General features: G+C 40.7%; 1 protein-coding gene across 1 annotated transcript; it reads left to right on the forward strand.

Annotated features, from left to right (window-relative positions):
- The first annotated feature begins 27,233 nt into the window (after positions 1 to 27,233).
- On the forward strand, positions 27,234 to 108,460 carry LOC136874852 (uncharacterized). Its single transcript, XM_068227917.1, has 6 exons — positions 27,234 to 27,309; positions 40,597 to 40,724; positions 61,821 to 61,986; positions 76,409 to 76,600; positions 90,997 to 91,117; positions 108,128 to 108,460. The coding sequence occupies exons 2-6, from the start codon at positions 40,604 to 40,606 to the stop codon at positions 108,341 to 108,343; spliced, it is 816 nt and encodes a 271-aa protein (XP_068084018.1). The 5' UTR covers positions 27,234 to 27,309; positions 40,597 to 40,603; the 3' UTR covers positions 108,344 to 108,460.
- Positions 108,461 to 121,896: the final 13,436 nt, after the last annotated feature.

Here is a 121,896-nt window from a genome sequence, read left to right on the forward strand (position 1 = left end):
GTAGTGTTCTTTTCCTTCAGAAGTGTCCGGCTCCATGGGTAAATGGTTAGCGTGCTCAATTCCGCGTTCGATTCCTGGCAGGGTCGGAAATTTTAACCATCATAGGTTAATTTCGCTGGCACGGGGGCTGGGTGTACGTGTCGTCTTCATCATCATGTCATCCTCATCACGACGCGCAGGTAGCCAACGGGCGTCAAATCAAAAGACCTGCACCTGGCGAGCCGAACATGTCCTCGGACACACCCGGCTCTAAAAAAAAGCCATACGCCATTTTTTTTCTACAGAAATTCCCGTTGTTGGCTAGCATTGCGCTTGTCAGTTTCTACATTCCGACGTTGTTGCTCAAAGCGCTGAGTTCCTTCTAAGACATTACCATTATTTTCTTTAGTGTCTGATATTAGTCAAATGAACACTTGTAACCAAAGTTACACCACGATGAAACCATATAAAGTTAAGAACGAAAGTCTAAGTGGTGGACGAAAAACTAAGTAAGAAGCGACAGTTAATAAAGCAAGGCATAAATTTGTGAAAATAATTTTTAAAATGCTCATCCTAGTACTAGCACAACAGGTCCGGATGGACATAAAGCGATGAAGTGATAGATGCTTGTAATGAGAACAGCTAAGAAAGGGAAATACTTAGTGACCTAAATCGCCATAACGGACCTATGTCACTATTCAAACGATCATACTGTACCGTACCAGGGATAAATACCCTCTAGGACGATGCCTCCATTCCTGTAGAAACATCCGACTAACTCAGGGTTGGGCAGAGAGTGGGTTGGTCGTCGATGGGCCAGGCTAAAAGTCGAAGTTCTTCACTTAATTATAAGTAAATGACAAGAAAATGGAGGTATAACTCGAATGAGAAACAATAATATGGGGTAGGATGAGTTTATTCACAAATATCCCCGAATCATACTAGTAGAAAAGCAAGTAAATCAAATAATAAAAATGACATAAACAAAATCTCAAAATTAAAGAAAGAACTGGATATTAAAAACGTTAATTGATCAGAATTAAATGTGAAATGAAGTATCAAGCACAACATTGAATACTTGAAACTTTTAGAAATAATCTTCTTCGGATTGTCCATTGTTCATCTTATATAATAACATATGTACGCATATACTGATACGTAGTCATGTCAGATGGAGTAATACACTTTAAAGTATCATATCGACACGGGTTGTTAATTGGTTTAGAGTCTTCGCAAGATTAAACGTTAAAGGAAAATTACAATAAAAGAAAACTGAGATGAAAGGAAAATTAGGACGCAATGGGACATGATATGAATTATAAAAAATACTAGTGGCATTTCCCTACGCTATATTTACAATAAACAAAATAAGCAAAGTATCACATCTATTTACATCGGATTAAGAGAAAGAAGTCTTACATACTACACTGACTCGACGTGAATCGCGGTTCACCAAAAAGGATCTAGTGAGAACTAGATTGACCATCAATATAACTCAGGACTCGGGCTGTTCCCCATTAAACAACAAGACAACATATGCAAACAACATGAAACATCACAAAACACCATCCTGTAAGAGAAAAACATGTAATTATCCCTATAAAACATGTGGAAAGCAATGGGCAACATTGCCTTTTTCTGCTGCATTTGCGCACTCAAGAGCGCTACCTTCCGCCACGTATTTCCTGCTGCGCTGTGAGCTAAAAGGAAATATTGGATCTCAAAACTGTACTAAGGCTTGGTTTCTGTCCACCAAGATTGTATCACGGAAATACCATCTCATTCACGCCGCCTAGGTAAACACGGCCAATATATCAGCTTGCAATGCGATATCATCTTTCTTCGGCTACACGGAAACTCACGTATAATCGTATTCCTTCCTAGCATGCTTCGACAATTTACACACATCAGACTCATTGGTTTGGAATCAATTCCGTCAATCCTGATAATTAATATTCTCTCAGAAGACAATAGCAGGTACATATCCACTGCACATCATTCTTTCACTTATCAGGCATGCAATCGGCCTGCATAATCACTTTATAACTCCGCACGCATTATAACCTCTTATACACTGACTGACAGAGCAAATGCAACACCAAGAAGGAGTGGTCAGAACTTTATGCCAATTGCAGGGTAGACTGACCTCACTCAGGTATGCTCATGATGTGAAATGCGCCGCTGTGCTGCGCACGTAGCGAACGATAAATGGGACACGGCGTTGGCAAATGGCCCACTTCGTACCGTGATTTCTCAGCCGACAGTCATTGTAGAACGTGTTGTCGTGTGCCACAGGACACGTGTATAGCTAAGAATGCCAGGCCGCCGTCAACGGAGGCATTTCCAGCAGACAGACGACTTTACGAGGGGTATGATGATCGGGCTGAGAAGGGCAGGTTGGTCGCTTCGTCAAATCGCAGCCGATACCCATAGGGATGTGTCTACGGTGCAGCGCCTGTGGCGAAGATGGTTGGCGCAGGGACATGTGGCACGTGCGAGGGGTCCAGGCGCAGCCCGAGTGACGTCAGCACGTGAGGATCGGCGCATCCACCGCCAAGCGGTGGCAGCCCCGCACGCCACGTCAACCGCCATTCTTCAGCATGTGCAAGACACCCTGGCTGTTCCAATATCGACCAGAACAATTTCCCGTCGATTGGTTGAAGGAGGCCTGCACTCCCGGCGTCCGCTCAGAAGACTACCATTGACTCCACAGCATAGACGTGCACGCCTGGCATGGTGCCGGGCTAGAGCGACTTGGATGAGGGAATGGCGGAACGTCGTGTTCTCCGATGAGTCACGCTTCTGTTCTGTCAGTGATAGTCACCGCAGACGACTGTGGCGTCGGCGTGGAGAAAGGTCAAATCCGGCAGTAACTGTGGAGCACCCTACCGCTAGACAACGCGGCATCATGGTTTGGGGCGCTATTGCGTATGATTCCACGTCACCTCTAGTGCGTATTCAAGGCACGTTAAATGCCCACCGCTACGTGCAGCATGTGCTGCGGCCGGTGGCACTCCCGTACCTTCAGGGGCTGCCCAATGCTCTGTTTCAGCAGGATAATGCCCGCCCACACACTGCTCGCATCTCCCAACAGGCTCTACGAGGTGTACAGATGCTTCCGTGGCCAGCGTACTCTCCGGATCTCTCACCAATCGAACACGTGTGGGATATCATTGGACGCCGTTTGCAAACTCTGCCCCAGCCTCGTACGGACGACCAACTGTGGGAAATGGTTGACAGAGAATGGAGAACCATCCCTCAGGACACCATCCGCACTCTTATTGACTCTGTACCTCGACGTGTTTCTGCGTGCATCGCCGCTCGCGGTGGTCCTACATCCTACTGAGTCGATGCCGTGCGCATTGTGTAACCTGCATATCGGTTTGAAATAAACATCAATTATTCGTCCGTGCCGTCTCTGTTTTTTTCCCCAACTTTCATCCCTTTCGAACCACTCCTTCTTGGTGTTGCATTTGCTCTGTCAGTCAGTGTATCTCTTACAAGTCTCATCAGCCTTTTACATTATGAGACCGGGTTCAATTCCCGTACAAATCATTGGGCAAACAGTTTCCAACCTAAATTCGAAGATCCTATTATTTCAACGTTGTTATGCAGCTCCTTACGTACAGCTTCTGAAAGACCATGCGTCGTGCAATTTAACTGTTACTAACTCTCTAAATGTCCAAAATAAAATTGGGTTTACTCTCGACGTAGCAAGTGTTTAACTTGGAAATTGGATGAATTTGTCAATCTAATCCTCCTAGCACTAATATACCAGGAACAATCGGAATAATACTAAGCTAAATTATCATGCATAAATTAACAACAAATAATCCTAACAACTCCCTCATTATCCCATCTAACTAGTCATAATAAAAATAAAAATATAGAGAACATGCATTTCTCTCTCATCCGTATATACAGCAATACAAAGGTGAAATAAACACATGCCATCAGGCTTACTTTACGTTAAAGAAAATCCCTACACTAAACTGCACTAGTATTTTAACATAACCCATATAACATTCCATAATTAACACATGCGCTTTATCTTGGACGACTCTCCGGACACATGGCAGCGGCTCACATCCCTGCTTCGTTAGGTAGTTACTCCATGTTAATCACTGCTTTAGCACATAGAAATACTCTTCCTTCTTCCATGGGCGATGCCATCTTCTTGCTGAAAGTTATTGAACACTGCAACACAGAAGGCTTTGGATGAATATCTCTTCACCGCTCAATTTTGCACGTGCCGAACAACCCTTCGTTGACTATAAACTCAGCCAACACACTGACACACAAATACACTTGAAATTTAACACTTTAGGGTTTATGTACACAGTTATTGAGAGTGTTTCGCGGTACGGATCGAGAGTTCCTCGCGAAACGCGACCGACACGAAAATATGAGACAACGGAACGTCTCTCCTTCACTTTCTAAACTGCGGCTAATTATCACCGTCTATGTATAGGTAGTGAACTTTGCAATAATATGATCTGCAATTAACTCTGCACCAGTTACTTTATTCAACTGCACGACTGAAGCACTGTTTATTGGTCTTAAAAACCATACTCTGTTATTAATATATTCACGTGGCAACTTTCACGTACAATTCTCAGAGCACCCCGAACAACGTTCACATCACGTCAGCTTCCGTGATCAGAGTGACGCTCTCCAGAGCTTGAGGTGCTAAGGAAGCGTGACTAACGCCGTTTTAGCTATGGGGTTAACGCATGTCTAGACAAACCACCAATCAGAGTGCTTGCCATTTATAATGACCCAATATTAATTATAACATACCAATAATACACAGTTCAAATAATATCAAATCTCTTCCTATAATTTTTATATCGTACTCCTGATCATATTTCACTTGTAGACCTGTGGAAATCTGTCAAATAACAGAATTGATTTCAAGCAACTGTCCATGTTGGTCAAACTGGGATTATGACTTCGCGCGATGTAGACTCCATATTTGCCACATCCACGCGTTCTCATTGGCTGAATATTTCGCTTGGTCAGCATTTTGTACACGTGCCGAGATGTGCCAACTCCTAGTGACGCTAAGCCTTTCTCACGGTCCCGAGGAAGTATTGGGCAATATCCAGCGACTCGATGTCTCCAAGGACTTCCGGTCTCAGCTAACATGCGATTCATTACTTTACCATATATGACTGAAATTTATATCACTAAAATTTACATATTATGTCAAATAATGACCTGAGTATCTCTTATGAGCCGGCAGGATACGGCTCAATACTTGTTATCAGTTAGATGTAGCCGATGAAAATAAGAACTTTTTTAACTTATACAGAAGCCGTAACACCCGTATAACAGATACTTTTCCACTAACAGAGAAAATATCCAACAGACGCCTCCGAATCCCTTCGCACAGAACAATATTTATGAAAATGAATTATGATTTGCTACGTTTTATTACTATTTTTTCTAGCAAGCAGCTTGTATCTGGTATTGTTGTCGTTCAATAATTTGAGCCACTTCTTCATCATCGTTTAGTATTTCTTCAAACACCTTAAACTTCAGTTTAAACGGTAGATGAGTGGTAGTAAAATTAATCTCTAGTTAAACATAAGATTAAGTTTTATAATACACGACTAACAGATAAACCGAAGTTTAAACTGAACCAACAGTTTGAACCTCTATTATAATATCGGCCGTAAGAGAGATTCGGTTTATTCCGCCATCTAGTAGGCCTAGAATAAAATGGAAGTTCAAAATTGACGAGTAGACAGCCAGATAGCGTAAAATTTAAATGACTGCACACGGTACCTGAGGCCATATTATTATTATTATTATTATTATTATTATTATTATTATTATTATTATTATTATTATTATTATTATTATTATTATTATTATTATTTCCTGACATAATTTTAAAACCTTCCTTCAGTTTATTCTGTGTAATATTTTTGGGGTCGCTAGCGCCACCCTGCTTCATTTTGGTGCTTGAGTTGGGGTTTAAGGCTGTATGCCCATTCTGACCCCACGTGATTTTTGAGATGGAAATTTTTTCCTAGGATCCGGCTAGACTCGATATTCGACGGTGTGTTTAAAAAGTCAGGACCTGAGCCACTGCGCAATCACACTGTCGTCAAAATTAAAACCGCGAGATTCTTAATGAATGGAACAATCTTTTAATGCACAATTGAACATCTACTTATTTTTTCGGGAGGTGGGGGAGGTAATATTTATGAAAGAGCTCTTCCCTATCAAAAGATTGAATAACAAAAATGTACAGCTTAATTACAACACTACTCAGTAACGACATGAAAACATGGAGAGATTCAAATCATTTTTTGCTACCTGTTTTACGTCGCACCGACACAGATAGGTCTTGTGGCGACGATGGGACAGGGAAGGGCTAGGAGTGGGAAGGAAGCGGCCGTGGCCTTAATTAAGGTACAGCCCCAGCATTTGCCTGGTGTGAAAATGGGAAACCACGGAAAACCATTTTCGGGGCTGCCGACAGTGGGGTTCGAACCAACTATCTCCCGAATACTGGATACTGGCCGCACTTAAGCGACTGCAGCTATAGAGTTCGGTGGATTCAAATCAGACATAACAGTGGTGCCATCGTGCAGCAAGAAATCAATGTTCATTGAATATTGTAACTTGAAAAGCCTAAATAAAATTAAAATTTACAGTTATACATACTGAATTTTCAGCATCGTCACTTTTGTCCATCTTGAACAGGCAGTTCCCTTCCAATGACTGTTTCGAATCGAACTAGGATTTCTCTCGTTCAACATGGGGGGAGCTGTGTCTATATGGAATGATTGCATAATGGACGTCATTCTGAGTCACTTACATGTACCTACACAGTGCGAATGAAAAGTGGGCGTCTCGGTTGAGACAAAGTCAAGAGTAGTGGCAATATTAACACAGCAATACAAGCAAAGTATCATTTTTCAATTTTCAATAGGCTTGTGAATTTCAAGATTAGAAAATAAAATACAAGCACTTCATGGCTGACTTGCAACACTTGTGTTTATTTATTCAGAAGTTATAAACACCACCTGAAACAAAAGAGGCTAATATCATATACAGGAAATAGTCGTTACGGAGATGTTGGTGGCGAGTTGGCCGTGGGCTTAGGGACGCGCAGCTGTGAGCTTGCATCCGGGAGGTAGTGGGTTCGAATCCCACTGTCGGCAGCCCTGAGGATGGTTTTCCGTGGTTTCACATTTTTACAGCTGGCAAATGCTGGAGCTGTACATTAATTAAGGCCACGGCCGCTTCCTTCGTACTCCATTCCAAGGCCTTTCCTATCTCATCGTCGCCATAAGACCTAACTGTGTCGGTGCGACGTAAAACAAATAGCAAGGGATGTTGGTGATGGTAGCGACGGCGGAGAGGTGGCTACTACTACAATAGAACTTGGTTCTAACAACATCCAAGGTTTGACTCGTTGGCTGAATGGTCAGCGTACTGGCCTTTGGTTCAGAGGGTCCCGCGTTCAATTCGCAGGATTTGAACCTTCATTGGTTAATTCCAGTGGCTCGGGGACTGGATATTTGTGCTGTCCCCAACTCACACACCACACATAACATTATCCTCCACCACAATAACACGCAGTTGACCTATACATGGCAGATGCCGCCCACCCTCATCGGAGGGTCTGCCTTACAAGGGCTGAACTCGGCTAGAAATAGCCACACTTAATTATTATACGACATCCAAGAGACCTGAAAAAGTGTGTCGTTATAAACGAGTGTCGTTGTAACCGAGATTCGTATTATCAGTCTAGTAAGCTGGAAAATGAAAAATACAGCAACATAAACTTAATTAGGCTCATTTTAGATTTATGTATTCACTTTTAAGCATACCGTGAAGAAATAAAATACACGTACAATTAAAATGCAGTATTCTACATTAAAATAGTTTGTCCCGTACTCAGCAAACTTCTTTACTTAGGAGAGAAGTAATCAGTCATTTTGCTATGTTGTCTCGTACTTGCCCAAAATACACTTTCTAAATTACGTTCTATGTTCGTTATTTCGTAATTTCACTGCTCCCTCCCCTAGCTTCATAGAACACATTCACAATTCTAATGGCTTCTAAAGAGTCACTCCCTGTAGAGAAAGGCACTTTAGTAATTTCTTTTTCTTCTTCCTTTTCTTCTTCACCGGGCGAGTTGGCCGTGTGCGTAGAGGCGCGCGGCTGTGAGCTTGCATCCGGGAGATAGTAGGTTCGAATCCCACTATCGGCAGCCCTGAAGATGGTTTTCCGTGGTTTCCCATTTTCACACCAGGCAAATGCTGGGGCTGTACCTTAATTAAGGCCACGGCCGCTTCCTTCCAACTCCTAGGCCCCTCCTATCCCATTGTCGCCATAAGACCTATCTGTGTCGGCGCGACGTAAAGCCCCTAGCAACAACAACTTTTCTTCTTCTTCTTCTTCTTCTTCTTCTCACAGCCGGGTTGAATGGCTCAGACGGTTGAGGCGCTGACCTTCTGACCCCAGCTTGGCAGGTTTGATCCTGGCTCAGTCCTATGGAATTTGAAGGTGTTCAAATACGTCAGCCTCGCGTCGGTAGATTTACTGGCACGTAAAAGAATTCCTGCGGGACAAAATTCCGGCACCTCGGCGTCTCCGAAAATCGAAAAAGTAGTTAGTAGGACGTAAAGCAAATAACATTATTATTACTTCTTCTTTTTCTTCTTCCTCTACTTCATGGGCAAAAGTGGTCGTTATTCTTCACTTCATTTACAATTTCGTCTTCAGTTTGTACTTCGGTTGTAACTACGACATCATTTACTGTCGCATTCGCTTCATAGTCACACTGATTGAACATGTCACAGTTGGTTTCTCGCAAAAATGCAGATAACGGCATCGAACGTATCTTCAGTTTCGGCGGATTTATTTTTTCGCTTGATGAGATTCCGGCATGATGGAAACAGTTCTTGATAGGACATCTGATCGCATCTATCAGTATAATAGGATAATCCTGATTTTTATCGATGCATTCTATCATTTTCAACAATATCAGCTCACGATAGTGACATTTCAGACTCCTGATGTTTCCCTTGATCCATGGGTTGCAATATGCTTGTCGCATTTGCAGGAAGAAAAACAAGCTTAATGTTCTCCAGACCTCAGTTTATAGGGTTCGCTGGACAGTTGTCAACAAGAACCAGGATCTTTCACCAGTGCCTCATTTCAGCTTCAAACAATTCGGAAGACATCGAAGAATTTTTATTAGCACTGTAGTGTACCGGCAGAATTTTTACATGCCTGAAGCATCTAGCATATTTTGATCTGCCAATCACGAACAGTTTTCTTTTCTCAGTTCCGTCTGCACTAACACAAACCAGAATTGTTATTCGCTCTTTAAATAACTTGCCCCCAACACATTTTTCACTTTATAATTTCAGAGTTTTGTCCGGTGTCAATCTAAAGAAGAAGCCTTGTCTGCATTAAAGATGTCATAATCGGTATATCATTCGCGCACATTAGGCCACACGGTAGTAAGCCATTCTTGGGTTGTTTCGGTATTATATGCTTCTCCGCTCACCTGCACAAAACTAATGTTGTGATGCTGCTTGAATCTGTCAATCCAGCCACTGCTGAACACAAATTCTTCGCCTTTTAATTTCTTGGCTATTTCTTTTGCTTTTACATCAAGGAGAGATCATTTAATGGGTGCATTGTAGCTTCTCTGTTGCTCAAACCACTTAAGCAGTGCTTCATCTACGTAGCTCCGTTCAGGTTTTCGTCGCCGCTTAATTTTCCAACCATTCTGTTCAAATGAAGCAACAATGTTGCTTGATGATGATGATGCTTGTAGTTTAAAGGGGCCTAACATCGAGGTCATCGGCCCCTAAAGCAACAATTTTATCCTTGCTCTTCCAAATCGTTTGGACTGTGGAATTAATAAGGATAAACTCACGACACTCGTTAGCTTTTTAAATTCCATTCTCAGTTTGGTGAATCACTTTAACATTTTCTTCCAACGTTAAAACTTTTCTTTTAGTAGTCATACTGCGTTAAGAAAGCCTCCTGTGAAGAGTACGTTTAGTTTTTGTAATTTATGGAGAAAGTAAAATCGAATGAATATGTATGCCACGAGCCCCGTAATGGTAAAGCATTATTGAAGACTTTAACAAGGACACTGACTTTCGATGTCGAACGGGTATACTTAAGTAATAATTTTTTAGCGCGCATCTTGTGTGTTGTATTTGTGGCTGAGGCAGTTAAGGGCCGGTAACACATGGGGTATGAATACCGGTAATGCAGTGGCTCGATTCCAACCTTACGCGTGTTTGTTTGTTTCTTTTTTACCAACAGGGAGTGCCCCATTTTAACGGACATACAACGTTTATGAACAACTACCACGTCACATCACATCACAGCACGTATTCATTCACTCACGATGTATTCCATTGACGAGTACGTTGATATGTTGCTCATTTATGGGGAAACAAGGCAGAACGCAACGTCTCCATCACGAGCGTTTTCCTGACAGGAGACTACCGACTACCAATACGTTCCGAAACCTTGAACGAAGATTACGGTCAACTTGACGCTTGGAAGGGTAACTTCCGTTAGAGATGCTTCTATAATGTCTGGTTCAAATGAAGAGTCTGTTTTGGACGCTGTCCATAATAACCCTCATATTAGTACTCAGACACTTGCACAACAGACTAACATCAGCCTGTCATCAGTCATGCGTGTACTGCATAATAACAAATTTCACCCACGGACTTGATTTCGATGCTAGAGTAATATTTTGTCTCAGCGGCAAGAGATCTTCTTAGGTCGACGCCCCGAATAAATAACGTTTTTAAAACATTGTCTTTCTTTCTTTCTTTTCTTTCTTTCTTTCTTTCTTTCTTTCTTAATCTGTTTACCCTCCAGGGTTGGTTTTCCCGTCGGACTCAGCGAGCCATCCCACCTCTACCGCCTCAAGGGCAGTGTCATGGAGCGTGTGACTTTCGGTCAGGTGATACAGCTGGGAAGGAGGACCAGTACCTCGTCCAGGCGGCCTCACCTGCTATACTGAACAGGGGCCTTGTGGGAGAAGGGAAGATTGGAAGGGATATACAAGGAAGACGGAAGGAAGCGGCTGTGGCCTTAAGTTAGGTACCGTACCGGCATTTGCCTGGATGAGAGGTGGGAAACCACGGAAAACCACTTCGAGGATGGCTGAGGTTGGAATCGAACCCACCTCTACTCCGTTGACCTCCCGAGGCTGAGTGTGCCCCGTTAAAGCCCTCGTACCATTTTTCAAATTTCATGGGAAACCCGGGAACCGAACCCGGGCTTCCGGGGGCGGCAGCTAAACGCACTAACCACTACACCACAGATGCGGGTAACATTTTGTCAGGGAGCATTATGCAGGGTGTCCAATAATGCAGTATTTTTGTCAAGAGTCCTGTTTTCAGACGAATCACGATTTCACAACAATGGCGTCGTGTATCGGCACAATATGCACTATTGCAGCGCGGAAAATCCCCATTGGATGAGACAAGGTCCATTCCAAGTGCAGTAGAGAATAAATGTCTGGTGTGGGATCTTGGGTGACTGTCCCATCGGGCCATATTTCTTCGACGGGCATTTAACGGGAACACACTACCTTCACTTTCTTCCAAATATACTCCTGGAGCAGGTGCACTGCGCGAGCGATTACGAATATGGTTTCAGCAGGACAGCGGCCAACTGTATAATTGTACTGAGGCCATAAAGGAGAACGTACTGATGTGTTGCGGATGACTATGATATACGCGTTACTTGGGTTAGCTAGGTCCAAAGAAAATAAGGGGCTGGTGAACCACCCGGTATAATGCAGATAGTGTTGGAGCAAGCACACAGCCCTGTTTCAGTCCATGAGTAATAGGAAATTCATCCGAGATCCTATTCTGATGGCGAACCTGTCCGATCATGCCATCTTGGAGGGCCTGAACCAGATCAACAAAACGCGGAGGACAGCCAATTTGTTTCAGTACCACCCACATAGGAGGTCTTGGAACAGACCTAAACGCCTTTCCCAGGTCATAAAAGACTAAGAAGAGAAGATTCTGTTGCCCTCTGCATTTTTCCTGGAGTTGCCCTGCACAGAAGATCAGATCAGTTGTGCCTCTGAAGTTTGAAACCACACTGCGACTCTGGGAGGACCCTCTCAGAGATAACATAGAGGCGGTTATGCAGAAGTCTTGCGAGAATTTTACCAACAGTAGATAGTAGTGATATACCGCGATAGTTTCCATAAACACTGCGATCACCTTTCTTGAATTTTGTGATGATAGTGGCGTTTTTTAGATCGCCGGGTACTTCTCTGACTTCCCAATTTTTTAGGATGAGAGTGAAAATCCTTGTTTTGAGTGATTGACAATCAGCTTTAATTAACTCCAGATGGATGATTTCTGGGCCAGGTACCTTTCTGGGTTTCAGACGATTGACAGCTGCACTGAATTCTTGGTAAGTTGCCGGAAACTGCCATAAGGTTGTTCGGGCTGTTGAAGCACATCACGAAGAAAGTCTTCATCAGCAGTGAAAGGACGATTCGGAAGGGTGGAGAAATCCTCATTCCAACGCTCCAGGATTTCATGGCTGTCAGTAAGAGTGGTAGAGTTGTCAGTAGTTGTCAGTGCACCTGTTGAAGATGGTGATGGACCATATAGCTCTTTTATTCTTGCGTAAAAGGTAGTTTTAGAAGATCCTGAGTTTTCTGTTGGTACCATGTGTTATTAATCTTATCTTAGTTTGACACGTTCTTTAGAGTTCTAAACATGTGCTTTCTTCGTGTTGGAGGATGGATCTTGAAAATGGGACCCATAAGCTTCCCTTTTGCGTTGATGAGACACAAGAGTTCCTTACTCCCGTCGTCGAACCAGCCTTGTCTCGTCTGTTTTACAAAACCAATGATTTCCTCGGCTGACTTCGTTATTATCTTCTGCAAAGTGGTCCATTCTTACTGAACGTCATTTGTGCTAACTGGGTTAACTGTTAGCTGTACATTGATCATATTCTGAAATTCTGTGGTAAAAGCTTCATCCTGAGGTTAAACGTGTTAAACTTTCTTCTCGCCATGGTTTGGAGATGCCTAGGTGGTTTACGGCGTATGGAGATCCTCAGTTGGCAAACAAGGAGTTTGTGATCAGTTCAACAATCATCAATATTTTTCGCTGTTCTGGTAATATATCCTTCCTATCACAATGCCGTTTAATGACATAATCAAGAATGTTCTAATGCTTCGATCGAGGATGCATCCACGTGGTCTTGAAGCGGTTAGGCAGTCGAAACTGAGAGTTGGTGATGAAGACTTCATGCTCTGCACATAGACCGAAGAGCAATAGTCCGTTTGCATTACGATTGCCAACTCCTTGCTTACCCATCACATTTTTCCATAGCCGCTTATCTCTCCCAACTCTGGTATTGAAATTACCAAGAAGTAAGATCTTATCTGCAGATGGTACCTTACGGATGGTTTTTGTTCAGCTGATTAAAGAACTCATACTTTACATCATCATCCGCATCTAAGGCTGGAGCATAGGCGGATATGAGCGCTATCAAAGTACCTCCTCAGATTGGAATGCGGGAGTCATAAATATTTCGCAGATTGCAGTGGTAGTAAGTTGGTGATCAATAACCAGTTTAGTGTCCGGCTCCATGGTTAGTGTGCTGGCCTTTGGTCACAGGAGTCCCGGATTCGATTCCCGGTAGGGTCGGGAATTTTAATCATAATTGGTTAATTTCACTGGCACGGGGGATGGGTGTATGTGTCGTCTTCATCATCATTTCATCCTCATCACGAAGCGCAGATCGCCTACGTGCATCAAATCAAAAGACCTACATCTGGCGAGCCGCACTTGTCCTCGGATACTCCCGGTACTAAAAGCCATACGCCATTTCATTTTACCAGTTTAGTCTTCACAGCGAATCCCACACCATGGACGCGACGTTCTTGCTCTTTCTTTTCCTTCCAGAAGATGGTACATTCTGAACTAAACTCAGTAATTTTGCCTTCCGTGGACAGTCTGGTTTCACTCAAAGCAGCAACATCAATGTTGAGTCTAAAGAGCTCATGGGAAACGGGAGTTGTTCTTCTCTCAAGCCTGTCATAACCTGACACATCAATTAAAGATTTCTGACCGCATGTGGGGTGACCCACTGGGTGCAGCCGGACGTAAGATGTGACTTCCGATGTTTAGCCCACCTTTTCTAGGGCCTTCTCCATATGGGGTGGTTAGCGTAATCCTAAACAGGCCTGCCCAAACACAGATGCAGAACAGAATTCCTGAGTAGTCACAGGGTCTCGGGGAGACGACCATCACACATTTGCTGCCAACGTGCAGGTACGAACTAGGGACTTCCAGTTTTACCAGTAACCAGCCTCCACCATTACCGTTGGACTTTGAAAGTAGTAAGTGTCATTTGGAAGAAGTCCCACTGGCATGGATTTGTTTAGGATGGATCTCAGCTTGCTAGGAAGTGACCCTGCACCGTCATCTCGCAGCCGTGTCCTGCGGCACATATGGAATGAGACATGCAGGATCAAACACCGAGAGTGCAACCAACTGCCGCAGACTCAAAGTACTACTGAGGTGCGCCTTCGCAGTCAGTTTGTCTGGCATGACCTCTTCTGCCTCCACGACCGTGGGGAACCATGAGAGTAACGGATTCCTACTCCGCTCGTTTCACCATTGGGACAAAGACTTGTGATGTGTTCCAGCGTCAATTCCTACACTGAGGGGAACATCAACCTACCTAAAGTGGTTCATCCGCCCAGAACCGTTAGCCCCTTTAGGGAGTCGAGTTACTTACCGCTGCCCGGAGGAGTATTATCACCAACATTATGGTGTCTGGTAGTGGATGAACTACTTACCAAGTTAAATGTTGGAGGAATATACGCCCAAGGCTATGCAGATGACATAATCCTGATGGCGGTAGGAAATTTCCCCAGCACGGTTTCCGAGCTCGCACAGAGCTCTTTACGTAGGGTGGAAAGATGGTGCCACGAGACAGACTTGTCGGTTAATCCCGATAAGATGGAGCTCGTGGTATTTACCAGGAGGAGGAGGCTAGACGGACTGTCAGAGCCTTTCCTATTTGGGAAAAAATTAGTTAAGACAACCTCAGTTAAGTACCTAGGGGTAATACTTGAGGCAAGACTGAGTTGGAAGAAACATATAGATCATAAGGTGGATAAGGCTCGCAAGATTATGTGGGCCTGTCGCAGGGCCGTCGGGAAGACTTGGGGCCTAAGACCTAAGGTGGTCCAGTGGCTCTATATCTCTATTGTACGGCCCACGATCACCTATGCATCTTTAGTCTGGTGGCCAGGTTCGGAGAGTAAAACTGTGACCACCAAGTTAAACAGTGTCCAAAGACTTGCGTGTCTAGGAATAACAGGGGCACTGGATACTACACCATTATGTGCAATGGAGGCCATCCTAGGTTTTCCCCCCTTACATTTATATGTTAAGGTAATAGGGAGAATGAGTGCCTATCGCCTCTGGTCACTCGGAGGATGGTCCTTTAAAAACCCGAATAGAGGTCATGCCTCTATTCTGACAAGGCTCCACCAGACTTGCCCTATGACAATGATGATCGGGGATCTGATGAAGCCTAGCTTTAATTTGAATTATAAATTTGCAGTGGTGATACCCACAAGGGAGGAGTGGGCCGCGGATGCTGGGGCCCATCTTAAGACTGGGGGCTGTACATGGTACACAGATGGCTCGCGGACGGAGACGGGCACAGGCGCCGGGGTCTGGGGGCCTAAGACAAGGCTCTCCCTTCCTATGGGTAAATATGCTACTGTTTTCCAGGCCGAAGTATACGCAATACTAGCCTGTGCTGTACATATATGGAATATGCCTGGACACAGAAGACGCATCACTATTTGCAGTAATAGCCAGGCAGCGCTAAAAGCACTATGTGCAGTTAAAACAACATCAAAACTGGTATGGAAATGCCAAAGGATGTTAGATCAGCTGTGTGAATTTAGCTCATTTACCGTATTATGGGTCCCTGGGCACACAGGTATCAGTGGAAATGAAGAAGCTGACAAACTAGCAAAACAAGGCTCAAAAGGTTCTTTCACAGGACCAGAGCCCTTCCTGGCAGTGTCACTCCGAAGCGTGAGACTGGTAATATCCCAGAGGACAAACCAGTCTCACTTAGATATTTGGAAGAGGTTAACTATAGCAAGGCAGGCACGTGAACTTATCAAAGGGCCTAGCCAAAGTTATAAAAAGGTCCTAATGAATTTGAATAGGACCAGAATGAGAATGGTAGTTGGACTGTTAACAGGCCACAATACCTTACAAAGACACCTACACATCATGAAAATTACCCAGGATCCGATGTGTAGAAGATGCGGTAAGGAGGAGGAGACCTCCGCGCATGTGTTATGTCAGTGCGAGGCTCTTGCAAGCACCAGACATCGATACCTTGGCTCACATTTGGTGAGCCTGGAAGACATCAGGAATGCCAATATCCGGACACTAGTATCCTTTATAGGAGCACTAGGGCTGGACTAGGCAAACCTGTTTAAAGGGCACAAAGGGTCTTCATAGACCTACGTGTGGAGCTCTGCGAAGACAGGGCTCACCCATTTCTTATCTACATATCTATCTATCTATCTATCTATCTATCTATCTATCTACCGCCGCCCGACACTTGGCGTTGGAGGCGCCGGCTGTACCGACTTACTCCATTACTGTAGCGGAATATCCGGCTAGACAATTTAGCTGAAGGAATACTGGTGTTAGTACCTAAGATTAAGTCATCCAAATCCGTATCGGATTACCGTCCACTAACTCTAATTAATACAGATTATAAGTTCTTTGCAAAAATTCTTTCCAGATGCTTACGATTCACCTTACCTAATATCTTCGGTTCCGAGCAACATAATGTGATGAATAACTCCATCATAATATATGGCCTGTCAAACCTACGTAACTTTGTGCTGCACATGTCATCTCAACACAACAGATCTGCTGCACTCGTCAGCATAGATTTTCAACAAGCCTTTGACCGCGTTAGACATTCTTATCTATGGTCTGTTCTAAGAAGATTTGCTTTCCCAAACAGGATAATCACAACACTTCGAAACTTATACAACTATGCAACATCCAGACTACGAATTAACGGCTTTCTCTCCAAAATGATCCACATTGATAGATCGATTAGACAAGGTTGTCCACTCTCTACAGTCCTCTCCCCAATCAGTATGTAACCATTCATTAAATAATTAACTTTGAAGCTTTCAGGAATACAACTAAATTCAACGTCCTTAAAAGCGCACGTCTATGCGGACGACATCACTTTTATCATGACACAGCCCAAACAGTTAGAAGACATAATACTGGTCATAAATGCCTATCAACGTCATTCTGGAGAAAAAATTAATCCATACAAATCTGCAGTACTACCATCTGGGCCCTGACCGACACAAAATCAATGGATTCCCTCTGCCGAAACACATAAAATCCTTGGAATAATATTTTCTACGGACTGATGTCAACTGGAGAAAATTGCCCAATACAGTTCGCTCTGCCCTATTTGTTCAACGTCTTCGACACCTTAATATATATCAAAAGGTCTGGACAGTTATCATTAAGTTAGCATTAAGTTTTTGGAGAAGCTAAATGCACTGCACTCGTTGCGCGAAATATTATTAATTGCGAGCGCAGACCAGATGGTGATTATGCTAAAGCGGTTCTGAATATCATTATACAAAGTGTGGCCTTTCCTACTACCCATCAAAGTTTGCCACTCCATTTCAAACGAATTTTCAGCTTTATACATAACCTTCCACAAACTGTAATATATCAACTACAGTTATAACAACAAAACACATATATACCCATATAATGAACCGGAATATTAAACCACGTAAAATACAGGCAAATAGTCCTTCGCGAACTGGAAACTAATATGGAATAATATTGCTAACTAGCAAATATACCCGTGCTTTGCTTACGGTTTTCTACATTGTCTACGGATATCGAAGTAAATTACTGTACATGCAGTAAATAAGATTTTTTAAACTACATGTCTCTTAGCGTTATCCGAGAAACAGCATAGAGAGGTCCACATACGTTGTTTCCAACGTGAAGTGCGAGTTGCGAAGTTGTGATGATAATGGCCGGTCCACTTGCCTACTGCTATTAACAATCGAGTTGGGAAGTTTTCATTACAATTACAGGCCCCATTGCCTGCTGCGCGGTCACAATCTGTTTGGGGAGTTTTATTTACAATGGCAGGCCCCATTTCATACTTCCAGGTAGATTACTGTTGAGGAGTTTTATTATAATGGCAGGCACCATCCCTACTGCCAGTCAAAACTGAGATGTGGTGTTGTCGTTATAATGATAGGCCCTTTTCTTAATGCCAGTCAGCTTACTGCCAGTCATACCGAGTTAGTGAGTTTCCATTATTAATAGCAGGCCACTATGCCTAACGCCAGTCACATTTTAGATGGGTAAATTTGTTCATAATGGCGGGCATCCTTGCCTACTGCCAAACACAATTGGGTAAAGAAGTTTTGAAAAAAATGGCATGCTTCCTTGCCTTCTGCCAGTCAATTCGAGAAAGGAATTATTCATTAAAATGGTAGGCCTTCCTTACTAATGCCAGTTACACAGGAGTTGGAGAAGGACCCCATTCATACTGTCAGTCAAGGTCGATGTTGAGAGTACTAATTACAATAGCAAACGCCCTCCTGCTGACAGTGACTATCGATTTGTAAAGCATTACTTATAATTGCAGACACACCATTTCTAAATCGCCACAAACCGACTTCAATAAATACACATAGATCGACATACGAAAGTATGTGCATGTTTACAATATTGCAGACCTTCATTTACATATTAACTGCTGCTAAACAGTACGTGATATCGACAAACGGATTGTACAGTGAGACGCCACACTTAGCGTTCTAAATGGCTGGTCATATATTTTCTCGTATCTCATACATTTATGGGTAAGATTGAGTTTGAAACGTTGAATGGGGTGAAATTTGGGTAAGGTTGTCTGGCTCCATGGCCAAATGGTTAGCGTGCTGGCCTTTGGTCACAGGTGTCTCGGGTTCAATTCCCGGCAGGGTCGGGAATTGTAACCATCATTGGTTAATTTCGCTGGCACGAGGGCTGGGTGTGTGTGACGTCTTCATCATCATTTCATCCTCATAACGACGCGAAGGTCGCCTACGGGAGTCAAATCAAAAGACCTGCATCTGGCGAGCCGAACTTGTCCTCGGACACTCCCGGCACTAAAAGCCATACACCATTTCATTTTTTTGTGGGGGGGCAAGGTTTTCTTACAGTGCATTACTTTTCGGATACTTATGTGACCCCTACAAACACAGAATTTGGCTCACATATGGCTACCTGGGTTGGCCAGTGTTCGTGTAGAATTTGATGATTCTTTCCTATAAGTGATTCGAACTATCAATTATACGTGTAAAAATATAAAGTACATTCAAGAAATAGAGACAAATCTAACGTATATGACAAAAGGTCATATGATCAAAGTGGTAGATAACTCCAACTTGCCATTGGTTTGTGATAGGACTTACCGTTTAGCCACCAAATACTTCAAAAGGAAGGTCTGCACCGTCATTAAAATTGCCTGCATATTTCGATATTTTTCACGGATAAAAAGTGAAAAATTTAAAGATCTTAGAAGTTTTCGTCGATTACAGGTTAAAACCAATATATTTGCCAAATTTCAATTTTATAGCTCGTCGGACAGATTGTGCCACATTCTTGATATGGGGGCGGAGGGTAAAAATTAAAAACTTTCCGGACAGTAAACCCATAAAATATGCAGATGGTCATTATTACACGTGAAACAGATAACTGTATGAAAATTTCGCCAAAATGGGCAATGTACAGACACATGGTCGTTACGATTTTATTTTTTTATAGATAAGAAATCTGCTCCGCGTGCAAAACCTTTCGGTCAATGTCCACTGCGACTTAGCCTGTAGAACCGTTCGTTAATGATATCGCCCTTAAGAATCCTCCTATCCAATAGGTGCATATGAGAAAAAAGTTTTAGAAATAGATTTCCATTAAGGTTGGTATATTTGCACTCATGATAGTCTTATGTATTTTGTGGGAGAGTAAAACCACTGTTTCGATTCCCTATAAACCCCTAGTTAATTCAGGGAATTTGAAATGGCACGGACGTTAAAACGTACCTTTGGACAGGTGGGTGCTAAATATGAAGTTTGGTTGAAATATCTCCAGTAGTTTTCTCAAGTTATGAGAAATACGCTTTACACGCACTCGCTTTTGAGTTAAGTCCGATTGAACTTGTACTGAAAAACCATCCGTTAATGGTATCTCCCTTATTAATCCTCCTGTCGAAATGATTCACATGAGAAAATGTTTAAAAATTGTTTTTTTTTTTTTCTTTAAGGAAGGTAGATTTCCATTAAATTTGGATATCTATATTTAGTCGGAGTACAAAATCACGGTTTCCGTTTCGTATAAACTCTCAGTCAATTTAGGTATTCAGAAATAAAATTAGCCCTAAACGTACCCAAGGACAGGTGGATTCTAAATATCAAGTTTGGTAGAAATATATCCAGTAGTTTCCAAGTTATAAGAACTCAAGGAAACAGACAAATAGACACCAAAGCTTGTAAATATGCAGATGGTCATTATTGTACGAAAATTTCCCCAAAATAGTCAGTGTACAGACACACATAGTCGTTGCGATTTTATTTATATAGATAAGACGTATGGGAGCGTTTGTAAGGGCAGACATTCATTTCGAGATTTACTGCTGCTAAACGATACGTTATATCGACAAACGGATTGCGCCATTAGACACAAATTTTTAGTTTATACATGATTGGTCCTGTGACATTTTCTCGTATCTCTTTCATTTATGCGTTAAATTGAGTTAGGCACTTTGAACGCGGTGAAATTTGTGTACCGTTTTCGCATATTCCTTTAGTTTTCGCATACTAACGTAGCAGCTGATGTGACAATTTGGCTGGCATATGGACACCGGTCGTACCAATGTGTGTGCCGTATTTGATGATCCTATCTTTACTATAAGTGTGTCAAACTATGAAATAAACGTGTGAAAATTGCCAAATTTTACTTAAAATGGAGAAATGCATCTCTAACGTATAACGGATCGTGATACGACAAAAAGTTATAGGGCGAATGTTATAGATCTCGCCATGTTGAGTTCAACTATGCCATGCGTTTTGTTATACAACTTACCGTTTAGCCACAAAATGCCTCGAAACAAAGGTCTGCTCCCTCATTAAAATTGCCTCCATATTTCGATATTATTCGGGGGGTAAAAAGTGAAAAATTTAAAGATCTCGGAAGTTTTCCATCAGTTACAGGTTAAAACCTATAATTTTACCAAATTTCAATTTTATAGCTCGTCTGGCAGATTGTGCCGCAATCTTGAATTGGGGGAGTGGGGAAAATAAAGCTTTAAAATATGCAGATGGTCATTATTACACCTGAAACAGATAACTGTATGAAAATTTCTCCAAAATAGTCAATGTACAGACACACGGTCGTTACGATTTTATTTGTACATAGATGAGAAATCTCCTCCACATGCAACGCATTTCGGTCTATGTCCGCTGCGACTTAGCCTGTAGAACCGTTCGTCAACGATATCTCCCTTAATAATTCTTCTATCTAATAGGTGCATATGAGAAAAAAGTTTTAGAAATAGATTTCCATTGAGGTTGGTATATTTGCGCTCATGGTGGTCTTGTGTATTTTGTGGGAGGGTAAAATCATTGTTTCTGTTCCCTATAAACCCTTAATCAATTCCGGGAATTTAAAATGATATGGATCTTAAAACCTACGTCTGGACAGATGGATGTTAAATATGAAGTTTGGTTGAAAAATCTCGAGTACCGGTAGTTTTCAAGTTATAAGAATTACGCTTTACACGCACCCGCTTTTGTGTTAAGTCCGCTGGGATTTGTACTGAAAACCGTACGTTACTGGCATCTCTCTTATTAGTCCTCCTATCGAAATGATGCACATGAGAAAAAGTTTTAGAAATTGGTTTCCTTTGAGGAAGGTAGATTTCCATTAAAATTGGAAGTGTATATTTTGAGGGAGTGCAAAATCACGGTTTCGTATAAAGCCACAGTCAATTCCGAAATAATATTAACCCTAAAATCTACCTAAGGACACATGGATTCTAAATATCAAGTCTGTAGAAATATATCCGGTAGTTTTCAAGTTACAAGAACTCGGACAAACAAACAAATAAACAGACACGAAAGCTAAAAAATATGCAAATGGTCATTATTACACCTGAAACAGGTCACTGTACGAAAATTCCGCCAAAATAGTCAATGGACAGACACATGGTCGTTATGATTTTATTTATATAGATAAATGGATTGCTCTTCTGTGGAAAGCAGCTTTATAACTAACAATAAATGAAACTATACCAACAAAGGATACGTTATTCCAACATGGACGATCTGACTCCAATTTATGTGAACATTGAAAACATTTCAGTTCTTTAGGTTTTTTCAATCGTAAAAATACCAGCCTTTCGCGTCAGTGTAGCAGTGAGTTCATCAGTTGTAGAAATGCCTGAAAAATAACGTAGCAGTTACTTTGTCACAGTTATATTCCTGTCACTGCTACAAATGTAACGAGGACAAAAATAACAGGTTACCGAGTAACGTCAACAGAAGAACGTACTAGTGAAAACAGTAACTGGGAAGTGGGAACTGTCACTAGTAGCAGCCTACAGGCACAGAATGTGACTTTCAGAGTTCAGAGTGTACTCATGTCTTCCAAGTGAGAGCGCTTTCGTAGAAGATTGCTTTAAGTTACTACTGTCATCTGGTAACTAAAGTAAACTGTTATGACATATTCAATTGCTCAGGGTTAATCGTTGACTCAGCCCAACTCCATTGCTAAATGGTTAGCGTGCTGGCCTTTCGTCACAGGGGTCCCGGGTTGGATTCCCGGCAAGGTCGGGAATTTTAACCATCATTGGTTAATTTCGTTGGCACGGGGGCTGGGTGTATGTGTCGTCTTCACCATCATTTCATCCTCATCACGACGCGCAGGTCGCCTACGGGAGTCAAATCAAAAGACCTGCACCTGGCGAGCCGAACATGTCCTCGGACACTCCCGACATTAAAAGCCATACGCCATTTCATTTCATCGTTGACTCAGACATCGCGCAGGGCTACCTTCATTATAATATTATTATAAGTTTCACCCGTACAATTTGTCTTGTACCATAAATAAATTAGTATGCTAACTGTCCATACTGATGTTATAGAATGAATGTAGATAAAATGCACTTTATAATACTATTTCACTTTGACAGAACTTGCCATATGCCCTCAATTCTTTTCAAATTAATATTAGATATAATTTCTGTTAGGGAAAAAGAATGACTGTGTTGGCTACACTAATGTAAATAAGTACTACTCCCTCTTCCTGTTATGTGTAGACAGCAGACACTTGTTGAAAATGAGTAAACGCGTGAAGACCAGTTCTTTGTGGAATTATTTCACTTCAATTGATAGCAAATTTGCAATGTGCGATGTATGTGGTAAAAGATGTCCGTACAAGTCCACAACTACCAATTTAAGAAAACACGTTGAACGCATACACCCAATTGTCAATTGCAACATGACAGACCAAGTAGGCCCACTGCCCAAGAAAATGATCTTGACGGCCCGGAACCAGTTCGACATCAAAATATTGCAGATCTATCTTTACCATCTGCGATGATCACTGAATCTGCTCATGTGGCGTCAACATCATCTATGACAGCTCCTGAACCTGTTGCGTCATCTTCTAGAACACCTGACATAAGAAAACAAACCAGTATAGCAAAATAATTGTATCCCAAACACAGTTAGCAGCTCCATGAAGGCATCTGCTGGGATTATTTACATTGGACTTCCAGCCTTCTTCTACAGTTGAAGATAAAGGTTTTGTGCATTTTGTGAAAGCACTAAATCCATCCTATGAGCTACCAAACCGGAAGGTCATTTCTAATGCAATGCTACCAGCAGCATATGAACAATGCGTCAATAAAGTTAACGAAATATTGAATTCTGTGTCCAATGTTTATCTAACAACAGATTTCTGGAGTTCTAATGCTCCTGATGGTTACATGGTGCGTCCACTTGTATAAATGCCTGTCTTTTTGATATGTGAACATTATCAACAAAGAGATACATTAATACGTCGTGTTAAGTCTTGCTGTAGGTGCCGACATATGGGCTTGGTCTTTCGCAAAAATATGCAGAATACTTCAAATTCCACCAAATCCCATCTTAGAATATCAACTCATCAACATAGAATATGCATTCATCCCGGCCACGGTCAACAACGCACTTCTCTGGCTAACTGCAGCAACCATTCACTTCATTATGAAACACCCACGGAAACCAGGACAATTGAACTTAAAAACATTCAGCAACACAAACGGACGGCAAGATATAAGTGTAATAAGAAGATGTCAACATGTTTTGATTTATTCCTATACCAGTTTTAATTCATGGCGTAACAGTGTTTGAATACTGTAATTATTATATCAGTATAAAGTGGTAATGTGACACTGACTGCTTGATGAGCTGACAATACAAAAAATAAGGTTAAAATGTAGTAATTGTCTGTCATATTTTTATTATCATAAGGAATCGGAACGATGAACTTTTGACAGTGCATCTCATCAGTATTTTTGGTATGCATTATACATGTTTATTGTAAAAGGTTAATTCGGTAATAAAATAGTGTTTGAGAAAAAAGCCTGTGTGATTTGACGTAAAATACGCCTATAGTTTCGAAGCCGTAATTGTGTCAATGAGCGTTACAAGGAAAACATTAGGGTTTCCAAATCGAGATCCAAATGTAATTATACGTAGTGTGTCTAAAGACTTCTGTGAATGGTGCTATATCTGAACGGCAACTTGGTACAATTTCACGCGCATGCACATGACTCTTCCAAGACGTGGTGAGAAACGTCACCTACAGTCCTAATATTGAAAGGAGCATTCTGACAGCTAGCGCAGGGAGGGTCCGTTTACTGCCTGCCTGGCCGAAAACAAGGGAGTGTGGGTATGGTTACCATAGAAACGCGGACGGACTCAGTGCGTTCGCCATGGAGATATTCGTATTAATACTGCCCGCCTGGAGTTGCTTGAAGTAGCCAAACCTGTCACTTCTCAGTTAGATCGTCTCGCACGCTACAACAGAATACAGCAGTCTGAACGAAAACGAGAGCGGTCTGAACGAGAGGGAGAAGGAGAAAGGAATGTGGCAACACCACGCAACGGCACTGCAGTAGGCCCTCCCTCCTTTGCAAGCTGTCAGAACCCTTCCTTTAATATTTGGAATATAGCGTAGAGTACATGTGATCGCTGCGGCCAGTAGAACATAGTTAGTGTGAGAGGTAGTGTCACAGCGCAGTGAAGCAACGTTACAAATTGGAGAATACGGCGACGGAGATGGATGCAATGTTGGTGCAGGCTTACGAGGGAAGCCATGAGCAGAAAATACTATGGTTGTCTGAGAAGTCGCGTGGAGGCAGGGTAAGGGGTGCGGAGGGTAAGCATGGCCACTGCACATGCGCCTATCTCAAGTCTCAGTGCCTGATAATAAGCATATGCTCCGTCCGCGCTGACTCTCGCGAACTGAGGTGCTGTCGTCAAGTTTCGAAGTGCTAGTGCAATTGTGCCTGACTTTCACATTTATTGTATGTACTGCACAATGAACAGTTTGATAATGAAAACGCATTGCTTCAGAGAGCACGCATGGTGTGTCTCGACTGATGTTTGTAACTAAGAGCGTTACTCGTGCCGACCAGACGCAGATAGTATATTTAAGAGTGGTTCAAACGCTTTCGTGAAGAGAATGAAACGACTGAAGATGGACCACATTCGGGTCCGCCGTCGAAAAGCAGAACCCCAAACATGATCGAACGAGTGCGACAACTACTGGCACAAGATCGGTGACGAACTTTACGATTTATGGAAGAGAAATTGGGCTTTAAGAAGGACACGGTGCGCACTGTCATCAGCGATGATTTGAGTAAGCGGAAGATATGTACCAGGTTTGTGCTGAACAAGCTTGCAGGCGAGCAGAAAGTAAAACGCTAGGACTCTACCCTAATGAGTGCCACGGACGCTACCTTCCCAATCCTGGTCCTGTTCTATCTCGGCATCGCCTAAAACCTTCCATGTGTTAGTGCGACACTAAACAACTGGCAACAAAAAAATAAAAAAATGCAAAATGGGAGAAACTTCCGGAGATTTTTATTACTCCGTCTGACTAGGACCCATCCCTTCTACAAATCATCGTCACGGAGGATGAGACCTGGTGCTGCCAGTTCGATCCGGAATCCAAGAAGCAATCAATGAATGGTACACCGACTTTCCCGCGACCAAAAGAGCGTAATCTTCAAAAGTCCAAGATCAATACAACAGCTGATCGCTGTCAGGGCAGCCATCTATGATCGTGTAACAGGTATGTTGCAATCGATTCCTAAAGAGGCTTTTTTTTTTTTTTTTTTTTCCTTTTGCTTTACGTCGCACTGATACAGATAGGTATTATGGCGACGATGGGATAGAAAACGCCTAGGAATGGGAAGGAAGCAGTCGTGGCTTTAGTTAAAGTACAGCCCCAGCATTTGCCTGGTGTGAAAATAGGAAACCACGGAAAACCATCTTCAGGGCTGCCGACAGTGGGGTTCGAACCCCTATCTCCCGATTTTGGACACTCAGGAACGTTTAGACAAGCTATGTGAATTTAATATCAAAAATAGTAAGCATATGTGAAGACCAACTGAACTGATACATACAAATGGATTTCGCACGTTTCCAAATTCTGTACTTTTTAAAAAACGTGTCTCTTGAAATTCAAGTAGGTTTGTTTCTTGTCTTTTATTTCATCTGAATTATTTACGGCAGTTTTACCAGATATATAATACAATGTCATATACAACCTATCCGAGCGCGAAATGCATCCTGGTGTATCCACAGAATGCTAAGAAAACCAAAACTAAAGATTATTAGAAAGTATTAATATAAAATAGCATCAGTATTTAAAATATCATGGTACTAAAGAGTTCTTGGACACTAATACATCGCCTTGTCATTAACACATAGGAAGAGTTCAAAGCACGCGCTGTGTATGCCAGGCGACCTTGCAGACCCCTTATCCACCTATCCAAATTGCTCTCCCCATTGTCTTCAATTAATAGACATTCATTATGAGTTAAAGACGTGACTCACAGAACTGAACTACACAACTGAAGTGCAGAGGCACAGTATATAAGTAGTTCCGTTCAACTAGTCCGCTCTTGTGTTCTGGACAACAGGTAAGCTTACATTATATAGCACAGTATTTGGTTCGATTCTTTTCATTCAAAGAAGCGTATTTCAATGTTCTTCATTTTTTGGTCTATGAAAGTGTAGTTCGAGCACAATAAACACTGCATTCTAATACAGGAACGGCTATATGAGAGTTTAACGGAATCTAATGCCTTTCAGTTTAACTGAAAGGCAATATTGGTACTTATTAAATAATGGATGGAAAACAGTCAGAAGATCTTGATAGACAGCTCTTGCCTGTTATCTGTTTTCAATATTTTAATATGTACTAAAATGAATAATAACATTAAAATCGAGCAACGTGTTTCCTTACTTCAGAATCGGGAAGTATAACACACAACAATAATAAACTTATGCTTCCCTTACTAATAGATAAGGAAAAGTGAAGTAGTTTTTTGTGACATGACAGCATGGTACGATATAGTCTGTAATGAATGCGTACGTAGAGCCGGTGTTTAAATGCAGAAAATACATGGGAAATAACGCAGTGTTAATTATTTCAGCACTGAACTCCAAGCAAATATGTAGAACTGCTTCACACACAAGAAGGTGTGGTTTTATGGGGAAATATTCACCCTTTATACTAACAATGGCATTAAATACATGGTGATCAACTGAATAACGTGTTGTGTCATCCGTTGATACCCATATCATAGCGTATGCCCTCATATTACTATCCCGTAATTCATTTTGTAGGCCTATGTGATCAATGCATGTATCGTAACATTTTTTAATGTAAATCTTGGCTGGTGCAGAACTATTTGCAATTTATATCCCAATATATTTCTCCAAATAATTGCACAAAGTTTCCTTATTAAGTTGTATTTTCACGAGAAAAATGCATTTCATACGTTTTATGGAATAACTAGCTCGTTAAATTACAAGGGTGCAGCGGAATACTGGTAGTGTATAACAGAAATTCGAAATTGATACATAGACAGTCAAATTTAAATGCCAGCACGTGGTAGCTGATGCCAATTATTATTATTATTATTATTATTATTATTATTATTATTATTATTATTATTTCGTTATGCGCATTCATAGAGCGTGTTGGAACTTGTTCGTTAGCTTGATGGCTTTCGCCTTGTTATTCTTCCAAAATCTCTTCATGAACTCATTGTGTTGCCTCTTCCGTTCCTCTGACCACTTTCTACCGGCCCTGCTGCTAGTTTCCAACATAAATGTGTGTTTGTTTACTGAGATCCTGAAAACACGATTTCTTATGGTATCTTCTCCGATGTTCAATTCATTCAGGTCCCTTCTTGTTTCCTCCGGCCCTGTTATTAATCCTAAAACACTGTCCAAAAATTACAAATGGATCTTCCGTATAGTATTGATGAAACTATCTGTGTGACTGTAGAGGTCTGCAGTTTCCCTTCTGATGCAAATTCCATTTTCTTGTGTGTGGTCGAAAATTTTCCTAAGAATTTTACAGTACGTTCTTGTTTTTCAGTATCTGCAATTTTAGAATGAACTCGTAGGTTAAGGTTTCTGATGCATATAGAGCTTCCGGTAGGACAACTGCTTTGTAATGTTTCAATTTAGCATTACATGACACTATTCGTTTATTGTAGTGATCCTATGTTAGTATAAATACCCTCTGAGGTTCTGAGGCCGTATTTTCCAAGGTTTCAGAGAAGATTACCTGTGACATTATCCCATACGCCGTTTCGATTTTTTCTTTCTTGCACTATTGCTGAAAATTCTGCATAAACTTGGTTTCCTCGAATGATATCTGAAGGCCTGCCTGGATGTTATTCTGTTTAATGTATCGGCTTATTATTATTATTATTATTATTATTATTATTATTATTATTATTATTATTATTATTATTATGGATCGGCACTAATTGCAAATTTAGTACTACTAAATGTTTTCATTCCTCCCCTGAAGCGGGGGGGCGGGCCTCCTAGACGATGACGCCGTCTCTCAGGCCAGGAGATTTGTATCGGAGCAGAAAATATGCGGAGAAGGTGAGAGGGTTAGCGGCTGTGGCCTGTACTAGGAACTGTCCCGACATTCGTCTAATGAAAGAGAATGGAAAACCATGGAAAACCATTCTCAGGATAGCCGTCGATGGGGAACAGACCCTCTCCGTCTCCCGAATACAGAGGCGTAGAGCCGTGGCCACCCCATTTGTGCTCGGTTGGCCGGTCGGAGTGCTGAGGTATCGGACCAAGGACCAGTCGTGGCCATCTGTGGGCCGAGACTCACTCTGCATCCGCCGACCCGCAAATTTACTGCTACTACTGCTACTAAAATGCATTCCTCGCCTGAAGGGGGAGGCGGGCCTCTTAGACGTTGACGTAGTCTCTCAGGCCGGGAGATATGTGACGGTGAAGGGGATGCTCGGAGAATGTGACGGGGTTGGCGGCCGTGGCCTATACTAGGAACTGTCCCGCCTTAGTGCAGGAGAACGGGAAATCACGAAATCACGAAAAACCATTCTCAGGACAGCCAACGGTTGGGGCCAGCCGTGAGGTCCAGCCCTGTCCCGTCTCCCGAATGTAAAGGCGTAGAGCCATGGTAGAGCCGTGGCCACCCCTTCTCTGCTCGGTTGGCCGGTCAGAGTGCAGAGCTGTTGAACCACGCACCAGCCGCGGCCACGTGAGGGCCGAGCCCCACTCTGCATCTACCGACGACGCAAATTCAAATTTAATTTAATTTAATTTAATTTAAATTTAAATGACAACAACGAGGTGTTTTCATTCCCTGCCCGAAGGGCGGGGCGGGTCCCCTAGAGCGTCACGCGCTCTCTCGGGCCGGGAGGTGTGAAGTAAAGAGTGAGATGTGGTGGAGGAGAAAGATGAAAAATGAAACGAAGTAAATAAGTTAAGGGAGAGGAATGGTGGGGCCCCTTGGCTAGCGAGATGTGAGGGAGGGTGTGTAGTTTTATACGAGAGTGCCAGGGTGGAATTGTGGGTTGAGGAGTTGTAGGGCTGCGGCGATGTGGCATAGTTGTAAGGAGTCTGTAGACATCTGTATGCCGAGGTGAATGGAAGAAGGAACGAGTTGGGACAGTGGCGTGCACTGAACCCCATCTACCCCAGGGAAAACTTTGTATTAACATTTTCTAATTATTCCTTAGAACGCTTTTTATAATGTTTAAAAAATTGTGAACATCTAAGCCAGCCAAGTAAAGCTGTCTCGAAAATCCGCTCGCACTACCGCAGTTCAGCTTCTCCAGCGAGCTGGGTTTCCTTGCCGGCGCGATTGACGTCCGAAACGGGGGAGGAGCTTACCGTCAGCTGTTTCCAATATGGCGGCGAGATAGTGACGGGATGTAAACACGACAGCGATCGGGTGTGCGTCTGTAGGATTTATTAAGTGTTCAAAATGTCTTTGGTGTCGTATGCGCAACTGTTGAGAGTTGTCGGAGATTTCATGCGTCCATTAGTGGAAGGGGAAGAAATATTCAAGCGTAATTATTTGAAATGTGTAGGTAAAAAGTTTGAAACAGAAGATGAAACTGGTTGTGTTTACAATCATCCCACATCGATTCAAAACCGCACAAAGTTAATGTTGTCTTGAACAAGGGGGTGAAAATGTGAAGTGCAACTGTATATGTAAAGCGGGTTTGTCAGAGAAATGTTACTGCTGACACGCTAATTCACTTTAACAGTTAAGCTACTGTAATTTTCCACTATTAGAGGTTATGGAGTAATTTCTTAGCCAGGTGACGGGGGAGTTATCTGTTTTGTAAACTGTAATCTTGGGGAAGAAAGAAAATAATAATTCTACTAAGTAAATGTTGTAAAGCAAATAAATCCTAGGCTTTATACAGGCTTGTGTTGGAACAGCCCACATAAACTTAAATGTTCTTCCATTTTTACCATCAGCACAAAAGTTAGAACTTAGAACCGACAATGATAACTATAAAAAATTATAACTACTTCCAGAATATGCAGAGCAAAGTTGGAAAATTATAATGTAAGAGTACTATAACCTCTACAGTCACAGCTGTTTGGGGTTGAAGAATACGGTACTTGGTTTGTCCAATTCTACCTAATAATAAGGTTATGGCTTCTAATTTATGATGACCGGGCGAGTTGGCCGTGCGGCTAGGAGCGTGCAGCTGTGAGCTCGCATCCGGGAGATAGTGGGTTCGAACCCCACTGTCGGCAGCCCTGAAGATGGTTTTCCGTGGTATCCCATTTTCTCACCAGGAAAATGCTGGGGCTGTACCTTAATTAAGGCCACGGCCGCTTCCTTCCCATTCCTAGACCTTTCCCGTCACATCGTCGCCATAAGACCTATCTGTGCCGGTGTAACGTAAAACAAATAGCAAAAAAAGCTAATTCATGACGGCAAAATACTACATATTTTCTTTCATTGATAGAAGTATTATATAGACAATTTAAATTCAGTGCTTAATTACTACCAGTTAAAGATATTACATGTAGATAGTTAATTTACTGTCCGCTTTTACACATATGAAGAAGTTTACAAAGAGCGGATTACATTCTATGTGCGGCACAGAAGTATTAGGCTACAAGTTTATCAGTATTTTTGATGTAGCTAAATCTTTGTGAATACAAATTAGAGATAATAACTATCAATGAGTACAATAAACAGTACCGGTCCCTACGCTGTGGAAAGAAGTCGTCTTCACGAGAATGCAGACTGCACACTGTCATGTATCGCGTAACGCGTTTTCCAATTGACAGCGCGGAAACCCATCTTTCTCTCTGAACTTTTTGTACAGGAAAGTAGTGAACAGATTTCGCATCCGTTTTATACGATTTGCAACCTTATACAGAGCAGTACCTCCTCAAATTTGACAATTTTCTTTCTGTTTCCATCACGACGTCAATGCTTCGCCATGTAAATATACCTCACCAGTCACTATGTTGCAGCTTCAACATTCTACCGCGTGGCTGCGCCATCAAACTTTTCTGACGTCAATAGAGAGCTACCCCCAGCGAAATTTAAGGTCGCTTGGGTGACGCATGCCCTTGAAGCTTCCTCGAGGCGGAACTGTGCCCCCTCCCCCGGCAACAATTTACGGCGACAGGCCAGCTAGCTTAGGTAAAGGGGCGTTAGTTTTAATACTTGACACTCGAAGTCTTCAGCGCCACACACTAGAGACTGCAAAAAAAATATCAACATCTTAACACTTGCCCGTCGTCTTGCTAATAAAAAATAGAGCCAGTATATGAAATCAATTGTAATATAGAAGAATATGTTTTAGTCTTGGGTTTCGGCATGTATACAGTTTTTTCGAGCAATTCATTGATGACTCGTGTAGAGTATGTGTTCGATTGCCGCAGCATGAACACAGGGTTAAGCTCGAATGGTTGTCTGTGATGGCGCTATACAGTGAATTTTTGTAGAGTTCCTCTTGGATTATAGGCGAAGGTTTCGCATTCTTCATTAACATAATGTGTGTTATACGTCGTGACAAATATTTTTCCTCGTTTGTCGTTGATGCACGTACACTCAGTATGCTAGTGAAACTATTAAACTTCAACAATGGCAAAATACCAGTTAAATTTTGGTGATTAGTTTAAATTAGGCTTTTTAAAGTAAAAACAAATAGTCCCAGAGTATTTTTGTGAAAACCATGATACGATGCGTCTCAGGATGAAACTGTAAGTACGTACATTGTTTAAAATCAGCTATAGATTACGTTATGATGGTGTCGTCACTGCCGTGAATATCGATTTTGAAGTATGTGCGAGCGTGTGGTTGAAAATATTCTTGAAACATCTTTCTCAGGTAGACTTTTCCACGAAAAATGCAGCCTTATAAAATGGTAATGTTGACTTTAGAGAGTGTATAGGGGCTACGATTAATTGTTTATATTTAAACAACTTTTTTTTGCAGCTGGGGTAATGAATATGTTCACCACACGCCACTGAGTTGGGGTAAGGGGTGGACGAACGTGGTGACGAGGTTGATAGGGAGGATGAGCTGGCCGGGTGCGACGACGTATAGCGACGGGGGAATATCTGGGGAAAGTTTGACGAGGGGAGCGAGAAGGTTCCACTTCGTGATAGCGTCTGTAGATGTGCGCTCCACTGGAGATGAGGCGATGTACTGCGTCTACCGTCGGTAGATGGAGGCGTATTAATGAGGTCGCACTGGAGGAGTTCATAATGCGGTACGCCCGGCGTGCTGCGTCGCCTTCTGCGTGAAGCTCATGTAGGACTTCCCGTTCAATGATGGTGGTGGCAACGCCGACAATGACGCAACTAGACATTGCGGGTTGAGACGATAGTGACGGTGCGGCGGCTTCTGTATTTGGAGCAGGTGCGTCGTTGATTTGCTGGTGACTGAAGTAGCGGGGTGGGATACAGGCCTATAGAAGACTGGGGTGTTCAGAGGTGGGTTGTAGAGGGAGGGATGAAGACATTACTTGTGAAGGATGGGAGTATACGAGCGTAATGAAGAAATTATAGGCGAGGGTGAGGGCGGAGGTGGTGGTGGTAGTGGTGGTGAAGGTGAAGGTGGTCATGATGGAAGAGGAGGGTATATCGGGGAGGCTGACTTTCAATTAGTAGAGTCGGCCGCTTGCTTTATTAGCGTCGGCTGGAAGCTGGTAGTAAAGCTGATGTGCCATCTGGCCGATCAAAAATATGGGGACAGTCTGGAGTTCGGAGACGTCCAATACAGTGACGTCGATGAAAGATGACGACAGCAAATTTAGTACATTTTTACGGCCGTAGTCGTTTCTTGACGCCATCATCATGGGAAGGGTGGATTCCCAATTGCATGTTTCTGAGGTGGTTGGTAGTGTGATGTGTTGTATGTAAACAGAGACGTGCATTAATCCTTAAATGCGTAGCACTGTGTACGTGTAAACGAGAATTTACTTGCTTGCCATACATTCTTATAGATAACTGAGTATTGTTATTATTTCTTCTTTACAAGTTTGCAAAAGTTTGCATTTACAGATGAACTCGTTAGATGACGCTAGTATAGCAATAGAGAACAATCCTTGGTTTCAATACAGTTCATGCTAATAACCTGATGTGAAGTGTATAATGTAAAGAATGAAGGTGAAATAATCACAAAGAATGTCTATCACAGAGCGTTCATGAGCATGGGCATTTCCTATGGCTGAAGTGTGGGGTTAACTGCAAAGCTTTCCACATACAGGGTTGTCGGATAAAACGTGAACCTGGAGTATGGGAGTTGGTTATGCTGATAAATAATTAGAAATAAATAATTCGATATCTCAAACCGTTGTCATTTTACCAGCTGCTCAAGTTAGCCAATCAGATCGCTTCGCGGGCGAATTCAAATGGGCTTTGCGAGGCGTTGTTGGTAAATCTGCACGTGACTGAAGAATGGCTTGGAAAATTTATAACGTCCAATAACGAGTAATTAACAACAAACACAGCCAGTGTCATCATAGCGTACTTGCTTTGGCGCGGAGGTCTGTATTCATACTTCTCCCCTGGCGAAGTTTTATTGTTCCATTGCTCTCATGTTATGAGGATGGAGCCCTATCAATGATGAAATCTAATGCTGCAGACTGCACGCACACCCAGCCGCCTAGCCATCGGAATTAACCAATGAAGCTTCAAATCCCCGGCCAGGCTGGGAATCGAACCTGGCACCCCTTAGAGCAAAGGCCAGCACGCTAACCTTTTGACCATGGAGCCGGACGCCTCCTATACTAGTACGTAAAAGTTATCATTCCGTACCCTGATGGGAGTCCGGCAGGCCTCCTAGACGGTAACGCCTCCCCTTAGGTCAGGGAGATGTGTAGTGAAGGTGAGGGGGTTTGTGGCCGTAGCCTATGCTGGGAACTGTCCGGCATTCGCCTTAGTGCAGAAGAATGGAAAATCACGGAAAACCATACTCAGGACAGCCGACGGTGAGGACTAGCCCATCCGCCTTTCGAATGTAGAGATGCAAGCCTAGCTAAAACCAGCCACTCTAGAAAACGGTGGGCACCAGGACATCTCCGTCTCCCGAATGCAGAGCTGTAGAGCCACGGTAGAGTCGAGCCCATTCGTCCTCTGCTTGTTTGGTCGGTCGGAGTGTAGAACTGTCCGACCACGGACCAGCCATGTCCACTTACAGGCCGAAGCCTTATTCCTCTACCGCCGACTAAGCTTAGGGTGCGTCCAGACAGGATCCGTTCCGCTGCGTGCAGCACGTCATGATGCGTTTTATACGACAGCGTCTTATCAGTCTTATATGGCGTGGCCACACAGGATCAGTCATCCGTTTTGTCAGTCTTCACCATGCAACTGGGAAGGATAGGATGGAGGTTATTGCTCTGTGAAAATGTTGCACTGAAATTAAGTTTGTGTGAAGAGAGAAGTTGATGTCATGAAATAAATAATGATAGACGAAGTTATGGCGAATATCATACATTATTTCCGAAACTTTTGAAGCACGATGAAAAATTTGCTGAGTACTTCAGGATGTCGAAATACTGCTTTCACATTATTCATGAGCGTATTCGAGACAGACTGTCAAAAGTGAAATTAAATTACCGTGATCCAATTTCTACGGAGGAAAGGCTAGTAGTTACATTACGGTAAGACTTTTCTTTAGAGTTTCACTATCATTGACTTTTTATTTAAAAAAATTAAGTACAGATATATACAATATAAAGGCAATTCATCTTGAGTTATTCATTATTAATAAAAGAGAACTGTGCCTGGTAGTCACCCATACTAGTGTCAGTCTGTTCACTCCATGTTGATACTGTTGTACTTGGCGACGTGGAGTATTGTTGTTGATTTAATCCGTCAGCTACTGAGCCACCGGTAATTTTCTTGTACAGCATCTCTTGAAATTTAAGCTTTAGTAACATTCTTCTCTCTCTCTCGGAAGGGATTTGAAATATTTTAACATGCTTTTGAAGAGTAATAAATCTTCATCTTCATCCTCAGTTAAGTCCCTCTCAAGAAGCTTAACTTTATTAGCCTCAAACTCCAACATGGACTGCCGGTACAGATCGGTCCCTCTTTTCTTTAGGTCTTGCCTTTGAGTGTTTCTTTCTATAGATAATGACTTAGGGTTTTGTGTGATGTCTTGACCGGGTCCTGCTTTTTGATTGATTTCCGTAACGGAGTCGTTACTAGCATTTTCAATAGTTTCTTGCGCTGGCTCCAGTGCATCTTCACTCCTTGTTGACTCAAGATTTTTTTGTCCTGAGCCGAATAGACATTGAATCATTCAAAAATGATAACAGAGGGAAAAGGGGCCAGTTGGAGGTTGAATGGCTATCAGCTCCGTCACCCGATCGGTTTTTCTCCAGTTTCTTCAGTTCCTTTCTGTAATAGTCCCGTATTCCACGCCATTTCATCTTGAGGTTCTTTGAAAAAAAATTGTTTCAGGTATCTGGCTACAGGCAGTTCGTTTCGGGCACTGGCATTCTCATTTCGCATGGGGAAAAGTACTGTCGCAGAAATAGTAAAGGAAACGTGCGATGTACTATGGAACCTGCTAAGTAGTACGTATATTGCAACACCGACAGCTGATACGTGGCTTGCCATAGCAAAACAATATTGAGAAAAGTAGAATTTTCCCAACTGCCTAGCCAGCCTGGACGGCAAGCACGTAGCTATCAAGTGCCCCCCTCGATCTGGATCTAAATATTATAACTACAAGCAGTTCTATTCCATCAACATATTAGCCGTCAGTGATGCGGACTATAAATTTACTGTGTTGGATATTGGTGCCTACGGTAGTGAAAGTGACGGTGGAGTGTTCAGAAGATCTGTTTTGTACGATCAGCTACAAAGTAATTGCCTGAATATTCCTGAATATGAGTATTTACCGGGGACAACATGTAAAACACCGTACATTTTTGAAGCCGACGAAGCTTATCCATTGATGGAACACGTCATGAGGCCATATACGAGAAAATCACTGAGGGATTCAGAAACAATTTTCAATTACAGACTGGCACGAGCCCGTCGAATGGTCAAATGCAGTTTCGGAATTCTTACAGCCGAATGGCGAGTGCTTAATACAGCTATAGGAACAAGTGTAGAAACGTCTGTGTCAATAGTTAAAGCAGCCTGTTTACTTCATAACATTGTGATGACTCATGATGGTGTAACATCAACAGATAATTTGCCCGATTTTGAGACAAGATCTGTGAACCATATTCCAGTAACAAGACCTCACAACCGTTATACCACTTCAGCGAAATTGATAAGGCAGAGATTCACACAGTACTTTTGTAGTCCCGAGGGAGAAGTTCCATGGCAGTACCGTTTGTTATAGAAATATAACAATAAACACCTTCCATGTGCTTGAATTTTGTAAAAATACATTCTGCTTCTGCTATACTGAATTACACTAGCCTGCAAAATAAAACTTTTTTGTGCGGTAAAACGAAACTAGGTGGGTTTTATAAATTTCTTAACGCGGAATTCGAGAAAAAAATAGTTTTGGCGAATCACGTGTGGTTTGGTGGCAATTTTACAAAATATTATTTTGTTCTTACGTAAATTGTTGATACTTAGTATTGATTAAATTTGATGTATTAATGTAAATTTCAGCTTGCAAAACGTAATCATATTTTTCATGCATTGAATACACATAAATGCTGCTTTGTAAGCAAGTAGATCGTATGTATTATATTTTAAATGTATATTGAAATTCGTGAAACTGAAGCATAAATCGCCTATTTAGTTTCGACTGTACAGTTGCTTTTAAATTAATATAACCGTACCTTGAATAAAAATGACATGGTTAAACATACTGTACATAGTATTGTTACTTACATTATGTGCAGGTTAGATTCACACCTCCGTCTTTTCCCGTTTACCGTGGAATTTCCGGGTTTTTAAAGTTCTTGAATGATCTCTAGAAGGGTCGTCTCGTGCAATCGACCAACAGTAATCGGCCATCATATTCACATCCCAACGTCCCTGATAGCGTCGTTCTGCATCTTTGAGATCCTAGTGAAACCTTTCACCTTGTTCTTCACTGACAGCTCCTAAATTTAGAGGGAAATAATCCAGATGCGAAGCTAAGAAATGAAGCTTAAGGCTCATATTACAACCGAGTTCCTTAAACTTTACCAACATTCTCCTTACAATTTCTTTGTATTGAGGGTCCTTAATGTTGCCAAGAAATTTAGTCACTACATCTTTGAATGCGTTCCATGCCTCTTTCTCAATTTTGGTCATCGTGTCTGTGAAAATTTTGTCCTTCATCTGTTTACGAATCTGTGGTCCATCAAATACGCCTTCTTTGATTTTTGCATCTAATAATGAGGGAAATTTAGTGGATAAATATTGGAAGCATAGGCTACTTTTATCTAATGCCTCGACATACAGTTCCATCAATCCAAATTTGATGTGCAAGTAGAATTTTTTCACGGTCAATAAGACTTACATTCAAGACATTTTTGGATTCTGGTTGTAGTTGTTTCCTTTCTGTCCAAATCACTGTATCCCAATGTTTATCCCGTGCCCTGCTATCCCATTCTCATAGGAAACAGGGAAAATTTTGTATAGCCTTTTTGTTGTCCCAGCAACAATCCAATGATCTTCAAATCACCGCAAATTTGCCACCCATGCTCATGATATTTAATTTTTTCAAGCACCAATTTTAAGGTCTCGTATCAGACATCTTTGTGGAGTGTGCAAGTGGACGGATGCCAGAACATTTGTATTATGAAGCAAAACAGCCTTTAAACTTATTTTGGAAGAGTCAATAAAAACACGCCAGTTACTAGGATCATACTCTTTCTCTCCCGATCGACGTAGAAGATTTGAAACATCCGTACAAAATACAAGTTCATCTTCTTGAGTATAATACTTTCGGACTGTTATCTTTGAAAGGAAACTGCTTTATCAGTCCATCATAAACATTGCATAAGGGCTGGGGCTTTTAACACGTCTGATTATTTAAGTGGTCTAAGATGAAAGACAAACTCTCAACTGTCTTATCTTCAATCCTACATACCTCGCGGTCTATTGCGTATCTGGGGGAGTTTGTTATGAATTTATCAGGAAATCTCCAACTACAAAATGAAACTTTAGACAGCTATAAACCTATAATAAAATGCAAACAATAACAAATCAAATCGCATAATTGCATTCTAAAAAAAGTTGCGCGAGAACATCTCTCAACATTACATATTACGAATTCATGCAGATACTAAAATACCGAATTGCGTCAAAACTAGACGTGATAGGAAAAAAATAGCATCTTTTTCAGAATCAGGGCAGCGATTTCCTACATATTTTCTATTTTACCGCAAAATCATGTTGGCTAGTGTTATTACAATTTGAAATATTACTTAATATTAATTAAATACTGTATCAATATTAAATTAGATGCATTTAATAACATTATTTGCATACCTTCGTCTGCTCCTAATTCTGTCGCTAAATCTCGCCAGATACGTTGGATTACATTGCGGTCCTTGTGATCTTTGTTGGATGAATCCCACAGCGGCGGATACTTGAACAGCCATGAAAGGTCTTCTTTGTATGGCTCACTATTCATTTTAGTCACTGCGTCTTGTCCGTTCTGCGTCTAGAAACGAACTGTTTTGAAATAAGACGGATGACGGACTCGGCGGAGAAGACTGATAAGCCGCGCACGCATTCTGTGCGGCCACGTCCATTAACACAGGTAGGTTTGTTCAAGACGCACATAGCGCAGTTGCCTGAAAAGACTGATTGCCGGACAAGACGGATCCTGTCTGGACGCACCACACTTAAGTTTGCGGAAACAAATTCTGGTAAAAACTGTTGACATACAAAAGTACATAAGTGCGAGAGACCCCAGTCATTATATTTACTGGAAAGGCGCTGGCCTTCTGACCCCAACTTGGCAGGTTCGATCCTGGCTCAGTCCGCTGGTATTTGAAGGTGCTCAAATACGTCAGCCTCGTGTCGGTAGATTTATTGGCACGTAAAAGAACTCCTGCGGAACTAAATTCCGGCACCTCGGCGTCTGCATAAATCGTAAAAGTAGTTAGTGGGACGTAAAGCAAAATAGCATTATTATTATTATTATTATTATTATTATTATTATTATTATTATTATTATTATTATTATTATTATTATTATTATTTACTAGAACGTTTATGAACCTCTTTTCAAGGTAAAATTCCTGCACTACACTCTGTATTGAAATTTGTTACACTTGACTGGATATTTAGTAGTAGTAGTAGTAGTAGTAGTAGTAGTAGTTCTTTCAATCACTTCGGCGAATGTCACGCCATACCCTGCCACAATGAATAATTGTGCAGCTGAGGGTATTACAACTCATAACATAGCAATGGAACTTTAAAACAATAATATATCTTTCATAACTCTCTTCCTGTGTTAACAGATCAGTCATGAGTAAGGGTTACGCTGCTTCTGTGGCTGTCCTTATATCGGCCATGTACATCATCACATCGGTTTCTGGTGGCAAGTATGACCATCAGAGATTGACAACAGCACGTCAGGTCAAAACAGGTACGTGAATGAGAATCCATTCCAGCTAAAATTCTGAACTTCTTATTCGTGTGCCTTATTTTTATTAACGAGGGTAGTTTGGCCTCTTGAAGGTTGACGTGAAGCTAGCAAGCACGCATCTGGCACCCAGAATTTTCCATACATCTAGTGATATAGATGTTGATTCCCCATAGCGATCCTGAAATATTTGTCCCGAATGAGTAAATTTATAATACCAATATAAATTGTCCGTTATTGGACATAATAAATTTTCCAGCTACTCATTCCTCGTTGCCAGCGTTTCGCCCCCGTGTGCTAAGTTGGGCTCATCAGTTGGTACTTAGCACACCCACCAAGACGCATGGTTAGTGCATACCGTGGAGGCCACTCCGTAGGCTACATCAAGCCACCGGCAGTGCCATTGCACCATGAGAGACCCAAGCAGACATCAATTTTTGGTAAGGAGACAAAGTCTCTCATGATGCATTGGCACTGCCGGTGGCTCCAAGTAGCCTACGCAGTAGCCTCCACGGTATGCACTAGCCATGCGTCTTGGTGGGTGTGCTAAGTACCAACTGATGAGCCCAACTTAGCACACAGGGGGCGAAACGCTGGCAACCAGGAATGAGTTAGCTGGAAAATTTATAACGCCCAATAACGGACCATTTATGTTGGTATTATACATCTAGTGACCCGGCAAAATCCAAGATTTTATTTTTAACTCAAGGTAACAATAGCTCAGTTCCAGACTAATCACCAAGAAAACTGATAACATCCAATCATATACACTTACATCCAACCATACATACATGCATACATACCATCTTCATTATAGAATGTTATGCATTTCAGCTTTCAGTCTGCAAGCCTCTGTTAATCTATTAAACGCCAGCAAAATCCTCTATTTGTAACAGTTCTGTGGCCTCGTTTAGTTCCATAACTCTCATCTTTAAATCATAAGAAATTGAGTCTAAACATCGTCGTCTTGGTCTCCCCGGCCTGAGAGACGGTGTCACCGTCTAAGAGGCCCGCCTCCCCCTTCATGGGAGGAATGAAAACACTTTAGTAGTAGTATAAGGGAAGCAGTCGGTAGATGCAGAGTGGATCTCGGCTCGTATGTGGCCACGGCTGGTCCGTGGTCCAACAGCTCTGCACTCTGACAGGCCAACCGAGCAGAGAAGGGGTGGCCACGGCTCTACCATGGCTCTACGCCTCTACGTTCGGGAGACGGGACAGGGCTGGACCTCACGGCTGGCCCCAACCGTCGGCTGTCCTGAAAATAGTGTTCCGTGGTTTTCCATTCTCCTGCACTAAGACGAATGCCGCGACAGTTCCTAGTGTAGGCCACGGCCGCCAACCCCGTCACCTTCTCCGAGCATCTCCTTCACCGTAACAAATCTCCCGACCTGAGGGATGGCGTCACCGTCTAAGAGGCTCGCCTCCCCTTTCAGGGGAGGAATGAAAACATTTTAGTAGTAGTTGGTGTAGTATAAGGGAAACACACCTTCAGCGAATCGAAATAAATCTAGTTCCACCAAAAGCCATACGACCAAGGACACGCAAGTATCGCAGCGTAAAGAGAGGACCGATACAGTTAACAGTTGCCAGTTTTAAGAATAATTTCATTTCAATTAAGGTCTCATTATGTTTTGGATCTGCCATTTATTCACTCATTTCAGTCTCCTGGCCGTTGTGTTTAAGCACCAGCACACAACCGCGACTGATTTACCATTTCATCTTGACGTTACTCATGTACAGAGCACATGTGACGCCCATAGAGTTAGTAAATAATACACTAGAGGTAGCACTAGCGCTGCAGTCGCGTGCGAAGTTGAAGGAGCGTGCTGTTTGGCAAAAGTTGGACTGTTTGGCACTGTCACCACTGGAGTTTCTCGATAAGTTGAAGTCTTAGACTTCTCTTAAGGAAAATGTCAGTCTCCTGGGCAGCTTATGGCTGCACAGGGCGGTTCGTAAAGGGCAGTGGCGTACCATTTTACAGGCACCATGTTTAGTTGAAATTCATTTTCGTGCGAATAAAATAATAATTTGTGTGGTTTGGCCTACTTGCGCTGACTTCGCGGTTTCTTTCACTGACAGCGTGTTGTCATTTCTTGTAATGCCACTGATGTGCATGATACCGAGCGAGTGGATGCGGGTTTTGGGTCGCGTAGCTGTGAAGTTGTATTCGGGAGATAGTGGATTGGAACTCCACTGTCGGTAGCCCTGAAGATGCTTTTCCATGTTTTCCCATTAATTAAGGCCACGGCCGCTTCATTCCCACTCCTATCCCTTTCCTATCACATCGTCTACATAAAATATGTCTGTGTCGGTGCGGTGCAAAGAAAACTGTAAAGAAACAAATATTACTGTAAACATTTTCTCAGTTCTCTTCAATCATATCATTTACCACTCTCACTTTCCGTTAAAGGAAGTCATTTCACAACTTAAAATCTTAAAGCATACCACACATTTCACGAAAAGCTATTAAAAAAACTTCATAAGAGACTGAAATCACAACCGAGTGTCATATTTCCATTTGTAATCACGTTTAGGAAACAGTGATGATAATAATAATGTCATTAGCTTTACGTCCCACTAATTACTTTTAAGGTTTTTGGAGACGTACCGGCAAATTTACGACACGAGGCTGACATATTTGAGTACCAAATATCACCGGACTGAGCTAGGATCGAACCTGCCAACGTGGGATGAGAAAGCCAGTGCCTTAAACCGGTGATGATATTTTTTCTACTTTGCTCCAAAACCTCGCCAACGCTTTTAGGCCAAAAAATTCGCTTATTCGGTACGTACGAGAGAGAAAGTTTTCCGTCGTTGAGCAGAATTATGCCGAATTCCTGTCCATTTATTATTTTTACACAAAAGATACCGTAGGGAAATATACGTATCCTTAACCTAAAAGTACGTTGTTAGAAGACTTAACATGAACCGTAAATTGATTTTGTTTACTTAAATGCAATTAAACACCGTCCTCTCTTATCAAGCATTTGTCCTGCATTTCTTCTTTTTGGTCTTCCTTTCTACTGGAGAGAAACGTAACAAGTATACTGTAGTCTCTGAGAATGTTTACATGTAACAATTTTAAACCATATCAGTATCCACACAGTTTTAAAGTGCCCTGTTTACATTGATGAGCACAGCAGAGCGAGCTTTTTGCCAAACAGCTGAGATTTTAACATGCTCCGCTGGTTACAATGATTCTCTTGCAGACACTGGTGCCGCTTGCTACCTCTAGTATATTATTTACTAACTCTATGGCGACGCCTACAGTACGAGCAACTTTTATGATACCTGGGTTCCCTAGTGCAGAAACGATAGACCTCGGTTATCTTCGATATTCGTATTGGCAACCTTTAAATCACAAATTATGAATCGAGTATGAATCGCCGTGAGACATCTGGCGTATACTTTACGTACTAGTACTGTTGTTGTTTACATAGCAAAGCCAAAATATAGAATTCATGCTAGGAACAAGATTCGCATCGAGAAATGTTATATAATTTGTGTGTGACACAGTTGTTGTCTTAAGACAATAAAGGTTTAGAAAATTCATATCAATCGATCATGCTATCGATTCAATTCAGATTTAATTTCCATTCAGTTGGCAGTATTATCAGAAACGGCAGAGCTCCCTCCTTACCCTTCACCCTTGTAAAACCAGGTACCGCTAGAAGTTGCGCGTACTGTACTTTTCACAGATGATTTTGCGCACTTTTGCTACGGCACACATCAATGGCATCACTCATTAAGAACTCTCTTAGAGACGATGACATTGATATTTTATTTCTCCAAGAAGTTTGTACCTACAATTTGATATGTTAAGCCCATACGAATACTATGTTAATTTAGGAGAGGATACTCGAGGAACAGCTATTGTATATACCGTAGACCTGGTCTTGACATTCATGATTTCCTTGTACATCCAAACGGTAGAGTGCTCTCCGCTCGCTATGAACACTTTGTACTCATTAATATATACAATCCATCAGGAGCGCAAAACAGATTAGAACGAGAAAAGATTTTTCTAGAAGACTTCAACATTCATCTCACACAGGGAACGAATATTATACTTGCAGGTGATTTCAACTACATCCTCCACCCGAAGGATCCAACCGGACCCAACGTTAACAACTCGGTAGTGCTCTCTGAACTAGTCCAGCAGCTCTGTTTAAGAGACACCTGGGAAATGAAACACGGGAATTACGTTGAATTCACATTTTCCCGCCACAATTCAGCATCCAGACTTGACAGAGTTTACTTCTCTTACACAATGTCCATAATTACACACATAATATTCGTCATCCCAGTCCCTTTCTCTGACCATCATACAGTACTCCTTGAATCACGTGTTGGCACGCATGTCCCAGTGATAGGAAGAGGATATTAGACGTTGAAGAATAAACGTCTAAAGACTCCAGACGCTACAGAAGAATTTTACACGATGTGGGAACGAATAGTCGACAAGAAACGGAATTATTCCTCAACTCGTGTGGTGGATTCATGCGGCTAAACCCGGTGGAGAAAACAAGGAATAGCTAGAGAGGGTTTCCAAGTTTTTCGGGAAATGAGAAATTGAGGGATCAGCAGTCACAACATTTATTAGAATTGTAAGAAATAACAATAAATAATTTGAATGATTTTAAACATTAACAATAACTAAGCTTTAAGATCAAACAGTGTCTACATATCCATGAGCCGAAAACGGCCACCAGCTGTGCACAGGATAACAAATATAAATAAGACTGTTGTCTTATGAAAGTGGACAAAAATTCAGAATATCTGAAATAGATATGTATATTAAGTTTGAAGGCTAGTCCAAGCTAGTCCGATATTAACTTAAATAGTCGTGACTAGATATTAAAGCTATCAAAAATTGTGAAAAAGTGGTCTCCAAGACCAATAAATTAACAAGGATTCTAAATTTAAACAAGACTTTACAGCACCAAATTATCCACCAGGAAATAATAATTAATATAAATGGTTTCCAAATATGAGACCAGCAATTAAAGAGTCCCGCACTGCAGTGCTATTGAAATCTTGAAAGGCAAACCAGCTGCATAAAATAGTCGTCTTCGAGAATTAGACATGGCCAGTCAACAAGCTGCCGGCTTCAGTGCGTGCGGCGAAGTTCAGCCTGGACGAAAAGAGAACATTCAAACTGCCGCGGAGCAGCGATTACTGTGAAATCATATTGAGAGTGAGGGCTGCATCCCTGTAGAACTGGATTGAGGTAGCCCTTAAATAGCGCTGTAGAAGATTTCAGATAGGACGCAATATAATTCTCACGGTTTTCGATTTGGACAGTTGTTATTAGTAGGCTGTGTGCCTGATCTTGTTATATTTTGTTATGTTTCTTATGTTTTATTATGAAATTTTACGTTTGTTAAATAGTCTGTTGACAGTGCAAGTGAAATTTGCTCAGTGTAGCTGTATCTTGTGCTTCGTGAATAAATAAATAAATAAATAAATAAATAAATAATGCTGTAAGACTAAGAGATATAATTACACAACATTACATGAAAATCTTAACAAAAAATACAAAATAGTGAGGAAAATGGAGTCCAGAAAGCATATTAAAAACTTCCAATTAATGAATTAATTAATATAACAAAAGCCAAATACAAATAACAGAAACGACCAATGAAAAAATAGAAAAGCGCGGAAGAATACACTCTCGGTACCAATCAGAAATTAAGTTGCCGGTGACGCAGTCATGTCAAGGTGATGCAACCAATCAACAAGCAAGAAAAAATGACGTAAGGCAGCGAAGAAGAAAAGGAAAATAGGCAAGCAGTGTTCGTATGACCTGTGACATGATTGCATGTCGAAGGGAAATTATAATAAATCAACAAAAAGTAAGCAAACCGAAACAATTAAGGTAAATCCGCCACGGTAGAGATGCCGCCCCGGTAGAGATGCCGCATACACTGTAGCTAAAGGTTCCCATCGTTACAGCTAGATGGCAATATGTGTGGTTTTTCAGTTTTTAAGGAAGAACTACTGTCTGCGAGTGTGACGAAATTTGCTCGTATATTACGCCAATTATAGCCGATATCATGAGGCGAGTACATGTTTCCTCCTGACAAAGTTTTTGCGTGTGTTAATTTATTGTATATTAAGTTGGCTTCAAATGCTTAAATCAGACGTTTTTAGTACAGTAGACGTCATAAACATAACTGTAGTTGAGAGTAAGCTAATTTTGGGCCATGATAGCCTTGAGGTATGAAAACAGGAGGGTGCGGCGTCTCTCCCTGATAGTTGGCCTTCGGGCTGAGCAGCGGTCGCTGTGCAGGCCAGAGCCCTTCAAGAGTGTTAAGTGCCGTGGGGTTTTATATAACACAGTGAAGAATCCATTGCACATGCACATTTATAGTAAATCGAAATTAAAATATGATTTTAATGTTGTAAATTATCAGATAGATTTTTTTCCATTGAATGATTATATTATGTGGATATAATTGTCTTGTAGTACGTTCTAGTGTTCGGTTATATTAAAGTTGAAGAAATTGGCTTAAATTTGATTTTGTCAGTAATTATTTTACTCGCGGCATCTCTCCCGAGCAAAGTCGGCGTCTATACCGGGATCCAGGGAGAGACGCCTCAGATGCAACAATTCCTTTGTTCACTCCTTTCTCCCATTTACTTTCAATTGCCAATATTTTGTTCATCCCTGATCAAATATACATGTGTTCAAATTATGCTCGATGAATTTGCAACAATTTTTAAAGTAAATATACCGAGATATAACAAAAGACATAAAAAGTGCGGCAACTCTCCCGGAATTACCCTACGCTAAGAACAACATATAACATAAATTCAACAAAAAGGAGAAGCACCGAAAATAGTGAAAATCACCAACAAATCGTACGTTCATGGACGCATGAACCACCTGGCATACGGCGTTTCATCTGAAATTCGTCTTTTCATCAAGCTCTGGAACGAGAGCACACTCGGCAATTCTACGAACAAGCCTAACATGACTACAGTCGTACGCAACAGCATGGGCATGACGTATACCATAAATTAACAGAAATTAATAATATACTCTGTCAGATGAAAGAACAACATGTACAGGGTGTACAAGCATGCACACGCATTCCTTCCTTAGAAGAAGGCGTCCTTATACGACTTGCTAAAGAGAAGAGTAGAAAAAAGGAAAACGGCAAACCGCAGGGGGTTTCATTACAGGAATTTACAATATTATTCAAGTGGCAACCGATCATTTTGAATTAGCGTTTGCTCTGAACTCCACCCAACAAAGCACATCAGCCCAAATCTTTTCCCAGCCTATCCAGAAACAAGTTTCTACAGATGAAATCCAGCGACTAGAGAGTGATATACAACACGAGAAATTGTTACAAGCTATCAACGACGCACGTTGTAAAAAATCACCTGGCCCTGATGGTCTTTCTTAGGAATATTACAAATGTTATTGGCAATACATAAAGGACGACTTACTGTTACTTTTCCAAGAAATATCCAAAAGTGAAGAACAGATAAACAATTTCGGTGAAGGAATAATGGTGTTAGTATCAAAGATTAAGTCACCCAAATCCTTGTCGGATTACGGTCCAGAAACTCTAAGTAATACAGATTACATACAAGCTGTTTGAAAAATTCCTGCCAGACGCTTACAATTCACTTTACTTAATATCTTAGATTTCGAGCAGCATAATGTGTCGAATAGCTCCAATATCATGCATGACCTCTCAAATCTACGTAACTTGGTGCTGCACATGTCATCTCAACCAAACAGATATGCTGCACTCGCCAGCATAGACTTTCAACAAGCCTTTCACCGCGCTAGACATACTTATCTATGATCTGTTCTAAGAAGATTTGCTTTCCCAAACAGGATAATCACAACACTACGGAACTTATACAGCAATGAAACACCCAGACCACAAGTTAATGGCTTCCTCACCAAAACAATTCACATTCACATATCGATTAGACAAGCTTGTCCACTCTCCACAGTACTCTTCGCCATAAGTGTGGAACAATTCTTTAGACAACTTTGAAGCTTCCAGAAATGCAACTAGTTTCAACGCCCTTACAAGCGGACACCTATGCGGACGACATTAGTATTATCTTGACACAGCCCAAACAGCTAGAAAAATTAAGACTGGTCATGGACGGCTATCGACATCGTGCTGGAGAAAAATCTATCCACTCAAATTTTTAGTACTACCATTTGGGCTCTGTCCTACACAAGGCCAATGGATTCCCTCTGCCGAAACATAAAAACTCCTTGGAATAGCATTTTGTGCGAATTTGACTCAAATGATTGATCACAACTGGATAAATTTGCTCAATACTGTTCGCTCTGTCCTATTTGCTCAACACCTTAGAAACCTAAATATGTCAAAAGGTCTGGACAGTTAACACAAATGCACTCAGTAAACTGTGATACGTACCACAGATTTTACCTCCACCACCCATAATAGTTGAGAAAGTCGATCTAGCTATAGGGTACTACCTATGGAGAGTGTATCGGACGTACACCCGCCCCGCGCATTTACGCTGACTGACAGAGCAAATGCAACACCAAGGAGGAGTGGTTCGAAAGGGATGAAAGTTGGGGGAAAAACAGAGACGGCACGGACGAATAATTGATGTTTATTTCAAACCGATATGCAGGTTACACAATGCGCACGGCATCGACTCAGTAGGATGTAGGACCACCGCGAGCGGCGATGCACGCAGAAACACGTCGAGGTACAGAGTCAATAAGAGTGCGGATGGTGTCCTGAGGGATGGTTCTCCATTCTCTGTCAACCATTTGCCACAGATGGTCGTCCGTACGAGGCTGGGGCAGAGTTTGCAAACGGCGTCCAATGAGATCCCACGCGTGTTCGATTGGTGAGAGATCCGGAGAGTACGCTGGCCACGGAAGCATCTGTACACCTCGTAGAGCCTGTTGGGAGATGCGAGCAGTGTGTGGGCGGGCATTATCCTGCTGAAACAGAGCATTGGGCAGCCCCTGAAGGTACGGGAGTGCCACCGGCCGCAGCACATGCTGCACGTAGCGGTGGGCATTTAACGTGCCTTGAATACGCACTAGAGGTAACGTGGAATCATACGCAATAGCGCCCCAAACCATGATGCCGCGTTGTCTAGCTGTCTAGCGGTAGGGCGCTCCACAGTTACTGCCGGATTTGACCTTTCTCCACGCCGACGCCACACTCGTCTGCGGTGACTATCACTGACAGAACAGAAGCGTGACTCATCGGAGAACACGACGTTCCGCCATTCCCTCATCCAAGTCGCTCTGGCCCGGCACCATGCCAGGCGTGCACGTCTATGCTGTGGAGTCAATGGTAGTCTTCTGAGCGGACGCCGGGAGTGCAGGCCTCCTTCAACCAATCGACGGGAAATTGTTCTGATCGATATTGGAACAGCCAGGGTGTCTTGCACATGCTGAAGAATGGCGGTTGACGTGGCGTGCGGGGCTGCCACCGCTTGGCGGCGGATGCGCCGATCCTCGCGTGCTGACGTCACTCGGGCTGCGCCTGGACCTCTCGCACGTGCCACATGTCCCTGCGCCAACCATCTTCGCCACAGGCGCTGCACCGTGGACACATCCCTATGGGTATCGGCTGCGATTTGACGAAGCGACCAACCTGCCCTTCTCAGCCCGATCACCATACCCCTCGTAAAGTCGTCTGTCTGCTGGAAATGCCTCCGTTGACGGCGGCCTGGCATTCTTAGCTATACACGTGTCCTGTGGCACACGACAATACGTTCTACAATGACTGCCGGTGGAGAAATCACGGTACGAAGTGGGCCATTCGCCAACGCCGTGTCCCATTTATCGTTCGCTACGTGCGCAGCACAGCGGCGCATTTCACATCATGAGCATACCTCAGTGACGTCAGTCTACCCTGCAATTGGCATAAAGTTCTGACCACTCCTTCTTGGTGTTGCATTTGCTCTGTCAGTCAGTGTAAATTAAGTGCCTTGGAGAATACCATCTGAAATACGAAGCTTGCAACAACTAATACAAGAAGTTTGAACATTTCTGAACAAATGTAGCTACTATAAAGTTATGTTGTGCCCTCTGGTGTGAAGATGAACTATTAAAATTCAAGAGTAATTTTATATATATCCACCTGAAAAGGAACCAACTTAATTCAAATATAATTCAAGTATAATTACTGTTACCATATGTTTTATTTTCCAGGTAATTTATAAATTTCTTACTCAAAATTACTTTCGACAGACTGAATAACCTAACAGTTATGAAAACTGAAAAAAGATGGCTTCAGATATCACAAATTAACTGAAGACCTATCATAATATTACATTAAGTTAACAGCTTTTACTAACAATTTGTTATTGTGTTAATCTGGAAGCCAATTTCGAGGTGAGTTCAGTACAAGTTGCTGATAACGTGATCGATCCACGTTGCGGTAAGGATGTTGGTGGACTGTGGTAACAAGATAATGAACTAACACGAAGGTGTAATCACTTATTGTGACAACATCGAAGGGAATCAACCTACTAAGCCCTAAGGTGTTGGGATCCACCGAAATTCATGAACAGGAAGGAGATTACCACGCGCTAATCAAGTGCGGTTTTTTAATTATTTGTTTCTTTTTACATTATCAAAAGAGACAATAACAGAAACAGCGATCACAAGGTCATGCTGGCTAGTATTCGATTCATTCGCAGACTAAAAACTTAAAGATAATCCAGTTTATAATAAGAATATTAGTTTTTATATAAGTATACTATTGTATTTCATTGCCCAGCTCCATGGCTAAGTGGTTAGCGTGCTGTCCTTTGGTCACAGGGGTCCCGAGTTCGATTTCCGGCAGGATCTGTAATTTAAACACCATTGGTTAATTTCGCTGGCACGGAGGCTGGGTGTATATGTTGTATTCATCATAATTGCATCCTCATCATGACACGCAGGTCGCCTACGGCGGCACTAAAAGCCATACGCCATTTCATTTTGTGTTCATTTACGCAAAAATTGACACCGCAGTTGCTATGATGAGCTGTTCGCCCGCTGCAGCCGTTCGAAACGTACTGAGCCATTCGAAATGAGAGGTTCGTGGTGCAGTTCTCTCCACGGCCTAACGACGATAATCTGCGAAGTAATTAGCCCGACGAAAGACCTATGCAGTGGTGCATTAAATTAACGTCCATAACATGAGCGCTGAACAGCAATTTTCGTTTCTATTAGAACATAGTAGGATACCATAGTACAAATAACAATCGGTCTACGCATTCAACTCTGTTGTAATCCTTGAGTAGTTCTTGCGATTTCAAACTTTAATAGCAATTTTCTTTTCTATTGTAATTAGGATAAGTCTGAACGTAGTTTAAAAATTACTGTAGTGTATTGTAGTATCTTATTAGAAATTAGCGTGCTTATTCCATTATTGTGAAATATTTGTGTAGTACAGGTATCTGTAGAAACTTTCGTACTAGAATTCTGTTGTTGAAATTAGGATAGGCTTAACTGCAGTTTAGAATAGTGTAATTCTTGTGTATTCCTTTCGGTATTCAGTAATTAACGGCAGTTTTTATCTTGTTAAGGTATTGTAGGATAAAAATATAGTATGACTAAGTAGTATTTTCGCGTAGTAGTATATTAATTACTTTATTGTCGTGCGATCTTTGTGTACTAACCTAAACAATATTTCTTTCCTTTCATTTCTGTACACAGAATAAGTTATTTTCTTTTTTTCTTTTCTTTTCATTATTCCGTAAATAATGGCTAAGGAGTGCAACTGTAGGAACTGTGGGTGTGGCCAAGGATAAAGGACTATGAGGGAGGAGTTGGAGAGTGGGAGATAATTAGGATTCTCTCAGAGAACAGGAAGAAAAGTAGGCCTCCGTCAAACAATGTACAGGTTACAGTAGGTATAAAAGGGGGATGGGAAGGAAGGAGTGAAGTGTAGAAGACAGGTTGTCTAATGTTTTAAGGGGAAGGATATTGCAGGCTGAGGGATTCATTCAAGATTAGAAATCAGGACAGGTGCCTGTGAGAAATTGGTACAAGTCACTCCAGGTAGAACAAGAAAGGGAAGATGAGGAACAGGGAATTGTTGCTGAGAAGTGTGGAAGTAGGAGGAAAGGAAAAGGTAGGAAAGGGAAATGTAGAGTAGTAGATAGGAAAAGACAGGAACAGTGTCATGGGAGGGAGAAAAGGGAGGAAGAAGTAGCTTCTGCAGACGTCAGGAAAGATAGGGCTGAGCAGGAGGGAAGGGGATCAAATGAGATGGGTAGGGTTGAGGCTCTGGTCAAGGGAAATTCAATTGATAGACACGCCGGAAAGTGTGTGGAGGAAAGGAATCAGGGTAGACTGTTAACCAGGAATTAGGTTATGACATATGTTGAGGAAAGTAGAAGAGAAGGACGAGGGAATGTACGAGGTGATAGCGCTTCACGTTGGTACCAAAAACGCTAGGCAAGTAGGTATAAGAACCGGTACCAACATAGTTGCGGGTGTGTGGGATCGGATAAATGCAGCATGAGTGAAGTTTAAGGAAGCAGAAATTGTTATCAGTGGAATACTGTGTAGGAGAGGTACTGACTGGAAGGTGATTGGGAATGTAATTGAGACTATGGAGTGGGTATGTGGGAAACTGGGAGTGAGACTTTTAGATCCTAATGGGTGGGTGGGAGATAGAGATCTTCGCTCAGATAGACTTCACTTAAACCGCTGTGATACGTGTAAGTTAGGAAATTTGTTTAGAAGGTTATAGGGAGGTACATTCAGGGAAACGGGATGGTGTAGGGAGCGGTGATAAGGGTACCGGCATCTGGAAGTCAAGTAGGAATTACATAAAAATGTTAGTGTTTAACTGTGGAAGTATTACAAAGAAAAGAATGAAGTAATTTTTAGATAATAGGAGTCGAATTATGGCTGAAAATGATATAATGGAAGCGGACATTTCTCACGGAACTGGAGGGTGTATCGTAGGGATAGGACAGGAATAGTATTGAAAGAAAAAATTGTAAGCTACAAAAAAGTTAAAGATGACAAACATGAAATTCTTGGTGTAAGGCTCAGCTCTAAAGATAATAGGCAACTTGATGTCTTTGGAATGTACAGCCCAGGAAAAGGGTAGCGCTGACGCTGATATGGAATTATTTGATAAGCTAATCACCTATGTGGGAAACGATATGGAAAGGAACGTGATAGTAGCGGGTGATCTCAATTTACCAAAGGTCAATTGGGAAGTTAATGCGAACGACAGCAAGCATGACCAACAAATAGCAAATAAATATGGGAAGGCCATCTGATTCAGAAATTGATGGAACGAACTAGAAGGAAGAATATTCTGGACGTGGTGCCGGTAAAACCAGATGAGCTCTAGAGAGAAACCGAAGTAATATATAGTATTAGAGAACACGAAGCTGTTTTTGTCGTAGTTAAAAATAAATGTGATAGAAGGGAAGGTCTTAAAAGTAGGACTATTAGGCAGTACTATATGGCTGATGAGTGATGAAACAGCCATGAGGGAGTTTTTAAAAAGTAACTATGATCGGCGAAAAACGATAAAAGTAAACACACTCTGGGAAAGGTTTAAAGCAATTGTTGTGGAATGTGAAAACAGGTTTGTACCTTTAGAGGTGGTAACATATGGTAACATATGGTAAAGACTCACTATATTATAACAGTGAAGTAAAGAGGCTAAGAAGGAGGTGCAGGTTGGAAAGAAATAGATTTAGAAATGGCTGTGGAAGTAAGGAGAAATTGAAGGAAACTACGAAATGGAATCTAGCAAAGAAGACAGCTAAGGATAACATGATAGCAAGCATAATTAGCACTTACACACATTTTAGTTAAAAATGGAAGTGTATGAACAGGAACTTTAAGGCAGAAACAAGTTCCAAGAAAGGCATTCCAGGAATCATTAATGAACAAGGCGAGTGTGTATGCGAGGATCTTCAAAAATCTTCAAAATTCAGTCGGCAGTATGCAAAGATCGTTGGTTACAAGGATAATGTCCAGATAGAGGAGGTAACTAATACTAGAAAAGTACTAAAATTTACGTATGATAACAAAAACATTTACAGTAAGATACAAAATTCGAAGAATTAGGAAAACATCTGGAATTGATAAGATTTCGGGGGATATACTAAGACAATGGATTGGGATATAGTACCATATCTGAAGTACTTATTTTATTATTGCATGGATGAAGGAGCAATACCAAATGAATGGAGAGTTGCTATATTAGCTTTTGAGTATAAAGAAAAGGCTGATATACAAAATGTTGAAATTTACAGGCCAGTCAGTTTTATATGCATTGCATGTAAGCTTGGAAAAGCATTCCTTCTTATTATATTAGGCATGTTTGCGAAATGAATAACTGGGATAGAAGGCAGTTAGAGTTTAGGAAAGGTTACTTCACTGAAGCTCAACTTGTAAGATTCCAGCAGCATATAGCAGAAATCTTGAATTCAGGAAGTCAAATGTGCAGTATCGCGATTGACCTATCTAAAGCATTGATAGGGTAGATCATGGGAGACCTCTGGCAAAAAAAGAAATGAGTGCAATATTGGACTAGAAAAAAGATGGGTGGCTATATTTCTAGAAAACAGACCTCAGACAGTAGGCGAAGCTTTATAGGTCCCTGTGATAATGAAGAGGGGAATTTCTCAAAGCAGTATTATTGGACCTTTATATTTTCTTATACACTTAAGAAAATGGAAATTGCAACACCATTTAAGCATTGATCGTTTGTATTGATTTTTAAGATATGGAACGACGCCATGTAGGTGTGTAAACGATCAAAGCTTCATTGGATTGTTGCAACAGGTCTCCCCACGTGATTGGTCGCGGAGGAATCAACTCCAGTATCCGGGCTCTGGTGTAGCGTAGTTGACTTGCAGTCTGTGCAGTGAAGTGTTCCCCGTCAAACATGCCTCAACGACAGAGAACAGCACGCTATCAACAACTGTCGCCGTTTGAGAGGGCTCGGATAATTGGGCTGTGTGAGGCTGGATTATCACTAAGGACTGTCGCTGCACGTGTTGGCCGACAGGCATCTACGGTACAACGTGTATGGCAGCAGTGGTCAAATGAAGGTACCCACACTCGTAGACATGGCACAGGCCCATCGCGACAGACAACTATGAGAGAGGATCGCCGCATCATTCGGATGGCCCGGATGGAACCCCATGCAACAGCAGCGCAAATTCGAGCAGCTGTGGCACCCCACGTTACACAACAAACAATTGGTAATCGCCTGCGTGCAGCTGGCCTACGAGCCCGTTTCTCTGCAGAAGGTGTTCCATTGACCCCACAATAGCTGCGTGTAAGGCTGGCCTGGTATCGAGAAAGATCGACGTGGGTCGACGAATGGCATAGGGTCGTCTTTAGTGATGAATCGCGCTTCTGTCTTGCCCGCAGTGATCGCCGGAACCGTGTGCGCCGACTTACCGGGGAGAGGGGCCGCGCAGATCTTATTGTCGAGAGGCACACAGGGCCAACACCAAGCATTATGGTCTGGGAAGCTATTGGCTTTAATGTGAAATCACAATTATTGCTTGTTGAGGGCACTATGACTGCTAAACAGTACGTTGATAGGGTACTCAATCCAGTGGTTGTCCCTATGATGGCGAACATTGCTAATGGGATGTTTCAGCAGGACAATGCCCGGGTTCACACTGCACGCATCTCCAGAGAAGCTCTCCACGACATCACAACCTTAGAATGGCCCGGCAGATCCCCTGACGTCAGTCCTATTGAGCATGTGTGGGACATGATGGGTCGACAACTGGCCAACCGTCCTCAGCCACCCACAACTCTGGAACAAATGACCCGTGCAGTGCAGCAAGCATGGACCACAATTCCTCAGGAAGCGATCCAGGGCCTTATTGACTCCATGCCTCGACGAATTCAGCAATGTATTGCAGCTCGTGGTAGGCACATCCTGTATTGATTGTTGTCCAAACTTGCGGTCAGAGGGACCTAAAAGTGTAATCATCGAATCACAACCACACACTCGTCCTGGGTGTTAAATTGCAGCAATGTAGCACCACTACTTCTGGGTGCTGCAATTTCCATTTTCTTCATTGTACACTGACTGACAGAGCAAATGCAACACCAAGAAGGAGTGGTCAGAACTTTATGCCAATTGCAGGGTAGACTGACGTCACTGAGGTATGCTCATGATGTGAAATGCGCCGCTGTGCTGCGCACGTAGCGAACGATAAATGGGACACGGCGTTGGCGAATGGCCCACTTCCTACCGTGATTTCTCAGCCGACAGTCATTGTAGAACGTGTTGTCGTGTGCCACAGGACACGTGTATAGCTAAGAATGCCAGGCCGCCGTCAACGGAGGCATTTCCAGCAGACAGACGACTTTACGAGGGGTATGGTGATCGGGCTGAGAAGGGCAGGTTGGTCGCTTCGTCAAATCGCAGCCGATACCCATAGGGATGTGTCCACGGTGCAGCGCCTGTGGCGAAGATGGTTGGCGTAGGGACATGTGGCACGTGCGAGGGGTCCAGGCGCAGCCCGAGTGACGTCAGCACGCGAGGATCGGCGCATCCGCCGCCAAGCGGTGGCAGCCCCACACGCCACGTCAACCGCCATTCTTCAGCATGTGCAAGACACCCTGGCTGTTCCAATATCGACCAGAACAATTTCCCGTCGATTGGTTGAAGGAGGCCTGCACTCCCGGCGTCCGCTCAGAAGACTACCATTGACTCCACAGCATAGACGTGCACGCCTGGCATGGTGCCGGGCTAGAGCGACTTGGATGAGGGAATGGCGGAACGTCGTGTTCTCCGATGAGTCACGCTTCTGTTCTGTCAGTGATAGTCACCGTAGACGAGTGTGGCGTCGGCGTGGAGAAAGGTCAAATCCGGCAGTAACTGTGGAGCGCCCTACCGCTAGACAACGCGGCATCATGGTTTGGGGCGCTATTGTGTATGATTCCACGTCACCTCTAGTGCGTATTCAAGGCACGTTAAATGCCCACCGCTACGTGCAGCATGTGCTGCGGCCGGTGGCACTCCCGTACCTTCAGGGGCTGCCCAATGCTCTGTTTCAGCAGGATAATGCCCGCCCACACACTGCTCGCATCTCCCAACAGGCTCTACGAGGTGTACAGATGCTTCCGTGGCCAGCGTACTCTCCGGATCTCTCACCAATCGAACACGTGTGGGATCTCATTGGACGCCGTTTGCAAACTCTGCCCCAGCCTCGTACGGACGACCAACTGTGGCAAATGGTTGACAGAGAATGGAGAACCATCCCTCAGGACACCATCCGCACTCTTATTGACTCTGTACCTCGACGTGTTTCTGCGTGCATCGCCGCTCGCGGTGGTCCTACATCCTACTGAGTCGATGCCGTGCGCATTGTGTAACCTGCATATCGGTTTGAAATAAACATCAATTATTCGTCCGTGCCGTCTCTGTTTTTTCCCCAACTTTCATCCCTTTCGAACCACTCCTTCTTGGTGTTGCATTTTCTCTGTCAGTCAGTGTATATACAGTATCAATGATATGTGTAAAGAAGTGGAATCAGAAATAAAGCTTTCTGCGGATGATGTCACTCTGTAAAGAGTAATAAATAAGCTATAAGATTGTGAGTAAGTGCAAAATGACCTCGATAACGTTGTGAGATGGACAGTCGATAAACGGGCTTAAAAGTCAGATTGTGAGTTTCACAAGTAGAAACATTCCTCTCAGTTTCAATGACTGCGTTGATGGGGTGAAAGTTCCTTTTGCGGATCATTTAAGTACTTAGGTGTTATTATAAGGAAAGATCTTCATTGGGGTAATCACATAAATGGGATTGTAAATAAAGGGTACAGATTTCTGCACATGGTTATGACGGTATTTAGGGTTCGTGGTAAGGATTCAAAGGAGAGGGCACATAAGTCTCTGGTAAGACCCCAACTAGAGTATGCTTGCAGAGTATAGGACCTTCACCAGGATTACTTGATTCAAGAACTGGGGAAAATCCTAAGAGAAGCAGCTCGATTTGTCCTGGGTGATTTCCGACAAAAGATTAGCGTTACAAAAATGTTGCAAAATATGGGCTGGGAAAACTTGGGAGAAAGGAGACGAGTTGCTCGACTACGTGGTATGTTCCGAACTGTCAGTGAAAATATGGCGTGAAATGTAATTATTAGACGAATAACTTTGACTTTTCGAATTCCTATTTTCCATATGTTGCGACATTTAGCGAAAGAAGGCCTTTTTACACAATTTTTGAGGAAACATAATTTTCTCAAATGTTGACCTCTTGCCGGACTGAGTGGCTCAGACGGTTGAGACTCTGGCCTTCTGACCCCAACTTGGCAGGTTCGAGCCTGGCTCAGTCCGGTGGTATTTGAAGGTGCTCAAATACATCAGTCTCGTGTCGATAGATTAATTGGCACGTAAAAGAACTCCTGCGGGACTATATTCCGGCACCTTGGCGTCTCCGAAAACCGTCAAAGTAATTAGTGGTACGTAAAGCAAAATAACATTATTATTATTATTATTATTATTATTATTATTATTATTATTATTATTATTATTATTATTATTATTATTATTATTATTATTAACTTCTTGATATTTTGTCACCATATAGCCTACTACGAGACTCGCTAAGACTAATCAAGCTCGCACGACATGATACACGTGTCATGCTGATCTTTTTTCTATTTTAACGTCACGCTCACACATCGAAGGTTGCGGGGACGGAAGGGTAGGAAAGGGCTAAGATTGGGAGGGTATCGAACGTCGCTTTAATTAAGGCAGAGATCCATCATTTTTCTGGTGTGAAAATGTGAAACCACGTAAAAACATCTTCAGGGCTGCCAGATTGGTATTCGATCCCGCCATCTCCCCAATGCAAGTTCACAGCTGCTTGACCTTAACCGCACGGACAACTCGCTTGCTACGTCTTGGTGATTTTAGTACTCAAAATGTTGGCACTCTTGCATCACCCAGGGACGTCATATAGTGGTCATCCTCGTGTCACTAGGTACATTTGTCCTTGCTCTTTACAACCTGATATTACCGGGCTGAGTGGCTTAGACGGTTGAGGCGTTGGCCTTCTGACCCCAACTTGATAGGTTCGATCCTGGCTCAGTCCAGTGGTATTTGAAGGTGTTCATATACGTCAGCCTTGTGTTGGTACATTTACTGGCACGTACAAGAACTCCTGCTGGACTAAATTCCGACACCTCGGCATCTCCGAAAGCCGTAAAAGTAGTTAGTGAGACGTAAAGTAAATATTATTATTATTATTATTATTGTTGTTGTTGTTGTTGTTGTTGTTGTTGTTGTTGTTGTTGTTGTTACGGAATTATCCGTGGAAGTCAGAGGTGAAAGAAGGTGCGGGCTGGAACGGGTCTAACTACAAGTCCGAAAGATGAATTAAAATTTCACTAAAGGTTATATTTTCAAAACTTAACAATGGTGACATAGAATTTTGAGCGTACAACAAATAACAACAAGTTAAATCAGGTACACAATCAAGAAATCCAAGATTAGATAAAAACTTAAACCAGTTTCCACTAAGGGAAATAACAAGAATATCAGGTACAATGTAGGCTTACAAATTCTGGGCTACGAGCCCCAAAGTCTGAGCTCTCAGCTCATAACCACAAATTACCAAAGGGCAGAAAACCCTTAATTACATGGAGCATTAGCTCCCAACTTTACATTTCAAGCCTCTCTAAGGCACTTTTACCACAACACCATAAAGAGCTGACCCGCTCTCGATCTTTCAAGCCTATAGAGGCAATAACAGACTTTTACACAAATTGCCATCAAGGCATAATAAAGAAACAGGGGTATCTCGCACCCAATCTACTGGGCCTTAGTGTGCAAAAACTAGGTTAATTTAAATGACCCAAAACAAAAAGGATGGAGGCGTGAATTGCACTCCTAAATCTACCTTTTAAAACCTAAGTGGCTCTAGGCCGATACACAGGGGCTAATCCCAAGCTAGGGAGGTGACTCGTATGAGAAAACTTTAATACATTAAGGAAGAGAAGAAACGGGTACGAAAACATAGTCACCTCACTTTCAAATGAAGGGGAGCTCGAGAGGGTAAAGCACTCTCTATCCCCGAATTAAACTTCAAGAAAACTGAAGTTTACCAGAAAAGAAGACTTTACATGTTTAATGGTTTACATATGAAAGGTTTCTAACCCTCCCCGAGAGTTAAACTGCTGAGCTAGCGCGAAATAAAGATGTTAAAAGGCCATTACCTTGTTGGAGATCTGCTGTCTGAAGAACGAGGCGCTTCCCGCCCCCTGCTACATATCCAGACACAAAGCTAGATGTTACTGAAGTGGCCCGGAGACAAGAAAATCAGCAGTTTTTATACCCTCGTGGAAAGTTCGAGACCTTTCATGAATGATAACAACCCGCCCTCAAACTTTTATTGGCTACAGTACATAGTTACATACAAGATTGGAGAAGAAAGCCCCGATTGGCCGAAAATTAATTACATAAAGTCCTGATTGGCTACATTCAAAACAGGCGGAAAGAAAGGATTAATATTGCCAACCCACAAATGACAGAACAAAATTTAGTAAAGAGAAAACTTATGAATACAAAATTTCTCCAAGAAAGTTCATTCCATTGCGCCAGAGTGTATTACCATAGTTTTTGGTAGAGACATCTGTTAGAGAATGTCCACACTTCTTGATCAATGAAAAACAAAAGCAAATCCAAAACACTCAGTGACATCTTCTGATAACTAGTAGAGTTAGTTCGGTGGTTAAAGTTCCGGGTTTCTCCAGTAGAGAAGTTCCAATTGGCGCAAGATATGAACTTGCGTCGCGTAGAGGTGTACCGCCCGGTACAATTATTATTATTATTATTATTATTATTATTATTATTATTATTATTATTATTATTATTATTATTATTATTATTATTATTATTACAACTTGATACTGAATACTGCCATCGCAGTAGCTGCCTAGAATTGTTTAAGAGTTCATATTTTCGAAACGCTCACCGATCCAAGTACGATTCCGAAATTATAGACGTATACTAGGTCAAAACAATGTTTGAGGCTAACGTACCCTACATACAACATACATATACAGAAAATATTAATGTTATAATTTTATTTACACAGATATGTAATCGTCTCTTCTTGGAATAGCTCGCAGGATACCGCAGCCGAGGAACGACTTAGACAACATTATTGTAAAGGCTCTTGAAGTTCTGCGAGGGCTGATGCCGAAAGGAATATCCGAGCTGGGTGTCCCTGTGTTAGAACCTTTCAGATTATCACATCATGGCCTCAACATTCAGAGCGAACTGGCCACGTGAGTAAAATGTATTTCTCTCCTAATATCTATTCCGTTATGTGAATGAATCGTATCCGTGAAATTTCATTACAATTTTTGTCCTAAATGGAAGATAATAATTGCTTTCACGGAAATCAACAGTAAAATTAGAGGTAAATTAATAAATACCAGTATTACTAGAGAAATATGTACACGTACCTACGGCGACTCCCTCGCTGTACGTAAGACTCTCGTCTGTGGCATTCCGCTTCAAGTGCCGTCTTTTGTTTACTTCTTGAGGTCCAAGGCTATCACCGACAAATGGGAGCGCTATTCAAAATTGGCGTGGACATCAAGCGGTTTTTTTTTAATGGAAATTGCAAGATCTAATACTAAATTATGTATTTCAGTGAAAATAGCATGGCCCCTGGAACAATAATAAAATTACGAAAATTGGAAGACCTAAGACTAAATGATGTATTTCACCAAAAATAATATGACCCCTGGACCAATGGTAATATAGCGAAGATTGGAAGACCCAAGACTAAATCATGCATTTCAGCCCTGGATCAATAATATGAATTAATGAATTATGGGGTCAACTGACCGGAAAGGATCGGAATACGTAAGTAAATAATAATAAAGCGAAGCAAAAAAACTTCAATTGCGGAAAGACTTCACAAACAAAAGACATACTGAAGTGCGGTGACGTAGTAAATTCCAACAGATACACCTAATGAACGCGGCAATGTACGTATGTATATATTTTTGTTTTAATAATGGCGTTTATTAACCCACCGCTAATTTGACTCTTGATTTACCCTAAAACAATTATTATCTTCAATTTAAGACAGAAATAATAATGAAATTTGATGGATACGATTCGTTCACATAACCTATCTATTCAAATGCACAGATGGACGTGTGAACAGCTACAACAGGCAAGTATGTGTAGGAAAAAACGTCCTCAAAGGTATCCCTAACTGAGCAACTTGGCTACACTTCGTCTTATTATATGTAACCCCACTGCCAGTGGTCTTTAAGGTGGCTTTCTGTGGTTTTCAATATTCACACCAGGCAAATACTGGGGCTCTACGTTTTCAATGGCTATGCCCTTCCCCAGCGCTCTCTCGCAGAAAACCTAAAAGTATTAGGGCTTAGAAATTAAATGGACAAGTACCATTTGTACTCTTTTAAAAGTTTTAATTTTGAAATTCATAATCACAACTACTAGATTGCATTGCCACGCGATGAACGTTATTCTCTGCATAGAAACAGATGAGTTCACTATAGTCTACGGACTGTATTAGTTCTCACTATATGTACAGCACAAAAATGAATTAATCGTGTTCTATTCTGGGCTATATCTGAAATAACTACTTACTCTCTTTAGCGCTGAAAACAACAGTTCTGCTTAACATTGACCCTGGTGTACACAACAACATCAGGAGCGTTATTCTGATATTCAAAAATGTCCTAAAAGCCGTTCCTTTTTTTCTAGGATGTACTTGTATAGTTCTAAACAACAAATGAGCTCGCAGGTTTAGATACTCATTTTCTGAAGTACCGTCCAAATCCCCTGGATCTTCTCTGTAGTTCAACAATGAGCCTGTATAGGGCCTATAGGCTCCGTGCGCTGATGGGAGAAATGCACCGTTGCGCTGCGAGTGGCGAACATTGTAAGTTAATGCGTTTCACCGCGCATATATCCGCTGTCTTCTCGCCGCGTCCTGCCATGTCCGATTAAATAATAACAGTGGGATTTCAGAGTGTTTTATACAAAACAATAATTGGCCACGTTATTCCAAACTTGCAGAAAGTGGTCATGTAATAAATTTACAAAAAAAAAACAGTTAGCAGGAAATAGCAACAGAGCAATAACTGCAAATGTGATCAGAAAGAAACATTGGTTCACTAGATATCCTACCATTTAACGATAGAGGCAACGTAGTAATTTATGTGTTAGTAGTGGTGATAACGAGATTAGTGTTTCTATACACGTCCAGCAACGCTGTCTTCAGAAAAATATCCTTGGTCTATTTCTAATACGATATAATGTTAGCGTAGGTTAATGCTGCTAGGGAGGCGATTAATTTTAAATTTTAATTTTAATTAATTTTAAACATAACCATGCTTTGTAAGGAAGCCCTTGGTAACAATCGGCATTATTTCATGAAGGCGAATAATTGTTTCCATGAAATGTAACCATATTTCAGCTGTTGTTTATGCAGTTTGCTCAGAACATGTCACCTCGCGTACTGATCGACCGTGTGAATGGTCTCGACCTCGCATCTCAGACGTAGGGAAAGAGAACTACAACAGCAGGAAGAGAGTAGAGGAACTTTTTCTGATAAAAATGCTCAGGCTTGATGTTGGATTTATTAAAATTCCTGATATTGAAGTCGCATGTACACTATCAAAAATTATGCATGGGAAGAAAAGTTCAGAATCACTTAAAGTTGCCAATAAGTTATTATTTATACTGTGTGTCTGTATTTATAATATGATCAAGTCCACCTCTGTAATACAGAATAACGGTTGGCGCTACTAGCTGCCTTCCTCGGGGGCCCGGGCTTGAATCCTGACACTGTCAGAAACTTAATATTTTTTTAATGTTTTGTGTTTTACGTCCCACTAACTACTCTTTTACGGTTTTCGGAGACGCCGAGGTGCCGGAATTTAGTCCCGCAGGAGTTCTTTTACGTGCCAATAAATCTACCGACACGAGGCTGACGTATTTGAGCACCTTCAAATACCACCGGATTGAGCCAGGATCGAACCTGCCAAGTTGGGGTCAGAAGGCCAGCGCCTTAACCGTCTGAGCCACTCAGCCCGGCTGTCAGAAACTTAAGATTGACATGAGGGTTGGTATGTGATTAAAACGGTGCACGCAGCTCATTGCCATTAGGGTGTGCCTGAAAAGAAATGCACCACCTCGGGACGAGGACATGAATTTACGGATGTAAAATACTGTATTTCTGTAAGCTATTGATATTGCGTAATAGAGGCCTATTTGTGTAATTTTATTTGTCTATTGCTTTTACAAATCCATTTCGTTAGATTGTTACGCAATACTATAAACTTTCACAATTTGGTCTATAGTACAGTACGGTATATTTATTATTATCATTCTACTAGCTATAATTAAGACTGTGGCAAAACAATCTATTATGATGTGTGGGCTCTAAAATGATGGCCTACTGCAGCTTGCTTTGCAAATATAACATTGCTATAACAATTTGTTTCTAATTGTTAACCTATTTGTAAAATGGTTAAAATACACGTTATAAAGAGTTATTTTGTATTAATTAAAAGGTATAAATCCCGAATTACTTCTTGCGATTTACGGCTATGATCCACCGTCTTTTTAAATGCATTTCATGAGGTCGTAAAGAAAACCCTCCTTTTTTTTTCACAGTGTCTATTAATGCAGCTAATAACAAACACATAGTTCTGCCCGAACATTATGGCATTAAAAGATATTCATCTGAAGACAGCATTGTAAAATTATTTTTCTTCTGATTCTCCTTTTTAATTTAATTATTGTGTTCCGCTTTCGCGTTATATCCAGCCACTAACCGTTTCATCGAGTAAAGCCAAAACTATGAAGGATGATATATTAATTGTAAAAGGGCGGAAGATTAGAAATTAGCTGAAAAAATATACGTGGGTATATACTGTGTCCAAAACAAAACTTGGGATAGAGAACGTACAGGGACACAAGGTTCTACTCTTCACGCCAGTGTGATCCATCACGGCGGCTATCTACATCACAAACATGACCGGATCAACACATAGGGAATGTGGTCTTAGATTCTAATAATGGCTTTAGACAAAAACATAGAAGGGGATTCAGCGATAGGGGGCCGCTGTAAAATGATTGAATATATGTGCGGTACGTAAACATCACACATATACCAGCTTCTTATTTGATGAAGGTGCCCCTAAGTAGTTCTCGTAATGTCCACCCGCAGCACCACATTGCTATACGCACGGAGCCTATAATGACGTTGAAGGCTGTAAATCTGAAACTGTCCCTGCCGGAGAGTTCGACCTCGTTTTCCTTTACTTCGTTACACAGCACGTTTTTGCTGGATGCCGGAAAAGTGCTAACACGGAGATTTGCGAACACATCATTAAAGCGGAAATTCGCGCACACTAGGGATTATTGCTACCTAAATAGGGTTTCCCAGGTCGTGGTAAATATTTCGTTGCCGGAAATATGCGAACACTATCCTGAGAATCCCATCTACACTGGATTAGCTTTGCGATTTTAACATTGACATTGTATTTGCAACCTCCCATACCATGTTACAAACATCTACAGTACCAGGTAGTTTCGTAACTAATGCGAACAATAGTGGGGATTTCTGCTGAGGCCACTTCCACCGCCGGTTCGGAGCGCATATCCGTACTTTTGTTCACTTTACTTCTAACCTTCATAGCATTAGCAATATTGAGTATGAAAATTGTTACCACGATCAGGGGTAGACCCTCCACTCATTATAATGGTTACGCGTACCGTAAGTACAGATAAACAAAAGCAGGCGTTGTTACGTACTGTACGTATAAATGACGAATTCATACGCCAAATGTATGAAAAATGACGAAGCCTATGAAGGCCGATTACAAACACGCCAAAAATTGTAAGATGATAATTAATTACCGTTTTGACAGTCCAAAGCCTGTGTAGTGTGACGGAAATCAGTTTCAATAAGTTGCATGGATTAAAGATTGTTTTATTTACAGGGTTCGCCTACATTACATGTCATGTTTCTTATTTTCGAAGATTTTTATTTTCGCAAATTTCCGGCAACGAAATATTTACTAAGACCTGGGAAACCCTAGTCAGGCAGACATAATCCCTAGTGTGCGCGAATTTTCGCTTTAATGATATGTTCGTAAATTTCCGTGTTCGCCCTTTTCCGCACACCAAGTCGTCAACATGTAGCATTCCATCCCATGGCCGGAGTGTCCTGGGCTGGTTAAGCCACTAGCAAAAGTATTCTGAACTTATCGCGGTGGTGAGGCTGGTATGGTCAATGTTTCTTACAAGGGACCTCTCTGCGAGTTCATATCGAAACCTACTTTAAAATGTTGCCTAAATCATTTACGTCCTATAGACATTGAAACCGGAATCCCGAGAAATCTAACAGTATAACTTCATACCGCAGTCAAGCGCGCTCATCACTCACTCCAGTATCTAGAACTGGTCAGGGATGTCCAATTGCTGCTAACTCACTGCCTTTTTATGACATATTGAAGGTTCGACTCCGGAACCTTCCAGTTGAACTCGCAGGTAATTTCTGGTAAGTGAGTTATAGGACGTTATGATACAGAATAAGAAAGCCAGGCGCAAACAGAGCCACTGTCACGAGAAACTACCACAAGCTGCAGTCTATGCTTTTTAGGAGTTATCGATACAGCCCAGACACGTCGTTCGTAGTAGCACGTTCAGACACTAGCTTCTTGTGGCTACGTTCGAACACCGTCTGTCAGTCACTCGTATCCGCCAGGCTATCCCACCATCTCAACACACCCGGCAGACCAGTCACGTTGCGCGTTACCTGACAATAATTCGTTGAATGTTGTCGAACACATTCGAAAATACATAAAATACTTCTCTTCGTACTCCTTTAGTTCCGTGAAAAGCGCAGCGGAACGAACGAATTTGCTGTGAGTTCTCAGTATTGAATACACCGAAAAACGGCGCTGTATTTGTGGAGGATTAACTCATATCCCCCGTTTGACTGGGCCTCACCACATTTATCTTTCTGTTCTTTATTGCTGTAAATACTCATTGTATTTAGAACAATGAAAATGAAATTTTTTGACGTAGACAATAATTAACCGTGTTAAACAAGATGCAACGTTAAACGTTAAGCGTTATTTCCCAACATCTGGTGCAGAAACCCGGAAAAAGAAGTAATTGGAATGAGTGGATATTGTATTGTGAACTGTGCTGCTTGATAAAGATAACATTACCGGTGAACCAGTATTTCCAGTTAGAAGTTAATATGGGAAGTTTATGGGAAGGGCAACTGATTCAGAAAGTGATGGAACCAACTAGAGGGAAGAATATTTTGGATGTGGTGCTGATAAAACCAGATGAGCTCTATAGAGAAACCGAAGTAATAGATGGTATTCGTGATCACGAAGCTCTTTTTGTCGTAATTAAAAATAAATGTGAAAGAAAGGAAGGTATTAAAATTAGGACTATTAGGCAGTACCATATGCCTGATAAAACAGGCATGAGGGAGTTTTTAAAAATTAACTATGATCGCTGGAAAATGGTAAATAAAAATGTAAACAGACTCTGGAATGGGTTTAAAGCAATTGTTGAGGACTGTAAAAATAGGTTTGTTCCTTTAAAGGTGGTAAGGAATGGTAAAGATCCACTATATTATAACAGAGAAGTAAAGAGACTAAGAAGGAGGTGCAGGTTGGTACGAAATAGAGTTAGAAATGGTTATGGAAGTAAGGAGAAATTGAAGGAACTTACTACGAAATTGAATCTAGCAAAGAAGTCAGCTAAGGATAACATGATGGCAAACATAACTGGTGGTCATACAAATTTTAGTGAAAAGTGGAAGGGTATGTATAGGTACTTTAAGGCAGAAACAGGTTCAAAGAAGGACATTCCAGGAATCATTAATGAACAAGGGGAGTGTGTATGCGAGGTTCAAAAGGCAGAAGTATTCAGTCAGCAGTATGTAAAGATTTTTGGTTACAAGGATAATGTCCAGATAGGGGAGGTGAGTAATACTAAAGAAGTATTAAAATTTACCTATAATAACAATGACATTTTACAGTAAGATACAAAAGTTGAAAACTAGAAAAGCAGCTGGAATTGATAAGACTTCTGGGGATATAATAAAGGCAAAGGGATGGGATATAGTACCATATCTGAAATACTTATCTGATTATTGTTTGGTTGAAGGAGCTATACCAAATGAATGGAGAGTTGCTATAGTAGCCCCTGTGTATAAAGGAAAGGGTGATAGACATAAAGCTGAAAATTACAGGCCAGTTAGTTTGACATGCATTGTATGTAAGCTTTGGGAAAGCATTCATTCTGATTATATTAGACATGTTTGCGAAATTAATAACTGGTTTGACAGAAGGCAGTTTGGGTTTAGTAAATGTTATTCCACTGAAGCTCAGCTTGTAGGATTTCAGCAAGATATAGCAGATATCCTGGATTCAGGAGGCCAAATGGACTGTATTGCGATTGACCTATCTAAGACATTTGATAGGGTAGATCATGGAAGACTACTGGCAAAAATGAGTGCTATTGGACTAGAAAAAAGAATTACTGAATGGGTGGCTATATTTATAGAAAACAGAACTCAGAGAATTAGAGTAGGCGAAGCTTTATCTGACCCTGTAATAATTAAGAGGGGAATTCCTCAAGGAAGTATTATTGGACCTTTATGTTTTCTTATATATATCAATGGTATGTGTAAAGAAGTGGAATCAGAGATAAGGCTGTTTGCAGATGATGTTATTCTGTACAGAGTAATAAAAAAGTTACAAGATTGTGAGCGGCTGCAGGGTGACCTCGATAGTGTTGTGAGATGGACGGTGGGCAATGGTATGATGATAAACGGAGTTGAAAGTCAGGTTGTGAGTTTCACAAATAGGAAAAGTCCTCTCGGTTTTAATTACTGCATTGATGGGGTGAAAGTTCCTTTTGGGGATCATTGTAAGTACCTAGGTATTAATATAAGAAAAGACCTTCATTGGGGTAATCACATAAATATGATTGTTAATTAGGGTACAGATCTCTGCACATGGTTATGAGGGTATTTAGGGGTTGTAGTAAGGATGTAAAGGAGAGGACATATATGTCTCTGGTAATACCCCAACCAGAGTATGGTTCCAGTGTATGGGACCCTTACCAGGATTACTTGATTCAAGAACTGGTAAAAATCCAAAGAAAAGCAGCTCGATTTGTTCTGGGTGAATTCCGACAAAAGAGTAGCGTTACAAAACTGTTGCAAAGTTTGGGCTGGGAAGACTTGGGAGAAAGGAGACGAGCTGCTCGATTAAGTGGTATGTTCCGAGCTGTCAGTGGAGAGATGGCGTGGGAGGACATCAGTAGACGAATAAGTTTGAGTGGTGCCTTTAAAAGTAGGAAAGATCACAATATGAAGATAAAATTGGAATTCAAGAGGACAAATTGGGGCAAATATTCGTTTATAGGAAGGGGAGTTAGGGATTGGAATAACTTACCAAGGGAGATGTTCAGTAAATTTCCAATTTATTTGCGGTCATTTAAGAAAAGGCTAGGAAAACAACAGATAAGGAATCTGCCACCTGGGCGACTGCCCTAAATGCAGATCAGTATTGATTGATTGATTGATTGATTGATTGATTGATTGATTGATTGATTGATTGATTGATTGATTGATTGATTGATTGATTGATTGATTGATTGATTGATTGATTGATTGATTGATTGATTGATTGATTGATTGATTGATTGATTGATTGATTGATTGATTGATTGATTGATTGATTGATTGATTGATTGATTGATTGATTGATTGATTGATTGATTGATTGATTGATTGATTGATTGATTGATTGATTGATTGATTGAAAGACATGAGTAGCCTACTGTATGTTTTGAATCATGACATCACAACCTTACAGCAGATCTACTGTACGTTCAAAGACAAAGACAGTGTAAGCTGTTTAATTTTACTATTCAATTTTATTTAGTGTACAACTGCGCATCCATTAATACTCAACATACACGTAGAGGAGAATTATGTACTGGTGTGAATATTGCTCCAGGTGCCCATCGCAAGCACGCGTTTTTTGTTATTACACGCTGGTGTGCTTGACACCACGGTGACGTCAAGTTTCACGCAGTGGTGGCTGGTGGTATCTCAAGTTGGGAGTTGCACCAACGTTTCCAGTGTCACATTTGTATAGCTTACAGAAATAACAAGAAACTCTATTTTCGTACATTCGTACTAAAACTGTAATGTATCTGGCAATTACAACTCATGAAATAAGAGGCTAATTATACACTGTAACTACAGTTACTCTTAATAGTAATGTTATTGGCTTTACGTCCCACTAACGATTTTTTACGGTTTTCGGAGACGCAGAGGTGCCGGAGTTCTTTTACATGCCAGTAAATCCACTGAAACGAGGCTGACGTATTTGAGCACTTTCAAATACCACCGGACTGAGCCAGGATCGAATCTGCCACGTTGGGGTCAGATGGCCAGAGCCTCAACCGCCTGAGCCACTCAGCCTGGCACAGTTACTTTTACCTCACTTGAATTGAAAATTTTCCGTTCTGTTTCTCATTGAAGCAAGATGTTGTTAATATTGTCATCCACAATATTAAAAGAAATTACCCAGCAAGTTGGCCGTGCAGTTAGAGCCGCGTGGCTGTGACCTTGCATTCGGGGTATAGTGGGTTCGAATACACCACTGTCGGAAGCCCTGAAGATGGTTTTTCACGGTTTCCCATTTTCACACCAGGCAAGTGCTGTGGCTGTTCCTTAATTAAAACCACGGTCGCTTCCTTACAACTCCTAGCCCTTTCCTATCCCATCGTCGTCGTAGGACCTATCTGCGTCGGTGTAAAGTAAATTAAATATGAAAATTTCAAAAATGGTAGTGAATTACCTTTGCGAAAGGAGAGAAAATAGGAATGAAGTAATCTCCGCAGATTGGTGCAATCTAACTGGACATTTGGAACTGCTTCTCGGTAGGGGACTTGCTAGTCTCGTGCAACTCCCTGAAACCGACACCGGCGAGCATGCTACCTGATGCTATGCAGGCTTAGGCTCGTCCTTGCTGAGTTACATTGCGCCGCGCTGTCCGCTAGGGAGTTGCCGTAGAAAAGCAAACCCCCTGAGTTTGATTCGAAGCCAGCACAGTTTGCTGGGCCGTTACGAAGCTTTAGTACAGCGAACGACCGAAGATGGTTGATTTTAACATGTTTTCGAATATATGTTAGGTTTATTAAACTAAAACATTACAAGAAAAGACGAGAAATGAAGTGCAAAATTATTGGGAGTTATGCAACCCTGCAACAGTACCACGCACCGCCCCTGGTTTCACGATCACATACTGCAAACCCAGTCAGTTACTCTGCGCCATCTTCGGGATAGTAGTAATCTGCCACACGCAGTACCTAATACAGTCACTTGTCCTAATCTCACGAAAACGAACTGATCTCGTATACATCCCATGATGGCTGACACAGAGAAAGAAGTAATATTACCTCTTTGCTAAAACTATTACTTCTTGCACGGAGGAGACCCCCGAGGACGAATACCCCATCTACAAAGGACTAGACCAAGGCACAATTAGCTTGCGCGTCTGTGACTCATAATTGTGTGAATCTCTCGCCATTTTTAGCAACCACATCATACAGAGGTATCAGGTACACCTCTCGTGGTGAAAAAGTACCGCCACAGACTTTCTAGCTATTTGCTATGGGCATTTACGAGATTAACGACACTTCGACCGCCTTCGCATCGTGGAAGTATTATGCGCTCAATCGCATTATTATTATGATTATTATTATTACTGCCGAGCGAGTGGTCGTGCGGTTAGGTTCGCGCAGCTTTGATCATGCATTCGGAAGATAGTGGGTTCGATCCCCACTGTCAACAGCCCTGAAGATGGTTTTTCGTGGTTTATCACTTTCACACCAGGCTGTTCCTTAATTAAGGTCATGGCCGCTTCCTTCCCACTCCTAGCCCTTTCGTACCCCTTCGTCGCCCCGGGAAAAGCGGTCACAGAAAAAGAAGAAGAAGAGGAGGAAGACTATTATTTGTATTCAGCTCGGTTAGTGTAAGCTGTAAAACACGAGTCATAGTATATGCTGCACATGCCATTCATTTGTATTTGAGTTGTATTCTGCAATGCTACATAACGTTTTTACAGGCTTCTACAACATTACACGACTCTTTCTCCATATTATGCGATGTCCTAATAATTACAATAATTAAACACACGTTGCGACATAAAACAAACAAATCCCATAAACCTGAAATATATGAGTGCGTTTATAATTTGTGAAATATACTTTCAACAATGTTGGAGCTCAAATTAAAATGCAAATATAATCTTTGCTCCAGAATTCAGTTGGCACTTGGGGATTCAAACTTGATCTATTTCTCACTGACCAGAGGAGAGAGCAAGATCGCATTGCATTATTAGCTGAAAGTGTCTGCACGTTACTCTGAAAGTTTCCGTACAGTTGGTACAGTACTCAGTGGTGACCCGACCACCACGAAGACAGAAAGTTTTCGGCGATGAAAGGATGGGAAATGCCTAGCATTATGAAGGAAATGACAATGGTACGAGTACAGCTCCAGTGTAGCTCAAAAAGACATTCCTCTTCCCGATGCCATCCGATTTTTCACTTGAAAATTCTAACATAGGGTCGACTGGAATTCAAATATCAGTCGTCCAGGCGGAAAGCCAGCAGCTAAGCTACTACGTCAGATCGTTGCCTATGTTATACTACTACTAGTACAACGTAGGCAAGGTCAGATACACTCCCGTCACCCCCACCCCCCACCCCACCCCCACCCCCACCCCCACCCCCAGCGCAGTTGAATCTATTTAAAACAGATATTAAATAAAGTCCCCGGTAGATGTTCGTCTAGGTTAATCTCAACGACCAGTGAAAAAATATTGATGCGATTTTCACCATTGTATGGAGAATATATCGAGGAAAGTTTATGTGCTCGAAACGTTATTCTATGACAAAAGGCAGCAGACAAGTAGCGATTTTAATGAAGGAAATCTGAAAAGAAAAAAAAACGGTCATCCGACCGCTTTCTTGGTTTACACGGCTCCTAGTCTGAATAAGTGTTTCCTTATTATAGTCTGCAGTAAAAATTCAACCTTTAATTTAGCCTTTCTGTTACTACAATGTTTGCTTTACAGAAATTGTATAACTTCTTCACACACCTATACAATAATTCATCGAATGATAATTTATAAAACTATTTATGAAATAGGATCTAAGACATTTGTTAATTAAGGTACAGTCTCAGCATTTGCCTGATGTGGAAACAGGAAGCCATGGAAACTTCAGGGATTCGAATAGGATTCGAAACCTCTATCACCTAACCACAAGCTAACAGCTACGTGATGTAAAATGCGCAGCCAATTTGCTCGATCTTAAAATTAGAAACCAAATTTCACTATCTTGTAATCCTTATCAAAATTGTTTATTTATCATAAAAAGTTATTATTATTATTATTAGTAGTAGTAGTAGTAGTAGTAGTATTGCATTCCGCCCGTCTAAGGACCACGTTACAATTTCAATTCTTCCTTCTTAGTTCTTTCCTTTTCTTCCAGTATTCTTTCATTGTTTCACTGTGCTTCTTTTTCCTGTCTTCAGTCCACTTTGTGCCTGTTTTCTTTTCCTTCCTCCCTTGGAATCCTTCCATTTGTAAGACTTTCTTCCTAAAAATCTTTCTTTCCAATAATTCTTCTTCTCGTATGTTGTTCCTTTCCAGGTCTTTCTTGACTTCTTGAACCCACGTGGTAGTTGATTTCTTTTCCCAAAGGTACTTGAAGATTCGTTTAATTAGTCTATTGTCATCCATTCTGTAAATGTGTCCAAGAAAGAGCAATCTCCTTTTCTTATTGTTTCTGATATGTTTTCTATGTTCTGGTAAACTTTATTGTTACTTCTTAATTTCCAAAACTCTGCAATTCTTAGAGGACCTAATATTTTCCTTATAATTCTTCTTTCTAATATTTCTAATTTATCGAGCTTGTAGTTCAGTGCTAGACATTCGCTGGCATAAAGGCATTCTGGTTTCACTACTGTCTTGTAGTGCTTTGTTTTAAGTTTTCTTGATAAGCACTTTTTGTTATTTCTTAGTTATACCGTAAGCTGTTTCCATCTTTTGTATCCTCTCCTCTCTAGCAGATTTTTCTAAACCATTTTCTTGAATTGTCTCACCCAAATATTTGAATTTCTTTACCTTTTCTATTTGACCAATATCCGTTACTAAAAACTTTGGGGCACTTTTTATATTCGTCAAAAGTTTTGTTTTCTCAGCAGAGATTCTCAAGCCTGTCATGTTGGCTGTCTTTTCAAGGAGATTGATTTGCATTGCTGCATCTGTAAGGCTTTCTGAAAGTATGACAAAGTCATCTGCAAATGCTAGGCAATTTATTGCAACACCTTTGTTCTTCTTACCCAGCATGAGTGGCAATATTTTGGATTCTTTCAGTTTTTCATTCCAAATTCTTACAATTTTCTCCATGACACAACTGAAAAAGAGTGGAGATAGACCTTCGCCCTGCCTGACAACCTGTATTAATTTTGAAAGGTCGAGATATTTCACCCATAAATTTTACTTTCGAGATAGTGTCTGTAAGTGTTTCACGAATTAGGTTTGCCAATTCAGTTTTAACTCCAAATTCCCGGATTACTTTATCTAGGGTTTCCCTATCAACGGAGTCAAGAGCTTTTTTAAAGTCAGTAAATGTTACAACTATGTCTTTGGAGTTTATTAATCTGTGTCGAATTATAGATATCAGGTTGAAAATCTGTTCAGAGCAAGATCTTCCCTCTCTAAATCCACCTTGATATTCACCCAATTGACTGTCCAATGTCGATTTTACTCTGTTTAGTAGTATTGTTGAAAATAGTTGTTGACATCTTGCTTGTTGCCCTTCTTGTGTAATGGGTGTATTAGAGCCACTTTCCACTCCTCTGGGATCTTTTCTGTTTCCCAAATTTCTTCAAAAATTATTTGTAGATCTTCTATAAGTTTTGGTTTAGCCCATTTTAAAAGTTCAGCTGTTATGGAGTCTTCCCCACTATCTTTGTTATTTTTAAGAATACTTCGTTAATTTCTTCCGCTGTTGTAGGTGAATCAGCTTCTAGATTTTCGTGAATTTCTGAAAATTCTAATTTATGATTTGGCTCAGGGCAGTTCAGCAGGTGTTCGAAGTGTTTTGCCAGAATCTCACAATTCTCGGCATTGTTAAGGCCAATATTACCATTTGCATCTCTGAAGCAAATACTATTATTATTATTATTATTATTAGTATTATTATTATTATTATTATTATTATTATTATTATTATTATTATTATTATTATTATTGTGAACTATTACTTTCGTACTAACATATCATTCAGCCTATATTTGTCTGTTTCAACTATTCTTGTAATCTGATTGTAACTTCTCATAAAAATATATCAATATGGCTCAACCACTGACTAGTAGTCAAATTAATAAATATTAAGATTAAATTTTAACTCTCGATGAAAGACCTGTTTTGTTTATTGTGATCAATTGTATACCTTTCTCACACATCTCCTTCCTGTACAATAATGTATCAAATTATAATTTATAAAGTTATTAGTCTAAGACATTTGTTAATTTCTTAATGTTGTTAGTTAAGTACGAGAAAGTTGTGAGTGAACTATTTTCTTGCTTCCTTGCAGAATATCTGGTAGCCTTGATGATCTGACCATTGCAAATCTATCAACGTTCAGATTAAAACACATCTCTAGTGACATTGAAAACTTGAAGGAAGATTTCGTTTTCAGCTTTGGAAGGATCACTGTAAGTGGTCTATACAACATTACCGGAGAGATGATTGATTCGGTCAGTGTCTTCGGAAACGGAGCTTTCTCGTAAGTACCATTGTTATATGACACTTCAATATACGAGGCCACTAGGGAACTTTAACCCATGTTCGTTTTCTTGGCCAGCGTATCATTTATTATGTGTTACCATTTTGCTTTACGTCGCGCCGACACAGATTGGTCTTATGGTGACGATGGGATAGGAAAGGGCTAGGAGCGTGAAGGAAGCGGCCGTGGCCTTAATTAAGGTACAGTCCCAGCATTTTCCTGATGTGAAAATATGAAACCGGAAAACCATCTTCATGGCTGTCGACAGTGGAGTTCGAATCCACTATAATCAGAATGCAAGCTCACGGCTGTGCGACTTTTTTTAAATTTGCTTTACGTCGCACGGACACAGATAGGTCTTACGACGACGAGGAGGCAGGAAGGGGCTAGGAGTGGGAGGGAAGCGGCCGTGGCCTTAATTAAGGTACAGCCCCAGCATTTGCCTGGTGTGATAATGGAAAACCACGGAAAACCATCTTCAGGGCTGCCGGCAGTGGGGTTCGAACCCACGATCTCCTGAATACTGGATACTGGCCGCACTTAAGCGACTGCAGCTATCGAGCTCGGTAACTGTGCGACTCTAAACGCACCACCAACTCGGTCAGTGGTCAGCATATCGGTCCTCGGATACGAAGTCCTCGGGTTCGATTCTTGACCGGGTGAAGGATTTTTGTCGAATTTGGTTCATTGCTTTGACTTGGTATTTGTGATTGTTTAAATACACGCCTCTTCATCAGCACACAACACACCAAACTACCAAGGAAGGGCATTTGACTGTAAAGCTGGACAAGTTCCCGTGTGCGCCTCCATCAGGGTGTTGGAAAATCGGTGGTAAAATACTACTACTACCACTGCTACTACTACTACTACCAATAATAATAATAAAACAAGAAGAGGAAGACGTAGAAGGTTTTTTAAAAAACAGAAATTAATAAAAGACAACGCCACACCACAGACATCGGTCACTATAATTTAATATTTCTCTTCACATAGTCGATTACTCCATTTTATCGTAATTAAAAGAGGCTGTGTTACGCCAACGTCCCTTGAACATTACATCTGTTGGCGTAATGGCAGTGTACTGCTAGTTGGAGCGTAGGGACAAATCAAGGATGGTCGCCGAGTTGCTATGTAACACAAGTTGCCCCGCTGTCGCTCTCTTCTGTATCATCACCAGAGTTATGGTCCAACTCGTTGGCTGAATGGTCAGCGTACTGGCCTTCGGTTCAGAGGGTCCCGGGTTCGATTCCCGGCCGGGTCAGGGATTTTTAACTTTCATTGGTTAGTTCCAATGGCTCGGGGGCTGGGTGTTTGTGTTGTCCCCAACATCCCTGCAACTCACACACCACACGACACTATCCTCCACCACAATAACATGCCGTTATCTACACATGGCAGATGCCGCCCACCCTCATCGGAGGGTCTTACAAGGGCTGCACCCGGCTAGAAATAGCCACACGAAATTATTTATTATTATTATTATTATTATTATTATTATTATTATTATTATTATTATTATTATTATTATTATTATTATTACCAGAGTTATTTGAACCAAAGCTACTACTTGTTTGTACTTGATGACTTCCGCTTCAGCTGCCATACACTCGTCCGACGCTCTTGCCATCGTTAGCCGATTCCCACGATCACCCAGACATTGACGAACAACGCATTACAGGCAATTCTCATATTTTCGCTATTATGCTTCATTTCGGGATAATTTTCGGATAATATAAGCAGATCGTGGTACCTATCCTGTGTGATTTGTGAAACCTTAGAAATGGAGTACTCTGAATGAGGAATGTTCTCTTTTTTACCTGTATGAAGAGAGTTGGGTTCTTTCATAACACTCCAGTGGTCGTGCGGATCACAATAGTGATCCAGCCGTTTAGTTTCTTTCGCTCCTGTTTTTTGGTATGACTATATACCTTGAGCATCTGTGTACCTTCCTCGCGCCCCATCCCCTCTCTGATAACACAGTAGTCTGCTAACCTTGACTGATGGTTGTTGCGTTATAAAGCAATTTATTCTTGTGGATCACAACTGTGATCCGTGCGACCATTGCGTGACTTCTTTTGACTTTGTTTGTTTTCTTATTACGGTGTCTAATCTCAGTTTATGTGCATATATCTACTCCGTTTTATGAGTTTATATTAATTATTGGCATTTAAGTACAAAATGGATGGCTATGAGAATATAAATCGGTGACTGAATGAACCAGACAGTGAGATACCGGTACGTCAAAAACATCATGGAGGGAGTAAGTGAGACAAATCACAATGTCCGGTAATTTTTCAGGTATTTGTTATAAACGCATGCATAATTATTTTATATTGTACAGAAAATAAAGTTCTTTTCACAATGCATAATCATATTCATTGAATAAAGAGCATAGAACAGCCTTATATCATGAAGAAAATACGGAACACAATTGTGATCCGCGCGACCACTGACGTGACTTTTCTTCGCGCGACTACCGGAGTGATAATTATCTTTACCGAAGTTTTGTGTTAATAATAATCTTATACATAGGAACATAAAATAGTCATTTCTCTGTCCTCTGTACAGACAAAAGTATCCCAAAGACAAGAAGGCCCAGGAAGCTGTAGATTTGAGTGAAGTAACCTCTAATCGAGAAGGATGTAGGAATACCAAGTTGCAGAACTTCCTGTGGGGGAATCCAAAAAGAGGGGTAAAGTGTATCGCGAGTGTAAAAGATCTGTTATGACTAACCGGCGTGAAAACTATTCCTACTACAAAAGCTTTTCATTCTGTCCCTGAAGGCGACAGCGAGCCTTCTAGACGGCAACGCCGCCTCTCAGGCCAGGGACATTTAATAAGGTGAAGGAGATGTTCGAATAAGGTGAGGGGGGTGGTGGCTGTGCCCTACACTAGGAAATGTCCTGGCATTCGCCTTAGTTCAGGAGAATAGTAAATTCGGGAGACGGAGAGGGGCTGGTCCCTACCACAGGCTGTCCTGAGAGTATGAACCATGTTTTTTTTTTTTTTTGCTAGGGGCTTTACGTCGCACCGGAACCATGTTTTATACACCTTCAACTTGGTATTGAGGTGACTACGATTCCGTACACTTTAAAATTTATCTTTAACATTTGTAATTTAAAATTTTCTCTCCATCTAGTCACCTCCGTAGTATAGGCTTAGCCTCTGTAATTTCGGGTCATGAGCCGCATAGGGTTTTAAGAATATTCAAGTGAACTTCAAAGGAGAGCAGATGTTCGCCTCCTGACATTCTGATTTAAGGCCAATAATTTTAACCTTTTCTTTTTACTAAGGCCATGTAGAATGGGCACTTATTGTTTCTGTTAAAGTCGTAAACCCTATCTGCGTCGGTGTAAAGTATATTAAATATGTAAATTTCAAACATGGTATTGAAAGGAGAGAAAATAGGAATGAAGTAATCTCCGCAGATTGGTGCAATCTAACTGGACATTTGGAACTGCTTCTCGGTAGGGGACTTGCTAGTCTCGTGCAACTCCCTGAGACCGATACTGGCGAGCATGCTACCTGATGCTATGCAGGCTCTTTAGGCTCGTCCCTGCTGAGTTACATTGCGCCGCGCTGTCCGCTAGGGAGTTGCCGTAGAAAAGCAAACCCCCTGAGCACCGTTTGCTGATCCGTTACGAAGCCTTCCAAGAGACCTTTGCTCAGCCCGAAGGCCTGCAGATTACGAGGTGTCGTGTGGTCAGCACGACGAATCATCTCGGCCGTTATTCTTGGCTTTCTAGACCGGGGCCGCTATCTCACCGTCAGATAGCTCCTCAATTCTCATCACGTAGGCTGAGTGGACCTCGAACCAGCCCTCAGGTCCAGGTAAAAATCCCTGACCTGGCCGGGAATCGAACCCGGGACCTCCGAGTAAGAGGCAAGCACGCTACCCCTACACCACGGGGCCGGCCCCATTACAAGTAGTGTATTACAATAATAGTTACAAGGTGATATTCCAATGCCTTAAAACTTCGATATACGGCAGGCTGATCGGAACAATAACTTACTAGTAGCTTGACATCGAAAATACACCATCACATACTAATTCACAGATAACATAAATATTCCAATGCCTCAACGCTGTGATTTACTGTAGATTGAATGGTGCAATTACTTACTACTAGCTTACTTTTTCTTTTTTTCAATTTGTTTTGCGTCGCACCGACACAGATAGGTCATATGGAGACTGTGAGGTAGGAAAAGGCTAGGAGTGGGAAGGAAGCGACCGTGGCCTCAATTAGGGTACAGCCCTTCAAGGGCTGTAGTGCCATGGGGTTTACTTGTAATGGGATATCTTGTAAATTTTGGGTAAATTCATAAGTAACTGCGTTGTAATTATGTTATGCAAAATGTATGTAAATATGTTAAGTTATTTTACTCAAATCGATGGCCGAGAAAGAAAGCATTACAATTCAACATTTGTCTGGTATGAAAATGGGAAACCAAGTAAAACCATCTTCAGGACTGCCGACAGTGGGGTTCGAACCCACTATCTCCCGAATATTGGATATTGACCGCACTTATGATGATAAAACCTCAAAAATGCATTTTGTTATGTTCTAGCCGTTTCGTTCTCAGCCATCGAAATATCGTATTGATTTTTTTGCGATTGCTTTTAATTATAATTTTACACTTCTCATTTATCAATCAGTATCAATCACTACTGATCTGCATTTGGGCAGTCGTCCAAGTGGCAGAGTCCCTATCCGTTATTTTCCTAGCCTTTTCTTATATTATTCCAAAGAAATTGGAAATATGTTTAACATCTCCCTTGGTAAATTCCCATCCCTAACTCCCCTTTTTCTAAATGAATATTTACCCCAAATTGTCCTCTTTAACTCAAACTTGATCTTCATATTGTAATTTTTTTCTAATTTTAAAGACACCACTCAAACGTATTCGTCTACTAATGTCATTCCATACCATCTCTCCACTGACAGTTCGGAATGTAACACTTGTCGAGCAGCTCGTTTCCTTTCTCCCAAGTCTTCCCAGCGCAAACTTTGCAACATTTATGTAATGCTACTCTTTTGTCTGAAATCACCCAGAACAAATTGAGCTGCTCTTCTTTGCATTCTCTTCAGTTACAAGTAATCCTAGTGAAGGTCCCGTACACTGGAACCACACTGTAGTTGGGGTCTTCGAGACTTACATGCCCTCTCCTTGACATCCTTACCACAACCCCTAAACACCCTCACAACGATGTGCAGAGATCTGTATCCTTTATAATACAATCCCATTAAATGAAGATCTTTCATTATATTAGCACCTAAGTACTTACAATGATGCACAAAAGGAACTTGCGCCTCATCAGTGCAGTTATTAAAACCGAGAGGACTTTTCCTATTTTTGAAACTCACAACCTGATTTTGAACCCCGTTTATCACCACACCATTGCCCGATTTCAATCTCACAACATTATCGAGGGTTTTTTGGAGTTTCTCACAATCTTGTAACTTATTAATTACTCTATACAGAATAACATCATCCGCAAAAGGCCTTATCTCTGATTCCACTTCTTTACTCCAGTAATACTGCCTTGAGGAATTTCCCTCTCAATTATTACAGGGTCAGATAAAGCTTCGCCTACTCCAATTCTCTGAGATCTTTTTTCTAGAAATATAGGCACCCATTCAGTCACTCTTTCGTCTTGTCCAATTGCAATCATTTTTGCCATTTTGATCATTTTTAGTTATCAAGATTTTTTATTTATTGTTTTAATATAATTCTCTTTATTACTTTTTTTTTACTTTTTGCTCCTTGTTTCGATATATAGTTTCTTGTAATGTTTGGTTTTTATGTAATTGTTTGTTTATTGTTTTTGTCATGTCGCCTATTTTATGTTTTAATTTTACTTCCATGTTATACTACTGTAAGTAAGCTCTGTCATAAAGATATTTCTCAGTTACCGAGAGAGTTGGCCGTGCGATTAGGGGCGCGAAGCTGTGATCTTACGTTTGGGAGATGGTGTTTTCGAACCCCACTGTCGGCATTCCTTAAGATAGTTTCCAGTGGTTTCCCATTCTCACACCAGGAAAATGGGGCTGTACCTTGATTAAGGCTACGGCCGCTTCCTTCCCACCCCTATCCCTTTCCTATCCCATCGTCGCCATAAGACCTTTCTTTGTCGGTGCGACGTAAAGTCAGTCATAGAAAGAAAGTATTTCCCAATTGGAATGTACAATATTTGTTAATAATACCGTATGCAGCAAAACAAACACAAACTTTTAATGTTATTTAGTTGCATTGGTAAAGTATGTGTTCAAAATGTGAACCATCACATGCTGCAAAATTGTTCACAACGTTTCTGAAGATTATTGAACAATTTGGTGAACAAAGATTGTTGTAAGAACCCAAAAAATGATGTTATCTTCTCGGGTAATTTGGGAATACTTGTACGTGGATCTTCTGTCTTGAAACCTGATTCCTTCAACCTACCCCAGACGTAGGCATCTAAAGTCATAAGATTCGGAGCGCAGGAAGAATACAGGAATGGAGCTCCATGAGAAATTAGGCGAATTCCAGAGGTGTCGTTGCATAAGGGTAAGTGATTCCCCCGTGGTGTGGGCTGTAGTTCCATCTTGCTGCTTGCAGCCATTTTCGTTGAAGGGGTAAGTTTCTGGCGCAACATGAAACGATGCAAATCCCACAAGAATAAGGTAATAATAAGGTCCCCGAAGACTACCTGGTCCGCTGTTTTTGGATTTTATGTAGTAACCTCGGGCCCAATATTCCATGTTGGGACATGGCGCACTAAATCGTAACCCACGCACTGTGTAGTGGTTTCTGTATAACGATATCAAGCCGTTCAAACCCCAATAAAGAGTTGTTTGTCGGTTGATGTAGCCATCAAGGTGAATATGGCTTTCATTTTAAAACTGTACGTTGCAGAAGGAATCTGGACCCCTCATACGTCATGGATAACACTCGGCTGCAATTCTGAAATCGGACTTGCTCATCTCTTTCTGTTAGATGCTTAGTAACTCGAATGCAGTACGGAGATCAAGCCTGCTCTTTATACATCTGCCAAACAGACCTATCGTTTGAACCTAGTTTTAGCGATGTTCTCCGTAGACTACGGTTTTGGGTTTGTAACACCTGTTGAATTAGTCCAAGATTCTCGTTTGTGGTGGCAGAACTTGGGCGCCCAGTTTTCCCCTTTCGTTGAAATAAGACTGATCCGGTACGACGGTAGGCCTACGTGTCAACGTCTGCTAATATTGTTGAGATATTAGGTACCTCCTTATCAAATCGCTCCTCAATCCGGTGTTATTTGAAGATACGTCAGCCTCGTGTCCGTAGATTTACTAGCATGTAAAAGAACTCCTGCGGGGCTAAATTCTGGCACCTCGGCGTCTTCGGAAACCGTAAAAGTAGTTAGTGGGACATAAAGCAAATAACATTATTATTATTATTATTATTATTATTATTATTATTATTATTATTATTATTATTATTATTATTAAATTATTCCTCGTTCTGTTCTTTAGCGTGAAGCATACTCGACCTATTCTGACGCCCCCCCTTTGTGTGACCGAAAATAATGTTCCACGATAAACAACTTCTCCTGTGCTGTGAGAACCATAATTGCAGAAATCATCACAATAGGTACTAAATTAACAATATGCCAAATGCAATAAATAAATACAATCAATCAATACTGATCTGCATTTAGGGCAGTCGCCCAGGTGGCAGATTCCCTATCTGTTGCTTTCCTAGCCCTTTCCGAAATGATTTCAAAGAAATTGGAAATTTATTGAACATCTCCCTTGGTAAGTTATTCCAATCCCTAACTCCCCTTCCTATAAATGAATATTTGCCCCAGTTTGTCCTCTTGAATTCCAACTTTATCTTCATATTGTGATCTTTCCTACTTTTATAAACGCCATTCAAACCTATTCGTCTACTAATGTCATTCCACGCCATCTCTCCGCTGACAGCTCGGAACATACCACTTAGTCGAGCAGCTCTTCTTCTTTCTCTCAATTCTTCCCAACCCAAACATTGCAACATTTTTGTAACGCTACTCTTTTGTCGGAAATCACTCAGAACAAATCGAGCTGCTTTTCTTTGGATTTTTTCCAGTTCTTGAATCAGGTAATCCTGGTGAGGGTCCCATACACTGGAACCATACTCTAGTTGGGGTCTTACCAGAGACTTATATGCACTCTCCTTTACATCCTTACTACAACCCCTGAACACCCTCATAACCATGTGCAGAGATCGGTACCCTTTATTTACAATCCCATTTATGTGATTACCCCAGTGAAGATCTTTCCTTATATTAACACCTAGATACTTACAATGATCCCCAAAAGGAACTTTCACCCCATCAATGCAGTAATTAAAACTGAGAGGACTTTTCCTATTTGTGAAACTCACAACCTGACTTTTAGGCCCGTTTATCAACATACCATTGTCTGCTGTCCATCTCACAACAATTTCGAGGTCACGTTGCAGTTGCTCACAATCTTGTAACTTATTTATCACTCTATAGAGAATAACATCATCCGCAAAAAGCCTTACCTCTGATTCCACTCCTTTACTCATATCATTTATATATATAAGAAAACATAAAGGTCCGATAACACTGCCCTGAGGAACTCCCCTCTCAACTATTACAGGGTCAGACAAAGCTTCACCTACTCTAACTCTCTGAGATCTATTTTCTAGAAATATAGCAACCCATTCAGTCACTCTTTTGTCTAGTCCAATTGCACTCATTTTTGCCAGTAGTCTCCCATGATCCACCCTATCAAATGCTTTAGACATGTCAATCGCGATACAGTCCATTTGACCTCCAGAATCCAAGATATCTGCTATATCTTGCTGGAATCCTACAAGTTGAGCTTCAGTGGAATAACCTTTCCTAAAACCGAATTGCCTTCTATCGAACCAGTTATTAATTTCACAAACATGTCTAATATAATCAGAATGAATGCCTTCCCAAAGCTTACATACAATGCATGTCAAACTTACTGGCCTGTAATTTTCAGCTTTATGTCTATCACCCTTTCCTTTATACACAGGGGCTACTATAGCAACTCTCCATTCATCTGGTATAGCTCCTTCGACCAAACAATAATCAAATAAGTACTTCAGATATGGTACTATATTCCAACTCATTGTCTTTAGTATATCCCCAGAAATCTGATCAATTCCAGTCGCTTTTCTAGTTTTCAACTTTTGTATCTTATTGTAAATGTCATTGTTATCATATGTAAATTTTATTACTTCTTTGGCCTTAGTCTCTTCCTCTATCTCGACATTATCCTTGTAACCAACAATCTTTAGATACTGCTGACTGAATACTTCCGCCTTTTGAAGATCCTCACATACACACTCCCCTTGTTCATTAATTATTCCTGGAATGTCCTTCTTGGAACCTGTTTCTGCCTTAAAATACCTATACATACCCTTCCATTTTTCACTAAAATTTGTATGACTGCCAATTATGCTTGCCATCATGTTATCCTTAGCTGCCTTCTTTGCTAGATTCAATTTTCTAGTAAGTTCCTTCAATTTCTCCTTACTTCCACAGCCATTTCTAACTCTATTTCTTTCCAGTCTGCACCTCCTTCTTAGTCTCTTTATTTCTCTATTATAATAAGGTGGGTCTTTACCATTCCTTACCACCCTTAAAGGTACAAACCTGTTTTCGCATTCCTCAACAATTTCTTTAAACCCATCCCAGAGTCTGTTTACATTTTTATTTACCGTTTTCCACCGATCATAGTTACTTTTTAGAAACTGCCTCATACCTGCTTTATCAGCCATATGGTACTGCCTAACAGTCCTACTTTTAAGACCTTCCTTTCTATCGCATTTATTTTTAACTACCACAAAAACAGCTTCATGATCACTAATACCATCTATTACTTCAGTTTCCCTATAGAGCTCATCTGGTTTTATCAGCACCACATCCAGGATATTTTTCCCTCTGGTTGGTTCCATCACTTTCTGAATCAGCTGTCCTTCCCATATTAACTTATTTGCCATTTGTTGGTCATGCTTCCTGTCGTTCGCATTTCCTTCCCAATTTACATCTGGCAAATTCAGATCTCCCGCTACAATCACATTTCTTTCCATGTCGTTTCCCAAATAGCTGACTATCCTATCAAATAATTCCGAATCTGCATCAGTGCTACCCTTTCCCGATCTGTACACTCCAAATATATCAAGTTGCCTGTTATCTTTAGAAATCAGCCTTACACCTAGAATTTCATGTGTCTCATCTTTAACTTTTTCGTAGCTTACAAATTCTTCTTTCACCAGAATGAAAACTCCCCCTCCCACCTTTCCTATCCTATCTCTACGATACATACTCCAGTGCCGTGAGAAAATTTCTGCATCCATTATATCATTTCTCAGCCATGATTCAACTCCTATTACAGTATCTGGTAAATATATATCTATTAAATTACTTAATTCTATTCCTTTCTTTACAATACTTCTACAGTTCAACACTAACAATTTTATGTCATCCCTACTTGATTTCCAGTTCCCTGTTCCCTTATCACCGCTCCCTAGGCCATCCCGTTTCCCTGAATGTACCTCCCTATTACCCTTCCAAACAAATTTCCTAACTTATACGTACCACTGCGGTTTAAATGAAGGCCATCCGAGCGCAGATCCCTATCTCCTACCCACCCATTAGGATCTAGAAATCTCACTCCCAGTTTCCCACATACCCACTCCATAGTCTCATTTAAATCCCCAATCACCCTCCAGTCAGTATCCCTCCTACACAGTATTCCACTAATAACAATCTCCGCTTTCTTAAACTTCACCCGTGCTGCATTTACCAGATCCCACACATCTCCAACTATGTTGGTACTTATATCAGCTTGCCTTACGTTGTTGGTACCAACATGAAACACTACCACCTTCTCCTTCCCCTCCTCCCTCTCTTCTACTTTCCTCAACATCTGCCTCAACCTAATGCCTGGATAACATTCTACCCTGGTTCCCTTTCCTCCACACACTTTCCCCACGTGTCTAACGATGGAATCCCCCATGACCAGAGCCTCAACCCTACCCACCTCATTTGATCCCCTCCCCTCCTGGTCAGCCCTATCTTTCCTGATAGCTGCAGAAGCTACTTCCTCCTCCCTTTTCTCCTTCCCATGACCCTGTTCCACCTGTCTTTTCCTATCCTCTACTCTACATTTCCCTTTCCTACCTTTTCCCTTCCTCCTACTTCCATGCATCTCAGCAACAGTTCCCTGTCCCTCATCTTCCCTCTGTTGTTCTACCTGGAGTGACTCGTACCGATTTCGCACAGACACCTGTCCTGAATTCTGATCCTGAGTAGAGCCCTTGGCCTGCAATCTCCTTCCCCTTAGAACATTAGACCACCTGTCTTCTACAACTCCTCCCTTTCCTTCCCCTCCCTCTTGTACACCTACTGTAACCTGTACATTGTTTGAGGGAGTCCTATCTTCCTTCCTGTCTTCTGTGAGAATCCTAATTATCTCCCTCAAACTTTCCAACTCCTCCCTCATACCCCTCAATGCCTCACCACACCCACAATAAGTACACTCGCGCTCCTTAGCCATTCTTTACGGGGGAAAAATTTTAAATTAAAAAATAAAGTAACTTATTTCCAAAAAAATAAATGAACGGAGGGATATATTGTCTGGGATACTACACAACAATAAGGTAATTAATATACGACTACACTACAATACTACTTAGTCGTGCTCTATTTTTTTTTTAATCCTACAACCCCTAACAGGATAAAAACTGCTGTTAATTACTGAATATCGAAAGTAATACACAAGAACTACACAATTCCAAACTGCAATTAAGCCTATCCTAATTTCAACAATATTTTAGTAAGAGTTTATATGGATACCTCTACTACACCAGTACTACACAAATATTTTACAATAACAAAATAAGCACACTAATTTCTAATAGGATATTACTCGTATACTACTGTACAGTACACTACAGTAATTTTTAAACTACTTTCAGACGTATCCTAATTTCGATACCGGTACCGTACCGTATGTCACTACTAAGCACAACAGAAATTAAATTTGCAAGAACTACTGTACTCAAAGATTACCAACGAAGCTAAATGCTTAGACAAATTACTATTAGTATTAGGGTCTAATAGATACACACGAAAGATAACACACGAATATAGCAGGCAAGATACGGCACTATCTACTATAAATGTACTGTATCTATACTACAATGTATCTACACTACACTACACTGCGTTTGGTTAAATGCTTAAGTATCGAAAGGATTGCCGTACACGAAGAAAAACACGAATATAACTGGCAAGATACTATCTAATATATTATACCTTATCTTCACTACAATTCTACTGAAATGTGGTTATGTGATTATTACAGCTGGTGGATTACTATTATTTTCCCTACTCCACGGGACGGAGAATAAAAGTGTCCTGAATTAGGCCTACTGAAAAATACGAGGTTGTCTACAATAATTTCTCAAATATTTCTATCAAAATTACTACTACTACTCCAGGGACTTGAACTGCAATTACTGGGATATATGAACTTTATTATTATTATTAGCTAACCGCTCATAAATACTGAAAGATCGAGGGACCGAAATATTAATTACCGATACTAACTACCTACTCAGAAGTACAAATGAATGGAATACAAGGTCAGCTGATTTTTATTTATATTCACTTGACTACACTACACCCTTTGTTCACGACTGTAGCCAACAATGCAATATTTGAATATGAGGAGCGACAATAATCAATAACAATACGACTGTTAACTATTACCGTGTAATCACTTTAACTTCTTTTTAAATGGAAGTTTACAGGCGTGTCGTGTTTTTTAATGTAGTAAATTATTATCTTCGCGATAGTTTGAACGTATATCTATACGAAATACCGGAGAAGTTGCTGCAGAAGTTACGGTACTATTCCTTATGATAATCTGCCTTTGTAAGTACAACCAACGAACCTACAGATATTTACAAATATTTTTAAAGTTAATATTGTTACCTAAAGTATTACCTAAACCTAAATTCGAAACAAGGTGCACCTATAATAGCTAGCCTACGTAACCTAGAAAACGTAATTTACTGAAGACCAACTGAATTACTTGTTACAAAATTTAAATAATTATTACTACTCCCAATTTCTACCAACAAGCACTAAACACCACTATATAAACAGCACTAAATGAATCAGATATACACAAAATTAAGCTATTTCAATAGGTTTTCACTACTTTATCACTACAATAATGCAAGAGCTCTCTCAACAGCTCGTTGCTAGGGAAACGTGGACAGCAGACTAAAACTTCAGCGTCGTCTCTTTTTCCGCACATAATACTAGTGTAATACTGACGCCATCATAATCATTTTCATCACCATTTTCATTTGCCCTTGTCCAGCTCCTGCCAGCTCTGGGTGTTGATCATACTTCTCCATCGTTGCCTCACCTTCCACCACTCCCCTTCAGTAATTGTACTTCATTTCATTCTTCATTTTCTTATACTGTTCTTGTCAGTCTATCCACCTTGTACTGGGCCTCCCTCTTGCCCTCTTTCCCTCCAGCTTAGCCACCAGCACTTGTTTTGGTATCCTCCCCTCCTCCATCCCCCATAACATGTTCAAACTATCTACATTTATTTTTATCTATACTATCACTTAGTTTTCTACCTCTATTTCTTTTCTGACCTCAGCATTTCTTACTCTGTCTCGCCTTCTTTTCTTGTCTGACGCCATATGTATATTTAAAAGTTTATACATGGTGTATCATAATTATACTGACAAAATATCAGGGATGATCTTCGTGTTATGTTAAGAACGATGGTGGAATCGGGTTCGTGGTGAAAGTCTATTCTTTTCGAGAATATGAGCTTACTTTGTTACTTCCGGACATACGATTCAAATTGACGAACTCGCTGTATTTGCTATGCCAGGCATAAGCCGCTGCTGTGCTTTAAGGAAGAGACGGGGAGGGAGGGGAAGTGGGGTGTACGATGGAGACAGAGATAATGCTCCACGCGAATGCACTCTATTCAGGATGAGTAGTGTGTCGCGCATTACCTCTGCCTCCCACTTTCCACTTCCACTCCCTTCCCTCTGATGTACAGTAACAGGCGGCAGCTGGCTCTCTGGCATAGCAAATATGGAAAGTTCGTCAATTTGAATTGCGCGCCCGGAAGTAACGAAGTAACCTCCTTTTCTCGAAAAGAAAAAATTTCTCCGCCAATCCCACTGCACCATCGTTGTCAATATAACACGAAGAGCATCCCGATTTTTTTCTCGATATAGTTATGATACGCATGTATACAGGAATTTCTCAATAGCATCCCCATCTTGACACTAACATAACTGTTCTAACATTTCAATAATTTCATTTCCATCCCACTGACTGTTCACAGGCTCATAGTAGATGGGCTGATGGTTGGAGGCAGAGTTCGATTGGCCAGAGAGAATGGCACTGACAACAACCCAGCTAAGATCGACGAGCTACTAATACGGTTTTCAATCAAAGCCATGCAGGTATGGTGTATTTCACAAAACACATCTATATTGAAAGACAGGAACATTAACAGAGACACATGATACTTTTTCTTAAACGTTGCTTTACATCGTACCGACACAGACAGCTCTTAGCCGACGATGGCATAGGAAACGCCTAGGAGTGGGAAGTAAGCGGCTGTGGCCTTAATTAATATTGTGTGAAAACGGTACATCATGGAAAACCACCTCCAGGGCTGCCGACAGTGAGGTTTGAACCCACTATCTCCCGTGCCCCTAACTGCACGGCCAACTCGTTCGGCGACACACATTAGGATAAATACAACGACAACCGAGTGAGACGGCTACGCTGTTAGATCTGTGTAGCTGTTAACTTGCATTTGGAAGACGAATCCCACTGTCGGCAGCTCTGAAAGTAGTTTTCCGTGGTTTACCATTTGCACACCAGGAAAGTGCTGGGTTGTACCTTCATTAAGGCCACTGCCATTTCCTTCCTAGTCGTAGCCATGTCCCACCATTGCCGTAAGACCTGCCTGAATCAGTGCGACGTAAGACCAATAGCGAACACATTAACAGTCAGTGTGAGAAGAAGAATCAAAGAAAGGAGGAGATGAGGACAGGCAAATACATCCACATTCATTTCATTTTAACTTTCGACAAGCTCGTTCCTGCCTCCCAGCTATGGCTTTCTACCCATGTTCCTGTTTTTCTTACTAGATTTGTCATTTGTTTGTTCGTTTCCATAATTTATATTTCACAAATATTCATGTATTATTTCTCACAAGTTGATGAGCTACTTACGTAAGGTTGGAATAAGGCTTCCGCAGCGCAAGTGACATGAACACCAATGGTAAATAATACAAATCTTACTACTTACTTGTAGAGGAAAGATGTGTTCACCATGTATGCCAGGGATCAAAAACCCACTAGTGTTTTTAATGTCTTGCGAGGAATTAAATTATCGCCAACGTTCACATCGGTATTTAAAATCACCACTGATGCATTTTTAAAGCTCTTATTATTACTAGCATTTTCCCACACCAAAAATGTAAGGTAGGCACGTATACGTTCCAATAAAGTTGGGGGGGTGTAGGGTCTTATTTATGCAGCAAAGGAGAAGTTTAAGGGAGCGAAGATTACCAGTGGAATACTGTCTGGAAGTTGATCGAAGATTTAAGTGAGTGGGGGTGGGTATCTGGAAAACTGGGAGTGAGATTTGTAGATCCTAATGGGTGGGCAGAGATAGGGATCTGTGCTCACATGACCTTCACCTGAACCGCAGTGGTACGTATAAGTTACGAGATTTATTTAGAACGATTATAGGGAAGTATATTCAGGGAAAGGGGGTGGGCCAGGAAGCGGTGATAAGAGTACAGGGAGACGGAAGTCAAGTAAGGATGACATAAAAATGTTAGTGTTAAACTGTAGAAGTACTGTAAAGAAAGAAATAGTATTAAGTAATTTAACAGATATCCATTTACGAGATATTGTAATAGGAGTTCAATCATGGCTGAGAACTAATATTATGGACGAAGAAATTTTCTCACAGAACTGGAGTGTTTATCGCAAAGACATGATAGAAACGATAGATGAGAGGGGCGGAGGGTATTCATACTGGTAAAAGAAGAATTCATAAGCTACGAAAAAGATGAGAAATATTAAATTCTAGGTGTAAGGCTCACCTCTAAATATAATACGCAACTTAGTATTTTTGGTGTGTACAGACCTGGAAATGGCGGGGCTGACGTTGATGCGGAATTTTTTGATAAGATAATAAGCTATGTGAGAAATTACAGAGAAGGGAGTGTGATTGTAATTTGTGATCTCAATTTACAAAATGCGATTGGAAAATCAACACCAACAAATGGGATATAAGTTAATCTTGGAAGAGCAACTAGACGGAAGAATGTTCTGGACATGGTGCTGGTAAAACCAGATGAGCTCTATAGAGAAACTGATGTGATGGGTGGTATAAGTGATCATGAAGCTGTTTTCGTCGTAGTTGAAGTTAAATGCGATAGAAAGGAAAGCTTTAAAAGAAGGGTTGTCAGGCAGTTTAAAATAAGGCAGTCGTGAGGGAGATTTTAAAAAGTAACTATGATTGATGGAAAATGGTACCGTAAATAAATAAGTAAACAATCTATCGGATTAATTTAAAACAATTGTTACGGAATATGAAGAAGGATATATACGTTTACAAGTGGAAAGGAATGGTAAAGACACGTTATATTATAACAAAGAAATAAAGATATTAAGAAGGAGGTGCAAGTTGGATAGAAATAGATTTAGGATTTAGTAATGGTTGTGGAAGTAAGGAGAAATCGAAGGAACTTACTAGGAAATTGAATCTACCGCAGCTGTAGTACCTAAGGATAATTTTCAGTCATATGATTTCTTTTTTTTTTTACAATTTGCTCTACGTCGCACCCACACAGATACGTCTGATGACGAGGATGGGATAGGAAAGGGCTAGGAGGTGAAAAGAAGCGACCGTAGCCTTGATTATGGAACGGTACCAGAATTTGTCTGGTGTGAAAATAGGGAAACACGGAAAATCATCTTTACTGCTGCTGTTCGAACCCACTATCCGAATGCAAGCTGACAGCTACGTGGGCGAAACCGCACAGCCACACTCGCCCGGTCAAATGAAGTTCGGTGGAAACGGAAGGATATGTATAGGAGGCAGGAACATCTTCCTCCAGGAATCATTTATGAACAAGCCGGAGTGTATATGTTAGACTCTACAGAAAGCAGAAGTATTCAGTCAGCTGTCTGTAAGGAATGCTGGTTTCGAGAATAACGTACAGCTGCAGGTGGTGACTAATACTAACGAAGTATTAACACTCGTCTATGATAGAAAACATATTTACAATGAGATAAAAAATGTGAACACTAGAAGAGAAGCTAAAATTGTTAAGATTTCTGGGGATTTACCAAAATCAATGGATTGGGATATAGTACCATATCTGAAGTACTTATTTGATTATTGTTTGTATAAAGGAGCTATACCTAATGAATGGAAAGTTGCTATAGTAGCCCGTACATGCAACGGAAAAGGTGATAAACGTAAAGCCGATGACTACAGGCCATTCAGCTTGTCATGTGCTTTATGTAAGCTTTGGGAAAGCATTATTTTTGATAAATCTGACATGTTCACGAAACTAACGGTTTTGATAGAAGGGAGGTCTGGTTTAGGAAAAGTTATTCCGCTGGAACTCAACTTGAAGGAGTTCAGCAAAATGTAGCAGATGTTTAAGATGCAGGAGGTCAAATGGACTGTATCGCTATTGTTCTATCCCAGGCTTTTGATAGGATAGATCTGTAACGATTCAAATCGCGTTCCAAGATTATATCTGTATTATTCTTATTGTTATTATTATTATTATTATTATTATTATTCTTATTATTATTATTATTATTATATCTGTATTATTATTTAATTCAATTCTGTAATCTGATTTCGCTATATAGTAATAGATTATCGCTTGCGTGATGGTAGTTAATTTGTTATGTATATATGTGTGTGTAGATTAACATTAACACATGTTGCAATACTGCTAGTGTAACTGTCGAGTCATCGCTCTGTCATTGTGTGCATTTAGCGATGAGCTCATGTTTAGGGAAGTTCCTATTGTGCCCGAGGCAATTTCACCATAGCATGTAACATTTGTAGACGGGTGGGAGTAACATCATAGTTATTTTAGGAGATTACGTGTGGGTGTCAGCTAATGCCCATATAAGCTGACCGTATATTATAGCGTCAGTCATTTGGATGGACACACTTGCCAACGAGTGTTGTAGTGAGATGGCAGTGAGGAGTCATTTGGAGAGATAGGCCACAAATGGTCAGTGAAGGAGATGAATGGAGAGACTTGTCATGAAGTCAATTGGAAGGAGACTAACGAGAAGCAGTGATATGGATACGTAATCGTCATTGACCAAATTGATTATACGTTCGGAGTGTGTTATGTATATTTGCTCGGTTGATTTCTTGTGTCAGTTCGATGACATCCGAATACTGAATCGTCGGCATTCAGACTAACAGTTATACGTGAATTACTTGTAAAGTTGATTGTGAAGTGTGAATCTAATTTCAAGCCATGCTATATCTCGTCAGTAAAACAAAAAGGAAACGTCACCAAATTAGGCTTGAGATACCTACGGGATAACAATTCAAAGGAATACGTCGTAATAACACTCAAGGTGTTGAAGGTACTGTTCGTGAACTAGTGAGGAATAAATTTCTTGTACAATTTTTAAATGTCCGGTCAATATCATTTCAAATTTAATGCCTAGTTTCTTTCAGTTGTTATGTCATAATTTTATACTATAATGTAAATTATCGCAGCAGAATTTAAAGAATATATTTTGTTTAATATCAAATTAATTTATCGTTTTATTTCAATGGTAATATTAGATAACCTCAAATTTAATGGGGAAACAAAACGACAATCTCCTTTTCCTAGAACCTATATGTTACGCTGTCTAAATAAGTTTATTACCTCACACCCTAGAGATATTCAAGACTCTCATTATATTATTGCTGCATTGAGTTGTAGCTGGCGCCCATCAAGAATTGTATGTGTAAGTAATCAGGTAAGAACGAAGTGTGAGTACATAGTCCGATGAATGAGTATTTTATTTCATGAATATGTTAATATGTTTTCATTGTAATTCAATTTCATATTTTTTAAACTGTGGGAAGCAGTCGCAAAGTGTCGCCACAACGTGAGACTCGAATAAATTCAGAACTTGTTCTGAATGACAGCAAAACAGGTTCATTTTGGGAAGAGTATGCACACCTACCCCAATGGAATTAAAACCGGTTAATGTGAGGAGTTTAATTTGTGATATATATTTGTATTTTGGTGGCATGTCAAGGGATTTGAAGAGGGAAATTAATTTGAGATCGCGCACTATTACTAGCGAACCAAATGGACAACGAGACTATTCCTTCTACGAACATCCAAGGTGAGGTTGAGAATAGGGAGCAGGTGAATACGATGGAAGGTTTTGTGGTAATACAAGAAAGTGCAGAAATGTAGAAGCACACTGAAACTCAAAAAGAGAGTCCCAGGGGGGATGACCCAAGATCAATTTTCTTTGCTGGTTGCCGGAATGACCGAGCTCAAGCAAATGATTAGTAGTAACGAAAATAGAAAAAAACGAATGGAGGAAAAGATTGATATTAATAACAAAAATTTTCATAAACAGATTAATTCTATAAGTAAACAGATTAACAGTAACATGGAAAAATTAAATGATGTACTGTAGGAACAATACGATCATTAGTAAAATAGATACTGAGATATTAGAGGTAACTGATCAAACATCTAAGTTGGATAAAGGGTGTGTTGAAATTAGAAGTGAATGGAGTTGTGTCGGAGCAGTCTACATACTCAGACCGAGCAAGTCAAGGGAACATGTATAGAGGACAGAAACAAGATCGTACCGTTAAGTAATAAGGTTTCTAGTAATCGGGAAGAAATTCATGAGGTGTGGACAAGACTTACAATGCAGTTGAGCAAGAGACGAGGGAATAGGTTAGTAGAATCGAACAGACTGAAAGCAAACTTTGTCAGTGAACTAAGGATCAAACAGGAAACGCTATCACAGGAAGCAAGAGAGTGAGAGAGGGGATTACAGAAAGACTTGAGAGTAGTGAAGGAGAGTGCTGAGAAAGTGTCGGAGGAAGAAGTTTTGAATTGCCAGGGAGTGATACGGCAGGAATTTAGAGGTCAGACGAAGGGAGAAGTGGTAGTAGCGAGTGTTTTGTTCAGTAGGGATCAAGACTTACCTATGTTTTCTGGAAAACACTTCAATCCTATGGAATTTGTAAAACTAGTTGAGAAAAGATTTGCAAGTAAGTTGAGGAATAATATTATTAAATGGGAATACATGCTGGAGATCTTGTCAAATGTTGTTATCGGTAAAAGTAAAATATGGTTTCGAGTGTACTGGAATAATATGTATAATTTAGAGAATTTAAAAGAGGAGTTCATTCACAAGTTTGGGGATGATAATGTACTAGGGCGCGAGAGAGCGCGTATTATGTCTGATGAAAGTAGAACAGTAGATAAGGGGGAAATGTTAGCCAAGTATCAGAGAAGAGGTAGTAATCATGATCAGCAGAGGATTAATAGTTATGTCGATGGTGATAAGGATCAGAAGAGTAACCAGAGACAATCCGAAAATGGGAGGCGTATGAATTTTAGTTATCAGAGAGGTAATGATAAGCCGAATATGAATGTTATACAGGGGTCGTTATCGAGCCGGAGTATTTTAAAATCGCAGGGAATCGGATAAAGTAAGTCACGTGGACAGGCCAAAGTAGAAACTGAACAGGTAAGTAGTACAAGTAGTTGTGTAGTGAAAGCAGATTTAAGACTATAATGTGATTGTGACCAAATTAATGTTATGTGAGATGTCTTAAGTAATGATGTAGTCATAGTTAATAGAGTAATTAATGGTAGTAGTAAGTTAGACATAAGAAGGATGGATCTATTGAGATATGTAAGTTAATAAGGGCAAAACTGGACGAATTCAGTTTGTGTGACAAGGTACTACTCAGAGTTCCATTCACATCATCTGCAAAGGCGGGAAGTATGTCTAAATTCTTTCTTTTGTATCAGGAGTATTCCACGATTATGAACCGTATCGGGAAGTGTGAATATTTTTAGATCAGGAAGGGAATATTGTCGGCACTTATAACATTATAAATTTAAAAATGTATACCACGTGAGATTTGCTGAGATATTAATGAGATGATTAATTTTTGTAGGAAGCTGGCAAAATAAATGAAACATCTGTGCACTGCGTGTGAACCAAGTGTCGTATTGGTGCATTGAGTTCCAGTACATGGAAAAATAAGTGTTATATTGTCATGAATTGTATGACAAGGAGAGAACGGGACATTGAACAGTTATCTATGATGACAATGTGCAAGAAAAGTTCTCATATAAGTGATATTTCATAAAATGTATTGATATATTGTAAAAAGAATGCTGTATAATCATGTAAAATTATTTGTATGTGTCAATTCCAGTGCTATATTCTCGTGAATTGAATGAGAAGGAGAGAAAGGGACATTGAACTGTCATCTATGATGATAATGTGCAAGAACAGTTCTCATATCTGTGATATTTTATGAAATGTATTGATATGTTGTAAAAAAATCCTTGTATACTCATTTAAAAGTGTTCATATGTGTCAAAGTTAGTGTGATATATGTTCATAAATCATAAATTGTTCATAAATCAATTGATTCCTTGTTCTTCGATTTTCTTAAGAGGGAGGCGAATTGTAACGGTTCAAATCCCGTAACAAGATTATATCTTTATTATTATTATTGTATCTGTATTATTATTTTATCTGTGATAAATTTTATTATTATTATATCTGTATTATTATTATTTAATTCAATTCTGTAATCTGATTTCGCTATGTATTAACTGATTATCGCTAGCGTGATTGTAGTTAATTTGCCATATAAATATATATGTGTGTGTGTGTGTGTGTGTGTAGATTAACATTAAAGACATGTAAAGTAAGAGTTGCTGCATAATATCGGATATAGATAAATTGTGTGAAATAACTTTCGACATTGCAACACATGTTGCAATACTGCTAGCGTAACTGTCGAGTCATCGCTCTGTCATTGTGTGCATTTAGCGATGAGCTCATGTTTAAGGAAGTTCCTAGTGTGCCCGAGGCAATTTCACCATAGTATGTAACATTTGTAGCCGGGTGGGAGTTACATCATAGTTATTTTGAGAGATTACGAGTAGGTGTCAGCTAATGCCCATATAAGCTGACCCTATATCATAGCGTCAGTCATTTGGATGGGCAAACTTTCCAAGGAGTGTTGTAGTGAGATGGTAGTGAGGAGTCATTTGGAGAGAGAGGCCACAGATGGTCAGTGAAGGAGATGAATGGAGAGACTTGCCATGAAGTCAACTGGAAGGAAACTAACGAGAAGTAGTGATATGGATCCGTAATCGTCAATGACCAAATGGATTATATGTTCGGTGTGTGTTATGTATATCTGTTCGGTTGATTTCTCGTGTCAGTTCGGTGACAGCCGAATATTGAAAAGCCGGCATTCAGACTAACAGTTACCAGTGAATTGCTTGTAAAGTTGATTGTGAACTGTGAATCTAATTTCAAGCCATGCTATATCTCGTCAGTGAAAGAAAAAGGAAACATCACCAAATTAGGCTTGAGGTACCTACGGGATAACAATTCAAAGGAATACGTCGTAATAACACTCAAGGTGTTGAAGGTATTGTTCGTGAACTAGTGAGGGATAAATTTCTTGTAAAATGTTGAAATGTCCGGTCATAGAATTCAGTTGTAATGTCATAATTGTGTTCTATAATGTAAATTATCGCAGCAAATCTTGCTATTTAAAGTCAAAATTTAAAGAATATATTTTGTTCAATATCAAATTAATTTATCGTTTTATTTCAATGGTAATATTAGATAACCTCAAATATAATGGGGAAACAAAACGACAATCTCCTTTTCCTAGAACCTATATGTTACGCTGTCTATGTAAGCTTATTACCTCACACCCCAGAGATATTCAAGTCTCTCATTCTATTATCGCTGCATTGAGTTGTAGCTGGCGCCCATCAAGAATTGTATGTGTAAGTAATCAGGTAAGAACAAAGTGTGAGTACATAGTCCGATGAATGAGTATTTTATTTCATGGATATGTTAATATGTTTTCATTGTAATTCAATTTCACAATTTTTTAAAACAGTGGGAAGCAGTCGCAGATCATATGAGACAACTGACAATAATGTAGGCAAATGGATTAGACAAAAGTGTGACTGAATGAGTGGCTACGTATCTAGAAAATAGAATTCAGATAATTAGAGCAGATGAAGTATTATCTGATCCTGAAATGATTAAGAGAGGAGTTCCTTAAGGCGGTATTATTGGACCTTTATATTAACAGAGATACGGCTTTTGCGGATGATGCTAGAGTGTAGAGTAACCAAACAGTTACAGGATTTTGATGAAATGCAAAAAGACTTGGATAATGTTGCGAAATGGACATCAGGCAATGGTATGATGGTAATCGGGGTAAAAAGCCTGGCTGTGAGTTTCACCAAGAGTAAAAGTCCTCTCCTTTCAGTTTTTATTACTTTGTTGATTGGGTGAAGTACATCATGAGAATCACTGTAAATAACCCGGTGTTAATAGAAAGAAATATCTTCATTGGGGGAATCACATATCAATCAATCAATCAATCAATCAATCAATCAATCAATCAATCAATCATACAATCAATCAATCGATCAATCAATCACTTCTGATTTGCATTTAGGACAGTCGCTCAGGTACCGATTCCCTAGGCTTTTCTTGAATGACTGCAAAGAAATTGGAAATTTATTGAATATCACCCTTGGTAAGTTATTCCAATCCCTAACACCATTCATATAAACGAATATTTCCCCCAATTTGTCCCCTTGAATTCCAACTTTATCTACATATTGTGATCTTTCCTACTCTTAAAGACACAACTCAAACTTATTCGTCTACTAATGTCATTTCACGCCATCTCTCCACCGAGAGCATGGAACATACTACTTAGTCGAGCAGCTCGTCTCCTTTCTCCCAAGTCTCCCCAGCCCTAACTTTGCAGCATTTTTGTAACGCTACTCTTTTGTCGAAAATTACCCAGAACAAATTGAGCTGCTTTTCTTTGAATTTTTCACAGTTCTTACATCAAGCAATTCTGGTGAGGGTCCTATACACAGTAACCATACTCTGGTTGGAGTCTTACCAGGGACTTATATATACCCTCTCCTTTAAATCATTACTGAAACCCAAAAATACCCCTAACCATGTGCAGAGATCGGCACCCTTTGAATACAATCCTATTTATGATTACCCCAATGAATATCTCTCTTTTTATTAATAACCAAGTACTTACAGTGATCCCCAAAAGGAACTTTTACCTCATCAAAGCAGTAATTAAAACTGAGAGGACTTTTCCTACACTGACGAAAATGGAAATTGCAACACCCAGAAAGAGTGGTGCGATATTGCTGCAATTGAACATGCAGGCCGCGTATTCAGTTGTGATTCGATGATTACACTTTCAGGTCCCTCTAACCGCAAATTTGGACAACAATCACTACAGGATGTGCCCACCACGAGCTGTAATACATTGATGAATTCGTCGAGGCATGGATTCAATAAGGCCCTGGATCGCTTCCTGTGGAATTGTGGCCCATGCTTGCTGTACTGCACGGGTCAGTTGTTCCAGAGTTGTGGGTGGCTGAGGACGGTTGGCCAGTTGTCGACCCATCATGTCCCACACATGCTCAATAGGACTGACGTCAGGGGATCTGGCGGGCCATTCTAAGGTTGTGATGTCGTGGAGAGCTTCTCTGGAGATGCGTGCAGTGTGAACCCGGGCATTGTCCTGCTGAAACATCCCATTAGCAATGTTCGCCATCATAGAGACAATCACTGGATTGAGTACCCTATCAACGTACTGTCGAGCAGTCATAGTGCCCTCAACAAGCACTAATTGTGATTTCACATTAAAGCCAATAGCTCCCCAGACCATAATGCTTGGTGTTGTCCCTGTGTGCCTCTCGACAATAATATCTGGGCGGCCCCTCTCCCCGGTACGTCGGCGCACACGATTCCGGCGATCACTGCGGGCAAGACAGAAACGCGATTCATCACTAAAGACGACCCTATATCATTCGTCGACCCACGTCGATCTTTCTCGACACCAGGCCAGCCTTACACGTCGCTGCTGTGGGGTCAATGGAACACCTTCTGCAGGGACACGGGTCCGTAAGCCAGCTGCACGCAGGCGATTACCAACTGTTTGTTGTGTAACGTGGGGTGCCACAGCTGCTCGTATTTGCGCTGCTGTTGCATGGGGTTCCATCCGGGTCATCCGAATGATACGGCGATCCTCTCTCACAGTTGTCTGTCGCGCTGGGCCTGTGCCAGGTCTACGAGTGTGGGTACCTTCATTTGACCACTGCTTCCATACACTTTGTACCCTAGATGCCTGTCGGCCAACACGTGCAGCGACAGTCCTTAGCGATAGTCCAGCCTCACACAGTCCAATTATCCGAGCCCTCACAAACGACGACAGTTGTTGATAACGTGCTCTTCTCTGTCGTCGAGGCATGTCTGACGTGGAACACTTCACTGCACATACTGCAAGTCAACTACGCTACACCAGAGCCCGTGTACTGGAGTTGATTCCTCCGCGACCAATCACGTGGGGAGACCTATAGCAACAATCCAATGGGTCTGAAACTTTGATCGTTTACATACCTACTTGGCATCGTTCCATATCTTGAAAATCAACACAAACGACCAATGCCTTCATGGTGTTGCAATTTCCATATTCTTAAGTGTATTTGTGAAACTCACAACCTGACTTTTAACCCCGTCTATCATCACACCATTCCCTACTATCCATCTCACAACATTATCCAGGCAATTTGCAGTTATTCACAATCTTGTTAAGAAAACATAAAGGTCCAATAATACTGCCTTGAGGAATTCCCCTATTCATTATTACAGGGTCAGATAAAGCTAAGCCTACTCTAATTCTCCGAGTTCTATTTTCTAGAAATAAAGCCGCCCATTCAGTTACGCTTTTGTCTAGTACAATTGCATTCATTAGTATCCCATGATCTACTCCATCAAATGCCTTAGATAGCTCAATCGCAATACAGTCTATTTGACCTCTTGAATCCAGGATATCTGCAATATCTTGCTGGAATCCCACAAGTTAAGCTTCAATGGAATAACCTCTCCTAAACCCGAACTGCCTTCTATTGAACCAGTTATTAATTTCGCAAATATGTCCAATATAATGAGAATTAATGCTTTTCCAAAGCTTACAAGCAAAGCACGTCAAGCTAACTGGCCTGTAATTTTCAGCTTTATGTCTATCACCCTTTCCATTACACACAGGGGCTACTATAGCAACTCTCCATTCATTTGGTATAGCTTCTTCGTGCAAACAATAATCAAATAAGTACTTCAGATATGGTACTATATCCCAACCCATTGTCTTTAGCATATGTCCCGAAATCTTATCAATTCCAGCTGCTCTTCTATTTTTCAATTTATGTATCTTATTGTAAATTGTAAATTTTGTCGTTATCATAGGTACATTTTAATACTTCTTTAGTGTTAGTCACCTCTTCTATTTGGATAGTATCCATATAACCTACAACCTTTACATACTGCTGACTGAATACTTCTTATCTTTTGAAGATCCTCGCATACACACTCCCCTTGTTCATTAATGATTCCATGAATGTCTTTCTTGGAACCTGGTTCTGTCTTTAAAGTACCTATACATACCCTTCCATTTTTCACTAACATGTGTATGACTGCCAATTATGCTTGCCATCATGTTATCCCTAGCTCACTTCTTTGCTAGATTCAATTTCCTAGTAAGTTCCTTCAATTTCTCCATACTTCCACAGCCATTTCTAAATGCATTTCTTTCCAACCTGCAGCTCCTTCTTATTCTCTTTACATCTCTGTTATAATACAGTGGGTCTTTACCATTCCTTACCACCTTTAAAGGTACAAACCTGTTTTCACATTCCTCAACAATTGCTTTAAATCCATCCCAGTGTCTGTTTACATTTTTATTTACCGTTTTCTACCGATCATAGTTACTTTTTTAAACTCCCTTATGCCTGTTTTATCAGCCATACGGTATAGGCTAACAGTCCTATTTTTAAGAGCTTCCTTTCTATCGCATTTATTTTTAACAATAACAAAAACTGCTCTGTGATCGCTAATACCATCTATTACTTCGGTTTCTCTACATAGCTCATCTGATTTCACCAGCACCTCGTCTAGAATATTCTTCCCTTCAGTTGGTTCCATCACTTTCTGAATCAGCCGTCCTTCCCTTATTAACTTATTTGCCATTTGGTGATCATGCTTGCTGAATTTCGCATTACGTTTCCAAATTGACATTTGGTAAATTTAGATCATGCGCTACAATCACATTCATTTCCATATCGTTTCCCACGTAGCCGATTATCTTATCAAATAACAGCGAATCAGCGTCAGCACTGCCCTTTCCCGGTGTGTACACTCCAAAGGCATCAATTTGCCTATTATCTTTAGAGATGAGAATGAGAGATAAAAAAGTAAACTCGTGTCCTCATCCTGAGGTGGTGCAGCTCTTTTCAGGCACACCCTCATTGGAGGTGAGCTGCATGTACCATTTCAAGCACATATCAGCCCTCCTGACATTCTTAAATTTCTGACAGTACCGGCAATCGTACCCGGGCCCCTGAGGACGGCAGCTAATAACACTAACCGTTACGCTACGAAGGCGGACAGAATGAGCGATACTTCCACAGTTCAGGACGAACATGTTTATGGTATCCCTACTTGACTTCCAGATATCTACTGGTGTGTAAATAAATGTTACTGATCTCTTCATATGGTATGATTGTATTTAGTAGTTGTAGTAAGTCATGTTATAATGAGGCTATTTAAAGGATGCAACAAAGAATTAAAAGAGAAAGGTTACTTAAGTATGATTCGTCCATTATTGGAATATGCAAACAGTGCTTGGGATCCTCGCCAAGAATACCTAATAAAAGAAGTAGATAGTGTGCAGAGGAAAGCAGCAAGATTTTTAACAGGGGATTTCAGGAGAAAGAGTAGTGTATCAGAAATGTTAAAGGAACTTGGGTGGGAAACTTTAAGTAAGAGAAGGGAGAAAACTAGACTTATAAGTTTATATAGAGTTTATACAGGAGAAGAAGCATGGGGAGATATCCGTGACAGGCTTCAGTTGGAAAATAATTATATCGGCAGGACTGACCCCATTTATAAAATTAGAAGGAATTTTAGCAGAAGCAATTGGGGTAAATTTTCATTCACTGGAAAGGACGTGAAGGAGTGGAACAGTTTACCAGGAGTAGTGTTTGATCTTTTTCCAAAATCTGTACAGACATTCAAGCAACAGAGAAAATAAATGAAATGTTAGAGGGCATTCGACCAGTGCAGATTATTGTAAATAAAAAATGTGTGTGAATAAATTAATTCCATCCCCTGGTCTAAGGAGTTTGGACAGCCAAAGTAGGGGACTGCTTGTAGGGGTGAAATACAGTGGGGACTTCGAGGGCCCTGGGACCGCTACGGTAGCTGTGAAGGCTCTTCAGGAACTCCGAAAAGTGGTGGAAAAGGGGCTCTGGTTAAGACGCAGTAGGCCATTATGCTACTTAGGTTCCAAAATGGGCAAAAAATAAGTAAATAAATGCAATGTAAATTTCAATCTTATACCAGTTGTATAGTATTATTTGAAGTAATTCCACATACTGTATATGAGCTGACTATATTTGTAAGTACAGGAGATATTATAAGTAGAATTTTGTAAACAATATAAATTTATTAAGGATAAGCTGTGTGTTTAATAGAAAAAATTGTTTGCGTAAATTGTATAATATTGTATTCTATGAAAATTTTCTTCTCTTGTTAATCTAAAATAATGTATTTTAGTGTACCGTTTGCCACCGAGGTAGACACCTCATTTGCAAATAGAGATTTTGATTTGATTTGATTTGATTTGATTTGATTTGATTTGATTTGATTTGATTTGATTTGATTTGATTTGATTTGATTTGATTTGATTTGATTTGATTTGATTTGATTTGATTTGATTTGATTTGATTTGATTTGATTTGATTTGATTTGATTTGATTTGATTTGATTTGATTTGATTTGATTTGATTTGATTTGATTTGATTTGATTTGATTTGATTTGATTTGATTTGATTTGATTTGATTTGATTTGATTTGTATAAATGTGAGGCACATAGGCCACTGGTTATGCCACAATTAGAATATGGTTCTAGTGTATGGGACCCCCACCGGCATTACTTGATTCAGGAACAGGAAAAATTCAATGAAATGCAGCACGATTTGTTCTGAGTGATTTCCAACAAAAGAGAAGTGTTACGAAAATATTTCAACTTTGGGCTGGGAAGACTTCGGAGTAAGGAGACGAGCTGCTTGAATAAGCGGAGTGTTTCAAACTAGCAATGGAGAGGTGGCGTGGAATGACATTGATAGACGAATAAGGTTGACTGTTTTTTTAAATAGTAATAAGGATAACGTTATGAAGATAGCGTTGTAATCGATGAGAACAATATTGGAGCAAATATTTGTTTACGGGATGTGAAGTAGGTGATTAGAATAATTGACCAAGGGAGATATTAGTTGAATTTTACAATATTCGGCATGTGGTGTCTGTTCCTTTAATTCTTATGTCCTTGCACTTTCTTCTAAATCTAGAAATTGTTTCCTTATAATACCAATATAAATGGTCCGTTATTGGACATTGTTTCCTTATTTCATTTAATTTCGACTTATTTTGATTCAAGCTCACATTCATATCACTCAGTTCTGTTTCTAAGTAGTCCTTCATGCCCTTGATTTCCTTTTTATCCATTAATATTTCCCTGGACTTGCCTAACCGCCATACTTCCTGCATGACTTCCTTGAGCTATTCACTGCCCTCCCAAGGCAAATCAGGGTCAGGGTTTAATTCAGTGCCACCGATCACTAATAGAATAATCACCACTACTGATGTTAACACCACTTGTGTTACATTAAGGGGGCTATTGGCTATTCTATGTACTTCACCTTCATCCTACGATGGTGCAACTGTAGTGCTCAACTGACACTCCCAATCTTGTTACAAGCTTCCACTTCTAGGTCACTGATTAGATTACAACTGACTAGGCGCGATTAAAATCCTCGACCTTACCAGGCTTCGAACCTGTGACCCTCTGAACGGAAGGTCTCTACGCTGGTCTTTCAGCCAAGTGGCCTGGATCTCATACCTGCACTTCAGGATTGGAAAGGTACTCGTACAACCGTATACACCATAGAAAACCAATAGCCTAAGTGGCAGAATGCTGTAACTCTCAAAATAGGAACCTCCAGTTGATGATCCCACTCTACTGTTACTTGTACAGGAAAAGAATCAATTAGCATTGTTCGTCTCATCACAACGAATCTCCAAATCTCGGAAAATACTGTAATAGTGATTGAGCAAGCGGTGCTAATAACTTATTTTCCAATCAAGTCGTTTCAGCATGTTACATATTTAGTAAGCAAAGCAAAGTCATCTCCGTACAGGCCATGAAGGCCCTTGGAGGAGTGGAAGGTGAAGGCTTCCACAATCCGTTAACCTCAGCACTTAGAGGGGTAGAGTGGTTAGTTTTACGCCCGGCCGCCTTTTCCCCCAGGAATTAACGTGGTACTTATTTTTGGTGTAGGCTGAGTGAACCTCAGAGCCATGTGCACCTCCGGAAGTAGAAATCTCGTTTCTTACATTTTTCGACTTCCTGACGTGGAATCGAACCCACGTCCTTGAGAGTGAATCGAACCCGCCTTTACCGCCTCGGCCAGGAAGTCCCTTATTTAGCAAGAGGTAAGAGTTTTCCTTCCTACATTTTTGTCACGTTGCTGCAAACATTTCGCAGAATCGCACAACGCCTGTAAGGCAGGCACACATATCTACAGCACCGCATTTCTTGAAATTTATCTATTTATCCTTATTTCTACTTCCTTTTCTCTTCATTTATACTATATGTATTGAGTAAGCATGCATGTTATGAAGTAAATATTATTAAGACTGGACTCTCTTTTCTTTTTCGCTATTTGTTTTGCTCTCTTTGGTTGGCAGTACTGCGGAAATGAGAACCGAAGCGGCACTCTCTCCCTTATCCTCACTTTCCCGTCAAGCCAGCACCCAAAAAGTCGCTCGTACAGTACACGCCACCAAACTATGAAAAACCTGCAAAATAACCGACAGAGTCCCGCCAGGTGGCTGTGAGTTCCTGTCGCCAAGCTGGGCAACGTTAAGCAGGCCACGCGGTTCTTGCAGGATAAGCAAAAATTATCTCTGCATTTCCCTTCGCAGAGCAAAGCCATTTAAATCTTCTGTCTCAAGAGCAATGTAGGGAAAATAATCACCTGATTTGTTTGTTTCAGTCCAATTCCGAGAACTTCATGGGTGGTGGTGAGATGGGTGACTTGATGAACAACGTGGTCAGTGAATCAGCACCTCAGTTCATCCATCAGCACCAGGAGGAGCTAAGTTCACTCCTAGCGACTGCAATGCAGGACTTGCTGAATCCTCTATTGGAACAATACACAATAAAACAAATTCTAGATCTTCTTGATGTGCGACAAACTATGAAAAACTAATCGTTGCAGTTTAACACACATGTGAAATTTAAAAAATCTTTTATGACAAACCCCAAGTGTAATGAATATTTTGTCTATATAAATAGAATTCAAGCTGTATCTGTACTTTTCATAGAATTTTCTCCGGCATTATGTTAAAATTGTTGGAGACAAACCATCTTATTGCCTCAGCCCGTATAGTGCTTAAGTACTTTGTTATAGCTGCATTGGTTTCACAGACACGTCGTCATAACATCAGGTATTCTCTGATATTCGTCATAAGGAAAATACTTATTTTTTGTTAGTTGCTTTACGTCGCACCGACACAGATAGGTCTTATGGCGACGATGGGACAGGGAAGGGCTGGGCGGCCGTGGCCTTAATTAAGGTACAGCCCCAACATTTGCCTGGTGTGACAATGGGAAACCGCGGAAAACCATCTTCAGGGCTGCCGACAATGGGGTTCGAACCTACTATCTCCCGAATACTGGATACTGGCCGCACTTAAGCGACTGCAGCTATCGAGCTCGGTAGGAAAATACTTTTTAGCCTTGCTTAACTCTAGAGCGGTCGGATGGAAAACGTAACGTGATCGGTCGGGCCGGTAGCCCAATATAAAAATAATTATCTACACCGTTTTAGCCATTCATTTCCACTACAAAAATATTTTACGATAAAAAGGCATAACATCAATGGCCTGAAAACATTTTTTAGAATCCTTGACGCCATAACAAATTCAAACATGTCAACTGAAAGTTAGAATGCCATTTAGGGTTCAAAACACACACTGGTATGAACATTTGTGACAAACAGTATGTACTTAATAAGCTTATATCTGTTTTTAACACGATTTTATAAAAATGAACACAATGATTCTCAATATGCCGAGTAAAATGTAATTTGTAAATAACACTTAGAGAAGTTCCAGCCAGGTCAGTTTCCTTAGCTTTTTCTGTCTTAATCAACAAAATAACGAGAAGAACTACCTGTATTTGAATCCTCTGTAATTATCGTAATACTGGAACTGTCTATAGTTCCATCCCTGATGTCTTCTTCTTCTCTTTCACTAAATTAACTGTTTGATTCATGATCACTGGTTATCACAAAATCCGGATCAGCGTCGGAATCGTCAAATTCATCGCCGTTTAACATTTCCTTTATTTCGTATGTTGAAATCATTTCACTTGATATCGCCATGGTCAAAAACAACAGTTAGGAAATCTGCCACCTGGGCGAATGCCCTAAATACAGATCAATGTTGATTGATTGATTGATTGATTGATTGATTGATTGATTGATTGATTGATTGATTGATTGATTGATTGTTATTTTCTCCTCTACCTTATTATTACCATATATATTTTACCGAACTCGAACGCTCATTTCCCAAACATCTCGTACATCTAGAAGTCCTGCTTCTTCGGTTATGGTTTTAGAAAATTTTACACTGTCACTATGGAGGTCGGCTACACAATGTGCACGTGACAATAGTACAAGAGAATGACACATTGTGAAAGCTGGCTATGCTGGGGGATCTTTGTGCAGAAATAACAGCAGCATGTGTAGCAATCCCCATAAACACTTTGACCAAGGTTGCTCAATCAGATGCTCACTGTGGTCTGAAAATCCCCTACCCTATTGAGTTTGGCTCTAGGCCAGCGTGCCCGCCATTATAAACAAATGTTCCAATCTAAAATTTGACTAGCATTAGGCATAGTGGCCTGCTATTTTCATGGAAACTCACTAATTCTGTGTGACTGGCAGTAAGCTGGTTGGCAGCAGTAAAAAGGGCCTGTCATTATAATGATCATTTTTGTGAGTTTTTATACTTTAGGGATTTTCGAACAAAACTGCATGATCCCTTGCCTTCTGCAAGAAAAATCGAGAAGTGAATTATTCATTAAAATGGTAGGCCCTCCTTACTAATGCCAGTTACACAGGAGTTGGAGAAGGACCCCATTCCTACTGCCAGCAGTCAAAGTCGGTGTAGGGAGTTCTGATGACAATAGCAGACACACCCTTTCTTGATCGCTACAAATCGACATCAATGGATATATACAGATGGATATACGAAAGTATGTGCATGTTTAAAATATTGAAGACCTTCATTTACAGATTAACTGCTGCTAAACGGTACGTCATATTGACAAAGGATTGTACCGTAAGGCGCAGTATTTAGCTATCTAAATGGCTGGTCCTATGATATTTTCTCGCATCTCATCTGTTCATGGGTCAGATTGAGTCAGAAACGTTGAATAGGTTGAAATTTGTGTAAGGTTATCTTACATTGCATTACTTTTCGGATAATTATGTGACATAGCATTTGGCTCACATATGGGTACTGGGTGGGCCAATGTTCGTGTAGAGTTTGATCATACTATCTTTCCTGTAAGTGAATATGAATTATATAGGTACAGAGTCCAAATTTACTTAAAATCGATAAATAGAGACGAATCTAACGTATAAGCGATACAGACGATCATCATTACCCCTCAAACGGGTATCTGTACGAAAATTTCACCAAAATAGTCAATGTACAGGCACACACAGTCGTTACGATTTTATTTATATAGATAAGGAATCTGCTCAACGTACAACACATTTTGGCTACGTCCGCTGGACTTAACCTGCAAAACCAACCGTTTATGATATCTCACTTATTAATCCTCCTGTCGAACAATTCACATGAGAACAAAAGTTTTAGAAATGGATTTCCATTAATGGATTTCGATTAATTTCGGATGTGCATATTTTTTCAGGAAGTGCAAAACCATGGTTCCGGTTTCGGATAAACCCCCAGTAAATTTAGGTATTCAGAAATAATATTGGCCGTAAAACCTACACAAGGGCAGGTGGATTCTAAATATCAAGTTTGGTAGAAATATATTCAGTAGTTTTCATGTTATAAAATCTCATACAATCAAACCGACAAACAGACACCAAAGGTATGAAATATGCAGATGGTCATTATTACAACTGAAACGGATAACTGTACGGAAATTCCGCCAAAATAGCCAATGTATAGACAGACGGTCGTTGCGATTATATTTATATAGATGACAGATAAGCATGGGCACGTTTTAAAGTGCAAATCTTCAGTTCAAGATTTACTGCTCCTAAACGGTACATCATACCAACAAATGGTTTGCACCCTCAGACGTCCCTTTTATCGCTCTACATGTTTGGTGTTAAAACATTTTCTCGTATCTCACATATTTATGGGTTCGATTGAGTTCCGATATTTGAATGGGATGAAATTTGGGTACATTTTCATCTTTTTACATTATTTTTCACATACTTATGTGGAAGCTATAATCATGAAATTGGGTTCACATATAGCCATTGGTCGTATAAATGTGCGTGCCAAATTTGATGACTCTACCTTTCCTATAAGTGTGCCAAACTAAGTAATACACGTGTAAAAAGCACAAAATTTACGAACCATCGAAATATACAGCCAAATCTACCCTATAAGGGAGAGAGTGAGATACGACAAAATATCACAGGACCAAAGTTGTAGATCACTCGAAATTGAACGGAGATCTTGCCATCCGTTTTGTGATAGAACTTACCGTTTAGCCGCGAAATACCTCGAAACGAAGGTCTGCACCGTCATTAAATTGCCTATATTTCGATATTATTCGGCATCAAAAGTGAAATATTTAAAGATCTTGGAAGTTTTCCGTAGGTTACCGGCTAAAGCGTAAACATTTGCTTAATTTCAATTTTTTAGCTCGTGTGGCAGATTGTGAGGCAATCTTGATTTTGGGCGAGTGGGGGGGGGGGTAAAATTTAGGACTTCCAGGAAACTATAGCTAAAAATATGCAGGTGGTCATTATTACCCCTTAAACGGAAAGCTGTAGGAAAATTTCGCCAAAATAGTCAATCCACAGACACACGGTCGTTACGATGTGATTTATCTAGATAGATAAGGAATCTGCTCCACGTATAATACCTTTTGGGTTATGTCTGCTAGACTTAGCCTGAAAACCGACCTTTCATTTTATCTCCCTTATTAATCCTCCCGTTGAAAAATGCACATGAGAAAAAGAAATTAGAATTGGATTTCCAAACAGTTTGATCGATTTCCAGTCAGGTTGGTCTTGTACTTTATATATTGTGGGAGAGTAAAAATCACCATTTCGGTCCCCTATAAAATCCCAGTCCATTCCGGGAATTTGAAATGGTATAAACCTTAAAACCTACCCTTGAAGGAGTGGATGCTAAATATAAAGTTTGGTTCAAATATCTCAGTAGTTTTCAAGTTGTAAGAAATACGCTTTACGCGCACCCGCTCTTGCGTTAAGTCCGGTGGGACTTGTACCGAAAAACGGTCCGTTAATGATATCTCCGTTATTAATCCTGGTATCGAAATGATGCACATGAGAAAAAGAGGTTTAGAAATTAATTTCCATTAAGGCAGGTAGATTTCCAAGTTTGGTTGTGTATATTTTGAGGGAGTGCAAAATCACGGTTTCGGTTTCGTATAAACCCCCAATTAGTTCAGGGATTTAGAAACAATATTTGCCTTAAAACCTACCCAAGGACAGGTGGATTCTAAATATGAAGTTTGGTGGAAATATATTCAGTAGTTTTCAAGTTATAGAAAGACTAACTAACTAACTAACTAACTAACTAACTAACTAACTAACTAACTAACTGACTAACTAACTAACTAACTAACTAACTAACTAACTAACTAACTAACTAACTAACTAACTAACACCAAGAAAACCTACCCTTGGACAGATGGATGCTATATATAAAGTTTGGTTCAAATATCTTCAGTAGTTTTCAAGTTGTAAGAAATACGCTTTACACGCACCCGCTCTTGCGTTAAGTCCGCTGGGATTTGTACCGAAAAACGTTCCGTTAATGATATCTCCCTTATTAAATCCTGTTAACGAAATGATGCACATGAGAACAAAAGGTTAAAAATTAATTTTCATTAAGGCAGGTAGATTTCCATTAAGTTTGGTTGTGTATACTTTGAGGGAGTGCAAAATCACGGTTTCGGTTTCGTAAAAATCCCCACTCAGTTCAGGGATTTAGAAACGATATTTGCGCTAAAACCTACCCAAGGAAAGGTGGATGCTAAATATGAAGTTTGGTGGAAATATATCCAGTAGTTTTCATGTTATAGAAGGACAGACAAACAGACAAACAGACACCAAAGCTAAAAATGATGCAGATGGTCATTATTACACCTGAAACGGATAACTGTATGGAAATTATGCCAAAACAATCAATGTACAGACACACGGTCGTTATGATTTTATTTATATAGAAGAAGAAGATGAGTGTCCCTTTTCGACCAGTAGCATAACAAGAGGCAGCAACCATAATTTCAATTAAAGGATGCAACTACTTTTGCTCTGATGAATATCCATTCTTCACTTTTACAACGGAAATTAAGAAGAAAGACGGATTAGAATAATATCTGCTTTAATAATTATAATTATGTCAACACATCGTCTTCTAGGTTGTTAAACAAACTTATATTTTTAAAAAAATACTCATTCATAGGGCGGCCACAAGAGACAGTTTAGCATCAATGATTTGTACGCAGGATTGCAAAAAGTTTCGATAAGGCAACAGTTTATTACAACCAGTTTGAAAAGGTTTTAACCAGATTTTATTCAGTAGCCTAAACAAAAACAAATGTTCTCTAGTATTTTTTTTTAATTCAACATAGGAATAGAATCTTAGCCATAGACATCCAGACTAAGCTTGAAAAATGGACAAGACAGTCAATAAATTTTAATTTTTATTCATACGATCTCTTTAACAGTAAATAATCATTTCAGCCAAGGTGATTTCTTAGAAATTCTTATTACACAAATTCTCAGACTATTAATAAAGAACATGTAATATGGACTCTGTATAATATAGTATGAATGTAACATTTTATACAAAATCAGGGTCCTGATTAATGATTAAGAGGTACGAGATAAGGCTGATGATGCTCAGCTAGAGGATGAAACATGTCCCAATAATGTTATTATGACAAGATACAAATCTTAATTATAAAAACTTTACATTGTATTGAATAGGTGGTTTTTTAAAAATAAATACACATACTATTTGGACTTAACATAAAATTCAATATGGACCAACAATGAGAATGATTACATGTAACACACTCCAATTCTGTGAGAAATTTCTGCATCCATTACATCATTTCTCAGCCATGAATCAACTCCTATTACAATATCTGGTAAGTATATACAGTATCTATGCCGGCCCCGTGGTGTAGGGGTAGCGTGTCTGCCTCTTACCCGGAGGCCCCGGGTTCGATTCTTGGCCAGGTCAGGGATTTTTAGCTGGACCTGAGGGCTGGTTCGAGGTCCACTCAGCCTACGTGATTAGAATTGAGGAGCTATCTGGCGGTGAGATAGCGGCCCCGGTCTAGGAAGCCAAGGATAACGGCCAAGAGGATTTGTCGTTCTGACCACACGACACCTCGTAATCTGCAGGCCTTCAGGCTGAGCAGCGGTTGCTTGGTAGGCCAAGGCCCTTCAAGGGCTGTAGTGCCACATGGTTTGGTTTTTATATACAGTATCTTTTAAATTAATTCTATTCCTTTCTTTACAATACTTCCACAGTTCAGCACTAACATTTTTAGGTCATGCCTACTTGACTTCCAGTTCCTTGTACCCTTATCGCCACTCCCTAGGCCTCCCCGTTTCTCTCAATGTACCACCCTATAAGCCTTCTAAAGAAATTTCCTAACTTATATGTACCACTGCAGTTTAAGTGAAGGCTATCTAAGCGCAGATCCCTATCTCCTACACACCCATTAAGATCTAGAAATCCAACTCCCAGTTCCCCACATACCCACTCCATAGTCTCATTTAAATCCCCAATCACCTTCCAGTCAGTATGCCTCCTACACAGTATTCCACTAATAACACTCTCCGCTTCCTGAAAATTACCCATGCTGCATTTACTAGATCCCACACATCGCCAACTATGTTGGTACTTGTACCTGCTTGTCTTATGTTGTTAGTACCAATGTGAAATACTACCACCTTTAGGTTTAGAATCGCCATTAAAGAAAGTGTTAAACTTGGCATGAAAACGTTAGTCATACATAACATTGAAAATAGAAGAAAGTTGACGTGCCTGATCTGGTGACGTGAACGTATTCTACAAAGCTAGAGGAGGATGCAATGAAACTGTGATGCAAATAATGATCTTGGAACATAATTTAGAGTATGTTTATGGGCAAGCAGGAGAAGATAAAGAAAAAAAGTACTTGTGTTATTTCTAAATAAAGAAGTTTTGTAAGTTGGTACTGTACAAGCCACACTCTAGTTGTAAGTTTAACTGTACAAGCTAAAACACTTTTATAATAATAATAGGTATAGTGCACAAATGTGCAAAGTACATTTTGAGATCAAAATGTTCCGTACATAAAAAAGTCTTTGCACTGGTACATTTTCTCCACTTCACAGAGAAGCATAACGTCATGGATATGTTTTTAGACTTAGAAGATGAGAGCAAGTTCATATCCACAATTCTGTGATCTTTTGTGTAGCGGAGAAAATGTATGAGTGAAAAATTGCTCTTGTCCGTAATGGAGCACACAAATGTAGAGGTGTGATTATTTTTCATAAAGAAAAAATACAATATTGATGGAATGAAACAAAGATTTGTTTACAAATTAATCTACAGTCATAGATTGGGGTACATTAGTTATACTTAGTGTAATGGAGAATGATAGGAAAAGTACAAAACGTGCTCTTGAATAGTTATCTGGTTTACATGGCAACTGAACACAGCATTGGCACAAGTACTACTCCTCATAGTGGAAATGGCTGGGCCATCATGTAATTTGAGGGCCAGTCTATCACACTTGAAGGAGAGAAACTCTTGACCAAGTGCTGACTTCACATCGATGTTCAAATCGCTACCAAATATGATGGGTAGTAAATTATAATCATTCTCACAAGGCTTGCGTTCTTATAGGAATGTATAGATGATGCTGCTGGCCTAGTATGCTTACATGATGAAACTGCTTGCCTCAGTTACAGTAGTGTCAAGAAATTGATGATGCTAATTCCAGATAGATCTCCAGCCCAAAAATATACCTAAGTGTGTCACTTCTCACACATCATGACATAATATCTATCACATTATTTTTCCCATAACTAACAATTCCCTGTCTGCATCAGCCCTTGTTTAGAGCCATTTCTGATAAGCCTTCTTTTTATACTTACAAGCTGCTCACACTTCATCATTCCACCAAGTTTGTTTTTTCCCATTTTTACACACAGTTGTTCCTAGGCATTTCCTTGCTGTTTCTACTACAGTGTCCCTGTATGCCACACATTCTCTTTCTATATCCTCAACCTCCTCACTGTCCACTATTTGAAACTTCTCATTAATCGTATCCATGTACTTCTGTCTAATTTCCTCGTCCTGGAAATTTTATACTCTTATTCATTTGTAGACACATTTCACTTTCTCTATCTTAAGTCTAGAGATACTTGGATCACTACAGATCAGATAGTGGTCTGTATCATTGAAAAATCCCTGAAAATCCCATTCCTAACATTTCCTGAAGTGGTCCTGATATAGTCTTTTATGGACGTGGTAGTGGTCCTGATATAGTCTGTTATGGACCTGATACCCCTACCCTCCCATGTGCAGTGGTGAATAGCCTTATGCTTGAAGAAATTATTCGTAACTGCTAATCCTATACTAGCACAGAAGTCCAGCAAACGCTATTAGCTTCCTTATCTTACCCACATTTACCAATCACCCTATTGTATCCTTCAGTTCTATTTCCAACTCTCACATTGAAATCGCCCACTAGCACTATCTTATCCTTGCTGTTGACCCTAACTATGATGTCACCCAATGCTTCATAAAAATTGTTAACTTCATCCTCATCTGCACCCTCTCATGATGAATTCACTGAGACAATTCTCCTCCTAATTTCTCCAACTGCCAAATATACCCACATCATTTGCTCATTTACATGCCTAAGAGAAACTACAATACGTACAATACTATTCCTGATAAACAGCCCTACCCCACACTCTGCCCTCCCCATTTTAACACCCCTCAAGTACACTTTATAATCTCCTATCTCTTCCTCATTATCTCCCCTTACTCGAATATCACTTACTCCTAGCATATCCAGATTCATCCTCTTTGCTGACTCAGCCAGTTCTACTTTGTTTCTTCCGTAAGCCCCATTAATATTGACAGCTCCCCATCAAATTCAATTTTGTTCAGCAAGTTGTTTCTAAGGTGTCCCTCGCCTGTCAAATGGGAGTGAGACTCCATTACTCCCGTAGGTCCAAGGCTTGCTTAAAATGTTGTGAGATTGGTAAATTAGTGAAGCAAGATACTACCCCACTTACACATAGTCCAAGTGAGATCTCTCCTCGAACGCATTAGGGACCACGATGGATTGTACAGTCCTAGCCGCCTTAACACAACGAGGGCCATTACTCAGATTATATCCGAGATGCCGACTCCCATTCCCTAGCAACTGGTATCCCGACTCTCAGGTCCACTTAAAAGGCCTCTCAGCCGTTGCCCATGCTTCACAAACTAGGACATGACTACAGTAACCCACACCATGAACTATCTACAAATTAAAAACAAAAATAAACAATAGCTTTATAAGCACAGTCCATCAGTTGCTCTGTATGTATAAAATAAACAATAGCACCAGAAGCACGATCCATCACTTGCTCCATACCTATAAAATAAACAGTAGCACCAGAAGTATAGTCTATCACTTGCTTCACATATTTAAAATAAACAATAGCACTGGTAGCACAGGATGCAGGAGCTATGCTGTCGCAAAACATTCTGCACAGGACTGAGCCAGTTGGCAAAGATGCATCACAGGGGCAAACCAGTCATTAGACTGAATTACTCAAGGAGGAAGAAAAAGAAGAAGCACTGTCCATCATCTACTCCACATACATATAATAAACAATAGCACCTGAACCACAGTCCATCAGTTGTTCCACCAGTAATGAGAGGTTATGATGTATCAGTGTGGGTTTATCTTTAATCTGTTTTGTAAATAAAATTAAAATGTAAATTATAACACTTGAGGAACATGAAGAAAAGAAATCACACAAAACAGAACTGGTCAAGAACTTTAACCAGCATAGTTATGTTCATTATCACCTTCTTGCAAATGATAGAGCTGTGGATGCACTGTGGTGGAAGCAATGGTTTTATCCTGCACTTCATTCTTTTAAGCTTTTTTGTAGATGACTTCTTTGTTGAGAAAAATTACTGTTTTTGAACCTTCTTGTTTGGAGGTTCACACTCTACTGTTTGTGCTGATGTAAAGCAAGTTTCATTCTGTTATTGGAACAAAGTGATGCTGTGAAACCTTCAATACCTTTAAGCTGCTTCAGAACTTCTTTTAGCTTATGCTTATCATTTTGAAGTATTCTAATTTCCCTATCATTACCTGAATTGTTTTTTTTAATTTCTTCTATAATACTTTCCGGTGTAGCTTCTGCAGGTTTGTGCAATTGCTTCATGTGACATTGCAGTTCTAAGCAACCATCATTTTCTAGGGAAGAGGGAAGTGCTTGTTGAGAGGTACCAACAAGGTTTTGTGTTAAATGCACGATACAGTAGTGGACATGTTTGCATATCATGGTTCTGGTAAGATAATCCAGGCAACAGCAGGAGAATGCATGCACACAGATTTTGCACTTATCACAGAGCAACTGACAACAGTTCTCCAGCAATTTTCTCTCAACATTGTACATGCCAACTTTCCATTCATATTCATTTTCATGAATTATTCCTTCCTGCATTGCCAGTGCAGTTTCATGCCTCTTTTCAAACTCTTTAAAATATTTACGGTGTTTGCCTTTTATTAATTTCTGTATTCTGTCAAATTCCTTATCTCGCACTAACTGTAAGAGAGCATGTATACTCTTATCAAGTCTTTTAACTTGCACACCTCCCAAATATTCGTATTTTATGGTTCTGTGAACTCTTTCTAGATGCATGTTTGTGCTTATACACTTAAGAAAATGGAAATTGCAACACCATGAAGGTATTGGTCGTTTGTGTTGATTTTCAAGATATGGAATGATGCCATGTAGGTATGTAAACGATCAAAGTTTCAGACCCGTTGGATTGTTGCTACAGGTCTCCCCACGTGATTAGTCGTGGAGGAATCAACTTCAGTATACGGACTCTGGTGTAGCGTAGTTGACTTGCAGTCTGTGCAGTGAAGTATTCTCCGTCAAACATGCCTCGACGACAGAGAAGAGCACGCTATCAACAACTGTCGCCGTTTGAGAGGACTCGGATAATTGGGCTGTGTGAGGACTGTCGTTGCACGTGTTGGCCAACAGGCATCTAGGGTACAACGTGTATGGCAGCAGTGGTCAAATGAAGGTACCCACACTCGTAGACCTGGTACAGGCCCAGTGCAACAGACAACTGTGAGAGAGGATCACCGCATCTTTCGGATGGCCTGGATAGAACCCCATGCAACAGGAGCGCAAATTCGAGCAGCTGTAGCACCCCCATGTTACACAACAAACAGTTGGTAATCACCTGCGTGCGGCTGGCTTACGAGCCCGTGTCCCTGTAGAAGGTGTTCCATTGGCTTGGCTATTGGCTTTAATGTGAAATCACAATTAGTGCTTGTTGAGGGCACTATGACTGCTCGACAGTACGTTGATAGGGTACTCAATCCAGTGGTTGTCTCTATGATGGCGAACATTGCTAATGGGATGTTTCAGCAGGGCAATGCCCAGGTTCACACTGCATGCATCTCCAGGGAAGCTCTCCACGACATCACAACCTTAGAATGGCCCGCCAGATTCCCGGACCTCAGTCCTATTGACCATGTATGGGACATGATGGGTCAACAACTGGCCAACCGTCCTCAGCCACCCACAACTCTGGAACAACTGACCTGTGCAGTGCAGCAAGCATGGGCCACAATTCCTCAGGAAGCGATCCAGGGCCTTATTGACTCCATGCCTCGACGAATTCATCAATGTATTGCAGCTCGTGGTGGGAAAATCCTGTACTTATTGTTGTCCAAACTTGCAGTCAGAGGGACCTGAAAGTGTAATCATCAAAGCACAACCGAACACTTGTCCTGCATGTTCAATTGCAGCAATGTACCACCACTCCTTCTGAGTGTTGCAATTTCCATTTCCTTCAGTGTATCATAACCTATTCTGAAGCATTTTGCCCACATCTGTGGAATACTTCTATAATATCTTCCAAAATAGAAACCAAAGTTTTGGGTCTCTGGATCTTGTGCCCATTCTTCACAAAAATCTTCAAGTTCCCCTGAAAAATCCTTTTGATGAGGAAGAGACTGAAGAATCTTCAAGGAAGTCATGACCTTTTCCCATTTTTGTGCATTTTTAATTTTGGAGGAATTCTCAGTCCATGTTTTAAACACATGCCATAGACGTAGCAATTTATGACCTGGCTCTCCCATGATACTCTTCCATGCCATGTAATATGTTTCAGTGATGTCACTCATAAAGAATTTGGTATATATAGAACCAGTTCTTTCCTTATTTTTGATGAAGAGTAATTCATAAATATAACAGTCTCTTCGATTCGAAAACATGAAAAATACAGGGAAACCTTCGTTGTAGTCATCTAATACTAATACAGTTGTTAGTTCAAAGTCATAACCATTTAGGCCATGTGTTCCATCTATACAGATGGCATTCCTTGAAAATTTTCTTAGAATATGCTTCTGTGCTTCATTCATAAGCACAATGCAAAAATCATTCCTTGACAGTTCATGTGATTCATCCCCCTGTTTTTTTTTTTTTAAATCACAGGATTTTGTTCCCCAAGCTTCAGTGATTCCTGCACAAAAATGTCTACACTACAGGAATCATTTACACGATGCTGCCCTGAAAAAATATTTGAATTGAACTCTTTTCTTATATTGTGCAGGTCGATTCTTGTTACAAGGTCAGATCTCTTCACTTCAGAGCCAACATTTTCCTGAACAGAATTTAGCACCGTTTTGGCAGGCAGACCTAAACTCATCTGACCTGCTAAACACTCTCTCTCTCTGCCTTTGTAAGTTGGAGATGTTTTATTTGCTGCCCATGACCATAATGAGTAGACCAAAATACATTTGTTTTTTCCCCCACTGTCACTTTGCAATGGCTGGTGCAACCTGCATTAATCTTTGGAGACCCCTGTGCTTTAGAAGCTCTCTGCCTTGGTGCTCTACATTCACGAGACTTCCCTGAGCGATTGCAGTCATGGCAAATAATTTCAGAACCATCAGTTCTTCTTCATCTTGTCCTGCAATAATGCTGTAAGTTGTTTTCTCATTGGTTCTTTCTCAGCCACTCCTCAAAGTCTGAAAAAGAAAGAGTTTAAATAACTATCACATATCCGCAAGCTCATTAATTTTGCATTATAAAATCATTTGGAATGGTTCATGGTGTGGGTTACAGTAGTCACGTCCTAGTTCTTGAACTATGGGCAATGGCTGAGTGACCTAGTAAGTGGTTCTGAGAGTCAGGATACTTGTTGCTATAGAATAGGAGTGGACATCTCGGACATATTTTGAGTCATG

Source organism: Anabrus simplex, chromosome 5 (genome assembly GCF_040414725.1).
Source record: "Anabrus simplex isolate iqAnaSimp1 chromosome 5, ASM4041472v1, whole genome shotgun sequence".
NCBI classification, from domain to species: Eukaryota; Metazoa; Arthropoda; class Insecta; order Orthoptera; family Tettigoniidae; genus Anabrus; species Anabrus simplex.

What these genes read in the sequence shown, in the direction of transcription:
- LOC136874852 (XM_068227917.1), top strand. Translation starts at nt 40,604, where the DNA reads ATGAGTAAGGGTTACGCTGCTTCTGTGGCTGTCCTTATATCGGCCATG. An exon ending in ATTCAGAGCGAACTGGCCAC is followed by an intron (nt 61,987 to 76,408) that starts GTGAGTAAAATG and finishes GCTTCCTTGCAG; the next exon opens with AATATCTGGTAGCCTTGATG. An exon ending in TTCGGAAACGGAGCTTTCTC is followed by an intron (nt 76,601 to 90,996) that starts GTAAGTACCATT and finishes GACTGTTCACAG; the next exon opens with GCTCATAGTAGATGGGCTGA.